Source organism: Carya illinoinensis, chromosome 3 (assembly GCF_018687715.1).
Source record: "Carya illinoinensis cultivar Pawnee chromosome 3, C.illinoinensisPawnee_v1, whole genome shotgun sequence".
Classification (NCBI taxonomy): Eukaryota; Viridiplantae; Streptophyta; class Magnoliopsida; order Fagales; family Juglandaceae; genus Carya; species Carya illinoinensis.
The window spans coordinates 10,715,778-10,848,090 of record NC_056754.1 but is presented as its reverse complement, the minus strand read 5'-3'; the positions used below and the strand labels follow the sequence as shown (position 1 = coordinate 10,848,090).

Sequence of the window (132,313 nt, the reverse complement as noted above, 5' to 3'; positions counted from 1 at the left end):
ACTAAATAAATTCACAAATTACTAATTATTACATGACTTCATATGATACATTATACGTTAGATATATATGTACTTTAAAACAAAAATAGCTTTATAATCTAACAGAGTACCACGTGATTAAATCACATCAGTTTGTAAATTTACTTTATAAGTTTTCTTTATAACTAAAACATTTCTCTTATCTTGTCACTATGTCATCAAAACTGCTAAAATTTAAAACAACCCATTTTGTATGGGATGAAGTTAAATATATAATTAATTGCGCAGACATATTTTGAGATTAGCAAATAATTACTCTAAAATTATACATCGTGAGCATATAATATCAGCTAGCCAAACGTATATATATATAACTTAGTTTGAGATAATGACTTAATCATTTCTGACGCGTGTTATGCGGTGTTGCACATAGAAACCACCTACTATATATACGCGCGCAAGATCAGTTGAAATTGTTTGGATAAATATAGTTTATAACTAAGTTGTTTACCGACACGTATAAGTACGTACGTTAATATAAGTCTTCAACCATAATATATATAGTGCTGTTTATTTATTTAATTGATTTTTTTATGGTTTCTTTAATTATCTGATCTTTTGGTACTTAATGATTAATATATTATAAATTAGTATAGTGTACTAATTAATTAGCTAGCTAGGAGGTAGGTAATGTACGTTTAAAGTTAATTATTTCTTAATGCCAGGCTTTCGAGCTAGTGGGGAGCCGTTCCGATCCATACTTTGTCGATCGATGATTTCCCCTTATCTTTCTATTAATATTAATGTTTCATTTATTGAAACTTATTCGGCAAAACAGATTGGCTTCATACTTTAAAGAAGATATATATATATATATTTGATGTTATATATTAATGATGTCTGATCATCAGAAAATGATTTTCAGTGAAGATATCTTAATATATAATTACGTGGTCCTCAAAAACAAAAAACTTATAAGTATTATAACCTTGCTTAGTGATCATCATAGCATACATTAATATCTCTGCTACAAGATCATCTTGCAATTAATTCACGTGGAGCAACACCTACTTGAAATTAATATATATGCAAATTGGAGATTATGAGACATTAATAATTTTTGTGTCGCAGCTTGCATGCTGCTGCATGCATTATACAGTACTATATATATAGTTTATAGAAATTATTCTAATGTGCAACCAATTATAAGCGATTTAAAACAAACAAACAAACAAATTAATTAACAAACAAGCACACACATCTGACTTTGTGTATATATATGATAAATAATATTTTGGTTGTTCAAATTTTGTGCAATATTTAAAAGAAAAAAATAGAGTCTATTATTAAAAATAATTTTTTTTAGTACTGGAACCTAATTTACTTTTTTATTTTTTTAATCAAAGGAAATATGTGTGGTTTATAACATACTTTAGGACCGTACAGATCATTTTTCATATATTGATGATCTGTCACCTACTCATCCTAGGACTGTACACCCTACAAGTCTATGACTATACACGTCATTTTTCATATATTGGTGATCTGTCCCCAACTCCCCAATCACATGGGGTTAGTAGAAGTTTTTAAGTAAAACTTATAATATGTTACCATGCGTAGCATTTTCTATCTGTTTTTCTATAACTTAACTCATATATATATATATATATATATATCTTAATTAAAGAGCATATAAATGGCCATTTATGTCCTGCTTATCTGAGAGGTTAAATGACAACTTCAAAGTAGTTTCACATCATAAAGAAGTAGTACTAGTTTTTAAAAGAGTTTGATTGTTCTTTTCTTTTTTCTTTTTTATCACGCCTTAGGTACATGAAGAAGAAGTTGATTATTTCCCCCAAAATTTAAAGCAAAAGGCTTAATAAATGTCAAGGAAGTGCCATAAATCAATGAGACCTTTAAGATAAACTTCAGACTGCTTTTACAAAGCAAACATCGATGCAATGGGTGTTGCTCTCATTAAATTTCTGTGCCTTCTCATACTACTTTATATATAAGAGTATTTATAGCCGTTTTATGAAATGCAAGGGCAGTATTACTTAAAATTCTCAAAATAGATAGTCTCAATTAATGAATTAACAAATTAAAGTCATTGGTAACTGTTAGTGCTTGATGAAAAAGATCGGGATACAATATATAAAAGATGTATGCATGTTCTATATAGGAAAAAAAAAAAAAAAAAAAAAGGAAAATGCTCAAAACCTGAAGGTTTAGAGAGAATTTCCTTCCTTTTAAAACTATGTCAGTTTTAAACTCACATTAATGGGAGCAACACCTCTGTACAAAATCTAAACCAAAGAAAATAAGAACCTTAACATAATGCAGAGGGAAGGTTTAAGTGATGTGAAATTTCTAAGGTTTGACATATTTATTAATGTCTTTTTTTTCCTTTTTTTTTTCTTTTTTCTTTTTTCCTGTGGAGCGTTCGCGCTAGCGACAAGTCTGAAAAGGTTGGAAAATGAAAACTATATATGAAAGCCATATAGCAGGATCGAAAGAGTAGTGCTTTAAAGAGTGGTATATAGGTTTACGCGTTGAATTTTTCAAGCTTTGGACTTTTTTCCCTATTATATATAGAATAATTATAGAATGATCAGAACCAAGGTGGGCCTACTCTTAAAGATCCTTTGCAAGTTCCAGATGGACCAATTACAAGATCGAGAGCCAAGAATATCAAGGAAGCAATGCAATGATTAGTACAAACCACTTGGAAAGAAGCTAGCAAGAGCCCAACACTCAAAATGGGCTTGAAAGAAAAAGAACCATCTTTGATCCACTTGATCCAAGCTGTGGAAGACTTGACTTAGAAATATGTCATTTAGATATTAAGGTTTTCAATTTGTTTAAAAGGATTTTTATTATTAGTTTTGAATAAGTGGGCTTGAGGATGCTTAACCCACATATGTCTTATTTATTTGAACTAAGGTTTAGAAGTACTGTAGCATGACATTGTTCATGCTACAGTACCCGCGGCTACTGTTCACTAAGGGCATTTTTGAGAGAAAGGGTCTTAAGAGTAGGCCTGCCTTGGTTCTCATCAATCAGTCTGTGGATGACAAGTAGTGGAAAATAAGAGCTTGGTACCTAATTTCCCCCACAACACCTTCCAAAAGTAGCTAAAGAATTGAACATCCCTATCAGAAACAATACTCCTGGGAACACCATAAAGTTGCACTATCTCCCTGAAAAATAAGTCAACTATGTTTGTGGCATCATCTGTTTTATGGCATGGAATGAAATGTGTCATCTTACTAAATCTATCCACAACCACAAAAATAGAATCTCTACCCCTTTTTGTCCTGGGTAGCCCCAAAACAAAGTCCATAGATATGTTGACCCATGGTTCACTAGGAACGGGTAAGGGTGTATACAACCCATGTGGCAACACTTTATATTTGGCTTTCCTACATGTAATGCACCTGCCACAAATGCGAGTGACATCTCTCTTCATCTTAGGCCAAAAGAAATGTTCATGCAAAATATCCAAAGTCTTATTGACACCAAAGTCTCCCATTAATCCCCCACCATGTGCCTCACGCACTAGTAATTCACGCATAGAACAACTTGGCACACAAAGTTTGTTTTCTTTAAACAAGTAACCCTCATGCTTGTAAAACTTATCAAATGCTGTCTTATCACATGCCATGTACACATTAAAGAAGTCAGCGTCATCGGGATATAGGTCTTTCACATATTCAAACCCAAGCATCTTAGCACTCATAGAAGTAAGAAGTACATACCTTCGAGATAAAGCATCAGCAACAATGTTCTCCTTACATTGCTTGTAACTGATGACATATGGAAATATCTCAATGTATTCCATCCAACGAACATGCCTTTTATTCAACTTACCTTGATCCTTGAGATATTTCAATGATTCATGATCGGCGTGGATCACAAATTTCCTAAGCCATAGGTAATGCTGCCAAGTCTCCAATGCACGAACAAGAGCATAAAGCTTTGTCATAAGTAGGGTACTTGAGTGAGGCCCCACTTAACTTTTCACTGAAGAAGGCTATGGGCCGCCTATCCTGCATCAAAACAGCTCCAATCCCTATACCTAAGGCATCACATTCAATCTCAAAAGTTTTATTAAAATCAGGTAATGTTAGCACAGGTGCAGAGCACAACCTTTCTTTAATGGTGGCAAAAGCATTCTCTTGAGTAGCCCCCCAATGAAACCCAACATTCTTTTTAATGATTTCAGTGAGTGGTGCAGCAATGGTGCTAAAGTCTTTAACAAAACGCCGATAAAAGCTAACTAAGCCATGAAAGCTTCTTACCTTAGTGATGCTCTTTGGCGTTGGCCACTCCTTGATGGCATTGACTTTCTCTTCATCCACTTCAATACCCTTTGTACTAACAACATATCCAAGAAAAATAACTCTTTCCATGCAAAATGTACATTTCTTGAAATTAGCATACAACTTTTCACATCTCAACACATCAAACACATATCTCAAATGCTCAATATGCTCATTTAAGTCCTTGCTGTACACTAGGATATCATCAAAATACACAACCACAAACTTGCCAATGAATGCACGTAGGACATGATTCATCAATCTCATGAAATTACTGGGCGCATTTGTAAGTCCAAATGGCATAACCAACCATTCATAAAGGCCATACTTAGTCTTAAAAGCAATTTTCCATTCATCACCCTCTTTCATTCGAATTTGATGGTACCCACTTTTAAGATCAATTTTATTAAAAATACATGAGTCATGCAATTCATCAAGCATATCATCTAATCTAGGAATGGGATGCCGCTACTTTACCGTAATATTGTTGACCGTCCTGCAATCAACACACATTCTCCACGTCCCATCATTCTTTGGCACTAATAGCGCTGGTACTGCACATGGGCTCATGCTCTCCCTCACGTACCCCTTATTCATCAAGTCATCAGCTTGCTTCTAAAACTCCTTTGTCTCCTCTAGATTACTCCTATAGGCTGGTCGGTTTGGAATAGCAATTTTAGGTACAAAATCAATCTGATGCTCAATGCCTCAAATGAGTGGCAACTCATTAGGCATCTCCTCTGGGAATACATCATCAAACTCCTACAATAAGGAAATAGCCAAACTAGGAAGAGACTGGTCAGTGTCATCAAGAGAAAGATAAGACTCTTTATAGACAAGAAAAATCATAGGGCAATCTGCGAAGAAACTCACTTTTATCTTTCATTTCCTCTCTGCAAACTCTCTTTCTTTTTTCTCTCGTGGCTCTACTCTTTTTTCTCTACTCTTAGCCACATCTCTACTTTCTTTTTCACTCTTTTTGTTGTGCTCATTTTCACTATCACTCTTTCTTTTCTGCTCAATCTCTTTTTCACTCAATCTTTTTTGATTACTCTCATTTTGACTCTTTCTTTTTTGATCACTCTCATTTTCACTATTTCTTTTCTGAGCAACCTTACTTTTCAGTTTCAATTGGTCTTCATAGACCTGGCTTGGAGTTAAAGGAGCAAGCTTGATTGGTTTGCCCTCCTTTACAAAGCTGTACATGTTTTTGAACCGATCATGTGTCACCCTCCTATCATACTGCCACGGTCTCCCCAACAAAATATGACCAGCATGCATAGGCACAATATCACAAAACACCTCATCCTGATACCTCCCAATTGAAAAAGGAACTAACACTTGTCTATCCACCCTAACTTCCCCACAATCATTCAACTACTGCAATTTGTATGGTCTAAAGTGTTTTAGGTTGGTAAATTTAATTTCTCAACCAAAGTAGTGCTAGCCACATTAGTACAACTTCCTCCATCAATGATCATACTACATACTTTATTGTTGATGTGGCATCTAGTATGGAAAATGTTCTCTCTCTGTTGCTCGACATCATCCACTTTAATGTGTGTGTTGAGAGCACGCCTAACAACAAGAGACTCACTCACAGCTTATATCACTCTTTCGTCATCACTAGCATCAACCAACTCGGACACTTCATCACGATCATCCTCACTCTCAGTCATCACCTCCTCATTATCACGCATAATCATCACTCGCCTATTTGGACATTGAGAAGCAATGTGTCTTGAACCCAAACACTTAAAGCATTTAATATCTCTATTCCTTGAAGGTTGAGATTCTACCTTGGCTTTGCTGCTAGGTCCCTCATCTTTGCCCTTAGGTGGTTCGATCTTTCTCTTTGCTTCAGCAGGATCATTCCTATCCCACTTTAATTTTCAAGTAGTGCTAGAAACCGAAGTGTACATTGTTGTCCCTTTTCTCTTTAATTGCCTCTCCACCTTCATAGCCATGTGCACCATATCCTCTATCTCTATATAATGTTGTAATTCAACCACATTGATTATATCTCTATTCAAACCACTCAAAAAATCTAGCCATGGTGGCCTCCTGGTCCTCCTCTACATTAGCTCGAATCATAGTCACCTCCATCTTCTTATGGTAATCCTCCACACTCCTAGACTCCTATGTAAGATTTTGGAGCTTTTGATAAAGATCCCTATAGTAGTGACTAGGTACAAATCTCCGCCTCATGAGAGCTTTCAACTCTCCCCATGTCTCTACAGGCCTCTCATGATTCCTCCTCCTAGTGGTCACTAATCGATCCCACCAAATAATAGCATAATCAGTTAATTCAATTACTGCCAACTTTACTTTCTTCTCCTCAGAGTAATTATGACAATTAAATACCAAATCTATTTTTTTCTCCCACTCTGGATAAACCTCTGGGTCAGTTCTACCTTGGAAAGATGGTATTGTCATTTTGATGCTCCCCAAGTCTCTATTGACACCATCCCGACCCCCTAGGTTCCCCTCAAATCCTCTTTCACGCCTAACTCCTCTATGTCTACCCAACCCAATTTCAGATGTTAGGTCTTCCTCATCCTCATCATCTCCTTCATTCTCATATGCATTTTCAACCTTAGGCTCACGTTGCCTCCGATTTCTCCCACCTTGCAAATTTCTAATCTCTGCTTGTTGTTGATTCATCCTATCCTCCATTTTCCCCAATAGCATGTTCATCCGCTCAAACTGTTGTTGCATGGCTTGCAACACAAATGAGTTATCTGCTATCCCCTTGGGTGATGAGCCACTGCGGTGAGACATTGTAATGTGCAGCAAAAAGAAAATGTTCGCAGAAAAATAAAGGAACTCACATGCTCCCTTACGTGTTTATACTCAAATGATGGCACTCTACTCGTATTTCACTTTGAGTTGGCTTTTTTTTTTTCGATAATAATCTCACACTCTCTTGCCTTTTACCTCGAGTTTTCCCACTCAAGTTCTTTCAAAACTAATTGAACTCAATCAAGACAAAGCTACCTTGTTTAATCCCAACTAGCAATTAGATCCAAGAAACAATAACAAGAGAAACACGAAAGGAAAGAAACGACACGAGAATCATGAAAATTATACGAATAGAAGAGTGACTGTAACACAAGATACCAACTATAACGAAGGATGCACAACCCCTATGATGAAGGCTCAAGAAAATTTTTTTGGATTTTTCTACACTTCTTTTTTTCTTCTTCTTCTTCCTTTTTTTTTTTTTTTTCTGGACGATTTTTTTTTTCTTTTCCTTTCTTTTCTTTTCTTTTCTCAACAATTCAGCCACAAACAGAACTATTCAATTGGGATAATCAAACAATTGAATTCAAATACATAAAAATTGACAAGAAAATAGAAGGGAATCAATGCAACTATAGAAATTTCAATCCTAAATGGTGTAAATTTTCGCAGCCTTAGGAAAAATAAATTTCTGCACTTTTTTTTTTAACCCTAGAACAATGAAGCTCTAGAATTAAAGATGCAATAAACAAAAGATAGAATTAGACATGAATGGAAACCTTGCTCTGGATACCAAATGATATGAACCCACGGGAAGAGAATCCGTTGAACCCACAATCAATTTGAAAACTCACCCAAGAACGTCAAACTCAAGTCTATGGATGGAGAATTTAGACCCGTTGAGAACTCGTTTCAAGAACTTAGATTATATCAAAATCTAGACCCGTTGAAATCCTGTCTTAAGAACCCAAATTATGAGGAGGAATGCCACAAAGGTTGTGATTTACTTTTGATAAGTTCAAGAGTTCAATTAAGAACAAAAGGAGAAAACTCACTCACAATTAAAATTTGAAATAAATGTCTGCCTTGAAATAACTGGTTACATCCTTTAAATACCCTCCCCAAAACATGATAAAATCCTAGACTAAAATTTAAGACCCTTTCTCTCAAAAATGTCCTTAGTGAACAGAAGCCGCGGTACTGTAGCCTGAACAGTGTCATGCTACAGTACTTCTAAACCCTAGTTGGATTCTTGAAATGAGTTCTCAACGGGTCTAAATTCTCCATCCATAGACTTGAGTTTGGTATTCTTGGGTGAGCTTTCAAATTGATTGTAGGTTCAAGGGATTCTCTTCCCGCGAGTTCATATCACTGATGGTCAGACTGAAATAGTTAATAGGACCTTAACTCAGCTTTTACGCACTGTTGTTCATAAGAATTTAAAAACTTGGGAGGATTGTTTGTCATTCATAGAGTTTGCATATAATAGGACCATGCATACTACTACTTCGTATTCTCTTTTTGAAATTGTTTATGGATTCAATCCGCTTACCCCTTTAGATTTGATGCCTTTACCGGTTGATGGTAGGAGTAGCTTGGATGGACAAAAGAAGGCGGAGTATGTATATCAATACATTTATCTGTTACGTTCTTTATTTAATCAACTAATGTGTTCTCTTATATGTGTAATAAGTGAATGATGTGCAAGTGGGAAAATTAGGACCGTTGATATTATTATATGCTGAGCTGCTTGACCACGTGAGGAGCCCGTGCTTCCATCTGATTCTCCATAAGCTTAGCCGCTAGATTGCTACACGTGTCATCATCTGTTGTAACATATATATTGATAGCTTACCGTGTAAACCCTAATCGATTTTGATTCATTTGTAGCGGCTGGGTTTCTTGAGAGGCAGAGGGATAGAGAGAGAAAAAGAGAAGGGGGCGATTTAGGGTTTCTGGGGTTTGATCTCTTTGAAAGAAATCTGCGCGATCTCTTTGTGGTTTTCTGAGAGGGCTTGTAACTCTAATGAACTGAGACTTCTTTGTGCTATATTGATTATCAATAAAGATCTCTGAGGCCATTCCTGCCGTGGATGTAGACCATTAGGATCGAACCACGTATCTCGGTGTGTTCTTTCCTTGCTTTCCTATTTTATTGTTCATACTTGTTTCTTGTAATCTTCTGGTATATTTGTTCTCAGTTTATCTTGTTGATTCGTGCATTATATTAGTTCTGGAAGGTGTTGTATATTAATATTGGATCTGTGTTGGTATACTGCTGGTTTTGTGAACATAACTGATAATATTGTGACTATTGTGAATCTTGAGCATTTGGTTTTGAGTCAAGAAACAGAAAGATATTTTGTTGTTTTTCAGAACCAAAACTTATATAGATTTGTTATCAGATTTTGGATTTCTTTATTAATTAAATCTTGGCAATTTTATAACTATAAAACATAGGTTTTATAACAATTGGTATCTAGAGCCTAGGTTCATGGGGACCATGAGATTTGATATAGAGAAATTCACTGGTGAAAATAATTTTGGCCTATGGAGAATCAAGATAAGAGCACTGCTAGTCCAACATGGACTGCAGGATGCTCTCCTAGGTGAGAAACAGAATGGCTCTTCCTCAAAAGAGGAAGATAAGGGGTCTGTCCAGAAGGACATTCTCCAAAAAGCCCATAGTGCCCTAATCCTCTCTCTTGGGGATAAAGTCCTGAGAGAGGTGGCTAGTGAGGACACAGCTGCAGGCATTTGGCTGAAATTGAAAAACCTATATATGACAAAGTCTTTAGCAAACAGATTACACAAGAAAACAAAATTGTATACCTTCAAGGTGACCCCTGGGACTCCAATAGGACAACACCTAGACGAGTTCAACAAAATCATATTAGACTTAGCTAATTTGCAAGCATGGGATCAAGACACCTTCAAGTGTATTTGGCGTAAATCAATTATGAAGGTGGTCGAGTGTGAGGTATCTTTTTGTTGGAAAACCAGTACTTGAAAATAAAGATCATCAGCTTCATGATCATATAATATTAGGCTTCAAAGAATTAAGGGAAGCTGCCTAGCTATCAGATACATATATATATATATATATATATATATATATATATATATATTTAGCTGATCAGGATTGTATTTGCAAACCATCGACGTGGGATAATATTAATTTTAGCAAAGATATTATATAATTTTCTGCGCGTCAGATCATTTTTCAATTGTTGTGATTTTTTATATATGAAAAGTCATGAAGATGACATATCTCTGATCTCTCCCTTGGAGGGTGTGACACCAGGTCGTCGAAGTTATACAATTCTCAACTTCATAACATCCATACGTCATTGCAGAAATTTCTTTTCTTAGGTGATGCAGATCATTGAAGCCCTTTATGGTCCCTTATCAAAGTATACAATATTTGACTTATATATATAAATTAGAATGCTCTATATATATATGATTCATCACCATCATGATCATGATTCTGTTATAATTTGAAGGGATTGAGAGAGAGAGAGAGAGAGAGAGACGCTTTCCTAAATAAAGGCCCAATCCGGTCGTGTTGGTATGTGTTAGCAATAAGTCCTGGATCCCTGGTTACTTGTTTCTAGATATATTGTCACTAAATTAGACTTTGTACTAACTACATGTAAACATGCAAAAGGTTTTGACACGCCAAACAGTACCCAACACTACTAATAACTAATGATATATCTTAGGTAAACCGGTATGAGTATTAACAAACAGATAAACAAATAGTAAAGTATATATGTATCATGTCGTAGAACATGTGGGATACGTGGACTATGTTTTGTCCATGTGTGAGGATGGATGATGCGATGCAAGCTAGGAAATGTAAATTATGTATATAGATCAGGTTGGCGCTGCCCCCATCCATCCACTTTTTCCTTCCTGCAAGGGTATATACGCTTTGAGTTCTTCATGAGTCAGGTGCAAGTTAAAATAAGTTGCTTAGACAAGGGAAGAGGTATTAAAAAAGAAGAAACAATAGTAATCTCTTCGGAGTAGTAGTTATGGGTTCAGATCCTTTCAGTCAAGAGTGACAACAGCGACAAAAACAACAGCGATAACAAGAAAAGACGGGAAAAAAGAAGATTCTCAACATATAAAAGAAGGTTTTTGTGTCAAAATCAAGATATACACACTAGGATAGCAAATACTAATTTGATTGAAGAATATATATATATTTATAGCATGACTTGAACAGATCATCATTAATTGAGATGTTTTTAAGGCGAGGGCAGACCTTTTAATTAGTTGTTGTAAACAGTTCATGATCACCTTTGAAATCAAATGATAATTAGCAAATTCTCGGGCCACTGTCTGCTTTGGCTTTTGGAATCACCTTTGCAACGTTATACGTTTGCTTTGGAGTTTTCCATGCAATCATAACTCAAAATCATGTGAGGCTCCGAACCAACGCAGAGGACATATCGTGGTGGACGATTCTTGATCATCAAATACCAAACTAACATGAGCATGTGTGTTTGTACGTTTTCTGCCGACAACACTACCCATCATCAAGGGGAAGTCAGTCGAAATAACATCAAACTATATGGCCCTATAAACTAAAGAGCAATAGCATTTCTCAAACACACAGTATCTCCAGTAGCTTTTCTGTACGTTTTCAGCGAGGGAGGAGTGAAGTACTTTATTATATCACCCATCATCCCCATTAATCAGCTAGATCAGAGAAATGCCAGGACTTCCATATTGGATGCATCCATCAAAACTAGACACTAAACCAAGAGGTGGATACCTAAGCAGCAAGCAAAAGTAGGAAAAACTTCATTAACAAAGCAAGGACCAAGAGGATGATCAATCTCCATAATGAGACCATGCGTTTGGTTGCTAAAGAAACTACATCGAATAAGCAGAAACTGCCTGATGGCTGATACACAATACATGCTACATATATATCTCGTCTTTTGTGCCCTAATTTTACATTCCATGTTACAATGAAGGATAATAAGTTACATAAGAAAATTTGATCGAAATCTTAAAGGGCGTTGTTGTAACTCATTCTACTCAAGAAAAAAAAAAAAAATCCGTTGGACTCTTAAATTGCAGTAAATATGACTCCAAGAACACACTACGGAAACCTGGTTTGAACAAGAATCTCATGCTAAAGTAAAACACATCAACAGATATTCCAAACAACGGGGATGAAGTAATGTCCAGGTCTGGGCTCTAGCAGTCCATGCAATTAAATCAAGATATGAACTTCCAGAGAACTGTCGGCAGAGGTGTCAGGATGCGAGCTCTGGAAATTCATGCTGCATTCATTTAGTGATCATATTGAACTGGAATCTAGAGAGCTGCTGAGGAATGGTAGATATAACTGGTCCATATCGCTGCAACCATGTAAGTAACATGCATTACAAAAGTGAAAACAAATATGAAATTAAGATTGAAGTGATAGTTTTAACTAAAACAAATAACAAATTGAAATGACAGAGCGAAGGGATCATGTGTGCCACTTTGATTAGTGAGGTTTGATGGTAGACCACATTGGTATTGTAACACTCAACATTTATATGAGGGCATGGTAAAAGGGATTCCTAGATTGTCTTGGGACAGGTTTTTACAGCATAATGATCTCAAGGGGCCAACTATTACATTTTTTATTTCAGTTTATTTTGCCAACATTAATTAATCATTTGGAGTTAAACGCAGATGTCGCCAGAACATTTGTAACTACAAATGATATCAAGTCAATCCTAGGACTTGAGCTATGCTACATATAATTCAATGGCCTGATGAGGACATTTGAGATTTAAGAGAGAGGTTATAACAACTTGAATTTAATGAGTGTGCTGAATGGAATCACACATTGTTTGGGAGAGAGAGATCTTTGTTATTTGTAGTGATTTCGAAAGGGCTTTAATCTTAATACCGACTAGTCATTTTGGCGTATAAATCGTTGCAATTATCCCCTCCCCATTAAATATAATCACTTTAGCTTAAAAGACAGTTTTGCCTTAAAAGGTTTAGATTGTGGCAAACCTGGCATTTTGACCCTAAAGAGTTTATAACAAACACTAGTCAAATGTAAAATCAAGTGGGATGTGAGATTTTTACTTTTTCTTCTTGCTAAATAAAATATGAGAAAACTACCATAGGATTCCCATACCTGAACGTTATCATAGAGCTCAAACAATGGAACAGCAAGAAGTTTCAAATTTTTTGGGACCGCAAAGTACTCCCTCTCAGACAAGTGAACAACATAAAGCTTCTTACACTCCTGCATTACCAATGTGGGAAAGAAAGAGAAAAGCACAGTTAAATACAGGCCCAGAAACCTGCCCCATTAGAGAGAGAGGAGGATCATGTATTTGCCAATGAAGCCAACAACACGGAAACCAATCATCAATTTGGCTTTCAACTGTATTTTACCTTGGGTTTTGTTATGTGGGGAGGGCAATATGGATACATTATGGTTTCAAAGTTTGGCCTCCACCAGGTAGCCACACACTCACCTATCTGTAAAAATATGCCAGGGAGCAACCATAAGCATTAACAAATATAAAACCTGCAGTGCTGGTGTTAGCTCACATAAAGGTTAGCAATTATGGTCTTCAACTTCTACCCAATACCCATATTTCCAAGCAGATCTGGCATCCTAGTAAATTAGAAGTAAAAAGGCTATTCAAAACCAGGAAGCAGAGCCACTACCATCCAGCAAAAATAGTGATTCTGTCTGTCCACTAACTTTTCTTCTTTTAGCACCCCACACTCTTTCTATTGATAATATTCATATTGTTACAATGCCCAGATCAGTTCCCAGTATCTTCTTTGAGCATAATCAGAGAAACAACAGAACAGATAATAATACCTGCCAGTCTGGCACAAGAGCAGGTACAGTAGCACCAAGCTTGCTGGTCAGCTTTCTTTTCAAGCCCTCAATTTCTGCCACAAAAATTAAACAGAAAATGAAAACAAATTGACACTGAGGAAGGGGGAAGAAGAAAGAGAGGAAACTCCATATACTGTGCCAATTATGAAAATAAAATGGAAAAATCATACCATTCTCTCCAGGCTTCAGACGGCCACCAGGGAGTTTACAGAAAGTATTCCCAATTTGAAGAAGCAGTATGTGAGGATGATTATGTTCCTGTACCTGCAAGATCAATCCAGTCATAGATTGAGCTAAGGGAACATAGCAACGTCTGGACATGTAGAACAAAGTAGCTTATTTCCAATTTTTGTCCCCCCTAGCAATACCATGAACATTGAGGGGAGCAGTATATTGGGCATAAACAAGAGCAACAAAACAAAAATATGATAGAACTGTCTCAAACTCAAACATGACAATTCATTGCCATTTTATATCTGTGATTCTTTTCATAGGTAAACAGTTTTATTGATAATAAAGCATAGGCATAGTCCAACTACACGGGACATATACATGGAAGTCATGAAAGCTTCGTCTATTAAAATTCTATAGCTAGCACCGGAAGGAATAAAGTGTTGAAAAAGAGGCGTTTGAGTTCATCCATTGTCCTTTCCCAATCTACAAAATTCCAACCATTGCCATTGTCATTGCCATTTTATATCTGTAGTCTTTTTCTTTTTTTTTTTAATCGGTAAACCAAAATTTTATTGATTAATCTGTGATCTTACTGGAGGTAGAATAAGGAATCACATTTTCTTTGTGGACAAAATCTGTATTCCTCATTTAATAATGCAGAAAGCATCCAATTCAAAGATTATATATAACAGGAATACCAAACACACTGCTTCTTTCTGTTTTTTTTTTTCTTGTTCAATAATGGGAAGAACCAATGAGTAAGCCACTATTTCAAACAGGGGCAAATAACTTAAAGGCAAGCATACGTTAATTTTGGTTAAGCTTATATAATTATATTGAGAGCTGAGGAGGAACTTCTATAGTAGACTCAAAAGTATTCACACACACACAAACACGTGTGTAGATAGGAGGTTACTAGCCAATGTGATCCTATTGAAGTGAGTCATTGGTTTAGATACAAGGCTACCCTCCAGCATTTTTTGCATGAAGAGACCTGTTTCAAGACTCAAATCTGTATACACATCCCCAGTCTTTCACCTGTGTGTGAGCATGTGCGCATCCAAATCCAAGTACGCACATGTGTGCAGACTACACTAACCCAAGAGCTATAGCATCATGCAAAAGATATAAGAGAGTCAAATCTGGTCAGTTATCCACCTTTTCTCCACGCAAGAAGGGTTAAATGCAAGAAATACAGTAAGAATATGAGATTAAGTGGTACATTAAGTGAACAAGTAAAAGGAATTTAGAACTTTTGCCTTGGCTTACAAGAGGAAATTGGCACGTACAAAAAATTAAATGAAAAAAAAAAAAACACTATTGGTCTCTCAACATGCCATTGAGTATTCTAACTTTTCAAAGAAAAAAATCAATATTGGCATCGAATACTAGGCACAGTCAATAACACTGTCTGCAAAGTCTCTTTAGTTATAAGTAGCATTGAACGCAAAGTTTCAACATTAATTAAGTTTTTATTTTTTTTATAATTAACATTAATTAAGTTTTTATTGTAGAGAGCAAGTCTAATATCAACACATATATGTAGAATTTTGGGTTTTTGAGTATGAGCATGTGGTGGACGCATGCTCATACTCAAAAACACGTTTTGAAAAACATATAAATAAATTGCTTTAGCTTTGAGGTGAACAATAACTACGACTATGAGGTCACCATGAGTTTCATCTTGGACAGGTATGGTATTTAAAGACCTTTAGTATATGCTTCTTAGTCTTCAAAATTTTTGGTTATGCCTTCTTTTTTGGAGATCGGAGAGAAACCCACTAACATTTTGGTGGGACGGGTAAACCCAGATACCCTATGCCTTCTTTTACACATTAAATCTCACTCTATATTTTTTTTTATAGGTAAACAAGAATTTTGTTGATGAGAATGATAAGCATAGCCCATGTACACAGGACATGTACAAGAACTACACCTAGGCATAATTAACAACTGATACTATTTTTCACACTAGAATTAAAGCTGCATAAGAGGAAAAATGGGGGAAATGCAATTAGCCCATCTCTCTGTAAGATGTGTATCGAAAAATGATGAAGAATATCACATGACAAAGTTAAATTTTCACAACATCATAACCCATGGCAGCTAAATCAACGAACATACCAGTAAAATCCCTTCGACGCTTGTCCTCATTCCCTCCTTCATATAGCTGAAACCAAGAATCATAATCAGGGATCACATTCACCCGCCTTCACTCAGGAAGTTCAATACAAATTTCCACAAACATAAGCATTCAAAACTTCGACACTAATTTCATTGTTTCATGATATAAAACTTCTATTTCAGTGTTTGGACCAGTTTGCAAAGACATATTTCAGCATTATCGGATATTTCAAAGATTCTAGAATAAAAAAATCGTATTTGAAACCGAGTTTTCTTCGTTTCTTCATTTAGATTTTACAATTCGTTTATTTCCTGAGAACATTCGAGGAAGAAAATAAAAAGGTTAGGTTTCCGATTCTAGCTCCTTCACTGAACCAATCCCAACGCAGTTAAAGCCCTCCTTAATTAAATTGTTTTTCTTTTTATCTCAAGAAACCGAAACTGAGAGCAAACGCTGAAAGAGTCAAGAAAATCTCTCTTGTTTCTTTTTTTCTTCATTTTATGAAAATTCTCGCCAACCAAACAGAGGAGCTGAGGTTTTTCTAGGGTTTAACAAATTGAGAGAGAGAGAGAGAGAGAGAGAGATGGAATAAATTACTTGACTTTCATGCGAGCAAGGCGATCGGCAACGGAAGTGTCCTTCTCCATCTTCGGCTCTTTCGTCCCGAAGGTGTAGCTTGAAAGTGGATACGTGTCCACCACCGATGAAGTCACCATCTCCCCCTTTCTGCCTGCGTGAAAAAATTCTGAAGTCTCTCTGTTTACTCTCTATTTCCCCGAATTTCTCAATACTGCTCGGCTAGAGGATGAGCTGGGCCTGCGGCAGACAGAGATACAAGAAACACAAGGAGTGGCAAAACGCAAAGGAGATATTGGACGGGATGGTTGAAATTTCAAACCTGCCCTGCCGCCTGCTGCTGCAATCTGTATATATTTTCAGAGAAATGCTGCTCTTACATACGGGGATCCAGACAAATTTTTTTTATTATGTTTTTTTTTTTTTAACTTAATGATTAATAAATTGTTCCTTAACGATGTTGTAAATTTTATTTTTTTTTGTAAAAAAAAAAATTAAAAGTGTTAGGAAAATGTATAAAAAAAAATTAAAAACAAAAGTATGGCCGGATCCCCCATTTGTGACTGTAGAGCAACTATATTTTAAAAAAAAAATTGTTACAAATACAAAAATATTATATAAAGTAAATCTAAAAATTGATGAATTTTAAATTCATTAGATATATTTTATAATAAAAATAATTTCATAATCTGATATTTCACCTTAAGTCATATTAGTTTATATATTTATTTTTAAATAATTTCTTTATAATTAAAGTATTTTCCCTTTTAAAACTTGGTGTTGCTACATGTACTTAAAGAAAACTTAGACTTTAGAAGTCTAAAACTTAATTAAAAGTTAAGGTCTTGACTAACAGAAATGCTAAAGTCACAAATAGGGGATTCCGACATTTTTGAATAAAAAAGTTTTTTTTTTTTACTTAGTTATGGAAATGTTTTTTAAAGATGTTGTGAATTTTTTTTAAACATTTAAAAGCATTAAAAATACATTAGAAAAAAAGAAGCCAAAACAATAATTTTTTTGCATTGTCGGGATTCCCGATGTGTGGTTGTAGAGCAGTAAAGTTACTCTTTAGCTAAAGTGGCTAAAATCAAAGTCACTGAAAATATTAATTTATATTAAACTATCCATTTCAAAATTAAAATAATAATATACTATTATGTATTTTAATAATAATTTTTTAATAATTTCTTTTATATTTTATAAATATATTCTATATATTAATTAATAATTTCATTTTTACTTAAAATTATCGTTTTCTAACTATTTTTTATATTAACCTAATTATCCAACATAATATAGTTTTGTTTAAAAAAAAATTGTTGAAAAATCTATACATGATATAGCCTTGTTAACTAATGAAATTTTTAAAAAGAATTTAATAAATTTTTGTTGATTATTTGTAAATAAAATATGGATTTGAAACTCTCCAACTTTAAAATTTTTTTAGAGTTACTATGACTCAAAATCTAAGCTAAACGTTTTTAGCTAATTCAATACAAATCATTTATACAAAACTTAACAATATTTTGGATTTCACTTATATTTGGTTAGTCGAATGACAGGGCGCTTAAAAAAAGAGTTATACTACACAACTACCCACTGTTCACTCAACCACCGCACTCCAGCCTACGTAGCTTTTTAAAAAATAAAATAAAAATTTAAAGACATCCGTGTTTTGGTCCAGACATTTCAAATCTCCCCCCCACGTTCTTCTTCATTTCTTTCTTCAGAAATCTTTCCCCGCGTTCTCTCCTCCACTCCCCCCACTCTTGTTCTTTTGCCGGCCTCACCCTCTAGCCGTCCTGTGTGGCTCCTTCACTCCAAACCGTGTAGCTCCATAACTCCGGCAACGTGGCTCCATGACTTCGGCACCGTGTAAGAAAAGATCATCTTTGGCTCCTTTACACAGATACTCTGTTAAGTTCCATTTTCCAATATGAATCATTTTGTGTTTCTTGGATTTGTGGTTTTGTGCTCGTTGGATCTATATTTTTTGTGTATTTTGGTCACAAATTTTGGCTATTTTCTCGTTATTAGTTATTTCTTAGCCACTGTTTATAACTGTTTTTGGATACAAGTTCCGTTGTTAAGAAAATGTAGGGAAGATCTCAATCCAAAATATTGTTTGGCTGTTTGGTTGCTAAAACTTGCTCAAATAAACAGAAAAATTAGGAAAAGTTGAAAAAAAACTGACAAAGCTGGAAGGAAGAGGGAGATCATCAAGGCCAAGAGAAAAGAAAATGGTTTGAGACGTCTGCAGATCAATCCTTATTTGGTTAATTTGCTTCAAACTGGGTTTCTTCAAGAACCCATTAATTTTCTTATTTTTCACCTTATTAATTTTCATTACCATTAATCTTTCTCTTTTAAAATCTGAGATTTAGTATTTTGAGTGACTAAAATCCTACTAATTTGTTTTAATCCTAATTCAAATCTAATTTTTAGCTTATGTCCCATGCAAACGTGATATTTGGATTCTTAAAGGCTCAAATCCAAATCCTTATTTCTAAAATTTATCTATATTTCTGGCCAAATGGATATAAATTGAATATAGATACGAAAGCCAAGAAAGGAAGATAGAGCAAATATTTTATTTACTGCAATAACTGGTGGGGTTGCTTAATTGCTGTGAGTAGATTATTTCTTTCACACCACCTAAAAATAGCCAATGCTTCGTATGTTGTCCCTCTTGTATACATGTTATGAGTTTTTATTTTTCCCTTGGTTGCTACAGGTATATACATTGAACTTTCATAATGCAAAGAACATTAGAAGTTCATAGACCTGCTTTCCAACTAGAGAATTGATGCTGCCATCCAACCGTGCCATTGTAGCTGAGAAATTTGGAATTGATAAATTTGAGAAATTTGATGATTGATGAGTGTCATTGTAGGTGTTTTGATAATGGTTGAATGTGATTGTAAATGGTTTAATGGGTTTAATTTTTATCCATGGGTCAATTTGTGATGGTAAAATGGTTGAATGGGGTATGGAAACTATTTTTGTTATGACTTTGTAGAGCCATCTTGGTTGAATGGGGTTGGAGGCACACTGGTTGAAGAGGCACATTGGTTGGAGCGATAGGCTAGATGAATTTTGCTAGATACAACTAAATTTTTGTTCTAATTCACGTACTGATATTGGTATATATTAATAAGGTATATGTTTAATAAAATAATGTGAATTGAAAACGAAAATCATTTTTATGAAATAAGAGATTTTCTTCTTATCTCAAAAAATATTTTTATATTTTCTTAAATAAAAAAAATTATCAGGTTACAAATTGACCACGAAATTACTTGTACCTAAGAAAACTTTTCTTCTTTTGTCTACCATCACGTGTGGGGTTTTAGTTGTATGTTTCTTATACGTTTTCTTTTTAAGTACAAAAAGCATTTCTCTTTTAAAAAATTAATTCTTTAAAATACTGTACATAGGAGAACGATTTATGATATTATTATTATAAATCTACTTTTTTTTTACAATATGCTACGTATCAATTTATCCATTTTTTATATCATTGAGATATTATTTTTGTAATACTTTTATTCATTTCAAATATTTCTTTTAACTATTGATGAGTTTGCAATATCTCTTTTTTTTTTTTTTAATGTTTATAATACCTTCCCATATTTAATGTGATATGATTTCATTCTATACACAAAATAAATATATAACAGGCAAACAAAATCTATAAATAAATTCAAAAGATGAAAAAATATGATTATATTATGAGAATATTCTTAATGAATTTTTGAGTGTATGTAGTGAGTTTACCGTAGATAAATGGAAAATACATATGGGATACGTAATCCATTGGACATTCATTTTGGACAAATATTTACTCTTTTAGAATAAAACATTTATTTTATATAACTCATTAAGAATGCTCTTATATTATTATAACAAAAAAGAAGTGTTAGAGATTCAAATATATATCATAAAATGAGATGATTTCATATGTATTATACGTTAGATCTAATTTATAATAAAAAATAAATTTATAATTTAACGTACCACATCAAGTTACGTAAATTTATTAATTTAATTTTGTAAAATATCTTTATAACTAAAACATTTTTTTTATAACAAATATTCGATAGAAAAATTGCAAGAGATCTACATAAAGTGAAAAAATAATGTTATATGTCATTCTTTAAATTATTTTCGTTTTATGTATCTATGAAGATTTATGTGATGTTAATTATTGAATAATTATTTCTTATTTATTATTTATCAATCAATAGTGAATAACATTAATCAACCAAAAAAACAACTCTCATTGATGTCCGAAACACATCTAGACATGGAGACCACAAACACCCGTTGCCGCCCGCCCACCATCGTGAAAATTGAACACCCATGACCAAACAGTCCCAATTTCCTGTCAAAATCACATTAAATGTATATACGTAGCCACACACGTATAAAAATGAGAAATATTATATTTTGATTTTAAATTTTATCATTTTTAATAATAGTACGTAGTTGATATGTTAATCTATTTAAGGTGATTTTTTCTTTTAAGTATTGACTTATAGGCCCTTTTAAGACTTGCCGGACAATCAATGTAATTATAGTTTCGGGTTGGCTACGCTTTGTTTTGATATACAGTTTCTTAACTTTTCACGATAGCATATCAGTGTCATGATCAAAGAAAATGATGGTGACTCTCCTTGATGTTTACTAGCTTTTATAGCCACCCAATCACTTCACAAAGGAATTGAAGTTGGAATCCTCTCAAGGCCTTGTAGCCTACCTCTCCTCCACCATAAATCTGTATGGTTTATTTCAATTAAATCAATAAGTAAAGTGAGAAGGTGGGGGTTGCGGCCAGACCCTACAAGCAAATATAGGCTTTTTGAGATGCTATTGATACCTACTCTCTCGTCTCTATAACTACTAAAGACCAGAAGTTCACATGGTCTAATAACAAGCGAGACAAGGGCTTTATAAAGGAGATGATTGGTAGAGCTTTAGCAAATCCAAATTAGAAGAACATGTTCTCTAATGCTATATGTCACGTGTTACATACTCTAAAATCTAATCATTCCCTCTCAACATTCAATTGGCCAGTACCCATATGGAGTGTAACAAGATATAGTCCATTTCTAGATATGAAGTAGCCTCGGCTCTAAAATCTTATTGTTTTAATACTATTCAAACAACTTGGTCTAAAACCACTGGTAAGGACGACGCAGGTTCCATTATAAAAAATAAGCTTTTCAACTAGCTACTTTACGGCTCTGAAGAAGTGGATCTCAGGGAAGAACATGGAGGGTTCATAATACATAAGGAAGAAAATGGATAGAATTGCAATCCTCCAATGAGTTGGAACTAGAGACCATGTCAACACTATTCAACAACTCCAAAGAGAAGTAGAATAAACTTTGGTTGAGGAGGAATTAAAGTGGAAGCAACGTGCTAAACAGCATCGATTGCAACATGGTGATAGAAATACTCGATTCTATCACATGCATGCTAACCATAAGAGGAAAACAAACACTATCTCTCATATTACTGATCAATACGACTATATGGTTTTTTATGTGGATCAAATAGTTGGTGTCTTCTTTGAGTTTTACTCTCATCTATTCTCATCTTCTGATCCATCTGATTTCCATGATTGCCTCCATGGTATGGAACCTAAAGTCACTACAAATATGAATACCAGATTACTCCTCATATTCACAGAAAAGGAAGTCAAAGATGTTTTCCAGATGAACTCTCTTGCATCCCTAGGCCTTGATGGTTTTCTAGCTTATTTCTACCAAGTAATTGGGATAGAATTGACCGGGAGACTTGTAAGTTTGCCCTTAACATTCTTAACTAGGGAGGCTCTTTAAGTGTCAATGATACTTTTATTACACTTATCACCAAAGTGAAGAAATATAAAAGAGTGTTTGATTTCAGGCCAATCAATTTGTGTAATGTAAGCTATAAGATTGTTGCTAAGATGCTAGCAAATAGACTTAAACTTGTTCTTCCTGACATAATTTTTATGAATCAAAGTGCTTTTATCCCAGAAAGACTCATCACAGACAATATTCTTATAGCTTACGTAGCTTATGAAACTCTTCACTCAATGAACTCTCAGATGCAGGGCAAACTAGTTATATGACACTCAAGCTCGACATGAGTAAAGTTTATGATCGAGTGGAGTGGAATTTTCTCAGATCAGTTATGGAGAGATTGAGATTTGATAACATGTGGATTTCTCTAGTTATGAAGTACATTACTTCTATTTCTTATTCCATCTTATTAAATGAAGAGGCAAGATCATCTTTCATACCAACCAGAGGTGATAGACAAGAAGATCCTCTTTTCCCTTATAGGTTTATTACATATGTTGAAGCACTAACTTGTCTACTAAAGCAAGAGGAAGCATCTCCAATGTACCAATTGGTGCTAGCCCATGTTGAATTAATCATCTTTTTTTTTTTTTGTGTATGCAGGTGACAGCCTCCTATTCTGCCAAGTTAATTCTTTGGAATGGAATAGGATCTTACCTATATTGGAGATCTATGAGAAAGCTTCTGGTTAGGTGCTCAACAAAGAAAATACTTTTATCTTCTTTAGCAAGAATGCTCCCACTAATGTTTAGAGAACTATTTTGAGGATTTCTGGGATTAGATCCTTAAGATCTTTTGAGAAATCTTTGGGGTTATCTATTGTGATGGGTAGGGCTAAAACTCCTGCTTTTTACTCCCTCATTGACAAAACTTGGACTCAGATCATCAACTAGCCAAAATTAAGTGCCTCACAGCTACAAGGAAAGAAGTTCTCCTAAAAGCTGTCCTCCAAGCAAGGACACTATGGGCATTTTCCTCATTCCTCTCTCTATCTCTCAGAGACTCAATAAACTATTGAATAAGTTTTGGTGGGGCTATAATGAAGATCATTCAAAAATATAATGGATTAAGTGGGATGAGTTGAGTCAAACAAAGGATAAAGGTGGATTGGGATTCAAATATTTTAGGAGCTTTATCCTTGCCATGCTTGCTAGCTAAGTTGGCGCATGCTTCAAAACTAGGGGTGAGTTCGGTCCGGTCCGGGGAGGTTTTGTGGACCGGACCGGACCTATTTGGTCCAGGGTTTTCCCACCCTGGACCGGACCGAACTCCATCAGGACCAGTTCGGTCCGGTCCTATTCGGTCCAGTCCGGTCCGGTCGGTCCATTCAGTCCAAGGTTGACTTTTTTTTTTTTTTTTTTTTATCTAATGACATTTTTTTTAATATTTATGTAATTATATTTAATATATATACATATAGTATTATATATATATTAGTAATATGCTAATACTATTAGTCTATTAGTAATAATACTATAACTAATAAATATATGTAATAATAACTATACTATAACTAATAACTATATGTAATAATAGTAATAGTGATAACTATATATTTATGTAATATGCTAATATTTAATGACATTTTTTTAATATTTATGTAATTATATTGTAATATATTTAATATATATACATATAGTATACTATTATATATATATTAGTAATATGCTAATACTATTAGTCTATTAGTAATAATACTATAACTAATAAATATATGTAATAATAACTATACTATAACTAATAACTATATATAATAATAGTAATAGTGATAACTATATATGTAACTATATGTAATACTAATAACTAATACTATTAGTCTATTAGTACTAATAACTATACTAGTATTAATAACTATACTAGTATTAATAACTATACTAGTACTAATACTATAACTAATAACTATATGTAATGATAGTAATACTATATGTAATACTATATTAAATAATAGTAATACTATTATTACTAATACTCTATGTAGTTATAGTGATTTAATACTAACATATTATATATTAAGCTAACTATACTAATACTATTATAAATTTACAAATATATGATATATTATAATTTATTCTATAACTTTTATAATATGTTAATACATTAATATATATACTAGTATTATATATATATATATATATATATTTTTGATCGGTTATACTAGTACTATATATTATAGTTAATAGTTATACATTAAAGAATATAGTAATACATTGATACTAAATATATATAGTTATAGACTTATAATGATTTAGTTATTATGAATTTATGATTAGTATAACTATATAATTGTATTAGTATTAGACTATTAATAATTCAATTTGGCTATATTATATTAGTAATATTAGTTATGTTGAATCAATTAGTTAGTATAACTATATTCTACATCATTAGTATTAATATAAATATTAGTTTTAGTTATAACTATATAGCCTATATTAGAATTGAGTTTTAGAGTATATAATAGACTAATAGTATTAGTACAACTATATAAGTATATTGTATAGCTATATATTAGTTTTAATTATAGTGATTAGTATAATTATATAATAGTAGACTATTAGTATAACTATATATTAGTATTAGTTACTATTATGGTGATTTAGTATATTATAATTTATATATTATATTTATACTATAACTCTTATAATATATTAATATATACTAGTACTATATATTATAGTTATATATTAAATAATATAATAATACATTCATACTAAATATATATAGTTATATTTCTAGTGATTTAGTTATTAACTTATTATGATTAGTATAACTACCCAAATTATAATAGTATTAGACCATTAATATAGCTATATATTAGTAATATTAGTTATGGTAAATCAATGCTTTAGTATAACTATATAAGTATTAACTATAATGATTTTTATATATTCATTAAATATAAGTATAGTGATATTTAAATTATATTAATTAAAGTGATAAATATACTATATAGCTATACATAGTATTAATTATAGTGATTAGTATAACTATATAAATTATATAATAGTATATTAGTATTAATAGTAGACTATTAGTATAGGTCACTATAGCTATTGTTGAAGTATTAGTTATAGTGATTTAGTATAACTATATTAGTATAACTATAGTCTATATTAGACTATTAATATTTTTTTATACCATATATAATTATATAATTAATAATTTAATTATATACAACTATTATATAAATAATATATATAAATAATATTTATTTATTTTTTATTTCTATTCGGTCCGGTCCGGTCCGGTCCGGTGTGAAAAACTCCCAGACCGGGACCGGACTGAATCTTTTCAGTCTCTTAAAAATGGGACCGGACCGGACCAGACCGAATTCGGTCTGGTCCGGTCCGGTCCAAACAGTGCCGGTCCGGTCGGTTTTGCCGGTCCGAACCGGCCGATGCTCACCCCTATTCAAAACCCAAATTTCCTCACTGCTCAGATTCTCAAACAAAGGTATTTTTCAAAAGGAACCCTCTTAAAGGTTAAACTGAAGTATAGACATTTTTATATCTGGAGGAGTATCATAAGTGACTTATAATTATTAAAGGAAGGTCTATTTGGAAGATTGGGAATGATTAACAAGTCACTATCTAGGGAGATGAGTGGATACTAAGCTCTCGTACTTATAGAATTTAGTCTGTTAAAGAGATTTTAGTTGAGAGTTGAATATAATATTATTAGAATATTATTATTATTTTAAAATTTTAAAAAATTAAATTATTTATTATATTTTATATTAAAATATTAAAAAATTATAATAATAAAATGGGTTGAAGTGATAATTATAATTATATCCCCCACCTAACCTGAGTCGATTGCAATAAAATAAAACAAAAAAATCCGTAACGTTTGCAGAGATCAAGGAAAGGAAATGTACAAGTTTTGAAATCCTAAACAGAAGGGACAATAAAAAAGTTGCAAGACCTGAAAATTACTCAAATTTATTGTAGTCTAATTGAAGATCCACTTTAATATGAGATTGGTGGTCAGAACCCCCAGGCCTCCTCTGCTACTTCCTTCTGGATTGGTTGGGCCATTTTCTAAAAATTGAAAAATATGTATACCATGAGGGGAAAAAAAGAAGTTATGCTTGCTACGTACCTACAAACACACTCTAACTAATTTAATGTAATTAGTTAAAAAAATAAATTTTATTAAAATAATATTAATTTAAATTTTAAATATAAAATAATCAGTATTAATAAGTAGATTAATACGTGATTTTATTTGTACTTAATAAAATTTAATAATAATTCAAAACACAAATGTAACAGGCAGGCAAGTTTGATTTGTCTTAAATAAGCTCATAATTTCTCAAAGGAAAGAAGATCATCAATCTGCATTGCACTTAAATTAATCCGGCCTCCAATAGTTATTTGATTGTATTTCCAATTAGGTCATTAGGCCGCATTTATTTTTATTAAATTTTTTATCTTATCTTATCTAATCATTACAATTTTTTCAAAATTCTATATAAAATAAAATAAATAATTCAACTTTTTTAAATTTCGATACAAAAATAATATTAAAATAATATTTTATTCAACTTTCATTTTAACTCGTATTATTTCTATGAAAACAAACGAGACCAAGTTATTAAAGAGAGACTGATACTCTTTTTCATCGTGCAAAAGGGCGTGCCAACAACTTCTGCCTGCATGTTGATATGAAGCATACAAAAAGACTGTTTTCTTCATGTTGTCCCAACTCCAAGCATAAAGTCCATTTGATCGATGAACATTTATCTCAAATAGCAAAACAAAATACAAACAAGGCCACGTGTGCAAATAATAAAGGCATTCAATTAGCCTACATCAGGTTGCCCAGAAAAAAAAAAAAAAAGGAAAAAGGATCAGCTTACTGCAGGCCACAGTACAACCAAATGTGAAGAAGATCATTGCCTTGCAAAAATGTTAAGAGAGTCAGAACAAATGAAACTCACCAAATCTCTCCTAAAATATAAAACATGGGACTTAAAGAAAATGCACCATGCAGGTTTTGTTAGCAGTTCAGATAGCAGCTAGCTAGGCAAAGTGCATGGCTTCTGTATTTCTTTTTCTTTTCTCTTGCTACTATAATAAAGATATATGAATGCGTATGTATCATTTATGGGACAGACTTAAAACTGGCTTCCTTTTGCCCACAAAATACCTGCAGAGCTCCATCTGATCCCCCTGCCACGAGTGTGCAGCTTTCGTCCCCAACCTGCCTCCAACACACGCTACTAACGAATCCATACTCGCGCCCGGCTCTACTTACCGGCTCGAACCCATGCACCCATATAGGCTCGCCCCACCTCAAATCGTACACAAAAACCTGGTTGTTCTCCGATCCGCAACCGAGTAACCCGCCATTCCTCCACACTGATAACCCGACAAAGTTCCGGTTGTTCACGTGTCCCTTGTACGTGCGAATCACACGGGGGTCGTTGATATTCCACAGCTTCAAACACCCATCCGTCCCGGCTGAGACGATCATTTGGGCATCCAGAAATCGAACGTAAGTTACGGTTTTACTGTGCCCGTCAAACACCACAACCGGATCCACCATTCTTCGGATGTCGTACCCGTAAGCCTTCCGGTCCGCACATCCGACGGCGATTGATGCCCCAATAACCGGATTGAATTCAACACAGCAGACGGGACTACGCCCCACGCTGGGCTGCACCGTACCCACGCATTTCCCACCTTCGCATCGTGGATCCCACATCTGCATGGTTCCGTCGTCCGACCCCGATGCCCCTAGAACAGGATCACAATGCGAATAGTCCACGCTCCAGACTCGGCGGCCGCCATGCTCATCCCGCTCAAAAATGGGTATTCTTCTCTCGAGGTCATACTCCATGACCACCCCATCATAGTCTCCTGACCCCAAAACTCGTCCGCCGGAACCGGGTTTCCACCTCATGCTGCTAAGCTTGGCTGGGGTGCAGATGTAGAACTCACATGCACTGGCATGGTCTAACAAAGTGGAAGCGGTATTACTACGCTCACCTTGTGGTAGCAAAGACCGTAAACTGTAAATTCTGATCTTTCTCGCGATACCACCGGTGGCTACAAAGCTATCAGACGGGTCAAACTCGATCACTCCGAGAGTGTCCGACACGGCTCCGGCTGTGCTAGAAGAGACAGTAGTGGAGAGATTGAATTCCCATTCACATATAGCTCTTGTTTCTTCATCTTCTTCTTCTTCTTCTTCTTCCTCCTCTTCTTCTCTATCGTCCTTTATGCTTTCTTTTTCTTCTCCTAATTTTCTTTCTTGGGACGTTTTCTCTTCTCGATCCCGCGGCTGGAATTTTGTGGAGAAGTTTTTCATTGCCCATTCATATGGAGTGGTGGAGATGTTATTGAAGGTTTTGGGGGCATTTGGACCAATGAAAGCGCTCTCTTCTATCAATTCTAGCCACCGCATATATATATATACACACACACACATATATATATATATATATATATTTTATAAATATATATGGCTTATAAATTAAAGCCAAACACGAATAGTAGGTTAGTTATTTTTTTTCTACTAGCAATTAAGCTCAAATCAAATACAATAATACTATATATAATCTGAAACTACGAATTAAACTGACAGTCCGTACGTATATATCTATAATGACATTACATTTTTTTTTTGGCTTTTTCTTCTTAATTTCATTTTTGCTTTCTTTCCGCAAGAGGAAAGTTTAATTAAATAACTAAAAATATTGGCCATATATATATATGATATAATGTCCATAACATTAAGATGATCTATTAATAATAATGGCTAGATGCAAGTTAATTAATTAATGGCTTGTATTAATAATAAGTCGATTAATTTTGTAAATATTGAAAATAATACGTACTATCGCATGGCCGCTGGGTGATGATATTGAAAGTAATTCGGATTGGTTTACAGATAGATAGGTACTGGTGCATCCATATATATATATATATATGTACTATGTGTCTGACGTAGACTCTGAAAGTACCACGAAAAATAAGATCCAGACATGGATATTTCACTTGAAACAGTGTATTTAATTTTATTTTTTTTCCAATTTAGGATGTAATTTCATTTAATTTTGTGTGCATCTACTTTCCAAAGGAAAATGGGGTATTGATTTATGATATTTCACTACTCTAGTGGACCCGTAAATTAATAATAATAATAATTCGTGGTATACTCTATGTAAGTTTTTGTACTTTATAGGATGGGGTTGTATTAAATGCATATGGATGTATAGCCAAAGTGGTGAAGGAGAAAAAACCGTAGTGCTGGTTGCTTTTGTGCCTCATTTTATGTAAGGAATGGTGTGGATACAAGCTCTTGTCCTCTTTGTCTTACGTGGTCTCAGCCAAGCCTTTTGTCCCCTCAACTTTTCTCTCCTCCTACCTTTAAACACCACCTAATCATATACATACAAAATTCTTCGTATATTAATGCTCTATATATATATATATATATATATTTTATGAGCGCTCTTAAACCACAAGTTTCCGTATTTATGAAGTGCACTGTTTTTTTTTTCTTTTTTTTTTCTTTTTTTTTTTCCAAACTTCTCTGATTGAGCTATTGCGTTTTATTTTTATTTTTTCATTTTCTTAGCCAACTAGAAAATGAAAGACGTGGCATTGCTATCTTTTACTTCTATCGAGGACAAAGGCCAGGTACGGCCGGGAGTTGTCGCTTTTATCTTCGAATAACGATTTGGGTATGTAATAAAAAAAGGAAATAGTATTTGTAATTGTGAAACGTAGAAAATACATAATTTTTTAATAAATAAATAAATAAATATGTGATTTATATATAAAAAATTAATTTTTTAATAATAAAGTCTATTTTTTAAAAATATTATACCGCATTTGTGCAGTTTATGATTTTATCTAGCCTTATTCAATAAAAAATTAATAAAAAAATGATGTAAAAATAATTTTATAAAAAATAATTTTATAAAATAATTTTAATGTAATAAATGTAAACTCCTTGTTAACCAATTAAAGGTGTATGATTATTGTAAACTTCAAAACCTTTGCAATATAGCAAAGGACAAGAAATCCAAATATCTAGACAGCGTTTGGTTACTAAGCCTACCTAACTTAATTTAACTCATCTCATCTAATCATTTCAACTTTCCAAACTTTTAACACAAAATATAATAAACAATTCAATTTTTTCAAATCGCAATTCAACTTTTTTAAATTTTAAAATAATAATAATATTAAAAAATAATATTTTAAATTTTTATCTCAACTCAGTCTACTATCCAAACTTGGCCTTAGTATTCATTATGGAGCCAAACTTAAAGCTGGGAGGTATGACAGCTTGAAGAGAATGTTGAATTGTGATGGATGTTTTATATTTGAATCAACAGGCAAAGGACAAGGTTTGGTTCTACTCTGGAACAATATGGTGAGAATGGAAATGGTGAATTATTCTCAAAGGCATATCAGTGCTTGGGTAACTGATGAGGAACTAAAGTTATGCTGGCAGTTTATTGGATTCTATGGGTAGCTTGAAACAACAAGAAGAAAAGAGGTATGGAAGCTTTTATCTTCCCTAAAACCCATGAATTATTAGGGATGATGTATTGTAGGGGATTTCAATGAGATCCTAACAAATGATGAGAAAGAAGGGAGAATACCAAGGCTCGAAAGTCAAATGGCTATGTTCACAGATACTCTTGAGAAAGGGAATTCGCATGACCTAGTATACAAGGGGGATAAGTATACATGAAGCAATAGGCATGGGGATGAGATATTCACTAAATAAAGGTTAGGCAAGGTAGTCGCAAATCCAAATTGGTTCGAAGTATACAATGAGATTTGGGTAGAGGTACTGGCTGCTAGAAGCTTTGACCACAAACCATTGCTGATTCATGTAAGTCAGGGGAGACATAGAGGATGGAAAGGGAAAAAAAGATTCAAATATAAAGCAAGTTGGGCCCATGAAGAGGGATATGACATTGTGTTAAAGAAGGCTTGGAAGAAGGAAACAATGGAGATGGAACCAAAAAGGTCTGTGCAAGACTTACTCATAGAAACAAAGAGGCTTCAAATTCTTAGACAGATAAGTAGGGAGAGGGGGAAAGATATTAAGGAAAAAACAATAACTCTTAAACAATTGTAAATTGTTAAAGGCAAGCCCAACACAGAAGAAATAAGGAGGGTGCAAGAAGAGCTAAGTTCTCTTCTTGAAAAAGAAGAAATGAAATGGAGACAAAGGATAAAGAGAAATTGGTACAAGCTTGAAGATAGGAACAAGAAATATTTCCATGATTGTGCTAATCAAAGAAGAAAGAAAAATGTCATAATGGAAGTTTCTAATGATTAGAACAGAATTCTCAATAATATTGTGGACATTAAAAGGGTCTTTAGTACTTACTATGAGAGTTTATTTACTACAATGTAACCAACCCGAGAAGACATTGAGGAATGCTTAAAGAATGTGGAGCCACGAGTCACAGCAGAAATGAATAAAAGCATCTCAAAGAGTTTCACAAGACTAGAGGTAGAAGAGGCGATAAAGCAAATGGCTCCTCTGAAGTCTCCAAGTCTATATGGTTTTAGGGCATGCTTCTATCAAAACCAGTGGAGTATTATTACGGATGAGGTGTGTCAAGTTGTCTTATCCTTACTAAATGGTAATATTGTGCATCCCTTAATAAATCATACATATCTTGCTCTCATTCCCCAAGTCAAATGTCTTGAGCATGTTAGTGAGTATAGACCCATAAGTATATGTAATGTATTGTATAAGATAATGTCAAAAACAATTGCTAACAAATTCAAGAAGGTGCTTTCAGCAATCATCTCTTCTACACAAAGTGTCTTCTTACCTAAAACTGATTACTGATAACATCATGGTGACTTATAAAGTGTTGCATTCTATGAGAACCCGGAAGATAGATAAAACTTGGAGTATGGCCATAAAATTTGATACGTCAAAGGCATATGATCAAATTGAGTGGAATATACTTGGAAGCAGTGATGAAAAGGATAGGGTTTTGTGATAGATGGATAATCCAATTATGAGCTATGCAACTTCAATGTCTTACTCAGTTCTCATTAATGGTAAATCAGGAGTAAAGTTTTTCCCCACGAGGGGTCTAAAACAGGGAGATCCTTTGTCACCTTATCTATTCATATTATATGTTGAAGGGTTTAGTCATTTTCTCAACAAGTATGAGCAGAAGAGTAATACTAGAGGAATTCAAGTGGTAAGGAGGGGGGGAGGGAGACTAGTACTAACCATCTCCTATTTACGGATGATTGCATTTAATTTAAAAGATCAAAGGTGGAGGAGTTGAACACGTTGCAAGAGGTGCTAAAAAGGTATGAGAAAGCCTCAGGACAATTTCTTAATAAAGACAAGACTTCTATCTTTTTTAATAGCAATACACATGCAGAAAATAGAAAGAGAATTCTGAAACTGGGAAATGCATTAGTGTGTGAAAGTTATGAAAGGTATCCATGTCTTTTTGCTATAGTAGGAAGATCAAAATACATTTAGAGGAATAAAAAAGAGGGTATGGTAGAAAATAGACAATTGGAAGAACAATTTTCTCTCTCAAGCAGGGAAAGAGGTGATGATAAAAGCAGTGCTTTAGGCTATTCCAACATAGACTATGAGTGCTTTTAGGCTCCCAACAAAATTGTATAATAACATTAATGTTATGTTCTCAAAATTCTAGTGGGAAAATCACTAGAAAAAGGGTGAAGTGCACTAGAGGAGTTGGAACAAGATGGATTTGTAGAAGGGGAAGGGAGGAATGGGCTTCAAGGATTTGGAAAGTTGCTCTACTAGCAAAACAATGGTGGAGATTCATTCAAAATCCAAATTCATTGGCTACAGTGATATTTAAAGAGAAGTATTTCATAAGCTCAACTCTGTTAGAGGCAAAATTGGGTCATAAACCCTTTCTGAGTTGGAGAAGTATATGGACAACTTGTGAATTGTTAAAGGAGGGTCGGAGATGGAGAGTGGGGAATGGGAGTAAAATTTAGATATGTGGCTATAAATGGTTATCTACAACATCTTCTTACACTATCCAGTCACCAATTTTAATACTTAGTGCAGATTCAAATGTAGGTGAGCTAATAATAAAGCAAAAAGGAGAGTGGAATGAAGAACTAGTAAAATCCATTTTTGCTAAAGAAGAGACAGATTAGATTTGTAGTATGTCATTGAGCAAATGCAGCATTAAGGATAAACTTATATGGGGCCCTTCCAAAAAAGGGGTATTCATAGTAATGAGTACATATTTCCTAGAGCTGGAAAGGAAAAAAGCTGTCAGGAAAAAAGTTGTCTTAGGAGAATCATCAATGGATAGTAGATGGAGCAGCATATGAGATCTAGAGGTGCTAGGAGTGGTGAAGGTTTTTCTATGGAAGGTTGGAAATAACTTGTTAACAACAAAAAAGAACCTGTTTCATAGGAAGATAGTAGAAGATCCTAACCACCCAATTTGTCTCAGAGAAGTAGAGACAATGATGCATGCTCTGTGGAGATGTCGAGCAGCTAACGATATATGGGTAGAGGGACAAAGTTATGTGCTGAAGATACTTCCTTATACTTTGGGAAAAGTTGATGGAAAAATTGAATAAGTCATAGTTGGAGGAGTTTGCTGTACAAGTGAGGAGAGTGTGGCACAGAAGAAATGAGCTTGTATTTGAGAACATGCTACAAAGTCCATATAAAGTAATCAAGTTGTCTTGGGAAGGCTTGGAAGAATTCAAGCAAGCATAGGAAATTTCAAAGAATGAAGAGCCACCAGCAGTGGATGAAAGAAATAAGCAAAAATGGAAAAGACTACAACAGAATTTTTGAAAGTGAATTGGGATGCTTCTCTAGATATCAATAATAAAAGGATGAGGACGGGAGAAAGGAGAGGCCTTGGCAGTAGTATGTGCTTAAAGAAGTAATGTCCAGCAACTTGAATTAGCAGAGTGCTGTGCTCTATGGAAAGCCATGGAGTTTTGTAAGGATTTGAATTTCCGAAAGGCAATATTAGAAGGGGATGCACAAATCATCATAAAGACAGTAATGAGTGAAGATGAGGTCATGACTTACTATGGCCATATAGTTGAAGACATCAAGAAGGTGTTGAAAAATAGAAGTGAACGGAAGATACAATCTGTTCATAGAGAAAACAACACAATGGCTCATGAGTTAGCAAAGGAAGCATCAAGTTTAGATGATGAAAGAGTGTAGATTGAAAAAGTCTCGGACTTCATTGTTAATAGTCTGGAAAAAGATAAACTATGTAGTGTTTGATTTTATGAGTGATATATAGAAGTTTCTTTCAAAAAGGAAGGCATCAGGCCGGTAATAGTATTGTTCTTGCAGATTGATGGTATAAAATAGGATACCATTATACTGCAATATATGCAAGAGGATTTTTCAAATAATATTTAATGATTAATAAATATTGTATGACTAACTTTATATATTGTTTCTGGCTTACTCTATATTTTAGAGTTTGAAATACTCAGATTATAAATAAATGAGAGTGTATTTTAACTCTAAAATAGATATGTATCCCCATTTACAAAAATGTGCTGAAAGAAATTTGTTACAAAAAATATATAAAAAAAAACAACAACAACAACAGGGATCTTCCTAAAATGCACTTAGTTGGGTCAAGTAATGTCGGTTTAAGTTCTATGCATTTTTGTTAGGATAAAAAATGGAAAACACAACATCTATATCTATTTTGAGACGAATATATATATATATATATATATTTATAGATAGATAGAGAGAGAATCAATATTCATGGAGTAGATTTACCTATTCAATTATTTGATTGAACCGGGGGATCTAATTGTCAAGAAAGATAGATGTATTATGTGGGGTTACAATATTTAATATTGTTTGTGAATAATTTGTAGGCAACGTAGATCATATATATAATAGCATTTAATGTTGTGTCCATCTCTTATTATATTTGACAATTTAATTTGATTAAGTAATTAGGGAAGATGTCTACGTTGATTCTTGCTTATAAATTTGCTAAGTTGTGAGATTTACTGTAATATATAAAAATTAAAATATAATTTACAAGTTAACATGACATGCGTCACAGTCACATCCTTGACTATCATGTGTCAAATTATGGGCTGATAAATAAACCTTTAAAAAAAATATAAAAAAAACCTTGTTAGGGACGAATCACTTTAGCAAATTGGGCCATAGTTCTTTCTATTCAGGCCCCTTCCTCCTCCTCCTCCTGAAAAGGCAAGGGAAAAACATGTTACGTGGAGTTTGAAAAGACAAGGTAAAAACAAAGTAAAACAGAAGGAACACTGCAAACGTGCAGTCAAATAGCATCGTTGAAAGGACATATTACGTACAATAAAGCGTGTAATAGTGTATTGTGCCATATTCCATGGAAGACATGATCATATGCATGAAAAAACGATCTTTCTGCATACAGGTCATATTGCGAAATTATCTACTTTATTGATGTGATGTTATCTATTTTTTATTTTAGAGAAAGAAATACACGATGAAGAAAACAGCATAGTTCCGTTCGATTTCCGTGTTCTTTGATCTGATTTTCGCACCCCCATCTTATGATCACGGTCCTCGTTCCTCCACGGCGCACGTCTCTCACTCAGATCTTGAAGGCCGGCTGCGATGCGCTCCTTCGCTACCCATTTTCTTTTACCTCTTTAAAGACTTGTAGGAATTTGTTAACTCTACCTGTTCACAAAATTGATTGTAGTTTGAAAGAGACGCAACTACTTGAAATTATTGATAGAAACTTACTTGCTTTTAGTAATATGTTGATGAACTGAAGGTATTCTTAGTCCGATTGAAAGAGCGCTCTCTCTCTCTCTCTCTCTCTCTCTCTAAAGGTTTAGTTCTGGTTTGATTATATAAAACTAAATTATTCAATTTCATCTCATATAATTTTAATTTTTTTAAATTTTCACACAAAATATAATAAACAATTAAATTTTTATAAATCTCTAAATAAAATTAATATTAAAAAATTATATTATCATAATTTTTTTCCAACCTTTAACAAATTATCCCATCTAAAATGTGTAACCTAGCAAAACCTTATTTTTTATATTTGAAGCGTTAATTATCCGTGACATGATCGTTCAGGGAGTCATCATCAATAATTCCACGATTCCATCATCTTGTTGAGAATAGAAACTTTGCTATATTTTCTGCACAAAATTAATAAATTTCTCAATGACCAAAACGAGATAACCGATCTATATACCCTAAGAAAATTTTGCTTCCTGTAATGTTACCTGATATAGTAAGGTATTGGACTCCCAATTACTTACAATTAAAGGAAATATATACACGTATATGGCACATAGTCCTGAAGAATAACGGAAAAGAAGAGTGTGTATATATATATCCTATAGAAAAAGCAATATTTGTATCTGCAACTATCAAAGGAATCCGATCCTATCATTTTTTCACAACAGACTCTGAAATCAATCGAATCATCATGAAGCTTTGCATCTTTAACATGATGCAAGGAAATGTATTGTCAAGGAGCTGTGTACAAGCAGCAGACATCACACACTTGGCATACATACAAAGAAAAATTGAAGTTACACGCTGGTTGTATAGGAGCATAGGAAGCTGAGTTCAAGGCCATATGAAGCATCAAAGAGCAATCTTTTCCATGTGCATTGTGCCGGGACATACTCGGTAATATTTACATGGATGGAGTAGCAATTTTGAGAGATTTTGACAAAAGATCATTCTTTTCTTAACCATGATATGCAAAGAGATAGAGAAGCAAACATCTATAGAGGCATGGGATCATTGTATCCGTGGGGGAGAGAAATATGTGCATTTGCACTCCTTTGCCACCGTTTTCATTCGATGATTTCAACGCACAAAATTTCTCCTCTCTTGCCTCTCCATTTTTCCCGCCCAAACGCATCCCATTTTTCGAGCTCCCCAAAACACTCTGTATCATTTTCCAGGTGGCTACATTAGGTCTTCTTCATGCGCAAGGGTGTGCGCAAACTCGCTGCATATAGAGTTTTTCATAATAAAAAGACCACTACAAATGAATTGTTTCACACTTCACCTAAATTGATTCTAATTCATGAGTTTGGAAAATAAAACTTTAAAAAATCTAGATTCACACATTTTTAACTCCAATAATGCAGTCGATAATAAATTTATCTTTTTATTTATGAGACGCACTTGTTCGCATTCTTGAATGAATTATCTTGATTTGTTCTTAAGGTTTTTATTTTATTTATTTTTGCCTTTTTTGTTGTAACTTGTAAGGTTCTTCCACGTCCATCAAGTTTCGATTAAGACTGTTCACTCGAGTTTTGGATGGGGCACTTGGCTGGAAATTTGAGTTCCAAACCTGGGTTGGTACTAGGGTGAATCCGGGTACAACCTGATTGATTGATTTATTTATAATATAAGAGACGTGCTAGTTACCCAACCCGCATACCATTTTTCTTATGCTGATTATTTCAATAGTCAGATACTAATTTAATAAAAAAGAAAAAAGAAAAAAAGAAAAAATACGAATAGAAGAGAAAGACATCAAAAAAGCAAGAGTTTTGCTAGATTCAAGCAAATTTGCGTACTAATCTGCATACCAATACTGCTTTCTTCATACTTAAATTTTAAATTAGCATTGTTTTCAATAAAATCTACTTTTTGTCCAATCACAATTGCACGTATTAGTGCACAATCATACTTGCAACTAGATTTTTTCAAAAAACAAACGCAACTCTCTCTCTCTCTTAACGTTCGGCCGTTCTCTTCTGCACGCGATGGAGAAAGACAAGCTTTCAGTTTCCCATTGTATTTTCTCAACAACCAAACAACTTAAACCTTAAAAATGCAAAAGCTGTGAAAAAGAACAGTAACTGAGGAGAGATTGCGACAAGCAGTGGAGGTTGAGGAAGCCCTTTCTCAGCAACCAAACATATTTTCTCAACAATGTTGTATAAAGCTCTTTCTCATCATATGGGTATTTAAGTCCTTCAACAGGTTGGAACTTGCTTTCGACGAAGGCACGCCTCTGCAAGTCACCTGGAGAAGAAAAATTAACAAACATGGAGAAAGAAGATGACTTGTGGGTTGATTTCACTCTCATGCGCGCTTTCGACGACGCCATATCCAAGTACAAGAAAATGCACAGCAAGAAAGGCCATGATGCTTCAATTGAAGAGCAAGAGAGAGCAAAAACTGAAGGGAAAATATCTCAAAGTCCCATCTCCAAAACAGATCTTACTGATGTTTTAAATGTGTGGTATGGTATTTTGCAGGCTTCTACACTTGCAAGTTTCAACGAAGAAGGCAAAAATGCAAAACGCCCAATTTCAATTACCAACCCCATTTTTTCATCTCCCTGCCCACTCATATGCACCGTTTTATTAAAACTCAATTTCCACCTCAGCGTAGGTGCGCGACTTAGTACGCGAGTTGTCTGCAAAAAGACTTTTCCATAATATAAAGTCTATATTCAATTAAGGTTTAAAAGCTCAATTTTTGTTTTTTTAATAAAAACCTATATTATATGAAATATTTGTCAAGAAAAACTAAATTTATATACGAAAATAAATAAAGTTAGAATCAAACTAATTACCTTTTTAACTAAATGCATGTAAAAAATCAATATTCATCTTGTAAAATGCATGCAACACAAAGTAATCTACTACATATTACATTATTATTATTTATTTATACATTATATTACAAAATAAAAAAAATTATAAAATACATGCAACCAAGTCCAGGTTCCTTAACACTCTTTGGAGAGTTCCTCTGTTTGTTGACCCCAACTCATATGTCTTCTTGTTCAATGCCAAAAGATAAGAACCAAATCCACCTGCAATGCATAAAAGAGAAACAAAAACAAACCACTACTTTTATATGTTTAGCATAAAGGTTTAAAAATTTCAATGATTACAATATCAAAATTGACTTTGAAAGAATGTTGCAGATTGGAATTAAGTACCTATGATTATCAATGTTTGGATCTTCAAAGAACCATAGTCTTTTTCAGTGGAAGGACTTGAAGGAATTTTAGTGAATGTAGAAGTTTTTGATACATTGTATGCATGATTCATGCAAACGGTTCACATAGCAACCTCCAAGAAAACATAATCCTAATACAATAGTCAAAACTTGGTTCCCAAGTAAACAATGAATAACAAGTAATACTTGAATTGTAATATAAATGAGAAGAGAAGCATGCATATATACTAACCTCAAAATTATTGTTTGAGGACCCTTGCTTTCCTCCTCAGTAACCAATGTTATACCTGCCACGAATCAACAACTTTGTAAGAGAGCAAATTTTTTATCTTTTAAGTTTAATGCAAGCCTAAGATACAACAACATTACATTACAATTCACACCAATTAAGCAGAATCGCTGACACTTCTCACATGATCCAAGTTGAGAAACGGCTCACATAGTAGCTGAACATGAATAAATACGCTTGGCTATGCTAGTAAACCAACTCTTCCCTATTTTTCTGGAAGATGAATTTATTAGTATAAGGGGTAAAATATCCAGTCCCAAGACTAGGCTAAGCCCACTAGACCACCACTAGGAGACAAGAGAAAAAGTAGAAAGGCAAGAGGAAAGAATACTGTGTCAGGAGGCAAGAGGGATAATGTCAGGAGAAAGTGAGAGGTGGTTAGACATGCAAAGCGAACGATGTCTCATCATTGCAAGGGGCACACGAAAAGAGGTATCAGATAAAGGGGACGTCCATATGACTTCAAATGGGTTCTTCTTCGACTGCAACTTCAACTTCTTTTCCAACCTTTCGAAAGGGAGCTTCAGCAAAGGGTTATTCTTCAACAAACATATTCAAGATCTCAATTGCACAGTGAAAAATGAGAGGCTATGAGAGACTGTAATAAGCATATTATAATTGATTCATCCTTCTCAAATGCCTGTAGACGTAGACATTATGCCAAACCACAAAAAATTGTGTGTTCATCTTTCTTTATTTTCTCTACACTTATTTTTCGTTTATTGCCATGAATATATGCACTAATACCGTACAACCACACCATACCACTGTCGAGGGTACTAAACTAGATTGATCGAGGCCAGAATTATCATGGTGGGTCGGGAATGACTCTTTCCTCCCTTCCAGTATATTATGCAATTTTTCACACATCAACAATTAGCACGTCGCCTTATAAATTTATCAGATTTCAAGGAATACCTTGTTTATAATTCCAAGGAACGACATACCTAAAATATAAAAAAAACATACAAAATCTGATAACCACAGGGCAACAAGGCATTGCCACCATATAAAATAATAGTATAATGTGCACATCTCCACTAACCTGTCCAATGCTAACATTAGACCAAACATGGGCATAAACAACAAAAGAAGAATGTTAATATGATTTTTTTTAATAAATAAAATTATGTAAAATATCAAACATGGGCATAAACAAAGACAACGATTTTCCTCATACTAGATTTTGCTTGATAGAAACAAACAAAAAAAATGAAGATGAATACTTAATGCTCGGTTGAAGATGAAGCTGAATGATCATCTAAAAAGAATTAAAAAATTGAGCTAAAATCTAAATAGATAATAAACTAATACAAACAAGATTTCAAGTTTGAAGAAACTTATATATAAATTTACCTTTAAGGTCCATCGACTGTATATATTCTTTCAACCCTTGGATGTTATGACATCATTAAAGGAGGCATTATTAACTATGATTGTCAAAATTTTATCAACACCCCATTCATGTAATTCCAAATCTAATACCCTTCCAATAGTTTTGTCTATATGGTCAGGAATTTGACAAAATTTAATTTTTTCTATGCAATTTCCAATTGCAATCAATAAAATGTGTGATAATGCACATGTAGTTTATATTTTGCATTGATGTCTAAGTATTGGTGGTAAGACAGATTCTTTGACCATCTAACAACTTTTTTAATTTTATCTTCTCTTCGTTATATAGTTTAATATAATTCTTTTTTAAAGTGGTTCGGGATGGCAAAGTAAGTCGGGATTCAAAATCAGCTACAAATTCAATAAACCCATCATGCTCCACAAGCCTAAAAGACAATTCACACCTAATAAAAAATTTAGTGGTTGACACCCTCAATTTTTCTCATCATACTTCATTACACTTTGTGGGTTACACACTCTTCCCTTTGCATCCATCTTAATACTAAATGATTGACTTTTTTCAACTCATTTGATTTTAAGAGGAGAGGATTCACATGTATTATGAAGATAGTGTATCATAGAGTAAATGTCATTCTTGTAATGACAATTGTATAACTCAGCCCAATAATTGCACTGAGCTTTTGGATTATCGTGATCAATAAATTGCACTTTAGTAAAGTGTTTACATACCATCGATTGGTTACTATATGTTTTTTTTTTTTTTTTGTAAATGTGAGATGAAATTGGTAGGATGTTATGTATATGTGGATGAAGGGATTGGAAGAGTCCCATACTCCTCTACATCCACTAGTATAGAAAAGGAATCGCCACCAACCCTTTAGGTTGAACCAAAATTACAACTCATAGTATTTTCTTCCATCTGTTAAAGTTACAACAAAACTAAAGAAAAGCAAGAAATAAAAACACAAACATGACAAACTGACTACCACCATATATTATGTCAAATAATAATTACAAAAAAAATAACATACAAATAATATTACGGGAAGCTCTAAATTATGATCGAAACTCTATATCTTATAATTATAAACAAAACTGTCCAGTCATAAGTCATTTACACCCTATAACTTATAATTATGATAGAAACTCTAATAAAAATACACACAAAAGTCAGCATGATAATATAATGAAAAAACAAAAAGACAACAACCTTTGATATGTAAGTTTGACACTACTCATCTTGTTCACATTGCCTTCATTCATGTACATGCAAAATATAGGACTGAAACAGAAGGTACTAGGTACTGTGTGGGGGACCCAAAATATAGAAGAAACTCATTCATTCGAATTTAATACCACTGATTATCATAGAAATCTAAAGGAATGACCAATATTGTAACACGCATCTCTAAAGTTTAACATAGCCCTCACATCTAAATGTCATGAAATTAAAAAAAATTGAAACACAAGATCATAGTACTTCATCAATACACACAAATCTTTTATCTCGAGAACTGCATGAAAGAGATTAGGTGGGGTTGGGGGGATTATCTAGAAGTCCTATACTTGCATTGAACCAAAAAAGGGTTTGTTCTTTTTGCATTATAACTATATGATAATTTAATATTCTAATGCATCAGTTCAATAATTTAGAAGTGCAAAGTGGTGAAATGCATGATAGTTCAGAGTATAAATCTAAATTCATGTAAAGAACTCTAGAGGTAACCAGTGAAGTGAGCTCCAAAGAATGAGCTGATTATGGCACACTACTACTTTTCTTAGTCAATGAATGACAGCACTGTTCTTCTAAGTAGTGCCAGATAGGGATTATAACCATGAAGATACACATCATTTTTAATGTTTGTCAAGTTCTATTTGGTAAATTACAGCCCATATATATTGCCTCATAACCATATCAGCACAGTTAACTGTTTTCAATTTCAAATCTATTTTAGTTTAGAGATATTTTTATAAAACTCTCACCATGTTTTCTGGATATGACCGTGGATTAGGTGAGTTGGATGAATTCTGGGATTTTGAGCAATTTAATTAGACTCATTAAGAGGTTGTTTGGAGCAAAGTTTTGAATACCGTATTGGAGGCTGTACCAGTCAAGGTACTGGAATGAAATATTTCGGTACTGTTACTATTTTGTATACTATTTTTGAATAGTCGATATATAAATAAATTATATATATAAATATATAAAAATTATATTCTAAAATAATAGTCTATATATAAATAAATTATATATGAATATATATATAAATTATAAATAGTCTGATCTGAATTAGAGAGTCAGAAAATGAGCTTGCAGTTTGAATAAATGAAAAAAAGAAAAAGAAAAAAATAAATGTCGAAATAACAGCAGGTACAGGCCGAAATATAGGACGGTAGAGGGCGAAATAATAACCGATATGGACCGAAACGGCCAAAATCCTGACCAGTACAAAACTATATCATTCTCTGTACTAGCTAAGCCATGAAAAAGAAATATTTCAATCGTACCGGCCGGTATGATACGAAATTCAAAACTATGGTTTGGAGACCTCATAATTGGGTCAGCTGGTTCACAACCATATAATGTCATAGGTAATAAATTTCTCAAATTGGTAACAATGAAGATCTTCATGGTTTACATTTTGTTTGGCTGAACATGGCATATTTGGGTCCAAAGTATACATGACATAATTTCACGCCCTCTCCCTCCTCTTCTTCTTTTTTTATTATTTCTTCTTAATATCTTTGTACTGTGTGTTTGTAATAGGCTCTTATCCTCTTGGTTTTAATTAAATACAATCAAGATTAGGGAACAAAGCCATATATGGGTTGGGTAAAATCGACATTAATTACCAACATTTTATCATACATATGGAATCTGATTCCCAAACAGCCCTTAACACAATGGTAACGTTCGGAGATAGAATAATTCCCGAAAGATATCTACCAGTCGAGAAAAACCAAACCCAACCCAACATCTACCAGTTGAGAAAAAACCAAACTAGCTAAGATCAAAATTACTTGCAACCAGCACTCTTCAAACACAAGCTGAGATATACAATAATCCAACAGTTACAAAAGCTCAACACAGATAGAGAGAGAGAGATTTGAAGAAAGGAGTGATTCGTGAGACAAGGGTTTCGGCCCGTTTGACTAATTTTCATAAAACGACACTGTTTTGTTACTGAATTTTTTTAAAAAAATAAAATTCTTCGGTTACGAATTCGGAACTCGAACCAGGTGTACCTAGGTTTCTTTAAGCAGTTACTAGCCCGGATTTATTTCGGATCGAAACCGCAATCGGAATCCAATTATTTGGATTTTGAATCGGGCCGGAAAAGCCCATCCGAATGAACCGTCTAGTTTCGATATGTCGAGAAGGGAAAGAAAGAATAAATCTACGCAGCAGTCTCATATTTTTTTATATTATTAAAAAAAGTAAATTTATTATTTTATTTTCTATTATTTTATAATGATGTATTGGACGTGGGACTGCTGTGCAGCACTTCTCGGGAAAGAAAAGGGGATAAGTAAAAAGGAGAAACGAAGGGATAGAAGACGACAATCTATAGTTCGAGGAGTCCAGATAAAAGCGCGCCAAATCAACAAACCCTCCCAGTTCCATACTAAATTTGCTCTCACTTCCACCACCGCCATCACCTGTTACGATGGGCAAGCAAAAACAGCAAGTGATATCCCGCTTCTTCGCTTCCAAACCCAAAATCCCATCGAGCCCTTCTCCTCCTTCTTTTTCGTCTTCTTCTTCAACCCCACCTCCAAAAATCTCAGCCACAGTCACTTTCTCTCCCTCCAAACGCCGCCTTACCTCTCGACTCTCCTCCTCAAATTCCAAACCCTCAAAGCTCCCCAAACTCTCCCCCCACACCCACAATGCCATCCCCCCTCTCCCGAACCCCTCCCTCCACGAAAAATTCCTCCACCGACTACTAGAACCTTCCACAACATGTTCAGAACCGTCGTCTCAAAACCCGAAACCAAACCCGACCAAATATACCCCCTTAGAACTACAAGTCGTGGACCTTAAAAATAAATACCCTGATGTTCTTTTGATGGTGGAAGTTGGTTACAAGTACCGGTTTTTTGGCGAGGATGCCGAAATTGCAGCAAGGGAGTTGGGGATATATGCCCATTTGGATCATAACTTTATGACGGCGAGCGTGCCTACTTTTCGATTAAATGTCCATGTGAGGAGGCTTGTGAGTGCTGGGTATAAGGTTGGTGTGGTGAAGCAGACCGAGACCGCGGCAATTAAGGCGCACGGGGAGAACCGGCTGGGCCCCTTTTGCCGGGGATTATCGGCATTGTACACTAAGGCGACGCTAGAGGCAGCCGAGGATATGGGGGGAGGGGAGGAGGGATGGGGGGGAGAGAGTAATTATTTGGTTTGTGTGGTGGAGAAGGGTGTGCTAGAAAAGAATTTCGAGTGTGGAGTGGAGAGTGGGTTTGATGTGACAATCGGGATGGTTGCGGTGGAGATATCTACGGGAGAAGTTGTTTATGCGGAGTTCAACGACAATTTTATGAGGTGTGCGCTTGAGGCTGTGGTTTTAAGCTTGTCACCTGCAGAGTTGCTTCTTGGGAAGCCTCTCTCTCAGCAAACGGAGAAGGTAGCTTCGTGGTTACGATGATAAAGTTTTACGCAATGGAAAAAATGACTTTTTTTTATCTTCTCATGTCTGAGAAATATAAGGTGCTAAATTTGTGCTGATGTTAGTTGGGGGCTTCACTCCTCTTGTCGGTTTCTATTTTGAGTTTACGTCATTTTTTTTTTAAATCTATAGATAAGGTGACTGTCATTTTGTTAATTAGTAGGTGATAGAATTTAAAATGCAATAACAATTGAAAGGGAAAAGAGAAAAAATAGAGAGGATGAGATAAAGAACTTTGGGTCTTACATCTTTGTTATTCTTAAATTGAATTTGCATCATATACTAATTCTATTTATTGGAGAATTGGGGATAATTCAAAGATGGAGATGATACAAATAAATTTTTTTAGATATATAATCAAACCATTCCTAAGATGATAAAAAAACCTAAGATTTGAAATTCTTCAAATTACGCTCTAATATAGGCTTATTTATCTTTTGATGTGTGATTTTCCTGGGCTCTAAGTTGGACTTGCCTAATATAATGGGACTTATTGTAATTAGCTGTTACTTGCTTATGCTGGACCCTCTTCAAATGTTCGTGTGGAGCATGCCTCAGGAGAATGCTTCATAGATGGAGGTGCGCTTGCTGAAGTGATGTCTTTATACGAGAACACGGGTGAAGATACTTTAGTAGATCATCCATATCATGCAAAACAAAGCACGAAGTTCACTGAGCAGGGAAACCATCGCCTGACAATTGAGGTATTGTATCTTTTCGTATTTTTTTTCCTTGCCGGAACAAACTATATGGAACCTTTGGTATTCCTTACACTCTTTTAGAGATAACTGCTCTTTCAGCAGATCCTGTAATAGTTGAGTGAGGTCCTGATTACTTTATCCTCATCGAGTTAGTTAAATTATGAGTGGTATAATTGCTGCAAAATTTTCTAAATTTCATCCTCTTTTACTAAAAATTATGATTAAATCTTTATTTCTGCCTAATTAAGGTTATTGTTTGTAATCGGATGCTAACTTGCTGAATTTTTTAGTTCTGTACTTATCTCTCTCTTGCATTTTTATTTTTAATCATTTATCATTCTTTTTCACTTTACTATTTTGGTTTTGAAGGGGATTATGAGCATGCCAGATTTGACTGTCCAAGCACTGGCCTTAACCATTCGGCATCTAAAGCAATTTGGTTTTGAGAGAATCTTGTGCCTGGGAGCTTCATTTAGGCCCTTCTCAAGCAAAATGGAGATGACCTTCTCAGCCAATGCACTTCAACAATTGGAGGTAATTGCCTATTTTTGTTATGCTGAAGGGTTTCTAATAACACTAGTATCTTGTGCTGAGCCAGCATCATGTCTGGCTCCTCTTCCACCAAGGGACTTTCAAAATGATTAATCTTAGGATGAGGGCCAGTGGTGAATCATCTCAACTTCAGGAGTTAGAATCAGGCTCATTGACTCTGATGCTGAACCAACATAATTGGCGTTTTTATAACTTGATTGTCATCCATTATCACTTTCATAGCCCACATGGGTGGGCTGGCAGCAGGAATCCGGTGTTATCTTTCCAATGTAGGATGGCTTAAACGTTTGTAACTTAGACCTAGCTGGAAGAATAAGGAACTTCCTGTACAAATATCATCAGGAATTTGTGAGTACTCCTGAAGAATATTATATAATATATACAATGGGTTGCTTGGAGACTTGAACAGCTTCTTTTAATTTGATATTTCCTTATTATTTTTTTAAACATGTTGGGATGTGGTGAGGGAAGATTTAATAAGTTTTCCTTGAATTCTTTTCGGTTGGGAAGTTTGAGAAAGCCTTAATGCCTCATTTATCACACTAATTCCCAAGGAGATTGGGGCATTGGAGGTGAAAGATTACTAGCTCATTAGTCTCGTGAATGGGGTGTATAAGATCATATCGAAGGTGCTCGCAAATCGCCTAGGGGAGGCCCTGGAGAGGATTATTACAAAACCCCAAAATGCATGTGTGAAGGGTAGACAAATTCTGGACTCAGTTCTCATTGCCAATGAATGTATAGACAGTAGACTAAAATCTGGACAGTCGGGGATCCTATGCAAATTAGATATAGAGAAGACGTATGATCATGTTAATTGGGAGTTACTACTCTATTTGCTTGTGAGGTATGGGTTTGGGGAGAAATGGTGCTCGTGAATTAGATGGTGTATCTCAACGGCGAGGTTTTCAGTCTTGGTGAATGGCAGCCCAAGTGGCTTCTTTAATAGCTCCTGAGGTCTAAGACAAGGAGATTCTTTGCCCCCACTCCTATTTGTCATTGTTATGGAGGCACTTAGCAAAATGATTTTCTCCTTGTTGAATAGTGGATTTATTGATGGCTTCTCAGTTGGTAATCCTACTAGGAGCTCCATTAATATATTTCACTTATTGTTTGTAGATGATACACTGATCTTTTGTGAGGCAGAACAAAACCAAATTCGAAGGCATTATTACTTTGTTTTTAAGCGGCATCAGGATTGAAAGTGAATTTTGATAAATCAGAGTTGGTGCTAGTGGGTAATGTTCGCAATATCTGGCAGTTGGCTAATACTCTTGGATGTAAGGTTTCTTCTCTTCCCATGAATTATCTTGGTCTTCCCTTGGGGGCTGCTGCAAAGTCTATATTGATTTGGGATATAGCGATTGAGAAGATTGAACGCAGATTGACAGGTTGGAAAAAATTGTATCTTTTGAAAGGTGGTAGGATCATTCTAATCAAAAGTACTATTTCTAATTTTCCAAAATACTTTTTATCTGTATTCCCAATCCCAATAAGTGTGATGAACCGCATCAAGAAACTTTATTGTGATTTTCTGTGGAGTGGGTTAGTTGACAAATTCAAGTTTCATCTAGTCAAGTGGGATAAGGTATGCTCTCTAGTCTCCTCCGGTGGGTTGGGTATTAGAAAGTTGAAGATTTTCAGTCGAGTCTTACTTGGGAAGTGGATGTGGAGATACAACATGGAATTGGAAGCCTTATGGAAGTCGGTGATTGAACTTAAATATGGAGGTATGTTTTTTGGTTTTTGGGGGGGGGGGGGTGCACTAGAGAAGTTCACGGGGCTTATGGAATAGGAATTTGGAAACACATTAGGGGAGGGTGAAGGAATTTGGAAACACATTAGAGGAGGGTGGGGGATTTTTGCTAGGCACACTTGGCTGGTAATGGGTAATGGTTCTAGAATAAAATTTTGGATTGACCGGTGGTGTGGAGATCATGCACTACAGGATTCTTTCCCTTCAGTTTTTAGAATTGCATGTGAGATAGATGCATCATTGGCTGATTGTATGGAGTTCTCTAGGGACCTAGTTCGATGGAACGTGAATTTCACCAAGGCAGCCCAAGATTGGGAAGTTGGCAGCATTGAGGAATTTTTTGGTCTTCTATACACCATGATACTGAGAACACAAGGCGTTGACACGATGTGGTGGATACCCACCTGTAAAGGTATATTCTCAGTCCGTTCTTTTCATACGACTCACACAACCACATAACACTGAGTTCCCATGGAGAAGGATTTGGTGAAATAAGGCGCCTCTCAAAGCACCATTTTTTGTATGGGCAGCAACATTGGGTAAGATCTTGACATTGGACAACTTACGGAAACGAAGGATAATCATAGTAGAGTGGTGTTGCATATGTAGGAAAAGTGGTGAAACTGTGGATCACTAGCTGTTGCATTGTGAGGTCGCTAGAATGTTATGGAATGAAGTGTTCAGCAGTTTAGATCTTACTTGGGTGATGCCTGCCACAGTGATTGAGCTCATGACCAGTTGGACCAATCTATGAGGTCTCCCACAAATCTCAGCGGTGTGGAAAATGGTTCCAATATGTATTCTGTGGTGCCTATGGAAGGAGCAAAATGACTGGACATTTGAAGACAAGGAGCATTCATGAGAAGAACTTAGATTATTTTTTTTCAGCACTCTCTTTCTATGGGCCCCAGCTGTAGATTTTTGTGGCCTCAATTTTCATGAATTTCTAGTTTCTATTTCCTCTTCCTAAATAGGTGTTACATTTTGTATACCATCTTGTGTACTTGGGCTATGCCTATTCATATCAACATAATCGTTTACTTATTAAAAAAAATATATTTCCTTATTAGTAATTTTCCATTTCAATAAGACTAAATTACTGTGTCCATTTTCCTGATTAAAAACAAATAATATGTCCATTCTCTTTAGGTTTTGAAGAACAGCACCGATGGGTCCGAGTCTGGCTCCTTGCTGCAGTTCATGAATCATACTCTTACTATATATGGGTCAAGACTTCTTAGGCACTGGGTATGTGGTGGATGTGGATTTTGATGGATTTTTCTTGCAATTTTATCTCTTTCTTTCTCCAGTATTTGATTAGTTCCCTTGCATGACACAGGTAGCGCACCCTTTATGTGATAGAAACATGATTTCTGCTCGTCTCGATGCTGTTTCTGAGATTGCAGAATCGATGGGGTCTTCTAGGGCTTCACAAAATATTCAAGGGCTAGATGGGGAAAATTCTGATACCACAGTTGTACAACCTGAGTTTACTTATATACTTTCTTCAGTTTTGACGATGTTGGGGAGGTCACCCGATATTCAACGCGGTATAACAAGAGTCTTCCACCGGACTGCCACCCCGTCTGAGGTGATGAATGACTCATTCTTTGTCCTGCTAATTGTCCTGCTAATGTGTATTGCTATATTTATATATGTCATTCATATGTTGCCTTTCTAGTCAATGCTACTAATTTTTATGCCTTGGAAGTGTATTTATTACATTGTGTGGCATGCTGACAGTTTTTAGATGATTGGATGCTACAGTTCATTGCAGTTATCCAAGCTATTCTATGTGCTGGAAAACAACTTCAGAAAATTCACCTTGAAGAAGAGGATACTGTCAAAAATATGCGAGCCAATACTGTGTACTCCAAGCTGTTGAAAAAGTTGATTTTGACTGCTTCATCATCCATTGTAATTGGCAGTGCTGTGAAATTGTTGTCTACCCTTAACAAAGAAGCAGCTGATCAAAGAGATCTAAAAAATTTAATTAGCACTTCTAATGGTCAATTTCCTGAGGTTTGTATTATGTATAAGGGTTTCATCCGCTGAAAGTGGCTGGTCCCCCTCCCACCCGGCCTTCTTTGTGTATGTGTGTGTTTATCTTGCCTTTTTTAACTATGCTTTCTGAGCCGTCTTGGTATGATTCATTATCCATAGGTTTCTAGAGCCCAAAAAGAGGTTCATATGGCACAGGAGAAATTGGATTCTCTGATTGATGTGTATCGCAAGCAGCTTGGAATGCGCAAATTGGAATTCATGAATGTGTCTGGAACAACACATTTAATAGAGGTAGTTGAGTTTGAGATTCAGATGGACTTTTTTCTTGGTTATTTGAGATTTCTGTGCAAGTTGTAAACATTTTTTTAAAATTCAAGATTCCACCTGTCTTGTTGCATCGTAGTTACTTTGTACTTCAAGTGCAATTTTCTTTTTCTCCAAATACTTTTTTTTTTTTTTTGATAGATAATAGAGATTTTATTCATAGTAAATAGGCATAGCCCAAGTACACAGGTAGTATACAAGAGAATAAACCTAAGTACAATCTAAAGCAGAAACAGTACTAAGGAAAAGCATTACAAATGTTGATATCCCTCAAAAGATTATTCACCCAAAAGTTTAAAGTGTTGAAGAAAAAGTCCCTAAATTCCATCCTTGTGCATTCACGATCTTCAAAACACCTCCCATTTCTCTCAAGCCATAGACACCAGAATAAGCACAGGGGGATCATTCTCCACTCCTCTGTACTTTGTCCACTTCCAGCTGCTCCTTGCCAGCAAGCCAAAAAATCCACCACATGAAAAGGCATTACCCAATCGATACCTACCTCGACAAATAACTCATTCCACAAAACCGTTGCCATTTCACAATGAAGAAACAAATGGTTGACAGATTCACCATCATTTTTACACATGGTGCACCAGTCCATCACATAAAAGCCCCTTTTCCTCAAATTATCGGTAGTTAAAACTTTATCAAGCGACATCAACCAGCCAAAAAATTCAACTTTACTGGGCACTTTAGCTTTCCAAATACATTTCCAGGGGAATGTTATATTACCAAGACTAGTTAAGACCTTGTAATAGGATTTCACAGAAAATCTGCTTTTAGAATCATGAGTCCACTGCAACATATCATCCCTGGTCTGATCAATCTTAGAAGCATAAAGGGTAGCATAGAAATCAGCAGCTTCACTCACTTCCCAGTCCTGTAAGTATCTAGAGAATTCCACATTCCAGTTTAGCATGTTATTAGAAAACAAGCAAGAATCCGCCACAGCAGCCCCTTTACATGTAGCAATCCTGAAAAGGCGAGGAAATGCTAATTTAAGAGCTAAATCACCACACCAAACATCATGCCAAAAAGAGATGTTAGATCCCGTCCCCACTTTGAGATTAGTGTTTCTGACAAAGTCCCCCCATCCCATTCGAATAGACTTCCATAGACGCACCCCAAACACCCCTTTTATTTCATTAGTACACCAGTTCCCCCAAATCCTTCCATATTTAGCATCAACAATCTGTTTCCACAAAGCAGTATTCTCATTGTTATATCTCCAAAGCCACTTCCCAAGAAGAGCTTTATTAAAAAGTTTCAAATTCCGCACACCCAAACCTGCACAAGTCACCGGAGTACAAACCTTTTTCCAATTCACCAAGTGAAGTTTTCTTTCCTCCCCAATACCATCCCATAAGAAATTTCGAAAAATCCTCTCAATCAGTTTTACCACCCTCATTCGAATAGGAAAAAGAGAGAGGAAATAAGTAGGTAAATTAGACAAGGTGCTTTTAATTAATGTAACTCTACCCCCTTTGGATAAATAGATCTTTTTCCAGCCAGCTAGTCTCCTTTCAATCTTCTCAATCAGCCCATCCCAAATAGATACAGAATTATGAGGAGGCCCCAAAGGTAATCAAAGGTATTTCATAGGTAGAGAAGAAACTTTGCAGCCCATAATATTAGCCAAATCATATATATTGCTGGCTGAACCCACTGGAACGATTTCAGACTTATTTAGATTTATTCTAAGTCCAGAAACAGCTTCATAACATAACAATAAAGCTCTTAAGGCTCGAAGATGATCCTGGTTAGCATCACTGAAAAGAAAAGTGTCGTTTGCGAAGAGGAGATGAGAAACGGTGATGCAGCCCCTAGCAACATCTCCCACCTTAAAGCCCGACATGAAACCTCCATCAATTGCCAATTCAATCATACGACTCAATGCGTCCATGACTAGGACAAAGAGAAAAGGAGACAAGGGATCTCCTTGCCTTAAGCCACAAGAACTACTGAAAAAACCAGCCGGACAGGTGAATAAAATAGAAAACTTGGTCGTTGAAATACAATGTCTTATCCAAGAGCACCATTTCTCCCCAAAACCAAATCTCTTAAGCAAATAAAGAAGAAAATCCCAATTGACATGGTCAAAAGCCTTTTCCATGTCTAATTTAACTAAGATTCCAGATTGACCCGTCCTTATTCTGCTTTCCAAACACTCATGAGCAATAAGTACCGAATCCAGAATTTGTCTTCCCTTCACAAACACATTTTGAGGCTTTGTAATAATTTTATCCATAACCATACTGAGGCGGTTGGCTAACACCTTAGAGAGGATCTTATAAACCCCGTTAACCAAGCTGATTGGTCGAAAATCCCTTATTTCAACAGCACCTGCCTTCTTAGGGATAAGAGCTAAAAAAGTAGTATTAAAACTCTTTTCAAATTTGCTGAAGGAGTAAAATTCTTCAAAAACTTTCATAACGTCATCCTTCACAATATCCCAACAAGCTTGGAAAAATGCCATGGAAAAACCATCGGGACCCGGAGCTTTATCCTTAGACATGCCCCTAACCACATCTAGAACCTCATCTTCCTCAAAAGGCCTCTCCAACCAAATTGCAGTTTGATTATCAATGGAGTAAAAAACCAGCCCCTCTAACTTGGGCCTCCAAGAGAAATCTTCCCGAAAAAGTTTCTCGTAAAAATTCACAATGTGCTCTTCTATCTCCTCCTTATCACAAATCACATTATCGTCAACATGGAGGACTTCTATGGCATTATTTCTGTGATGAGAATTAGCCATTCTATGAAAGAATTTCGTGCATTTGTCTCATTCCTTAAGCCATAAAATCCTGGATTTTTGCCTCCAAGAAATTTCTTCCATAAGCATAAATTTATTAATATCCGCCGACACCCTTGCCTTCAATTCCTTTTCTCCAAATATTTTACAGTGCTGTCTTTGAAATCAAGTGTTTGAGTTGCTGTCTCCATGATAGATTCTGGTAAATGACTAGGTATTTATGTGTTCTAATATGGTGGCATTTTTAGTGTATTTTCCATACAGACCTGTTTTTTCCATTTCTTTTTCTTTTTGAAGTGGGTGAGGGGAGGGGCAGTTGGTAAGGTTCAATTAACTGAAGGTCTATGTTTCTGTTGTTGTTTAACCTAATAATGAGTAAACAAGGGGCGTTCAAGTGAAGACGGGAAGTCTAAAGGGAGGGCAATGTGAAGACGGGGGAACAAGGGGCGTTTTGGGTATTAGTTATATGGGAAACAAGGGGTTGAGGTTCAGTGTAATTTTTGGGTAAATTTGGGATTAGTATTATGGGTTGTTTTTGGGTCATTAGGGGAGCTTTATTATGGGCTAGGTGTTTTCTTGTATACGTTCAGTGTACTTGGTTACTCCTTTTGATATATAAAATATTTTTAGGTATAAAAAAAAAAAATAGTTCTCTTTTGGTTGGTGGTGTTGGTGTGTTTATTTGTTTGGCTATTCAGTGTTATTGACCATGTTCGCTTTGTCTTTCAGTTTCAATGACAGGCGTGACCTTACTTTTGGTTATTTTCCTCAAAAAATATATTTTGATATTCATATAATATGTATATATATATTTTTATGATAAGTAAGAATAGGATATCCCAATTATTATTATTCCAATTGTATCTGCAATGTTCATTTGTATACCTAACTTAGAATAGCTTTGTTGCAGTTGCCCTTAGATGTGAAGGTACCCTTGAATTGGGTTAAGGTAAATAGTACCAAAAAAACAATACGCTATCACCCACTGGAAGTGTTGACTGCTTTAGACCAGTTATTGTTGGCAAATGAGAAGCTGACTGTTGCCTGCCGAGCTGCTTGGGATAGCTTTCTAAGGGAATTTGGTAAATATTATGCTGATTTTCAAGCTGCTGTTCAAGCGCTGGCTACTTTGGATTGTCTGCATTCCCTTGCCATTCTTTCCAGAAATAAGGTGAGAGTTAATTACCCCTTCTGACCCTAATAATACTACTCGTATCCCTTTTGGGAAGTTCCAGAAGTATAGTCTACTGTACAATGTTGAAAAATAAGTTTTGCACTTTCCACAGTAACTGTTTTCCATTTATTACATTTACTATGATGTCCTCCCACAATAAGCAGTTGCTGTTCTTTTTTCCCTAGTAAACTGGGGGACTGCGATCCCCTGATGTCTCACAAGGTCCCATACTTGGGGTCAGTGGAGGTACCAATTGGCCCAAGGGCCATTGGCAAAAGCATTTAGTGTTACTTTCTTAGAATTTGTGCTTTTGTCCAGGTGAAAATTAATTTGGGGCAAGAGTAAAATTTCTGCTATATCTGCAACTTTAACTTGATGTTATATTTTCCACTTAATTAATCTGCTGCAGAATTATGTTCGTCCAGTTTTTGTCTATGAAGATGAACCTGTTCAAGTACACATCTCTTCTGGTCGTCATCCGGTATGTGTTCAAAATTTATTAAATTTTTTTTGCCTCAGCAAGGGATCTTATTGAGTCTATCTTAACTGACGTTATTATGTAACTGTCAATGTGTTGCTTTTCAATCAAGGTATTTAGTCCTTGAACTACATACTCTTATGAATTCAGAAACCTATTTCAATTTGTTTGCTGAGAGGCTCTTCCTATCTAATCTCAGGGCTTTGGCTATTATTGGGTGCAACTGTAATGTTTTTGTGTGGAGTTTAGTTCTATATCATTTATGACTAAATTTATGGTTAGTTAACAAAAGAATGCATGACATGGCTCAGAAAAAAAAAAAGCAAAATTCTTATTGTGAAAATTATATATGTTATAGATGAGTTAGAGTTGAAACACTAATAGATGAGTTAAGAGTTCAAATATATGATCTATATTTTGTAATCCCTATTCTTAGGTTTAGAATACTTCATTTTCTTTCTTCAACAACACTTCATCCTTTTTCCATTCAATTTATTACAATTAGTAATTGAAAAATGCCATGCAACTCCACAAACAGGTTATAGAAAGAATAGAAGTATAACAATTTTTCTGGTGCATTGTGTGGGTGCACAACTAGTTTATAAGTAGTATTAGGGATGCTGTATTACATAGATCATGTTTTTCTTCCTAGCATAGAGATTAGTGCTTGTGTATTTAAGCTTAAAAGAAAATTTGATGGTACTAGCCATAGTTATCGTTTTTTCCTAAGGGAAAGCAGCTCCTGAAGGGGGCAGAGCACGGTGACTCTTCCATATAAGTTGATAGGGTCAAGTTGACGTTCTGGAAAGCCATGTTACAATTTCTACATTGTTCTTAACAAGTCCAGACTCTCTCTTTCTCTCTCTCTAGGCTCTAGGCTCTAGGCTGGTAGAGACACTGTGACCTATTCTTTGTTGGAGAAGTGGTTTCCTAGTTTCTGCCTACACCCTCTGGGTCACAAGCTGAACTGGCATGCTGATCTGTCATTTGGGGAGAAAGGAGTGGAGTGGGCCCAGTGGGGCCCGAGGATGGATTATGCTGGTGGTTCTAGTTTGTAGTTTATGTTGACATAGCTTGTAACCTTGAGTAAATACTTTAAGAAATTCACTTTCTTTCATCGAGTATAGCTGACACACTTTAATTTGTTCAAGTTGTTGGATAAATCATATTTCATCAATAATGTTTATTACATTGCAACAAAGAAGATGACATGATACAAGCGTGAGTTTGTAATACTGATTTGTTAAGGAAAGGCCATTTTCCTGTTAGTCATGGCCTCCTGTTTACTGCTTACCACTTTTGACCAGGTTTTGGAAACCATGTTACAAGACAATTTTGTTCCAAATGACACAAATTTGAATGCAGACAGTGAGTATTGTCAGATTGTTACTGGACCCAACATGGGTGGAAAGAGTTGCTACATTCGCCAAGTTGCTCTCATTGCCATCATGGCTCAGGTAAATTCAAATCTCCCAACTACTCTCTATTGTTTATGATCTAGGGCATTAACTGTATCAATAGGGAACCATGCGCAACATTTTCAAATCGGTTTCATTCTTTAAAAATTGGCTGGTCTTCTTGTTTTCTCCATCCTGTCTATGGAGTTACACTTTTATGTAAAAAATTTCTCTTCAGGCACAAGTTTCATTGTAGCTTTTGGATTGTTGGAGTCGTGCTATATGCCTTACATGATATAAACTTCATCGTTAGTAAGAAGACCCAGTATTCATCCTGGGAAAAATGCAATTGATTAGGGTTTTTGAATATTAACCAGAGTTCTTCGTTTTGCTTTTTTTGTTCATCTTAGTATTTATTTGCATTATAATCTGTGATGGGATCTAGTACGTTTCTCTTCAGCTGGTGCTCATTGTTGAATACCTTTTGTAGTGTCCAAAATTTCCCTCTTACGGTTTTTGTTTGACAAGTTGGATCTCTTACAGAATTTGCTTTATTGGAATTTTCTATGGTTCTTTAGGTTGGTTCCTTTGTACCAGCATCATCAGCAAAACTCCATGTGCTAGATGGTATCTACACCCGAATGGGTGCTTCTGACAGTATCCAACAAGGGAGAAGCACCTTTCTAGAAGAGTTAAGTGAGGCTTCAAATATACTCCACAATTGCACAGCACGTTCTTTGGTTATCATTGATGAACTTGGGAGAGGCACAAGCACACATGATGGTGTAGCTATTGCTTATGCTACATTGCATTATCTGCTAGAGCAGAAAAGGTGCATGGTTCTCTTTGTCACCCACTACCCTAAAATTGCGGATATTAGAAATGAATTTCCTGGCTCTGTGGGGGCATACCATGTTTCATATTTGACTTCACATAAAGACATGGATATAGAAAATTCAAAATCTGATCATGAAGATGTGACTTACCTCTATAAGCTTGTGACTGGCGTTTCAGAGAGTAGTTTTGGTTTTAAGGTCGCACAGCTTGCACAGGTAACTTGAATCTCCTGTCTCTCCCTCTCTCCTTGCAGTTATGTGCTGTGATTCATATTATAAATTTGCCTCTTTGTGATAATCTTTATGAAGTGGATTTCTACCGAAAAAGAGTAAATCACATATACATGGCAAATGACAAGCTTACCTTAAATTTTGGTTTTAGCGGAAATTTAAAAAAAAAAGAGGGAAGGGAGAAGTGGGAAAAGGGGGAATTTAAAAAGTTGGGAAGGGAAATTAATATCTTGGGTAAGTAGATATTCTGTTTTTACTCTAGGAGGATGAGCCTCTTTTGCAGGTGCTGTTATATTGGTGTGTTGTCACCGAAGCTTCACATTTATTAGATATTTTGACTATTACTTTTGTTATTTGCAACTCCTACCTTCTGCAGCTACCTTCAACATGTATTAGTCGAGCCATTATCATGGGTTCCAGGTTAGAAGCACTGGTAAACAACAGGGCAGGAAGTAGATTGGAAAAAAAGCATCTCCTTGAGAAACTCCTTATTGATGATGAACCACAAACACAAAAGAAAATGTTGGAAACTCCAGAGTGCTTCGGTCCAGGAGGGACATGGGATTTAGAAGACGTCAATGTTGCATACAAGGGATTCTTTTTTAGCCTGAAAGCTGCAGTATCTGATGATGAAGTTGCAAGAAGCATCCAGCTTTTAAATGCTAGAAGAATTGCAAAGGATTTAGTAAGCAGGTTAGGATGAATTGGATTGATTTTACTTCTCTCTCTCTCTCTCTCTCTCTCTCTCTCTCTCTCTCTCTCTCTCTCTCTCCTCTAGTTTTTATCCTCGGAGAAACATTTTTTTAGTGGACTATGAATTTTTCGGTGTCTTGGTTGGTGTTGCTTCTGTAGAATTAATTTTCATGCGGCAATTCAACCCATTCCATTTTGCAGTCAGGGTGGGGAGAAGGGTACTGGGGACTGGCATCATATAGGATGCACCTTATCAATTTTGTTTTCCAAGTGTGGCTAGCAAGTTTGTGCACTTGCAGTTGGCCACAGTGGATTATATGAAATTGCATTATGGACTTGCTCTGATATATCCATTTTTAATTATTTTTCAGAGTACAAGGCCATTCCTGAAAGTGTTTTTGAGATGGCATGTCTCATTCTACGGCAAGGAGAGCTTAACAGTATAGCAATTGAGGCAGAGTTCACGTGAAATTCTTCAATTTTGTAGGTAATCGTTTTGTGTGAAAATTGTCTTTAGAGATGGGATGCATCATTCTACTCCATTTTTGTTGCCTCTCTCTGTCCTCTCTCTCATTTTCTTGGTAAAATGTAGTCTCATTTCTATTTTAAATCCATGTGAGTTATCATTTGTTGTAAATATCACAAGACTCCCGTGTAACCCAAAAATGTAATTGGCGAAACTTAAATGTAAATTAGTATATGCAACAGACAAAAAGGGGAATTCCTTCTTCATTTCTCTCATTTTCTTTTTGGGACGGGAAAAAAAAGGTTGTAGCATATGTAAACAAGTTCATTCCCCCTGAAAGGGAGAGTGATGAATAGCTTGGTTTGTCTATTTTTGCATATATGATCTCATAATGGCTCAAAAAAATTAGATTCTTCGTCCTATTCTTGTGATATTAGATGGTAAAAACTATTTAGTGTGGTCTCAGTCTTTTTGCTGTTTTCTTAAATGTTGTGAACTTTGGTTCTATTGCACGGATGATTGGACCAAGCCAGTGCAAAAAGGAGATGAGCAAACAGAACAATTTTAACAGTGCCTTCTCAAATAGGATAGCCATAATCACCAGATCCTTACTTGGATGCACAACACCCCCATTCTGACTATCTCCAACCTATTTGGTAGCTATGATGATGCTCTATTTGCTTGGACTATGTTAACCAGATGTTTTGCTACTACTCCTTATGGGTGGATCTAGAGAGCACCAACTTATGGTTGAGTTGTATTAGCTCATACAGGAGCTTGGTCAATCCATCAATGACTTCTTTGATTGTCTTTGTCATATTTGAAATCATATTGATCTCTCTGACCCACTAATGTTGACATGTATGTTATTCGTTGTGATCAATATCGTCTCTATCAGTTTTGCATTGCCCTACAAGATGACTTTAAGCCGATCTGTGGTCAACTGTTTAATCGAACTCTGACTCCTTCTCTAGATATTGTTATTAATGATCTTATCCGTGAGAAAACTCGTTCGTAGATATTTCAACTCATAACAAGCTCAATGTCCTGGCTAAAACTGAAAGCCAAGTGTTTCCCTTGACTATAAGTAATTCTTCTATCTTGTCCAGGCTTCATGTGTTTCCTTCCCATTGTTTCTTTTCTTGCTGTTCTCATAGAGAAATTAGTTCATCCTTAAAAGTCAAAACGATTTTGATAAGCTCGATAATTGTCATTTACTGTATATAATTGAAAAATGTTTTATTAATTTTTAAACCACATAAAAGTGACCAATCTTCTTGTATGCCACACTTTATATTTTCTCCGATGCAAAAAACATTTCATGGTCTCTGCTAATTTACGCACTGTAGACTTGGGATTTCAGTTCAACAAAATATAAGAAAATATCTGTTCATTGAACATCTTATATTTTATTATTTCTCTCGAATTTCAATACCATTTAACAATAAAATGGCAATGGATAACAATTAGATAATACTGTTTAAAATTAGATAAAATGGCAGTGGTCGGATCACTTTTTTTAAGTTCGAAGAATGAAAATTTCCGAAGTAAAAGTAAAGGGAAATTATATTAGCCGTGCACTCTTTTAAAAAAATGAATGTCTTTTATTAAAAATTAATTTTTTATATAAACTTTATATTTATTTATTTATTTTTTTTTAAGTGCAGCTTTTACATTTTTTTAACTCATTTTTTTACGATTAAATTCAAATTATACCAAATTCTTTTAAAAAATAAATCCTTTAAAATTGGGAAATCCCATGAATACTCGCAGAGGAATCTACTCACTAATCTTAGGATTTCTAGAGGAAAAATGCTAGGTAGACCGATGTTCTACCGAAGCATCTGTACTCGGTGCTTTTTATTTTTTTAGTTTTTTTTGTCTTAACTGTAAAGAAATGATTTAATTTTTTTATTTTTTTTCCCTTAACTTTTTTTCCCTTAACTGTTAAGTAATGATTTAATTTTTTTTCCCTTAACTGTTAAGAAATATTTTTCTTAATATTTAAGAGGAAGGAAAAAAAAACAAAAAAAAAAAAGGCACTTTGGTGGTGTCTCCGTAGAACTGCCCTTTCTAGAGTCTCAGCTATCAGGTTAACTCGCCGTCACTGGCATGTCAATAGTCAAGCAGACCGGTTCTCGAGGGAGTTCGTCTTAAACTGCCAGGGCTGTTTTAGTAAAATTATCGGCTAAGAATCCGCATCTCTCTTTCCGTTTCTTGGCAACGAAGAAAACAAAAAATAAAAATATCTCATTGACTTCCAAATCCAAACCAGTCCGAAGCCCAGAACACGCATCTGATCGAGAAGTGCAACATACAATTTTTGAATGAAGGTCCGTCTCTGTCTCTTAACTTTTCGCTTCTTCAAATACGGGTTTATGCTTTATATATATGTTTGCGTGGACGTGTGTATGAGTGGTCTTATGTAGAGGGTGGATGTTGGATCAGGATAGGAAGATCTGATTGGATAATTTGAGACCCAGAAGTGTTTTGGGATTGAAAACTTATATTTGTGGTTTCTTTTAGGAATTTTTGGAGTTTTCAGTTGTCACGAAGTTGAATTGTCCAATTAAGTTCAATTGTCCAATTTAGATGTACAACTTCAAGATCTTGCTTATGCTTGATTATTAATAATTTTCTTTGTCGGTTGATTTAATTCTTGGGTTCTTGGCAGCTACGAAAACTATTATGAGACATGCGACTCGCAAAGATCATTTCTTCATCTCTGTTTATGTGTGTGTGCAGTATCATAGGTAACAATCTCAGCATGCTAATAACTGAAATAACTCTTTACCGTCCAATCTCCACTGCGGGTGGGAGTAACCTCATACAAACATTCCAAACAAAACTTGCATTATTTTGGTGGAAACACAGCCTGATTGACTACTGCCACAGCTGGATGCAGTTACAATCAGTTACACAACACTACATTAGCATCATGTAACTTGCTTAAAAAACTATCACCTTTAAAACAGAAAATTATTACGTACTCCTGAAGTATAGATGGTGTCGGACTCTCGACCTATCATAAAATGCTATGCCTTTAAAATTGTTTACATGAGTACTAATTTTTAATGATATGACATATTGTGATATGATGGAAGTACGTGTCCTTCGACTATATAATAATTAGTCCCTGCAGACATAGTATAAAATACACTACCTATCCATAACTGCATATTTTTTAGCCACCTCATATTACATGTACCGTGTAATTCTCCATTGCCCAGTCATTCACAACTGCTCCACTTCACAAGTTTTCTCATGTCTTTGCACGAATTTGGTCACCACACTCTTTGGTCATCTTATGCATTGGAGCCTATCATTCACCTCCTGAATAGGAACTGCGTGTCCTTGTCCCCAAATTTCAAGCTTGAAAACTGCTGTCAAAGGCAATCAACCTCTTCCCAAGTTCTCACTCTTTTTAATACACAACACCACCTCCCATCCCATTACTAAGAGGGGCAGCTAATTGGCTCTACTGAGGCAAATACATGTTAAGTGGGCTTGACTAGGTTCTAGCATTATTATTTTATCATTTAAAAGACTTAAGCTATTCTATAGGTTATACTTCTTCATTCTGTATCCCTTCATCTTTGTATAGCAACCTCTCTCGTTAATTTATGGCCTTACATCTCACAGATAGCATAGATCCTAGCTACTATTCCTATTATTTTGCATTTTCTTTGAGACAACCTCAGCCTCCATCCCATTATTGAGGGGAATTGGTTTTTTTGGGGGGGCGGGGTTGGCATTTGAGCTAGAGCTATTAGGTGCTTTATGAATCCTACTTGCGCATAATTTTTCAATAAAGATTGTTGATTAGACTCAGAGATTTGATACAACGCAAGTGTTTATTTAATGAAAAGAATGAGTGATTAGTTGTCTGTTGATGTTGAAACCTGATTATGTAAGAGGTGCATAGTATCATTTATATTTAGTTGTCTGTTGATGTTGAAACCTGATTATGTAAGAGGTGTGTAGTATCATTTATATTTTTCAAAGGTTTGAATTTTGTTCCGGTTCAGCTATTGGAACAAAATATTTTGGTATCGGTACGTTTCGGTGTACCCTTTCGAGATAGTCGATAAATTATATATATAATTATATTCTAAAATAACGTAGTCTTAAAACCGTACTTAGTTTATTTTAGTAATAAATGTTAACATGAGAAAGCATATAAACATTAACCCCTTCAGACACCAAGAAAAATAATAATTAAAAATAGAACTGGTAGAAAAAACTTTGGGGGCTATTTGGGTCTCAAAGAAAAATTTTCATAGTCTGACTAGGAACAAGATCTTCCTTACATTCCAAACCAGTATCAACGGACATAAACATACAGAAATGAGAAGAAACTTTAAACCAGATCACCTAAAGTGGGGCCTGGGCCTCATTTCTTAAGCATTTAGCTCCTCTATTCACTCATCCTACCAGAGATGCAATAGAGTAAGTCTTATCTCTTTTTTTCTGACATCTAGCAATCCAAACAGAGCTAGCTCAGATAACGGAATCAAACTTCAAATCCAAACCAGAAAAAGACTAAAAAAAGAGCTTTCAAAAGAAATGAAGTGCTGGTGTCGGAACAAAGAAAGAGAGTTGGAGGACCTGAGGCCGCGAAAGGTCAAAAACTGAATCTTCGGGTGGTCATGGTTGAGTTTGCAGATCCAAAAGATGAAGTCATGGCTGTTGAGTTCGAAGGGTAATACTAGGGCTTGTGTGTGAGGGAATGAATGAAGAGTAAGAAGAAGAAGCACAAAGAAAGAAATGGTTGAAAACTTGAGAGAGAGAGAGAGAGAGAGAGAGAGAGAGAGAGAGAGAGAGAGAGCATGGGGGAGAGGGAGACGCTCACTCTCTATGCGTGCATGAGTGTGTGATTGATCATTGAACTTTAATGTGCACGTATTCTGGACTAAAATAGATGTTCTGCCGAAACGTTGGAATCCGGTCTGAATGGACTAGAACAGTCCGGAACGGCCGGAATTTGCTCTAAAACATAACAACCCATTACACTGTACCGGTTACTGTTCCGGGACGAAAAATTCCTGCCGGAGCAGAAAGAAATTAGAAACTTTGATATTTTTACTAATTTCATTTCTCCTTCTACGCATTTTCATATGAATGTTGATGTGATATATACTGTCATTGGCTGCATATTTTTTTGGCTCTCTTTTGTGAACAGCTGTTTGAATTTTGTTGATCTCCTATATGATCGGTAATATGTAACTAACAACTCGTGAGTGAAATCTTTGCCTTGACCTACCAAAATTGCCATTGTTGTCCTGTAAGACCTACCAAAATTGGCGATGTTGTTCTAGATAAGTCACGGAGTGAGAGGGGGGCATGGCGTGGGTTTATGGAAATTTATAAGGAGTGGGTGGTCTTGTTTTGAGAGACATGTTCGCTTTGTAGTTGGAGATGGTACTCGCATCAGCTTCTGGCGGGATGTGTGGTGTGGAGACCAGGCATTGGAAAGAGTTTATCCAACTCTGTTCCGTATTGCTGATAATAGGGAGGCTTCAGTGGCAGATTTGCGATTATTTTTTCAGGGTGCTCAACAGTGGAATGTTCTTTTCATCAGGGACTTCCATGATTGCGAATTACCTATGGTTTCAGATTTCCTTAGCTTAATATACTCCATGGGGACTACTATGGCACAGTGTGACCGCTTGAAGTGGAAGGCTAGTAATCAGAAGAAATTAACAGTAAAGGCGTACTATAATCTCTTATCATCACAAGACCACTCTTCCTTTCCTTGGAAGAGCATTTGGAAGGCTTATGTGCCCTCTAAAGTAGCCTTTTTTGTATGGAATGCAGCCCTTGGAAAGATCTTGACCACAGATAACCTGAGAAAGAGGGGATGTATAGTGATGGATTGGTGTTATTTGTGTAAAAAGAACGGAGAATCTGTTGATCATCTCCTACTACATTGTGAGGTTACAAGGGAATTGTGGGATGAGATTTTCCAAAGGATTGATGTTGCGTGGGTTATGCCCTCAAAAGTGGTAGAGTTGTTGGGGTGTTGGAGGAAGATGCAAGGATGTCATCAAGTGGCAGCGGTGTGGAAGATGATCCCATTGTGTATCATGTGGTGTATTTGGTTGGAAAGAAATGTGCGCTGCTTTGAAGACAAGGAACGCTCTGTGGCAGAGTTGAAGAACTTTTTCCTACACACTTTATTGCTTTGGTTTTCAGCTATTGTACTAAACGGGGACAATGTTCATGAGTTCCTGTCTTTAATTCATCACATATAGAACGTCCCTAGGTGTTATGTATACTTCCTGTATACACGGGCTGTACTTTTTTTCTGATTAATAATATTATTCTCTTACTTATAAAAAAAAAAAAAAAAAAAAAAAAAGGATAAGTCACAGTTTTTGTTTTGTTTGTATCTTATAGTATTACTTCATACTGGTAGTCAGCCAAATATATGATTAATTTATGGGAAAATCACACTTTACCCTACCAAACTGTCATTCCTTTTGTGATATGACCAGTAAATTATCAAATTTATCATGACCTTAATTTGAAACATAAATGCAATTTACTTCCTTTCTAAAATCAGGCTGTTTAGATGAGTTAAAAATAGATGATTTTGTATGATCTCAACTGCTAAATCTCAAAAGAGGGAGGCAAATTGCAAAAGAAGTGGTATTTTGTGGGTGATGTGACACTTTGATAGATTATGGCCATACTGCAAAAGATATTTAGTGTGTAAAGTATAATATTCCCTTAAGTGATATTTGATTTTTTATATTCTGCACTGCAAACTGTAGAACAAACAATTCTAGTCTATTTCTAGGCTAGATGTTTATTGCAATCTTCTTTGTGGCCATTTTTCCACCCACAAAAAGTTATCTGTGTTGCCTACTCTGCATCAGCTGGTTTGGCTTTTCAATGGAATTTGGGATTTGTTTGCCAATTGAAGTTATGAAAACAAACTGATGCTCACAATGCCTGTCATTATCTACTTGGCTTTTTCTTCTCTCTTTAATTGTATCATGAATGAATTATCTTTATGTACAATTATTATAATTCTAAGAATTTTACACTTTATATTGACTCCATATACTTGTTTTCATGTAGAAACTTGGACACGTTAAAAATCCATAAAAGAATTTTGAGAAGCTGCTGAAATGGAAGACGGTTGCTCTATTGCAAGGAGATGGGAGGACCTGGACACTGATGTTTTGGTGAAGATTTTCCAGTCCTTCAACATCTTTGAGCTAACTTCAGGCATTGCTCATGTCTGCAGTGCATGGCGTATGGCTTGCTGCGATCCTCAGCTTTGGAAAACACTTGATTTGTCAATGTTGAAATCCAATTTCATAATAATCCTATTAGATCCATATGTTTATGTTGATAGCCGTTCTGATAAGACACTAACTCGTCTGTTGAAGATTTCATTGAGTCTCAGTAAGGGAAACATAACAACCTTGATTTTCCATTTCAACCTATACGTGAGCGATGATCAGTTGACTTACACTGCTGAAAGGTAATTCCATTAATATTGGTGTTTTCGAATCGGAATATTTAACCCTCCTCAAGGTTTCTTTAAAAAGGCATGTTTGATGAAATGAATTGATTCCATTATACATCATGCCTTAGTTAAGAGGAGTCATTGAAAGAACAGGTTCAAAATCACAATCAATTCCTTTTCAAATCCTGCTGTAGCCACACGAGCTCTTCCTGCATGCCTTAAGTGACCTACAAATAGGAAGAATACTTGAACATTTTTTTTCGTTTTTTGGGTGGGGTTTTTTTTTTTTTTGGGGGGGGGGGGGGGGGGGGGATGTCTGATTTGCCGACCATGCTTCTTCTTATTGTCATGATGGATGGAATATTGAACTGTATAGTGACAGTTGCGTTGTGGCTACATATTATAAAATGTTTTCATATGTTTATATCAATAACTGGCGTTGAATTGAGAACTAACCACTACCTTCATTGCAGGTGCCCAAGGCTCAGACGACTTGTTCTGCCGGCTTGGAACAGAATAAAAAAAACTGGAATATGCAAGGCCATTGGCACATGGAAAGATCTTGAATCCCTGACAATGCCTAAGATAGCAAATCCCCTGTACCTCATGGAGGAAATTTCCAAGAACTGCAAGAACTTTAATAAACTGAAGATTATGGGCCCTTTTGATGTTTTATTTGCTTCTACACTAGCTGCATATCTTCCAAAATTGAAGGTCCTAAGTCTCCGATGCTCAGTTGTATATAAAGATGCTCTGATAATAATTTTGGATGGTTTGCAACACCTAGAGGTGCTTAACATATCGCATTGCCTTCTGATAGAAGTCCTTCCATCACCTGCATCTAAAAGAGTTGTTAGAGAAATTGATGAATCTATCCGCAGAAGGGCTTCTCAGTTACGTGAATTTTTAACATGCATGAAAGATTCATGCATTATGTGCCAGCGAACGAAAAATGACGAGGGACTCATGAGGTGGTACAAGTATGAGGAAGGGCTTTGGAAAGCAGATGAGGTGAGCTCTCTTGCTCTTTGATTAGAGCTTGCAGAATCTTAGTTCCACGAATTCTCAAGGGTAGTGTATGACCCTCTCCTTCAGTGATTGTAATGCTTTTATGCTGGAAACAGAATAAAATGTCCCTGAATAAATGCAAATTAAAGCTGTCATTGTGGTCTTGTGTTATTAAAGCTCCAGGTCAGTAGATTAGGGGGGTGGGAGGTTGGTTTTGGGGTTTTGATACACAATCTGCTTGTTTTGGGAGAGGGGTTACATAGTTATGCTTTATCAATGTATATATATGTTGAGTTCGTCTTAGAATGTGATTCTCAATTTTGGTCACCCACACCGAGCAATTACGAAGAAGTGGCGAATTACTGACTTTGTTGTCTCTGGAAGGATTCAAGATGGCAATGATGTTCTGCATTTGCTTGTTTGTTTTTACAGCACAGCATTTTTGTTTACATATGCCAATCATGACCTCATATTTTGAATTATATCAAAGAAGATTCATAACGAATGGATCGGTCCCTTCAAACTTTTCGTGATTGTTGCAGATTGTGAGAGATCGAATATAATATAGGTAAGGCCTGTAAGGGTAGTATGAGAAAGCAAAGTTGGTTATACATGTATACACACAAACAAACACACACATATATATATATATACGTATATATTCTGCATATAGATATGCTTGGACTGTGCTGAGAGCGCCCTTTTTCTGAGTATCATGTAGTTGTCGTTTATATGAGATTATTGTGGGAGGGGGAATATCCGCTCGGATAATACATCTTTTCAGGTGCATCCTACCAGGGCAGGAACTGTGGCCCATTTTGGTCGATTTTGGTCGTAGCTTAATGAATAGTTTTAGGATTTATTTTTATTTTTATTTTTTTCCTTCCAATCTAAGAAACCTTCATTAGTGAAAAATAACTAGAGTTCATTACAAGACCAAAATAAAAAGAACATCTGGAAATAACTAACTATTACATAGGGTAAGCTTGGGGTGGATTATTTCCACTGTGAAATTCCAACATGCAATTTGGAAGTTTGATGAGGGGTATATCTCCAAAAACATTGTTTGAAGATGCTCATTGCACCAAGGTATGAGCGCACCGATTCTGGGTCTGATGTATTTTTATAGCCTTCCATTTGTCAAAATTGTTGAGCAATAATTTGGAGTCTATTATCCTACTCTCAATAGTCTAATCTGAGATTGGCTTTGAACTGTTAAGAGCTGCAATTATCACCTGTGAGTCCTCTTCAATGATGACATTCTTCCAATGCTTGTCTATTGCTCTATTTATACCAATGTAAATTGCTAGAGCTTCACCTCCATTCGGGTTACTTATAGGAGAGAATTCAGTAATACAATCCATAATATTTCCTAGATGATCACGACAAACTGCAGTAGCAGTGTTGCCATTTTTTTCTCAAAGCAACATCAAAAGATATGGAGATCTAGCCTAACACAGGAGGGTTCCATCTAAAATTTTTTGGAGAGAGATTTGTAATCCATGCATGGCTATGTTCATGGTAGAGATCCAAAGTTTAGCTATAAAGCGGTCTAAAGGAATTGATTGTAAACCATGAGTTATTTGATTCATATAAAACCAGATATAGTCCATAGCAAGGGTTGCAAATAATTGAAAACTTTGGGTTTCATGCAAATGAAGGTTCAGATTTGCTGCAGGATCCAAATTTATCAAAATCCAGTTATCAATATCATTGTCAGCAATAGTCTCAATGTTTAAAGGCCAAGGGGATTGCCTCCATGGGATTCTTGTGTAAGAACACCTTAAGAACAGGTGTGAGGTTGTCTCCTCTTCAGATTGGCAAACAGGACAAAGGGTCTGATCATTGCTAAAAGATAGACAATGTTTTAGTACAGATCTAATTTGAAGAATGTTATTCAAGATTTTTCAAGTGAGGAGTTTAAAACGATCTTGAACATGGAGAGACTAGAGTTTTTTCCAAATATGAGGGGGGTGCTGACTATGCGAGTTAGAAACAATGGCAGCATAAGCTGACTTAACAAAGAAAATACCATTTGAGTGATGAAACCATTTGAGATTGTCTCTAAAATTATGGAAGTTGAATTGCTTAATATGTATTTTGGAAATTTCTTCTATAGTAGAGTTCGAGAAAAGAGCTTGACGGAGGAAGATATTCCACCTTCTTGCCTCCTCAATAGTGAGTTCCGAAACTCTCATATTCGAATCCTGAATAATGTCAAGGGATGAGGGAATTTGAAGCATTGGATGATCTGAGGAGATTAAAAAATCTTTCCAAACACTAGTATTGACCCCATCATTAATCTGATAGCAGAGACTATTTGCAAGAAAATTTCTTTACTTGGCTAGTCCTTTTCAAAACCTTGAATCATTCTTTTTAATGGGGACATTTAACTAAGAGTGAGTTTTCAAGTAAATGCTAGTAAGGACTTTTTTCCAGAAGCTCGGTTCTGATTGGAGGAGAGACCAACCTAGCTTACTTAAAAGAGTATTGTTGAAATTAGAGGTAAGTCTCAAGCGCAAACCTCCCATGGATTTTGGCTTGCAAATTGAGTTTTAAGATTTAGGAAAAGTTATGAATACGTTTAAGGGTGTTAATGGATAGGATGGGAAAAGATGCTTTACCCAAAAAGGGTTCTGCTGGGTTTGCTCCTGGCATGGGTTAAGGACAACTTGTAATCTCAGATTTGCACTTTAGGTAATTTTAATAAATTGTGCTTGTGCACGTGCTTTGTGATGGTCAATCTTCTTGGTAGGTGCGCCCAAAGCTTATGTCATTGATGATCGGGTCCAACCTTCCAGTCTATTATCGCTGCCTTCAGAATAAGGCTAAAACTTTCATCAACCTTTATATATATTTTTTAAAGAAAAGTATGAGAGAGAGAGAGAGAGAGAGAGAGAGAGAGGTTTCTGGGGCCGTGGATGTTATGAACTGTCCTAGCTGCTTAATCTGACCGATGTTTTTAAGATTATTGTACTGTCGATTAGACTTAAATTGCAGAAACCTTGATAAATAATTGTATTTCAACAATATAGTCAAGTTTTCCTCACAAAAATCAGGAGTTTTGAAAGTCATAGGATTTGCTTTCAGTGGTTCAAGCCTTTTTTTTTTTTTTTCTAAAATGATCTCTGAAATTAGTGCCATAATTGCATTAGAAAAATAGAAGTTTCACTTGTTGACAAAGACATGTAAAATGACTTCTTTGGCATAGGGTGGCTGTGTCCTAAATAATGGATTTATTGGCTTGTTTATGATATTAAAAAGTTCACAAAACAAGTTTAGATCTTTCTGGGAAGCCGAGTTACCACAATTATCAAGTTCATTTACTACCCTGAATCACACTAGTACCAAAACGTGCAGAAAAATTAATGCATAATATAACCACAGTAGAATAATATGGTATTTCTTTTCACTGCAAACTAAAACTGGTCCTCATCAAACAAATCAACTACCCAAAGTGCAGCAGCAGCAGCAGCAGCAACAACAACAAAAGAGGAAAGGTATGCAGCGATTCACTGATTTATTTTCTAGCACTGTAATTTTATTCTTGCATGAAAGCTGGAGGAAGATTTTCACTTTTAAGTACCTGTTTGTTCCTTCAACTGCCACGTTTGACATCTTTGCCTACCATCTCTACCGACCTCTCCGATCCTCATCAGACCCAACTACTCTTCCTTTGGTTTTGTCAACAGAGTTATTTAACTGCAACTTCACAAATCCTGTCATTTGGATGGATTGTGTGGAGAGTGTCACACGTTGTTATACTTGTAAAAATAAATATTTTTGTCAAAATCATGTAAAAAAAGAGACATATATAGATTATTGTCATCAACAGATTTCTTATGATTATTTTAAATGTAACTTCATACTTTACACACTTGGAAAATTTCCTCAATTGTTGGTTGTGCCTTCAGAAAATTTTTATTTAAATAAATAAAAAATATTTCATCTATAATAGAATCTTATTAAAATAACTTCATAAATAATACAGCTTGACATGAAGTCAAATGTGAATTTTTTTTTAATACAAAAAATAGATTTGATGCACCATATCACGTTATACTAATTTTTAAATTTATTTTTATGATATCTGACCAACAAATTAACGTAGTAGAATTTAAATATGAGAATGTTTTCTTCGTAACGGAAGAAAGGGTCCATCTAATTAAGTTATACACACATTTTGTCACATCATCTTACAAGTTGATAACTGAGTTTTGGAATGAATTGAGGCAAAAACCATAATTTATAATACCCTTCGTATGTGGTTTCTTTGTAAAATAGGACATACTTCCTTTTTATTCAAATATAAAGAGATGCAATCCAAACACAACTAGTCAATTCCTTTTTATTACTTTATGTAATAAAAGTAGAATAAAAGAAAAACAAAGATGTAACAAATTAGTTGAGAATTACCGGACAAAAATGTAATAACAACTAAAACAAGGGGACAAAATTACACAGAAAAGGTCCCGTCTCCATCTTTTTTATCTCAAAAAAAAAAAAAAAAAAAAAAAAAAAACTCATGGATATGGTGTAGAAAGTAAGTGAGAAGTTTTAGAGTAGAACCCCCCAAAGACTCAGAATTTATCTTTGGACCCCAAAACTAGGACTTTCTTTAATTTTATACCATCTAGATTCTAGTATGTTGTGGAATCTTCTTATCTCCAAAAAAGACAAATAATAAAAATTCAACTATTTCAATTTATTTTATATAATTATTTTAATTTTTTAAATTTTTTTTACAAATTTTAAAACGAAATTAATAATAATAAATTATATCATAATATTATTTTATTTAATTTTTAACCAAATATCTCATTTCATAACTGCGTAACCAAACAGTCCTGAGAATTTATCTTTTGGAGCCCAAAACTCGGGCTTTTTATAATGTTATATAAGGTACGCATTGTCTCTTCGTTCTCTACCCCGGGTCTCTCTCATCCGCTGAAAATCAACCCAAGACTATAATGGCTCTGGAACTGTGGGAGACACTGAAGGAGGCGATCCCAGTCTACACGGGGCTCTCTCCGGCGACCTTCTTTACGGTTACCGCTCTTTTCTTCGCTGTATACTACGTGATATCGGGTCTGTTTGGGTCTTCCGATCATCATCCGAGGCCTAGGGAGTACGAGCAGCCTCCGCCGCCTCCGGTGCAGCTCGGAGAGATCTCCGAGGATGAGCTCAAGCAGTACGATGGATCCGACCCCCAGAAGCCTTTGCTCATGGCCATCAAGGGCCAGATCTACGATGTGTCGCAGAGCAGGTAAAGTTAGCACCTGGGTTTGTAGTAATGAATTGTGTAATCAACTCGGTTAGAGTGATACGGATCTTTGGGGTTCTTGGGTATGTGAAAATTGTCTAACTTTTTTTGTGGGGGGTGTGTTGGATTTCTTTTTGGGTGCATAAAAGGGGACTATTTTTTTTTTTTTTTTGTAAGCACGTAAAAAGGTCATGTTGTTAGCTCTCTTTCTCTCCATCTCTCGTACACGTACACACGCACATAAAAGGGGATTTTATTTTTGGGTTTGCTTTTTAGTATGTTGTGATTCTCCATGAATACGCATATTTACTTGTAGAAAAGTATACTTATTTCCAGGAACGTAGTCTTAGCTCGTTGTTGAATTGTTACCTCTAGGTTCTTATGAAGTCAGACGGGCTTGTTAAATAAATTTTATTTAGTTTTTTTGTGCTTTATGATCCATTGGATCTTACGTATGATTCGACTTCTTAGTGTGGTAATTTGGTTGTCTAAAAAAAATAACAGAATTTTAAAATAGATTTTCCCTATTAACGTTTGCAATTAGCTTGCCTTTACTTTCCATATTTTTCTAATTTCTTTTCCATTACAGAATTTCTTGTAGATTTGGATTAACATCGTGCTAGCCAATGACACAAACAATATGTGTGTTGTATTCACAGAAAAGTGTATTCATAGTTTGATACAGCAAACTAGATGAGAGAAGAATCTGTAGTCCATGATGAATCTCGTAGCTCAAATAGGAGTGGCACTGCCTTGAGGGAGGGAGGGGTTGGCATGTTGCCTTATTGGTTTCCTAAATTTGTTTTCACAAACCTTTTCTGCTTTTTCTACATGCTAGGTTTTAGATCCACTTCGGCAATTCATCTGTGAGTTTATTGTGAAAATTAACACTGTGAACTACCACCTAACATCACCAGGGTTTACGCTGTTAACAATCAAAAGGAACTGCTTGTTTTTGTTGATTGTTTATGAGGTCATTGCAGGCTTGTAATTTTCTGTATCGGGATACAAATATTGTTCTGTGACTAATGTTTTATAAAGGACAATGTTGGGAATTATCTTTTCTGTGTTTCTTTTCAAATTCAATATTTAGGGAGGCTTTTAATTTGATCACCTCGATCGATCTTGCTGGCAGGATGTTTTATGGACCTGGTGGACCTTATGCATTGTTTGCTGGAAAAGATGCTAGCAGAGCTCTCGCAAAAATGTCTTTTGAAGAGAAAGATCTGACGGGGGATATATCGGGTCTAGGTCCATTCGAACGTGAGGCTTTGCAGGACTGGGAATACAAGTTTATGAGCAAGTATGTTAAGGTTGGAACCATCAAGTCTGTTCCAGTGACTGATGGGGCACCGACAGGTGAACATGCAGAATCTACTGATCGCGATGTTGCTAAGCCTGCTGAAGATGTTCCATCAGAAAGTGCACCTGTTGTTACTGAGGAAACTCCTGCTGGGGCTGATGCTGCAAAAGAGTAATGGTTGGGTAAATCAATTGCCACTATTGCAAACTTAGTAAACCATTTCTAATGGAGAAGCCGAAGAAGAGTAATATGTGGTGCTAGTATTTCATGGAACCCCGTTTGACTCAAGTTTAAGATTGCAGTCTAGAATACATCTAGTAGAGTCTTAAGAACGGACTTGTTTGAAGTCTGGATGTCAAATAATGTATGGATGATGCTAATCCCTAGGGATTCAGGTCTGCAACATATTCTATCTCCTTCAGTGAATTTTCGTTGATAGAGGATTGTGTTATTGATAAATTACATATATGGAGTTGGCTTATGCTTCTTAATAGGCAATTATATTTGTAGCTTTCTCACCCTTTAGTAGTTACCAGGATTGTGGTGGGGCACTGGCATTGTTTAGCATATCTGAAGGTTTTCAAGTATTCAGTCTTTATGTTGATATTGTAGAAACGGAGGGAAAATATTTACGCCAAAATCGTCACAATAATCATAGTTTCCGGCTGTGAACTACAAATTGTTATTTGGGTTAGGCTAGGTCGAGTGGAAGAATCTCCATTCTCCAGTTGATCCCCAGGGACGTGGATCTGAGCGTATATGATGGAGAACCAAATTTCCTCATAATATATTAATAGGGAAGTAAATTTAATTGAAGGCTTCGTTTTCTTGTTAGTTGAAATGTTTTTTGAACTTTTCGTTTTTTCGGTAGGGGTGAAAAGTTGGTACGAGGGAAAATGACTTGTCGAACACGAAAGCCTCCCAACCCACCTAGGCTCAAAAGTCACAACTAGGCTTGTCCCGTACATGAAATTTAATTTGATTTTGATTCCAACTTTTAATTCCAAATGGTTTTGGCATTCCCTACCAACCTAGCAGCAGAGATGAATGGTCAAGGCCCTCACTTCCAGGATTGAGCACTCGAAAATCACGCCCGGAAAAGGCTGGATGTAGCGAAAGGTCGTTTTCTCAATCTGCTCGTCAACGTGGTGGGTACGACGTACGAAAAATTATGTACAATAGAGGTTACTAAAGGAATCAAAACGACTTTTATCATGAATGGTCTGTCATCCAATCTTCTTCTATCCAATGGATCTTCTGAACATCGAAATTCTTTTCGGCTCACTCTTCTTCCTTGGATGTGCTGAATCCTTCCTTCAAGAGAAGATCGACCCGAAAACTGTGTATCTAATCATGGCTTTAAGATCTCTAATGGCCCTTATACTTTTTAGTTCATAATTCTTGGTATTGCTTTCAGGCTTTTAGGGCCGTCCTTCCTTTTGGTCCCCCTGCCTAAACATTTAGGGTGGTCCTGTGTGTATTTATGGAGATAGCAATATCTTGCAACTTGTAAAGGAAGTAGACAGAATGAATCCTTGTTTTGATTTTCTTCAGACAATGATTGATTTGGGCACTCAATCAATCAACTCAATAGCTTTGAAAGTGTACCGCATCGAACATTTTACACAGTTGCATCTTGTAAAAGAACTCATAAAGAGTAGTTCTATGGGGCATCCTACACCGCACACCTTATCTAGCATTTCCTCCATTTTTTTTTTTTTTTAAATATGAAATACTAAAACGCCAAAACACATTTTTGAACTCTTTTTCCCCCTTTTCCCCACGTTCTTCCCTTCGCCAGACTTCGCTCCCTCCTTCCGCATTCTCTCCTCCATCAATCTCATCCGAGTCTTCTACGTCTGCCATTGTCTGGTGCCGTCAAGGAAATCGACTGACCGAAAGCAAGATCGATCCAGCAGTTTGTTTTCTTCGTCTTCTCTCCCTCTACCGTTGATGAAAGCTACCATTTATCTCCATTTCATTTCCCCGATAAATATCTCTTAAATTCTAACGAATTTTTCTCATACCCATTTTATATATGTGTTTTTGTTGTGTGTTTATGTGTTTATGTAGTTCTTGAATGTGTTTTTGGTTGCTGATTTTTCTATTTTTTGGATCTATGGTTGGTTGTGGTTGGTTGCTGATTTTGGGCATTTTTCTATTCCTACACCGAACATGAGACAAAATAAAGACTTTGTATCAAGAAAATAAGTTTCAAATGTAAATACTTGGAAAAACAATATCACTATAGAACTTGCAAGCAAAAGGAAAATAAGTTTGTAATGTAAAACTACCTATTCCTTGCCAGCAAACTCATTTTCGGGAGTGAGAAAGAGCATGCGGTGGCACTCCGTCCTGCCAAAGGAAATATAATATTTTCATTTGCAAGACAGATTGATATAAATGAACATATGTAATTGAAGAAAATGATGATCTGCGATAGCTCACAAATTCACATGTTTGACACTTGTGTGATTTGATAAGCTTACGATTTCAAGCCCTGTTCAATAGAAAAAATTTGATCTTTTAATAGCAGTATATTTTACAATCTAACCAATCAACAACCACGCTTGATATTTTAGAAAGCAGACTTTCAAGCAAAAAAAAAAAAAAAAAAGCTTTTACTTTTGGTCATGGGTTGCTGTGCTTACTCATTCTTCTCTTTCAGATTTCTTTTAAAAATTAGCATGGGAAAAAGATATTTTAACGAATTCCTTTGTATATAGAGAATATTTGTGTTGCTTGTGCTCCAGTTTCAAATATATATATATACACACACACACACCACACAGCTGAATAGAGGTTCTCCACTACTGCATCATGAATTAATATATTGCATAATGGCTAGGAGAATGCATGCTTGGGGCATTCTCGAGACACAATTCTGATTATTATTATACATAGATCTATCTAGTTACTTCTCCAATAATTGGTTGGCTTTGCAGATATGCAAATTTGGTAAATCTTCTCGAGTCTTCCTCTCCAAACTTTATTCTTTAGATCAAATCAAGGATTTTTTTTTTTTTTTTTTTTTTTATCGAAATGGGTTCTTCACTTGTCTTAATCCACGATGCATTTGCCTAACAGTCTAGCATGAGCATTAGTTCAAACCCTGCCTTTGCTAAAAAAATAAAGAAAGAGATCATGAAATGCCCATGATTATAAACAGAGCAGTAGCTATAGCTAACAGGCTCGTGAGGAGAGAGCTAACATGATAATCTCAACTCTCAACAAAGGAAATATATTAAGCAAGTATCTATGACTTTTGACCACTGTTGATGCTATAATTTTAGATGAGTGGTGTTGTTAAAATGGTTCTTGGCATCATTCTAGGTATCGATAAACAATCCTACTGGTATGGAAACAAGTTCTCTCTCTCATTCAAAATCTTGAGCAGCTTACCTCATACGGGAGTGCCCAGTGTGCATAGCCACAACAGTACACTACCTTTTATTTCAGGTAAGAAATCCTCTTGGCCTTATTTTGTAACTATATATCTCACCTTCTTCTTACAATTAAGAGATCTTGAATTTGTGTATGTGTCATTGTTAGTTGTAACATCCTAATGGTTGAAGAGGAAGACAAATGGCCACTCAAGCCTTCTACATTGATTTCACCGACCCAAGTATGATTATTTAATTGTTTCTACCTTCATTTTCGAAAGTTATTAAGCACATGGTATTAAATATTATTTGTGTTGTTTCAGGTGTGTGACCATATCGATGCGATGCAATTCCATGGAGATAGGTGCTTATATTAGACAAAGATGTATAAAAATCTTAATTATTAGTATGCTGGTCAATTATTAGCGTGCGATGTTATTGACTGGACCATGCTCATGTTTCTTGGCAGCATTGTGTGACTAGATAGGCAATAGCTGATTTTTTGGCAGTATCGTGTGATTAGACTTGTACAAAATTTTGTGTGGATATAAATATTGGCAACTTGTGTAGATAAACTTGGCTAGATTGTTTATAATTGTTTTATGAATGAGGATTATATCTACGCCAAGTCTTTTCCTTAGATAATTTATCTCCTTGTAATCTTATAAAAATAAAATAAAAAATTATCTCCTTGTAATGTAAATTTGCTTTCAATGGATCATTTTATGACTGGAGTCCAAACATTTGTTTTTTAAAGTTTAGTGAGGCCAAAAAGTAATCATATTGAAGCTTAGTTTGACATTATGTTCATAGTGGATTCCACTTAAGCTAATTCTTCCACCAAATCATGACAATTCACAAAGCTCCCCCTCCTCTGATCACCTACGAAAAGGTGATCTTGCTTTAAAAAGTTATAAAACTTGCAGGTGTACTACCGCCTCTAAGATCTAACCATTAAGATAGACACAAAAATAAGTGAGGTGATACACCGATACCATAACTTTTTTATAGAATCAAAGCAGAAACATTAAAAAAGAAGCACATTTTATTGAATAATTTTTTCTTATATTACAAAATCATACATCATGAGTAGACATTCATCCCGTTAAAGATGACTACAATGCCGACATCTACCACAGAATTGTTACAAATTACAAATGTAACTCCTCGTTGAGGGCTGAAAGCTATCCTTGTTAATAAGTCGAGAATTTTGAGTTTGCCTTCAGGATAACTTCAACCACAGCTTCCTTCAACCTTAACAACTCCATCGCATAGCTCCGAGGTAAAGCATCAAAGGCATGTCAAAAACAAGGAATATCTAGCTTGCTAAATCTCAGAGTTGGAAGAAGCAAAGATCAAACTCACGGTTTGGCAATCTCAGTAATATCAAATCGAGGGTCAAGGCCCTTTCCAAATTAATGCCATCCAAAACTACAGAGATGATAATATTTTACTGGTCTAAGGTTCGTGTAGCAAGTACAATTCACAACAATCAAGCCGGCAATCTCTTATCATATTACCTGAAAATGCTCTAACAAATGTGAATGTGGCGGGAAATTGAAAGGGCTGATCTGCTGCAATAGCTAATAGATCTTCCCCTGTTAGGAAATTGAAAGGTTCATGTAGTAGGACATTTTTGTTTATTGACATTAGACAATTCGGCAGGAAACAAAATGTCTAATATATAATTGGCAGGACATTTTTGTTAATTGATACTACCCAAGAGCTCCATCTTTTGTTTTTTCATAGGTAAATAGGACTGCTTTAAAAAATAATGAGTAAAAAGCTCCATATTTTATTTAAGACTCAAAAAGAAAAAAACATTAGCATTCCCAATCAATACACACAAGGCCTAGCTGTACTCAATCCCACCCTATATATGATTAAATTCAAGCATCATTCTTGGTTTACAGAAGGATATGACAACAGCTAATATCTTCCTTTCTATTGAATTTCTGAATGACTTGTGTCAGATCTATAGTGCAATAAATTAAACCCGCTGGAAGCATTGTTAGTATTTTTTGGGTAATACACTTGACCTGACATGGAGGCATTTCCCCAAAGTGAGCTCTTGAGGCATCACTGAACTTATGCTTATTTTTGTTTCCAAAAAAAGTTAATGGAATAAACTACTAAAGAAAGTAAAAGCATCAACATATTAGAAAATTTGAAAGAGAAGACAAGAAAAAATGGAGCACCTGTTAAGGAAGAGCTGTGTTGTCCGTCTCTGGCAGCAATCATATCTCCAGTAGTAGGTACAAGAACACCCATTTGAATCATTGCGTGAAGCACCTGCACTAGCATAAGATTTTCCATCGGAGAGGGAGATATTTGCAGTGACTCGGGGGAGATATTTACCCCGTCACTGTACTGAGGAATCAAAAACCAGGTTTTGGTTGGAAACTTACTGTGGCGTAGCCACAGATCTGGATGCAGGGACGGTCTTCTCTTCGACATCGACTAGAGTTTGCAAGGGACGAATTTGCCCTAGAATCACAGAGAGGAGAGCGAAAGAGAGGAGTACAGAGAGAGAGAGAGTGAGAGTGAGAATCGATAGAGAGGGGGCATGAGGAGAGGAACTAAGGAAGGCTTCCAATGGATGAAATCGGGCATGAGGAGAGGAAGGCTGTTTCAGTGGAGGAAATCGAATTACAGATCGAGTGGAACTTCCAGTGACTACGAACCGTGATGTGGCGTCCAGACCGGGTTCGCCACATCACGTGTGCGGTGTAGAAAACTTAAGCCGGCTGCTGAATAGAGTTTCTCACTCATAAATCATATAGATTATAGAAAACCATCTGAGAAATTTCCCGTGCATTCTTTCCCCATATATAAAAAATAAATATGAACGATATATTTATATATGGAGATCATCATCAACTACCAATTGCAAAACGACGTCTCTATTTCACCAGCTCTATACGTCTCTGCTTGCTTTTTCCTGCAAAAGAACGCGGTAAGAAGTTAGAACAGCCAACCTATCAGCAACTGCGAGGCTTTTGCCACTCTGGATGTTACTCAAATTTTATAATTATGTTAAAATGAGCTAGATGGTCCATGGTCGTTATGGGTTCGGCATGTCTTTTAATTTTATTAAAGGAGCTTGACAGGTATGCTTTGAATTGACCTTGAAAATAAATCCATTTTGGCACCAATTCTCAGTATATATTCTGTAACCATGAATTAGGTTTGGGTAGGAATATTCTGTCTTGTTGTAATGCCAGGACATATGTAGATGTTTACAAGCACCAAATGAGAGTCAATCAATATATTTATTTGGCTCATCTTCTCCATCATAAAGTTGTCTGATTCCATCATACGTTCTTCAAACGCTTGTACATTCGAAGAGCTCTGAAGAGCTTATTCTCTCTTCTTTAACTCCTTTCCCATTCTCTTTTTCCATCATTTTTTAGACATGGGAGTTCCCAGGTTTTCCCTTCTAGCTGTGATCCTTATTGTTATTCTAGCATTAGCACATTCTTCTTGTTGCCGGCAAATCAACAGGGCACTCGATCAAGAAACAGAACCAAGAATAAGAATTGCCAAGCCTTCTTCTACATTTCCAAGGCATCTACGTACTATTGCTCATTTTGCGGCATTCAGAGACAAGAAGGTGAAAAGTGCACACATGGTTTCGCATCCACGCATTCCAGGGGGATCAAACCCACTTCACAACTGATTGGCTGCTGATGCTATGTTTCCAAATGATATACGGTTTCCTTGCTACCTCATTCAAGCGTTTCTAAGTCTGCTGTTCTTCTCCAGGACCGAAGGCCATTTAGCTTGTCTCGTCATGAAGCTTCGAATGATGGATTTAGAATAGCCATTAATACATGTTTAGAACATCAGAGCACAGAGTTCAGTCATGTGTGTACTAGAAGAAGTATGTTTTCAACTTGTGGCTTTGATGAATTCAGTATTTATCACATTACTCTTTCTAGAAAATTATGATGAACAATGTGAGGATTAACTTGCTATCAAATTCCAGAAGTTTTGGACGAGTATCACTTTACTCTCGGTGGAATTGGAGCCATGTTATGGCTTAAATCCATCTTGAAGGAGCACTCACCACTCTCCATTGTCTGCATCTCTCTTGAGATTCATTAATAAGATGCTAAGTAGATAAGACTCATGTCCAATATTCCTACATGCTGGATTACCACCACTTTGCCCTCAATGGGATTACACTTTACAGTCATACTATGGCTTAAATCTGTCTTAAAGGAGTGCATGCTCACAACACTGCGTCGTGTGCACCCCTCTGTGGAAGTTCCTGACATGTTAGTGAATTAGAGTATATCAACAGCTAGTTTCCTACCTATTTTTTCCCTAAAAAAACATATTTAGACTTTTCCAAATGAGAACAAAAACAGTATCAAGCTTTTTGAAAACATATGCACAAACTAAAGTTCTAACTGCCACGTTTGGATTCGAGAAATATTTCATCTCATTTTATCATTACAACTTTTTCAAATTATCGTATAAAATATAATAAGTAATTTAACTTTTTTAAATCTCATAATAATAATAATATTAAAAAATAATATTTTAATAATATTTTATTCAACTTTAATATTTTATATAAAACCATCTCATTTCATCTCTAATCCAAACCAGTTGTTATTCTGCTAGTGCGTGATCCAAACCATTCCCCTGTTCGGCAAGTCCAGATTCAAAGAATAACGAGGGATTTCTTTTTCTTACATATTTTATTATTTTATCCATTCAAGAAGATGGCATGATTTAGTTAGGTTAGGTCAATGTCATAAGAATCAGGACAAATAGGTCACATCTCATGTATACGTTTTAATTTTTCTGTTTTCTATATATGATGCTTTGCATACTGACCTATGACAGGTAACAAATGAAAGGGCATATTTTACTCTTAAAATAAATGCATTTCTTCCTTGGCTTAAGTACTAAAATATTGTAGCATACTAGAGGTGCATGAATAACATTAACCTGATCAACGATGATTGATATAAACAAATATCCCAGACTCCAGTAGCTTGATGATACAACGTGCAAGACAAGGTTGTGTTCATTCTCTCTACCTCTTGAAAAGTCGACTTCTATTTCCAAAAAGAAGTTCGTAAAGGAAGTTCTCATCATCGTTATGATATTCAAATGAGCGTTCAGAGCATAAGTTGAGCATAGAACCCAACCAAAAACAAGTCTTATATCGAATTTTGAGGATAAAACTGAGGTACATGTAGCGGTCTCTCTGTCGAAAGCGACCTCCTCAAAAGTAATCTCTTGGCATTAATAAATGCATGAGATGCGCTTGCGACAAAGAATCAAATTATCTGAGTTTTGGAAATGGATAATAAACGAAGATGCGATCATGCGAGCCGTGGCTGCTCTACCCTCTATAGAGACACTTTCAACCTCCCAACAACTACGAAAAGAGAAAAAACACAAACACACTATGTTTCCATCATTATTTTAACTCATCGTTCCCAACAAATGGGTTATTCCTCTTCCTACTGGCCGTCATTATTATTGTATTTTCAGTACTCATGCAAGGTTCCAGTTCTCGTCAAGAAATTGAACAAAGATCAGGGACCAAGCAAGCGTTCTTCCATGTATCTGCAAAGCCACTAGATCTGCAATCAATTCCTTACCGACTTGTCCTTGGGGGACCAAACCCACTTCACAATGGACTAGATTTCACAAGTACTCGAACATTTACATGGTTATGGTTGATGATCTATCGTTATACGTTGGCACATTAGTATTTTAGCAATTAATCTCTCTTATTTTTCTTCGGCAACAAACTTGAAGACATACATTAATATAGATTAAGAAGTAACGCAATTTGAAATAACAGAAACAATGATTCTTTTTTTTTTTCCTAGGATATTCAGCCTTAGAGCTTCGGTCAATTAGAACGGTCCAAGTTTATGTACAACCAACATGTATATAGGTGTGTTAATTCTACTTAATGAGGTGACGCGGCGACGCCCAACCAACATGTAGGTTTTACAGGATAGGGGAGACAAGGTGACGAGTGCAATTGAACCCCTAGTAATCAAGTAATCGATCGATCACACCAAAGAAGCCTTGCAATTTTTTGGTGATACCCTTTGTATTTCGGTATTTCATCTCTATTCATTTTCTTTACATGATGAGTATTGGATAGCATGCAACCAGCATGTTTGACTCATAGGGATGGTTTAGATAGTGAATTAAGATGAGATGAAATTTGAATAAAATATTATAATAATACTATTTTTTAATATTATTATTGATTTGAAATTTGAAAAAGTTGAATTATTTATTATATTTTATGTGAGAATTTAAAAAAATTGTAATAATTAGATAACATGAGTTGAGATTAGTTTGAGAGACTTTTGTATCCAAACTGGACTTAAATATAATCACACGCTATTTTTTGTCCAATTTATTATTATGATAAGTGAAAATCATCGAATTATTTAGTTTTGATACTTCAAGTTTAAACTCTCTCTTATATAATGTATTCATCCATTACAAGTAAGAATTATTAATAAAATTATATAGCAGCATTTTCTTTGAAAAAAAAAATATTAGGTTTGATATACCTTAGCTACTATTTTTGGGCTACGCTGTATACTGTTTTTGTTTTTTACTTTTTATACCCCAATGTTCTAATTTTCTAAATAGAAGTCATTAGGATGGGTTTAGATGGTGAGATGAGAATTTTTAATTTTAGATGAAAGTTAAAAGTTAAATAAAATATTATTTTTTAATAATATTATTATTTTAAAATTTAAAAAAATTAAATTAAAATTTAACAAAATTAAATGATTTATTATATTTTATATAAAAATTTAAAATAATTATAATAATAAAATAAAATAAAATAAAATAAAATATAAAATTTCAGCTGCCCAACCTATTCTAAAACATTTTCTTACTAATTGTATTGATGGACATTGTACTTAAGGAAAGGACACAGGAGTCTTTTAGTTCAAAGCGAAGGACAGCGTCGATCAAGAATAAACAAAGAGAATCAGCATATGTCAGGGAGCACCGTGAAACTGTGTCGACTGATGATAAAGTCCCCGACAAGTTTTAGGGAGCGCCCAATCGCAACGCACAGGGTTTGGGAACACGTGGTTCTGGAGTTTCCCATTTGTCAAACCGAGCTCTCACCCCATGCTCCATTCTTGAGAGGGCTTGACTCAACACATATACAGAGAGACAGCCATTTTCCGGCGATTATCGGCGAAGAAAGTCATATTCCGGCGAAATATGAGTGACCAGGGTTCAGATGACCTTCCGCCTGGTTGGACCGTGGAGGTGAAAGTGAGAAAGAACGGTAAAAGAGATAAGGTAAAAGGAAAAGAAAAGAAAAATTAAAGGGTAATTTTGGGTCACAAGTTTACTTCTTGCCTGTCGCATTTCAAGCTTGAAGATAAGATCTTCTATACAAGTTTACTGTCGGGACTATTTATTTTAGCTTTTGTTTTCTCTTATTACTTTCTATTTCTGGTTTATAGACAGATTTGGTAGAGAGCATTGTTGTGCTTCAAGAAATTGGAGTTTCTTTGTGAATGTTAAATTGCTAACATTCTTCGTTTTCATCTAGCGTTTGCTTCAAGTTATTTGTTGCGTAGAGCGTGGTAGACGTATTTGATTCCATACGTGTTACATGGAAAACTTGCTTTCTGAGTTATTTGGAAATTCCTGAAGGCCAAATTATGGAAATTTTTTCCGTTTATGCTGTGAATTGTGATGGTGAATGCATACCAAAAATAGGGAAAATACTTTTGCCATAAAGAGACTACGTAAAAGTAAATCCACAAACTGACGTGGCCTGATGCGTTACATCATATTATAAAATTATTTTTATTATAAAGTAGATCTAACAGATTCCATGAAGCCACATCATTTTGTGAGTTTACTTTGTATAATCTCTTTGTGTCTATATCAGTTCTAAAAAATAGATTGTAGAACGATGTGCATGAATATTCTTATGCTGTATGGGACCTTAGAGAGACTGCTGTTAGGAAGCATAGGGAGTCCAAAAGCAGAACAAAATTTGTGCTTGGGTGGTTTTGTAAAAACGGTTCTCTCAAGAGGAAGATTTTGAAAGAGTTACAAATTCGTTTCTAATGTGTTTTTGTATCTTCTGCTGACTATTTCTGTTTGGAAATGGGAGGCCTAGCATGTGACTGAGTGCCATTTCTGGTTCTGAAGTAACATTGTTTGACTACTTTTGTATAGTTAGTTTAATTTGGTAGTTTTGAGGAATTCTATGATTATCTAGCCAATTAATGTTGAGAAATTTTCAGGGATTGTGTATTCCTCATCAGGGTCTGTTTATGAAAATTATCACTATTCTGCACGATTGTCCCGCCCGCTGGCTGCAGGAAATATACATATTTTATGTCCTTCATACATTGTTGTTGGATATAGGGCCATGTAAAGATTTTGTCAAGATTAGATAATTTTTTTGTTTGGGTTGTCAAGTTAATAAAGCTACATCACTTATTACCTTTTTCAGTGTCTCCTTCTTGACATTTGATTATTGATTGAAATGAAGACACCAACCCAGATAAAATATTTTTAGGTTATAGGAGGTCTGGTTTATCAACTAGTGTGGCGATCTAATTCAGGTTTACTGACCATTTATGCTTAGTGCAGTATTACTTTTCTCCCTCAATGGGACAAAAATTCTATTCCGGGGTAGAGGCATCTCGTTATCTGAACAGTCAGGAAGCCAGCAGTCCTCAGCCAGAATAAAAGATAAAAGACACCCTTAAGCAATCTGCAAAAAATGTCTCTAGTTTAACCCAATCTGATCTTCATGAAATTGTTTATTCTTGTGTCTTATATGAATCGTATTTTATTAATTTAGAGATGAAAAGTTTGATTATTCAAGCAAACTAGGTTGTAGTTGAGAAAGCTATGGCAGAAGGATTACCTCCAGGATGGATCAAAGAAGTCAGAGTAACAAAAAAGGGTCATAAGATCAGAAAAGACCCGGTACTCAACCTCTACTTCCTTTTTCTGGTATTTTGGTTTCAATCAGATTTCTTTTCTCATTTAATTGCAAGTCTTCCATGTCTTTTTCAAGGGTCATGTCACATTGTGCTAGTTTCTTGTCATGTTTTGCTTCGTCATCTAATATTAGAAAATTGTTTGTACTCTAGATGTTATGAATTGCTTAGCCGTGGAAAATTGTCTGTCCTTGATCAGTATTTGATTTCTGCAGCTCTACACTGATCCTGTTAGTGGATATGTTTTCCGCTCCATGAAGGATGTATCTCGCTATCTTGAAACTGGGGAATTAGGAAGGCTTGCATACAAGCCGAAGGACAAAGTCAGCATTGGTATGGAATTGGAATGTGATAGCACCTCTGTAAGTCCAGTCATGATTGAATCTACCAAGTTCATATCTTTGTCATCACTTTAAGTTGTTTTATCATCCGCAATATCTTTATTCTTTCATTTCAGCTTTAGGATGGCCAGTTCATAGATGAGTGATATCACAATTGAAGCTTTTGGAAAGATGGAACAATTTTTTTTATTATTTTATGTTTTTGAATGAGATGTTGACTATAGATTTGGAGGTTTGTTCATCATTTAGATCTATATGGTCTTTGGAAATATGTATTATCTATTAACTGTTCTCAATTTATTAGCTCTAGATGAGAGGGCAAATGTACTTATTTAACCAGATGTCTTCTTTTTGTTACTCTCTTAGTCACATGATGTTGCAAAGAACCAGAAATTAGCACTAAGGATCCCTGGGGAACAGATCATTTGTGATCAGAGCCCGAAGCTCAATGACATGGCAAAGGATGAACAGATACCTAAATCTGTCTGTACTGAAAAATGTCTGCCTCTCTCTGAACACACTTCTGATCAGTGTAAAGTTCTATTTTTTCATCTCAATTTGATATTATTTCAGAGCTGTCACATGTTTTCCTCTCATCAATTTTCTTTCATCCGTTACTTTCGGTGGGGCATAGATGTTAGAGTTTCATTTTATCATGGGAAGAGTATGATACTTCACAATTTTCTCAAAAAAAATCATCATTAAAATTTGTTAATAATCATTTACTGTGAAAACTTAAGCTATTGGAAAATGGTGGAATGATTCATGGCAAGAAATCACATTAGCATTCGGTTTTTTCAATGTTAAACTTAACTTTTATTTCTTGTTCAAGAAGACATGCATGTGTGTGTGTGTGTGTGTGTGTGTGTGTGTGTTTGTGTTAGATTGGGGCTTGATAGAACATTTAACTGATGGAAGTATTTGCATCCTATTCTTGTCTATCTACAGGTAATATATATACACGTGTGTGTGTGCATGTGTATGATACGCACACATGCACTGATATAGAAGTTCAGTCATGGTTTTGTTGATAATCCTTACTCCACAAGCCAAAAACTAAGATGTTGCATCTGATCTATATTCAATACTTGCAGCAGGAAGGCTGGACATTCATTTGAGCAGCTCAAACCTGCTGGAAGCCAAGGTTTCGGAGCAGATAAAAGGGAAGAGTGATTCTGCTGAAAGTTTGCTTGTTTCTGGTCCTGCAGTTGGATTTCTTCCGGATAATCAATCATTGAAAAATGAGGGGACAATGCATGAAGTTGGAAAGGCCCAACTTGGTATGCGCAAACCTAAAAATAAAAAGGAATATAACTTGCCTCGTCGAGCTTCAAAACGACTGGCTGGACTTGATATTGATCCAACCCCAGAACTAAAAACTAGTCGAGCCCGGCGAATTGTTGTTAAGCAGTCAGGTGAGGCAGGGGCTAGTACACCTCCATGTTGTTCCCCTGGTAGTTTGGCTCCTTGGGAATCCCAGCAGCCTACTCAGCTTGAGGGTGGGCTGGAAGCAAAGAGTAATTTTGACAGCTCTAAAAGCACAAAAGTGTTGGAGTCCACCAATAGAACACATAGTTATGCAGACTTGACCACTCCAGTAGAGCATACTGGAAAGACACAAAGAGAGCTTAAGGATGAGCAAAAGCAACAATCCTCTACTGCTTTGCCTGTGGGGAATGCAGCTATTTTGGAAGAACATGCTGGAAAGGTCGAAAAAGGGAAAGAAAACAATGAGAAACCAGATATTCCTATCGAACTGCCTTCCATGGATCTATGGTCTGATCCATGCATCCAATTTGCTATAAAGACTCTCACTGGAGTAGGTGTTGACAGTCCCAAAAGCACAGAACTGTCAGAGATATCAACCGATAGTCAGCATGCTACTGGGGACTTGGCTGCTTTAGCTTTTCCAGAGCAAACTAAGGTAGAAACAAAAATTAAGGGTGACGTGAAGCAAGGATGCCCAGTTGTTTTGCCTTTCCAGAACCTAGCTACTCCAAAGCAGCATGCTTGGAAGGTTGAAAATAAGTACAGCGACTATGAGAAGCCTGGATCACCTCTCAATATGACCTTTTGTGATTCATGGATGGACCCATGCATAGACTTCGCCATAAAAACTCTGACTGGTGCAATTCCAGTGGATTGTGTTCTTGATATTCATAACTCCTTTCAGTCACAACAAAGCTCATCGCAAACCCAAACAAGTAGTGGCTTGACCTCATCGAATGTTGCTTTCAATAACTCTTGTCAAACTGATTTTTTTTGTCAGCAGTTTGATACTGCGGAGGAACCTGATTATAGACATCAAGCTCTGGTAGATCCTGTATTACTGCAAACAGGGCATGCTGGCTTACAGAATTCAGGTACCACTGTTCTCCACCAACAAAGTGAAGGGAGAGGATCAGGAGACAATAGATGCCAATAATAGGCAAATCCATGTGTACTGACTTCATTTGTACAGCTTTAGAGACCTCGTAGAAAGATGCTTCCATGCCTATAACCTTTTGGTTTCTTGTGCTAATTCCCCACTGCAGCATGATTCCTATCCAAGTTGATTCCTTGTTCTTTTTAAGAAGCAGCTAGGCTGTAGTTGTAGTTATGCATACTTCTGTCTGGAGCTGTATTGTTAATCAGGGAGCATGCATGGGGCACTTGTCTTTTATCAATTTACACCGTGTAATGCCACTGGGCTTGTGTTGCCTCTAGTTGCTGTTCTTTGCTTAAGCTGTAACTTCAGTTGCCCATCCCACTGTGTTTGTTTTCCAAGCATTCTAGTTCGACAACTGATCCGATTAGCAGGAGTCTAGGAGGAAAGTTGATGACCAAAACACTGGATCACTGTATTCATCTTGTGATATTAGACTTAAACCACTGATATTTTGTTAAATCGCTTCTGATAAGTTGCCATTAGTTTCATCTCTTCTTTTCTTTTGATATTGTTTCATTTATGATCCCATTCCCATAATATAGATTTGTGAATCAGTGATTTGTTACCCTTTAACTGGCATCTGTTAATGAACACAATGGAGAGCTGGGATTTATGAATGAAACGATTGAATTAACAAGCAACTAGCCAAATTTTCCATTAGCATAATTCAAAGTAGCTTTATGTTTGATATCCGCCACACAACCGAAGGTAGCAAATCTTTTGCAATCGCAAATGATTATACATTGATTACATTTGTCAAAGGGTTTTGCTACATATATGATTGATCAAAATAGTTATTTTAGATTAACAAAAAGAGATATAGCCAATCATATTAGTGGAGTGTATAAAAAATATGCAAGAGTATTAAAAGTGACTGCATATTTCTGATGTTTTAAATATACAATAACACTATTGTTTTTTAAAAATAAATAAATTACGAATAACTGGATTTATTTATTCATTTGAGAAACGACGTCGTTTTTAAGAGCGAGCAGACCCTAGAGGGCGAAGGCTTTTTCTTGAAGGCGGGACTCTTCCAATTTCGTGCCGCCAATTCCCAATCTTTGATAGAAGTAGGAACACCCAGGTACGCAGGCAGGAGAAGGAATTCCTTGGTTCTTCAATCTTGAGCCCAAAGACGACGCAAAACAACAAAAACGGAAGAATGCAAATTCGAGTGAAGTGCAACTGCGGTGAAGGGAATTGCCCCGAATGGGCAATCTTAGAGTTGCAAGGCGCAGTAGAAGCTCAACCTTCCTTCCAAGACCGCCTCCAAAACCTCCAAATCGGCATCCTCTGCCGCCCTTCTTCTCAGGTTCTTTTTTTCTTTCTTCATTGATTATATTATCGTTTAATCTATCAGTCAAGAATGATTCTAATAAGGGTTTTTTTTTTTTTTCAATTTGGTTCAGGAGGTGTATACTTTTACGGTTGGGTATCATGAATTGACGGGATCGAAAGTCTCGTTGAAGAAGCCACTGTTGGTTCTGAAGAAAACTAAACACTCCGACCCAGACCATGAGATCGGTGACTGTGATTTTTCGTCTAGAGTGGAATTAGAAGTTATCGGCGTCATTCGGCATCGGATATTGTTCAAGACGAGGCCAAAGGCCATCATTTCCAGTTAAGCTTATTCTTCTTCTTATTAATATTATTATTATGTATTTCTCCTCATATCCATTGCTCTTTTTATTTCCTGTACTTCATAGTTCATATTGTTGCAATTTGCTGTTATAATTAAACTTGAATAGCATGCCTAATAACCCAGCAGGATATCCAGCATGGGAAGTGGGCACGGTAAGTTAAATATCCGACTTTTTGGAATTAGTTATCATATCTTGTTGTATTTTTTTTTTTTAGATATATCTTGTTGTATTTGTGGCTCTTTAAACTTCCAAGAATAGAATTTGTTGTTTGTGATGTGGGTCGTCAATTCATTTTGTTTGAGCATTGATGGCCATGTGACCATCAAATTGAGCTGCAAGTTTATAGTTCATCCGCTCTGCACTGCAATTGGTACCCGATTTTTAGTCCAGATGACGCTGCATTCATATAGTTCAACTTATGCAAGAAGATCACTAACAATCTCTAAGACTTTGCCATCATGTGTTTGTGTGTAATTGAGGGCTACAAAAAAATGAAGGTTCAATGTAGTTACCCTTTTCCTTTGCCAATATGAGGTCGGGATGTATACTTTTTTAGAAAGAAAAAAGAGTTCCAGTTGAATGATATAAAAAAAACCCCACTTTCTTACTTCGACTAAAGCTTTGTGAATTCTGCTCATGTTTTTTTCCCTTTTGTATAATCTTGTATGGTGGAATTTAGTTATTCCTTGCATGGTTGCATGTTGGAACTTGTCCAGTAAACATTGAACATTTCACTTTTTTCCCTCTTTTCTCAGAACCACAACCAGCAGTGAAGGAAAGAGTCGGCATGCCCGGTTCAGTTGTCTCAAACCAAACAGCATGAAATCCTTTTGTGGTAATTTGGAAACTTCAGGTGTTAAAATGGTCCGGTGTTCTATGATTAGGATTGCGCCCTGCGCTTTCGATAAGATTCAATCGTTTATCCAAAAAAACAGTGAGTGTTGGCTTATCTCGTATATAATTGCAAACAAATTCTGAATTATGATGCCGTAGCTAGGAGCCTGGATTGCTACATCTTAAAGCACGTAATGGGCTGGATTGAACATGAGTATAAACTACGGCCAATAAATGATGATGTAGTATATATCCAATCTATTTATTCTGTGCGTCGAGTGTTGATGACAAAAGAAAACTAAGGTTTAGATACTGTGTTGAGATGAAAGAAAATTAAATAAAATCTTGTTAAAATATTATTTTTTAATATTATTTTTATTTTAAGATTTGAAAATTTTGAATTGTTTATTATATTTTATTTGAAATTTTGAAAAAATTATAATTATTAGATAAAATGAAATAAGTGATTTCAACCATCCCAACCGGGCCTAAATAAAGTCCAGCGTGTTAGGTCTATCACTAATAGGTGTGCGATCAATGAAACCATTTACCAAAGTGCGTTGATCGGTGAATGGAAACCGGCATTCGAGCAACAGAGTGCAATGAAAACATAAAGAGGTACCTTACGTACCCACTACCCATTAGAATTCTAGCCCTGTTGTGATGCTGTGTATTTCTAATATAAATAGTACTTAGCATTTCAGATACCACAAACTACACATGTTTTAATTTTTTTACTTCATTTTCTCTTAAGTATTTAGTGTATGAATGATGAATAAAACAACTCAATTAGTTTAGCAGAAATCAAATAAAAAAATTAAAACGTGTAATGTGTAATGTTGAGTTCCCGACTGATATACTCTCCTGCCTAGTGTATATGGAATTATGAATTAATTTAAAATTTAAGAAAATAGCTGCATTACTAATCAGAACTATCTGCGAGGCGAGGAGGGGAGAATCCTTCATTGTAATATAAATTGAAAGATGAAAACAAGTATCATCTGCAATTTTGTCCCGTCAATGCAATTGAGCAATACTAGTCTGTTTGAAGAGGTTTTCAAAACAAAAATATTACTTTGTAATCATGTTGAATCAAATATTAGACCTTGATTTATCTACAGAAGTTAAAAGAACAGGAGAAAAAACAACTGCAATGTGATATACTCTTTTATGCGGTAGTAGGGCCATTTACACCTGCACGAACTCTCAACTTTTCAGTTCTCTTGCTTCTCTCCATTGCATCAACTAGCCATTCTATGCTTTCTTTAATCCCCATCCTGCAATCAAGATTCAGAAATTTGATGTTGTTAACTTCTTTGAACATCTGATGAATCTCAGAGCTGCCATGATGTTGGAAAAGAAAAAATGTACGCCACTCACCCATCATTTGCTGAAATAGCTTCAAACATGTAGACCCTTTCATCCAACTTTTTAAGATCGAGATAACGAGCAAGCTCTTCAGCTGATACAGCTTCAGCAAGATCCTGCCATCAAAGTGAAATGTAATTGACTCAGACCACTGTCATTGAAACACAAAGATGCGAGGGGAAACCCATGACACTCCATTCAGCCTTGCAAAGAATGAGAAGGCAAAGTAGAGAACAAGCTTTCTCATCTCAAGATATCAAGTATTTCCTCTCTCCTAATGGAACACAAAAGAATGGATACAGTTCATCAGCGGCCGAAGTCTATGATTGAAATACAGAAAGAAACTAAATCAAAAGATCAAAGATATTGAAATACAACAGAATAGGAACAGGATAATGATTTGTAGACCTATAAGTGGTTTACTACGTCACATTAGAGTCCCAACTTGAGAGAGAGAGAGAGAGAGAGAGAGAGAGAGAGAGAGAGAGAGAGAGATTCTTCTTGCAAAAAAAAAATTTAAAATGGGAGATGCACATTATTTTATTCCGAAGTTGTTCAAAAAATCGACTTCCAATTTTTCAAGTCATTCACAACATTTTTCCGATTTCAAATGTAGTCAACATTATTATTGCTTTTCACAAATATGCAAGCACAATACGATAAAAATCTCCATCATTTTGTTGATAATTAGAAATCAAGTTTGAAGTTTCTTTTGAGCTGGAAAGAGGTAGCAGCTGATCTCTAACCTGCTTGTTAGCTAAAATCAATAGAGGAGCTCCTTGCAAATCCTCATGCCGAAGAGCCTTCTCTGGTATTACATCGAAGGTATTAGTGCCCAATTCAAGTGCTACTACAACAAGTTTTCACTAGTACTAAAATCGTAGTCAGTTCAGTCAGCAATATGCATTGACAAGTTATAGTAATATAACATCGCTGACCTAGAGCAGATTTTGAATCTTCAAAACGTGAAGGACAAGCAGCATCAATTACATAGATCACGGCATGTGCTTCTTCATAGTATTTCTCCCAAATTGAACGAAGACCAGGCTGCCAGAATCAAAATCTTGCATCAGTGAGTAACTTCATAAATGATAGCCCCCTTGCCTCTCAATTCAACAACAACAAATAAAGAAAAGGAAACAGACCAGAGAGGAAAGAACACCATAAAAATTAAAAGGCACTAGTATAATATACTCTTTTTTATAAGCTATCGAAAAATTATATTTAAAATACAAAAGGCATGACCTAAGTACAGATGATGTATACAAGAAAACCATGAAAACACAGCTTATTAAAATCTATAGCAACTTCCTAAAGGAACAGAGTACAAGAAAATTTTAAGCTCCTCCGTCATCTGCAGGCAATCTTCAAAATTTCTATTATGGATAAACAAGCTAAAGGCACCAGTATGATAGATAAACAAGCTTGTGACAAATTTGGTTCTGCGCATCAAATCAGGCACAAAAGGAAAACTAGACTAAATAAAATCAGCCTTAGGCATTAGCTCTCTCTTTTCATCATCTTAGCCTCTAGCAATTTATGCTATAGCAACATTTTTTTAATCAAAGTTTGTCGGGAAAGTAGTACTCAAGGACGAAACCTTTTCTTAAACTGTTTTTTTTTTTTTATTGGCACCGAGTGTTCAGGAATAACGTCCCAACTAATCCCATGGGTGCATAGGCCCTCAACAAAGAGTTTCCTGCAAGTGCACCTCAGGTAATTCAAGGGAAAAATCCCCCAGTCCAATGACCCCTTGAAATTGTTTGCACCCAAAGGGATTTGAACCTTAGACCTGGGTGGAGCATAACCTCAAGTCCAAGGCCTTTACGGCTTTACCACTTGAGCCCTAGGGGTTAACTGTTTTCTTAAACTAAGTCGATATCTCAAAAGTCAAAACTGGCAGTTAAGTTACCATGGATGAGCTGATTATAAAGCCTTGCCATTCAACTTCTTTTCCTATAAGCTCCACATTAAACAAAAAATGCACTTAAGTTACCATGGATCATGGATGAGGGTGTAGGTTGCAGCAGAGTGGTCGAAGTGCAAGCTTGGGATGGGCTGTAAACTTAGGCCTCGTTTGGTTACGCAGTTCATATAAGATGAGATGAGATATTTTGTTGAAAGTTGAATAAAATATTGTTATAATATAAATTTTTTAATATTAGTTTTGTTTTGGATTTAAAAAAGTTGAAATGTTTATCATATTTTGTGTGGCGATTTGAAAAAGTTGTAATGATAAGATGAAATGAGATGAGATAGTTTAGGTTTGGGTAAACAAATGAGGCCTTAGATATCCTGGTTTTGACTCCTCACTATGAGTTCCCTTTATTACCAGTTTCGGGGGGTTGAATCGTGTATCCTGAGTTTACTCCCAGGGGTGAGTCCAAAGGCTTTGTATTGGTGAAGTTCCGCATCATAAAAAAACAGTTGCCATGGATGAGCTGATAGCCTCCCTTTATCTGCACTTGGAACCTCAGGAGACTAATTCCAAATCCCCAACTTTGTATATATAGGAATTAAGTAAAGTTTGACCTGGTTGCTCTTTAAAAAGTCCACGCCAACTAGCTAAAGTCACCATGTCAAGTTGAAAATTTCATTTGGAAAAATGTCACTTTGGGTTTCCAAGAACAAATATCATCAACACAAATGCTTTGATTCGTTGGTTTTAGTGCCAGGTTAGCCACCATAAAATAAAGAAAACCCACTAATGGGTTGTAAAACATTGGAGAAAATTCCTTTCTAACTAATACTAGATGCTCCAAGAAAGAAATAATACCGTATGCTAAGTGAACATTATTAGTTTTTTCCACTGTTCATGACATCCTAACACTGCTGCTCATAAAATATATTGTTTCTATGTGAGGATATTCAAGAGTGTGTGAAAATACACCAAAAATTTTATAATTATTGTCTATGAATTTGACATACCTGACCTCCGAGGTCCCAGAACACAAGTTTTGCGTTTGAAACTTCAATGCGACCAATATTGAGTCCTACGGTAGGAACAATTCGATCAGGGGGTAGGCCTTCCAAGTTTGAGTACACTGACTTCAACTTTTCCAACAAAGTCTACAAAAGAGTACATTATATAAGGACTATGACTGATGTCCAGCACATATTCTTTTCTTTTTTTTATACGTTCCAGCAGATATTCTTAACACGAATCAAGTCTGAAAGATCCACATATTGCTGAATATAGCAAAAGATCCTTTAAAAAACCATACAACAGAGTTCATTAATCTAAATAGAAAATAAGAAGATGATGCATACTGTTTTCCCAGCTTTGTCAATTCCAAGAATGAGTACATGAAACTCAGTCTTACTAAACATGTACTTCCAAAGTCCATAAAACAATGAGAACATCTCTGACTTGTTTACTCTTCCTTATCACTTGATCCTTATAACCTTCAAAGGTGGAAAGGAAAGGAAATCATAACGGCTAATTTGGCCTGGCTTGCACTCAGTTTAATTCGCCTGGAGAAGGAATAGATACAGTCAATATTACATGGCATAGAGAACAGGAATAATTATTAAGTGTAATGGCCCGGCCTCTGGTTATGTTTTCATTATTTATTTTATTGGAATTGGCATATAAATAACTTAGAAAATTCCAACTCTTTTAAGATATCTAACATTGCAACTGACAGGCACAAAGCTTAGATCTAGTGTTTTGCTAGAATGAGAACAAACAAACTAGAGTCTTCCTGTCAAAATTTTAAATAAGCATCTAACTGAAAATTGTGTAGACTTTCTGTATTACCTACAGTCCCACTTTCTGAAATGTTAAACAAATCCATAGTCATCTTACAAATTTCCTTTCTCATTATGAAATTCATCCACGCACAATGAACAGAGAGAGAATAATTTTCACTTTGCCTCTTCAATTTTCAGGGCTCATTGGACTTATAGAATTATCCAGGAAACTCCTTGCTGGGGTCTGTACACTCCCAAGATTTGTTTTCTTTTTTGATAAGTCTGTACACTCCCAAGATTAGTCAGAACTTTGTTCTCGGACAACAGTGCCAATAAAGAAAAGTACATCCAAGAAGTCTACGATTGGTTGAGTGCATGATATTCAACTATTCTTATTTCCTCCCCAAACTTTTCAATCAACAAGATGCAGCACAATTCTGTGAGTGGCAACCCATCAAACATCTAGACCGAATTAACAAAACTTCAAACGCCGAATTATCCCTAAAGAACTGAATAAAAATGTACCAAGTAAAATCTAATCGATAAGAATTTGATAAAGTCAAGATGAGAATAACAACAATCATTATTTTTGAAAAATAAAAAGAAAAACAAAATCATTTCAGAACATCATGAAATTAAGTTCACTCACAATCCTATACTGTAATAATAAGAAAAAAAATTAAATCGACAGAGAACAAGTAGTATTTCCACGGTAAAAATAAAATCCTCAACCATAAAAGACCCAGATCAAGAAGAATCGTCATGCATGGGTTTTATCAATTAAAATGAAAGTTAGCTACAGAGTTGATGTCAAAGCTCAGAACTTCGTACTGTTGGGGATGTTGGGGAGCTGTGGTGAGTCTCTCTTGTTTCGATGGCCCTGCAAACTGCAAAGCGCAAAATGAGAGGTCCCGAATAACAAAGCATTTTCTCTTGCTATTCGTTCCCAAGCTTCTTTCAGATTTGTCCGGCTCCTCTTCTTCTTCTTTCCCAAATACCCATTCTACCCTTGGAGGAGTTACTAACATTCTACGTCATGTTGGTGGGCCGGGTCATGCAAGTCAACTTATAATGGGCCATGGCTAATATGACTAAGCGATGGGCCATCTTCTGTATAATTCCACTTTAAGCATCAAGTTCCAACTTTTAACAAAGGTTTAAGACCACGAATACGATGACCTAAATTATCACAATCTTGATTGCGTTCTTTCAACTCTCACTTTTTGCCCTTTTGACTTTTGAGAAAAAAAAATGATGTTCAATAGAATTTATCCACCCAATTTATTAATTATTTTTTCACTTAAAAAAATATAAATTATTTATATATTAATTTCAACATTCACATTGACAATAATATATTAAATAATAAAAATTTTATATGCAATTTCTTTACGTATTCTATTAATATGATTATATACGTCACTTTTTTATTAAAAAATAATTATTTTTATTAATCACATCAATAAAATATATAAAAAATATGAAAAAGTGACTGTACATAATAGAATTCATTAAATAAATCTAATCTAATCGTGAATAGATGTAATTGTAACTTTGTTATGGAAAATTTATTTTTAATTTTAGCAATTCATTTAGGTCCATGGTGTTGAATATCAATCTGATTAGAATGTTAATCTACGATCCACTCTATCCTACCCCTTTCATCTATTTTCATAAGGGGTATGTTGAAACGTTCGAAGTACAACAAAGAATAAATATATTAGCAATATTTCTTACCGACAAGGAAGTGAACGGATAAGATTTAAGATCAATGCTAAAAGCTTAACCGTTCGTTTGTTTGACTATTTGTAATGACCACGGCGTACCAGACTACCATTTTTAGGGTCAAATCGTCAAGGGGTAATCCTGGAAAATGAAAAAACGAAAAGATGTGATAGAAATAAACGGGGCACGCAGGCAGTTTTTCTTTTCCTCGCTCTCTAGGAAATAATCGCTCGCTAAATTCCGTTCATTCTTTCACAGGTACTAGAGATTTTCCCTCTCTAATTAGTGAATCTAGGTTCAAGATTTTTCACTATTAAGTTTTACAGTCATGATCTGTTTGATTCCTGAGAAACCGTAAAGAGGGAAAAAAACGAAAATTTTGTTTCCCTATAAAAACAAAAGATTGAATCGACTGCGTGTTTTATTCAGCTATCATACGGAGTGTATTGCGTATCTATTTGGTCTTGGAAATAGAGATTTATTTTTTATATTTTCTAGGTCGTGTCTGACGCTCTAATGTATTGTTTTGATAGGTAACGCTTTAATGTGTTGTTGATCTGTGGCTCCATTGTTTTCTCCCCCTTTAATTGATGGATTACTATTCTGGTGTGTGTTTTTGTTCTTTTTTTGGCTCACAGGTTTTTAACTTCTTCAATTTGAGTTTTCTTAAATTTATCCTTAGGTTTTGGTCGTCTCATCGCTGTTCACATAATAGGGCTTTTCAATTTTATGCAATCCCAGATGTGTTCGTGTTCGTATCTAGTTCTTGATTTATATAATCCTCTTTCGTTTTGATTTTTGATCGAGTATTTTCAGGAAATAGAGTGTTTGATTCACATTGACTAATAACTAATAAGATTTATGATATGAATTCTTTTCAGATTTAAGTGAGGGTTTTCTGTTTGCTGCTATGTTGTACTGTATATGAAAATCCTATGTTGAGAGGCTACTTGGAAGATGCATGTCATGATATTGTTTATACATTTATATATGTATAGATATATATATTGCTTTTTGCTACATTTATGCTTGTGATTTCCTGCTTGTTTAAAAGGTTTGATAATACTTTCATTCGAGTCATTTCCATTCAATAAGGTGTAATTTCCTTTCACCTTTCTCATATTCCACGTAGAAATCCTGTTAAAATCATTATTTTGATAGTTGATGTTGAGAATCTAATTAGAGGTTTAGCATTTTTTTTCCCAGTGAAATAAAGTGATTGACCTACTGTTCGGCATCTGAGGACATCAACAGTCCAGCAAAATGAAGTAATTCACTTACTCTCTTTTGATTGTTTATGATTTGATGTTTCCTGAAATATGGAAAGAAATTATTTTTTTAGCCTTTTAGATATAAACCTTTTTGGAAATATTAATAAATCAATAAGTTTATTGTCATCAGATCTTCAGAAGTTTGATGTTCGTTAATCTTAATTATTTACCAATAACAATTGCTTGTAAGCTCAGATCTTTGTGCTATTCAATTTGTAACATATGATGATAGGGTTGAAGTGGGTGTTACAACTTGAATACCGTGGATGCTACAGATACCCATCAATTTGGAGGAAAGTTCCTGGAAGTCATTAGAAAAATCATGAAAAGAGAGTTAAATTATGGTGGTATTTGGGATGACAGATTCAGATCTTAAGAGTTGAGAGATCTAAGATTATTGAAGAGGTAAAGTCAGATGTTTTATTCAAACATTGAAGGCTTGATTTCAGTAATAAGGGTTGAACTTAGTTGTAGTACAGGTGCTAGAGGAACCAGATGAATTTTAAACATGTGAATCAAGGACCCAGAAAAATGAACGTGATTTAACATGTGTCCATAGAGAGGTCAAAGTGTAAGAGAGTTATTTCCTCATCACCGTGGAGTGTGTCTGGAAGTTTTAGATGCAAAGCATGAACTAGTATTTATGATGTAGAAGATACAAGGAGAAAGTGCACTTTTAAGGTTTACGGGTTTTTAATGTGGGAGAAAATATTGCATTTTCCATTTCAAACATCAGCTCAACAGTTATTTTAAAAAAGAAGAAGAAGAAGAAGAAGAAGAAGAAATATCAGCTCCATAGTTCAAATTACCCTACTGTAATTTTCTGGAGTCAACTGCCATGGGACTATTTAGTGCTGTGAATGCAAGATGCTTTTTGGGGGTTTATTCTTTCCAGTTTTACTTTCCCCATCTTGCATTAGAATATTGGTTTGTGCACCTTTTCTCTAAAGTTTTTTGAATTATTTGTTGTCGAGTTTTTTTTTCTCTATATTATGCAATTTTTGTTTTTTTCAATATATACTAATAATTGTAGCATTTTCTCCCATTTGCTCAACAGGGGGCGTGTAAGATGGGATGAGACTAATCTGGATGAAATTGAGGCAAATAAACCTGTGAGGCAGAAAATCACTGAACCCAAGACCCCATATCATCCCATGATTGATGATGATGGTGAGTCAATTTCCACTTTGGTGAATGTCTATGTATAAGGATGTGGGTATGCTAAAAGCGTTCACGAACTTTTCACTTTGAGTAGTGCCATTCTTGCTCCAACAGCAATACATAAAGGGGTGTCAAATGTTGGCAGGATCATATTGAATTGACTTTATACTAGTATCTAAGATTTTGTGGCCGCTTTGAGAAAGTTTATTTGATTTTCTAAAACAATGCTGTTTGAATGTGCTGAACAATGTAGGATCTTTGTCTCCGATACGGAATAGGTTTGACGATTTTGTCAGTGATGAAATGCATGCTGAAGCAATACAAACGGCTTTGAGTGATGTGGCTTCTTCAAGTACAAATGACGTCCGGAAATCAGGTGGCTGGACATCATCAGAGGATGAGGCAGATGTTATGGAGCAGGATGATGAAGGTTTTCCACAATTGCTTCTCTTTAGTTTTCACCTCTAAATTGATTTCAATGTTCAAGGTTTCCAGAGAGACCAGATTGCCATATCCTATGTGGATTTATTGAAATGAACAAATAGATACATTTAGCTGAAGATGCAAGTATTTTCTCCTTCAGGGCGTGTAGATTGTTTTCTTTAATGAAATTTAAGAATTTTGGAGGATACCATCCATTGGTTTCAAACATAATCTTATGTTGCATTCTTCTGTTAACAGTTCAGTCAAATTTTTTTACCTTTACTTAAAGTACTTCACTTCTAATCTTCTTCCATGATAGCAGTTGGGAGACCTAAAGGACTTGGAAAAATATGATCAAAATATTTCCCTTATGCCCTGGCAATCCCTCTCGGAATGCATATTTTAGTTTTGAATTAAATAATTTGTTTTGCATCTAACTCCAATTATGACGTGTGCCCTCAGCTGTGTCTTTTGTGGGAAATTTTTCAGATTCTGAGACTGATAGGAATGGTATCAGCTTTAGGGAGCACAGAAGAGTTCACTATGATGAATTCCGGAAAGTAAAAGAACTCCGGCGTAAAGGTTCATTTCTTGAAAATGAAGTAGATGAGGATGGTGATGGTAATATGGAAAGAAATGGGAAATGCGATTCATCTTCATCATTAACTACTGGTGTGAAGGAAATAGACATCGATGAAGAAGGTTCCGCAAATTTGCCTCAAAAATCTTCTGCAGCTCCGGCTAATGGAGTCTAGATTGAGCCAATCAAGGACCTGAAAAACTGACAATTTTAGTTGCTTATCATTACAGTTTTGTGTTTTTTGGGTAAGAAAAAACTTAATGACTGGTATGTTTTTCAATGCTTGATGTAAATAACTTCTTTCTCTTACATTTTGGCATTGTTGTGACTATATGTTCATGTTCCACGAACAATCTAAGTATGTTTTTCAAATCATCTAAGCTTTGTCATTCAACGATCAGAAATTAGCATATTCTATTTGCAACCATACCGAACTGTGTGGTCTCAATTAGATACGGGGCATCTTGTAACCTTGTTTCTGCTGTAGGCCTTGACACAGTTTTTTTTGTTTTGGGGGTGTTTAAGTGGGTGTGTGTAGAGAGAGTTTTGCTATTTTTCTTTTCCAAATATTGGGAAAATATATATATATATATATATATAAGGCCTAGTTTGGATGCCCAGATGAGAATAGATTGGCTGTAGGTAATCAAGTTTGCCTATCAAAACGGCGTGAGTGGTTTGTATTTCATCTCTGGTTTTAGTTGTAGGTATTTCATCTTTGGATTTTGAAATTAACAATTGACTTAAACAGTAAAAAGTGAAATAAACTGAGAGCCGACTACCTTAATTTTAATTTTTAAGGTACGGCCTTTGAAGCCGATTACCGTAAGGGTCTTAGCCATACAGATGAGAGAGTGTGTTTGTGGCTATAAGCCTCAAGCAACTGGGAGCCTGTGCATCCATCCCATAATACTTGTAAGCGAGGCCCTTATTCCGGATACATTTTAAAGCCACACCCACATTCATAAATGAATTAGCACTAGTTGGACTGGAGGTTAAATACTTCGTACCCACTTCAGTCTTTATAATTGCCTCCCAGCCCGCATAGAAATATACATGCCGGCATCCCTCACTTTTGCATACAGACAAATTAAGCCCAAGCTCCATGACATTGTATACACTATTAACCACTCTTGTCTGTTCCTTTTTTACTCATTACGCACGCACATGCTCAAATGTTTTTGTTGGGTAATAATGTTAGGTATAACTTTTAAATACAAAAAATTTTGTAAAAAAAATGAATCTAACTAATAAAAAATATGTTTTTTTTTATACTTTTAAAATGGAGTCACTTTTTTACAAAATCTTATATAAAATTTATCAATTTAAAATTTGTACGAATTATTTCTCACATTTATAAAACATATATAATTATCCAAGCTGAAAAGATTGAGAGACACAGAATAGAGAGAGAGAGAGAGAGAGAGAGAGTTCAATGATGGAGTCTCTTGCTTCCCAAATCTGCTCCCACATATCCTCTATCTTCTCAAAACCCACGCACCCCCACCCACCGCCCTTGGACCTATTAACCACCGAACTGACCACCGTTTCGTCCCAAAACGGTCGGGTCTTCCTCTACGGAGTTGGGCGAGAAGGCCTTATGCTGAAGGCCCTCTGCATGCGCCTTGCCCACTTGGGCCTCTCCTCCCACTTCGTCTTCGACATGACCACTCCCCCCATCACCACCAACGACCTCCTCATCGTCTCCGCTGGTCCCGGCGGTTTCTCCACTGTCGATGCCATATCCAGCGTGGCACGATCTCACGGCGCCAGAGTTTTGCTCATCACTGCTCAGCCGGAGACGGGTTCTTGCGTGAAGCACGCGAGTGCGATTTGCTACGTGCCAGCGCAGACCATGGCGGACGATGGAGGCGCTGTGGAATCTCGGCCATTGCTTCCAATGGGGAGTGTGTACGAGGGGGCTCTGTTTGTATTGTTTGAGATGGTGGTGTATAAGTTGGGTGAGGTTCTGGGTGAGAGTCCTGAGGCCGTCCGATCCCGCCATACTAATCTGGAATGAGATTGGACCCATATATTGTACTGCTGAAATCTTGTCTTTCTATTAATAATAAATACAAATTAGAAAAACAAGAATTTTAATTTTTGTGCAATATTAACAAAACATAATAGGACAATTAACAGATTTCTTTCTTTTTTCCAAATTTCCGACTCTCACAGCATCTCTCCTATTTCTTTTTTTTTCCTCTTTTGTACGCGCAATAGCAACAACAACTAAAATCGCAACAAGAAGCTTAGAAGAACAGCACAGCTACCATTGGAAGGATTATATCCCAGCAAAAAGTTGAGAACTATTGAGTTATAAAATCAAAAGCAACCGAGTTGATTCGATCCCAAGAAAATCTATTAGAGGACATTACACCAATAAATGCTAAGTTTCTCAGGAAGAAGCAATGTATCTATGGGATTCCAATAACATAGAAGAATTTAAGAAAATATTATAGTATTTTCATGATGTGCTTGTAATCTGGTGTTCTTTATAAAATAGCCTATTATGGTTATCGATCCAGTTGAAATTGTAGGATAGGTGTTTGTAAAAAGCACTCTTAGAATGTGAAGTGGAATGTCTTGTTTTGGTTTGTAATATTAGAAAAACTCAATGCCGGTCGAGTATAAATCTGATTTTTACACCAATCAATAACCATTGACCACGTAGGAGGTGCAGGCTCCAAACACCTACACCCGCATGCAGGAATCACAACCCCCTTTCCTTCAGAACCCTTCATCTCCCCTTCCATCAAAACACAATTCCGATGAGATATTCTGACGAGATCAGATCTCCTGGCGCAGATAGTATGTACTGCTACCCAAAAATTGAACTAAAAACAAAGGAAGAATCACACGTTTTTTATATCCCCGGTTGCCGCCATACCCATCTGGACGTTAGGGTGCTCATCCTCACTCATGAATTTGGACCAGTACTAGTGAGTCTTCCAAACCCTGCCCATCTCTTCAATTGGGATACCCTTAGTTTCAGGCAAGAAGTACACAAGAATGCAATATACGGGTAGACTCTACTTAAGGTGAAAACTTATTGTTTCTAAAGGACGTATAAGAAGTTTAAAAAAGTGAACAGAAGATACAATGAAAAGTTGAAAACTTTGCTGATATTTGTTCCAAACGAGTGCAATGACAGCATACAAGTGTCCATGATCATTCTTCTATTCGATTGTTCTTTCCTTATTTTCACATTTCTTAATTTACTTAAGACTTGTAGAATTAGCATATTTGACGGAGTATAGTTTCCATACAGGGCTAGAATCATTCGGAAATTACATTCTATTCATGTATAGCATTTTTGTAAAGCTTATATATAATTTACAGATCACTCAAGGCCAAATTGATTCGGCCATTCACACAATACTTTGACAATAAGAAAATAGTTATTTTACTTATTATTTTTATACCACACATGTGCTAATAGAAAAAAATAAAAAAATAAAAAATAAAAATAGATGTACGCTATAAGAATAATGAATAAAAATTTTTATAAAAAAAAAATAGTAAATACATATGTTCAATGACCAGTGTACCTGAGCTTGCATTCTCACACTAAAAATGGAGATATCATTTAAGTAATTTCTTATTTAAATGATATAATTAAATATAATAATAATAATAATATGTTTTAGTATTTACTATTTGGCCTAATCCTGAGCCATATTGTGAATACGTGACCAAACTTGAGGATTAGATAGGACTGGATTTTGTGACCCCGCAACAAGCCACAAAGCGTCGCCTCACTGTCATTGTTTCCTTATCCTGATAACATGTAATGCATTTAATTCTTTGACAAGTGGGCTTACAAATATTGTACGTACCATTAATTCCATTTTCATCTTTTGTCACTGTTATGAACATACAAATCTTTGCATCATGGGTTACAGAGAGATAAAGCTTTTGATATTTTCACTTTTTTCTGTTGTCTATGAATTCTGATACGCAGTAGCTCCCACAAAATACGACATTTTGGGCTGTAAGGTTAACATGAAGAGAAGAAGTTTGTGGGTATAATTTTTTAGTAAGCTATCAATAGATGAGACAAAATCTACTTGCAATCTAGTGTGAAAAGATATTTGTATTTGGTTCTTTTATACGGTAATGGGTGTGTTACATTTAGCTGCTTCATGTAAATTTGTTAGTAACCCAAGTAAAGGCAAAAACGTCATGTGTTTGCACTCTTTTCTTTATTAAGTTGTAATCTTTTCGAGTGGCTGGCCAGAAGTTTGTAATGATTGTCACTGGTGGTTAGGCAAAAGAAAAAGAATCACGCAATAAAAACACAAGCTAGGTCATCAACCTCGTGAATTAAAGAGGTTTGGGTGCGTAGCTGATAACATTAGGGATGTAATCGGTCTGGTTCGGTTTTGTTTTGAATAAAATCTAGGATCGAACCAGTAGGTACCGGTTTTACATTTTTCAAAATCAATTACGTATCGATTATCCTCCTAAACCGGTATTCCGATTTTATCATTTTCCTGTCCGGTTCGGTCCGGTTTTAATAAAATATATATTTATTATATAAAAAAAAAACTGCTATGTAAAAAAAAAACTGCTATGTAAAAAAATTATGCTATTAGTATAGCTTTGATATAGCTTTATATAAATTATATGCTAATATATATAATTTATATTTATCTACTAATGTCTTATGTACTTATCAAAAAAATATAAAGAGTTTTAAGTGTATTAGGCCATTAAAATTTAGTAATAATATTTGAGTGATTTTCTTTCTTTTTAAGTTCTTACTTTTTATGAATCTATGATAAAATGTTATTAATAAATAATATATATTTATAATATTATATATTTAAAGCATATGATCAATTAAATTTTCATGTTTAAGATTAAACTTTTATTTTATAAATTAAAATAACATTATCTTATATATAATTATAATTTATATTATTATATATTATATATAAAAAAATATATATAATATAAAATATATAATATATAACATTAAATAAATAAAAAATATACACATATTAAATAGTACCGGTCCGGTCCGGTCTAGAAATGACTAGAACCGAAACCGGACCCTTTTTTTATTTTATGAAATCGGTTCCGGACCGGACCGATTCAAAACCGGCACAACAAATCCGGTCCGGTCCGATTTTTCAATTTTTCAATTAAAATTTACACCCCTAAATAACATGGGAATGGAATTTAGGAGCAGAAAACATCATCATCACCATCTGGGCTCCGCCTCTTGTTGTTCAGTCTACTTTAATAGCTAAGTTATCCACTCTTTTAACAATGAAAAGAAACGTTAGGGTTAGAGAAAAAGAAAGGACAATGAAATGTTAGGCTGGTTGATGGCTATGATCGATCCCGATTTGCGAGAAGAATGCCCCAAAAGTTGTTACAGAGTTTTGATATTTCGCAAAGACCTTTTGGTCTAGAAGAAGAACTTGGCATATTTTGTTTGCAAGTATTTAAGTTTTTTTTATTATTTGAAAAATATCTTATCTTATTTTATTTTATTATTATAATTATTTTAAATTTTTATATAAAATATAATAAATAATTTAATTTTTTTAATCTTAAAATAATAATAATATTAAAAAATAATATTCTAATAATATTTTATTTAACTTTTATATTTCATTTAAAACCATCTAATCTAACCTAAGAATTAACAAATTGTTTCTATTGTAGCGGCAGCCGATTTTTCACCACATGTTTTTAATCGAGAAAATAGAAAAAATCTTCAACCCAAACATCTTTCCAACAACAACAAAAACGCCTTTTATTTATCTAAAAACATTTCATCCAATCGTTTGTAAGTTACCGAAACAAAAACCAATGATCTTTCATTAAAAACTTTTAAAAACATCTCTCTCAATCACATGTTTATTCAAACTTATCGTTTCTTTAAACAGTACTTTTGTCCAAAGATATTTTTAGGCGCAGTTTGGATGTCTAATTGATTTCATTTCGTTTCATATAATTTCATATTCACGTCTAAATATTACTTAAACATAAATAGTTTTTAATTTTTTTTCATATTTTTTATCTAATCATTACTAATCACTTTTTCAAATTATTATATAAAATATAATAAATAATTTAATTTTTTTAATTTTAAAATAAAAATTATATTATAATAATATTTTAATTTTATAATATTTTGATTTAACTTTTTCTCTCATTTTCTAAAATCTAATAAAAATCTTAACTCGACCTATTTTATTACTATTTATAGATTTCTTAACGCATTTTATCTACTCTCCAAATAAGACCTTAATTCAAAAACTATTTTTATTTCAAATAATTAATATTTTTTACTCAGTAGTTATCAAATACTGTTAAATTTTGTATTAGTAAATGTTTATGTGGATAGAAATAATAAATAATCTCTAACATTAAAATATTAAATGCTTATGCCTTGTTTTAGTTCATGAAACTTTCAAACCATCTCATATTATTTTAATATTTAAACACCATTAAAATAAAAATATTTTTTAATTTTAAATTTTTAACTTTTTTATTTAATCATTATCTAATTATTATAACTTTATCAAACTTTTAAACAAAACAAAAAAAAGAATTCAACCTTTTCAAATCTTAAAACAAAATTTATATTAAAAAATTATATTCTAACTCTTTTTAACTTTATAATTTTTGTATTTAATTTTTTTTTCATTTCTTAAAATTTTATAAAAATCTTAATTCAAATCATTTCAATATTATCCATAAATTATCTTATTACTATTTACAAATTTCTCTTACATTTCATCGGTTTAACTTTAACAACTAGACCTTAATTTCGAAGCACCAGTTAGGATTAAGGAAACAATTCTTCTACGTACAAGCATCACGCCGATGAATTGTGCACCAAAGGCTGGCGTGGACTTTCATATGCTTTATTAAAATAAAAAAGGGAAAAGAGACGATGATTACGTATTCGCTCAACAACTCTGTCTTTCTCAAGTTTCTTTATTCTCTTTATTTTTACTTCTCGAACTAGCAACTCCAACACCATTGAGTTGCACCCTCAGTTAAAAGTCTTCGTTCTACACTACACAAAAGTAAAGCACACACAAACCACCATCTTTTTTTCTTTTTTTGGTCAAAAGCACCAACATCAAATTGTCATTTTATGATTGATGCTATTATGAAGAAAAACATGAATATAAAATTCTTAATCATTCCATATGGATAAAATGATAGCAGATGATCCAAATTTTTTTTTTCCTTATTGGAGATGGCAGATAGTCTAAAACTAAGCTGATGTACTCACTCCAGCAGATGGAAGATGACCCAGAAGGAATGTCATAACATAGAAATAATAAAAACTTCCAAACTCAACAACACTACATAAAACCACCAAACCACCAGGGAGAAGACTAGGTGTTTGTTGCCCGTGTGTAAATCTGTTGGCTTGAATGTGTGGAAACCATCCTAATCAAGCTCTTGCCATTAATTTCTTGATTTCCCTCCTTGCAAGTGATCCACTAATCCTCAAATAGTCGGAGAGAATGGAGGGGGTGATAAGCTTGTATTTGGGAGCCTCAGAAAGGAGCTTGTCATTGGTACCCTGGTCGAAAAGCACCATGTTGTTCACCTTCTCCTTCTGCCCTCCCCTACTCCACTTATTCTTCTTCTGCTTCCCACCGCCAGATTTGGCAGGCTTAGAGGAGGGTGGAGGAGCCTTGTCTTTCTTTGGAGAGATCGGACATGATCGCAGAGACGAAGAGAGCGAGCAAGAGATAGAAAGAGGCTATAAACCAAAATACATGGAACCTCCTTACACCACCACCGTAAATCAACCTGCACCTCGTACCAAAGCCCACGCTCAGCCACAGCAAATCACTGTTGAGTAATGTGGAGTCTGGTCTATACTGCTCGAGTGGAGTTAGGCAAGTTCGAACGCTCGATATTAGCTTGAAATGAGTTCAAGCGAATGCGGGAAGGAAGTTCGCTCGACACATCGCTCGAGCGAACATGTGTTTTACACGGATCTAGGATTTTTTCCACTATTTGACTATATATATGATTATTATATCATATAGCCGTACTGTAGAAACACTGTGGACGTACATTAATTGATCCATCATTGTAGTGTGATATTTCTCAATAATAAAATCCTCTACAGCTCCCGTAGACGTAGGTAATTTGCCGAACCATATAAATCTTGTGTCGTGTGTGATTGTTTTCTCGTTCTATATTATTTTTCACTTTATTATCATCATTTTTCACAACAATTGGTATTAAGAGCCAAGGTTCGAGTCTGAGAAAAAACGATGGTTGGAGATGAATTGAAGGCATCGGGGATCGAGAAGTTTGATGGCACGGATTTTGGATACTGGAGGAGGCATATAGAGGACTACCTCTATGGGAAGAAACTTTATCTTCCACTATTGGAAAAGCAACCGGAAAAAATTGATGATGTTAATTGGAAGCTGTTGGATCGACAGGTTCTGGAGGTTATTCGATTAACCCTGTCGAGATCCGTTGCACACAACATCATCAAGGAGAAGACAACTGCGGATCTCATGGCGGCTTTGTCAGGTATGCATGAAAAGCCATCAGCGATTAACAAGGTACATTTGATGAAAAAGTTATTCAATTTGAAGATGGAAAATGATACGTCTGTTGCACAACATCTGAATGATTTTAATAATATCACAAATCAATTGTCGTATGTTGAAATTGAATTTGATGATGAGGTACGTGCACTGATACTATTGGCTTCACTGCCAAATAGTTGGAAAGCCATGAGAATGGCTGTCAGTAATTCTGCTGGTAAATCTAAATTGAAATATGATGATATTCTTGATTTGATTTTGGCTGAGGATATGCGCAGGAAAGATTCAGGTGAGATCTCGAGTTTGAGTTCAGTTCTAAATGTTGATTCTCGAGGGAGATCATAAAACATGAACTCAAACAGAGGAAGATCAAAATTGAAGTACAGAGGCAAGAGCAAGTCGAGGCCTGGTCAGCAGGCAACTTGCTGGAATTGTGGCAAAACTGGCCACATAAAGAAGAACTGCAAAAACCTTAAGAAGACCGAGAATGATAGTGCTAATGTGGTAACAGAAGAAGTACATGATGCACTATTGCTTGCAGTTCATAGTCCAGTTGATGACTGGATACTGGATTTAGGGGCTTCCTTCCATACATCTTCCCACTGGGAGCTAATGCAGAATTATGTTGCAGGTGATTTTGGAAATGTGTATTTGGCTGATGAAAATGCTTTGAACGTAGTGGGGATGAGAGACATTGATATTGCACTTCCTGGTAATAACAAATGGACCTTGCAAAAAGTCAGGTACATTCCTGAGTTGAAGAAGAACCTCATTTCTGTTGGGCAGCTCGATGAATGTGGTCATTTAGTGGTGTTCTCATATAGCACTTGGAAGGTTACAAAAGAGGCATTAGTACTGGCTCGGAGTAAGAAAACTGGTACACTATATATGACTACTGGTTTGATTGACACTATTGCTACTACCGTTGCAGAAAGCATAACAGATTTGTGGTATTGTAGGCTTGGCTATACGAGTCAAAAGGGTATGAAAGAACTTCTGTTTAGAAGCAAGCTACCAAAACTGAAATCAGTTGATCTCAGTATGTGTGAGAGTTGTGTTATGGAAAAATAAAAGAATGTCAATTTCTTGAAAAGTGATAGAACGCCTAAGATAGGAAGACTGGATCTTGTACACACAGATGTGTGGGGTCCTTTCCCAGTGGCATCTCTTGGAGGTTCTCGTTATTATGTCACATTCATTGATGACCATAGTAGGAAGGTATGAGTTTATTTTTTGAAGCATAAATCTAATGTATTTAATGTATTCAAAATTTGAAAAGCCATGGTTGAGATAGAGACAGGTTTGAAACTGAAATGTTTAGGGTCTGACAATGGTGGTGAGTATGTCGATGGTGGGTTCAAGGAGTATTATACAGTTTTGGGTATCAGAATGGAGAAGACCATTCCTGAGACACTACAGCAAAATGGAGTTGCTGAGCATATGAACAGAACCATTAATGAGCGTACTAGAAGCATAAGGTTGCACACTAGACTACCACCCACTTTCTGGGCAAATGCAATCACCACTGCCGTTTACTTGATAAACAGAGGGTCATCAGTTCCACTAGATTGTGGATTGCCTGAAGAGGTTTGGAGCGGGAAAGAGGTCAAATTTTCTCATCTTAAAACTTTTAGCTGTCTTTCTTATGTGCTTATTGATTCTGATGCTCGTAGTAAATTTGAGGCTAAGTCAAAGAAATGTTATTTCATTAACTATGGAGATGAGGCATTTAGCTATTGTTTCTGGGATGATCAGGGTCGAAAGATCATAAGAATCAGGAATGTGATTTTCAATGAGAAAATTATGTACAAGGATAAGTCTAGTATAGCTTCTGTAATAGCTCCTCAGGAGTCCAAGTTTGTAAGATTGGATGACCTACCAGATGTCACAGTGCAGTGTAGAGATGTGAGTGACAGGGAGAGTGGGTTCAGTGCACCAATTCCTATTATTCCGCAGGCAGTTTCAGAACCGTCCATTCCTATAGTTGCAGTTCACAGGTCAGTTAGGACCATACGTCCTCCACAACGTTTCTCACCTATTTTGAATTACATTATGTTAACAGATGGTGGAGAACTGCAAAGTTATGAAGAAACCTTGCAAGATGAAAATTCTAACAAGTGGGAGCTGGCCATGAAAGATGAGATGGATTCCCTGTTAGGGAATCAGAAATGGGAGTTGACAGAACTTCCATCGGGAAAGAATGCATTACACAACAAGTGGGTGTACCAGGTGAAAACTAAGCATGATGGCAGTAAGAGGTACAAGACCAGACTTGTTGTAAAAGACTTTTAGCAGAAGCATGGTATTGATTACTTTAAGATCTTTTCTCTCGTGGTGAAGATCACAACCATCAAGATGGTACTAGCTATGGTTGCTACTGAAGATTTATTTCCTGAGCAGTTAGATGTGAATACAACTTTTCTTCATGGAGACCTTGAAGAAGATATCTATATGCACCAGCCTGAGGGGTTTGTGGTACAGGGAAAGGAAGATTCAGTTTGCAGATTGAAAAAGAGCTTGTATGGCCTAAAGCAAGCTCCTAAACAGTGGTACAATAAATTTGATAATTTCATGCACAGTGCATGGTACATTAGATGTCAGGCAGATCACTGTTGCTATATCAGGCACTTTGACAATTCTTACATTATTCTGTTGTTGTATGTGGATGACATGCTTATTGCAGGGGTTAGTATTGACAAGATCAATAATCTGAAGAAGTAGATGTCAGAACACTTTGCAATGAAGGATTTGAGAGCTGCAAAGCAAATCATTGGCATGAGAATTGTCAGAGATAGAGTCAGAGGTACGTTGAGACTCTCGCAGACCGAGTATGTAAAAAAGGTACTCAGCAGGTTCAATATGAACAAGGCCAAACTAGTTGGCACACCCTTTGGCAGTCACTTCAGACTCAGCAAGAATCAGTCACTTCAGTCAGAGAAGGAACAAGATTACATGAGTAAGGTTCCTTATGCCTTAGCTATTGGTTCACTTATGTATGTTATGGTTTGCACAAGATCGAATATCGCCCATGCAGTGGGAGTTGTGAGAAGATACATGAGTTGTGACGCCCCCAAATTTCGTTTGGGATCGGACAGACATTTGAAGCGTCGAGACATACAACAGAAGGTTACCTGCCCCCGTTCATGACATATAAGATGCAATATTCCTAACATGCATCTAACAATATGCAATATTCGCAGCGGATAAATTTTTTCTTTAGCAATACTATACACCAAATTGAAAATATCTCAAATGCTTAAAACATACTTCATACATAAAAATCCATTGAACAACTAAGATCACAACACTAGTCCAAAATAGTTATGATCCAAAAAGTACTAGAGATGCAACTCAATCGTACAAGTAGTAATTTACGTAATTACTATATTAACATTTATGTCGCACCGTTACTTAGTCAACTGTATCTAGTTGATCAGCTCCTGATTCTCCTTCAGGTCCTGTAACAAGATCTACCATTCGGGAGGAATGGTAGTTGGGACTACCAAAGTGAGATTTGATTACAAATCTCAGTAAGTTAACAAAAAACTTTCACACAAGCTAATAATGCATGGATGACAGTAAAAGCATAAATGCATAATCAAATTCATAAGTAATTAAAGCATAACTTGGCGTACAACATAGTATAATTGACATAACTTAAATTGAAACATAAATTGAACTTGACTTGACATGAACTTGATCTGAAACTTGACTTAGCATGAACTTGCTTTGAAACTTGAATTAACATGAAAAATACATACTCCACAGTTGTTGTGGCCCCATGTATTCTACGTGTAAATACATACTCCACAGTTGTTGTGGCCCCATGTATTCTACACAAACTTGACTTAACATGAAAAATACATACTCCACAGTTGTTGTGGCCCCATGTATTCTACGTGTAAATACATACTCCACAGTTGTTGTGGTCCCATGTATTCTACGGAAACTTATTCTTTAACTGCTTAAATACATACTCCACAGCTGTTGTGGCTCCATGTATTCTATGTGTCACAATTGCTGTGTCTCACGTAGTGTATGTGCCACAATTGCTGTGACCCCATACATAAGTAATCAAGATGAAACGTGACTGGAATACGAAATGACTGAAACACGAAATGACTGAAGCCCTGACGTAACATAACGTGACTTGAACATAACTTGAAATACATGACCAACTTGAGATAGAAACATTTCGTAACATAGCATAACATATAATAGACAACATATTTAACATGACATACTTGCAACAGTGAATATTATATGACTTGACATACATGTAATAGATGGCATACTTAGCATGACGTACTTGTAAGGTACAGTAATACATGACAGAATATATTATGTAACAAATACAAATTTAATGACAGAATAAATTCTGTATAATAGACAATTACGTGATAACTTGGCATGGTATGACATATATGATAACACACATACATACACTGTAGTTCCTTTACTTAGCACACATACACAGTAGACTGCTAGTAAGTTAAAAGCTAACTTACCTCGATCTCCGCGTTTCTTATAAAACTTCAAGTGCGATCACGAGGAATTGTAATTAGTGATTCTAAAAGTTAGAACTAAATCACTAATAATTTGAAATATGAAAAATACTAACTTAAAGAGTAAAATTTTCATTTTACTCTCTACATGTGGGAAACTGACCGTTTTACCCATAATTTAAGGATTTTGCATACTAACTCCAAAAGTTTCCAAAATTTACATTCCTCACGTAAATTTTGTTCTAAACTTAAATATCAACTTAGAAAAATTTAAAACAAAACACAACTATGAAGAACATACTATGGCCGAAACATCCATAGGCCATTTCCCTTGATTTTTGTTGCAATTCCTTCCTACTTCAAAACTCATGCTTAAACCAAAATTTTGCAACAAACATCTTCCAATCCTAAGTTCAAAATCATACTTAAAACATCCATTTAGAAAAAGCTAATAATTAACACCAAACTTTTTTGTAAAAAGATCCAAGCACTTGAATCACAAGTTTTGACCTTAAATCAAAACATCTCCAAGAATTTCAAAAATCAAATCTTACTTCTAACATATTCATAATATTATCCTAACATCAACCATGCTTTAAATCATCAAACTAAAGTCACCAAAATCACAAAATAACATTTGGAGTTTTTGGTTTTACACTTAGTCTAAAAACAGACACTTTTTCCTCAACTAGTTTTGATAAATCTCTTTATCTATGACTTATAAATATATGATCTTCAAACCAAACCATCACATGGTTTAAAAAGATGTCCTAAAACATATATAAGCTTCTAATTCAAGATCACATGGTTAGAAATTAACCAAAACATAAATTTAGCCAAGAATATCCACACTTTAGCTTATCTGAATATCTCTTTGCATAAAATTTCATATATTTGAAACTAACATCAAATATCTTCAAAATAATAATATAACATGTATATAAGATGCTTAGGATCCTCCAATAAAATTATTAAAGTCATTAGAATAGGTTTAGACCACCAAAGAGTTAAACTTTCTCAAAACAGAAACTGTTTTTCGTCTTCCAGTTTCTAAGTTTCTAAATCTAAGAAAATCTTTCATCAAAACCTTTAATCATGCAAAAATCCTCAACCAATAGTCACATATACATGTTAACAATACTCCATAAAAATTTCGGACCAATATCTATCCATTAGCTTGGTCAAAAACTCCAAACTATAACATATTCTCCAGTTTATCTCCCAGAATGACCTTTCTATAGTTTATATAATATTTGACTGACCAAATGATCTTCAAATGGGACAAATAATATATCCATGTAAACTAGACTCAAAAAGGAACAACTTATAGGAATGAGACTTTATGATAAAATACTTACAAAAGCTTCGAAATGGGCGTGTAAAAGAACTCCTAAAAGCTATCCGAGAGAAAGTATTTGATATTCTTTTAAAGGAACGTGTAAATGAAGATAAGTTTGTAGGTGATAGCTGGAGCTACTTATGGACGAGATAAGGAGGATGATAAGACTGGAGTCGAGAGTTGAGTGTAGTTTTCTCCTACCCAAAATATCTATAAAAGATTATTTCATAATATTCTATCCAATAATATCTACAAAAAATCAACTTAAAATATTTTTATCTAATAATATCTATAAAAATCAACTCAAAATATTTTTACCCAATAATATTCACGAAAATTACCTCAAGATATTTTTTTTTATCCAATAATATCTACAGTTTTGAATAGACGTTTTGTCCGAAAATATGAAAAAATGTTATTGCGCCATAAGACTTTAAATAACCCTCCGAGTTTAATGGCACAAACCATAATACATTTTGACACTTCTAACTATCTCCAATAATCAAAAACACATTTCTGATACCATAGTAAATAATAACACTAACTATATAGTTAGACAAAAACCTATACGATTAATGGATTCGTGAAAACTTATGGGGTTTTCACGAGATTCCTAAAGTTAATAGAAATTTCACAATTGAATTTCTAGCGGGCTGTTACATGAGTAACCCAGGAAAATAATATTGGGAAGCAGTGAAATGGATTTTGAGGTACCTAAAGAGCTCCTCATAAACCTGTTTGTGTTTGTCTAGAGAGTGCTTGGAGGTGCAGGGCTATGTTGATGCTAATCTAGCTGGAGATATTGATAGCAGAAAGAGTACCACGAGCTTTATTTATACACTTAGTGGTATTGCAGTGTCATGGGGTTCTAATCTATAGAAAATAGTTTCTTTGTCTACTACAGAAGCTGAGTATATTGCAGTGTCAGAAGCTGCAAAGAAAATGATATAGATACAGGGCTTCTTGGAGGAATTGGGTAAAAAGAATCAGAAATACACTCTCTACAGTGATAGTTAGAGTGTCATATTCCTTGTCAAGAATCCAGCATTTCATTCCAAGACCAAACACATTCAGATCAGATATCACTTCATACGATCATGCACTCTCTATAGTGATAGTTGGAGTGCCATATTCCTTGCCAAGAATCCAGCATTTCATTCCAAGATCAAGCACATTTAGATCAGGTATCACTTCATACGATCATTGTTAGATGACAGATAGTTATTACTTGAGAAGATTTGTGGAAGCAGGAACCCTGCTGATATGTTGACAAAGTACTTGAGAAACTAAAGTTGTGCGCAACTTCAGTTGGTCTTCTAGCATGAAAACAGGGGTAGTGAGTTGCAGAGGTGGAGGATATCATGTTTGAGAAAGACGACGATATAGCGAGTGTACCAGTCTTCAAGTGGGAGAATTGTTGAGTACTGTGGAGTTTGGTCCACATCGCTAGAGCTGAGGCATTAGCCGCTCGAGCGAAATCAGGCAGATTCGAACGCTCGATGTTAGCTTGACAGTGAGCTCGAACGGATGCAGGAAGGAAGTTCACTCGACGCTAGCTCGACACACCTCTCAAGCGAACATGTGTTTTACACGGATCTAGGGTTTTTTCTGCCATTTGACCATATATATGATTATTATATCATATGGTCGTATTGTAGAAATACTGTGGACGTACAATAATTGATCTATCATTGTAGTGTGATATTCCTCAATAATAAAATCCTTTGCAGTTTCCATGGACGTAGGAAATTTGTCGAACCACGTAAATCTTATGTAGTGTGTGATTTTTTTCTCGTTCCATATTAGTTTTTACTTTATTGTCATCGTTTTTCACAACAATCACCATCATCAATTCTTTTCTCTTACCCACGACACCGTTGCATGATCAGGCAGCTACTATCGTAAAACCACACCACCCCTATCACAACAACAGCCCAAACCACAGAATAACACCCATTGGCAACATGCAGAAACAACTCATAGCTACCCATGTGAGGATCAGCAGCCCCTGCACCTCCGAAAGAAAGGGTAATGATACACTTACCACTCTTTTACCACTATTTTACCACTTATAGTGTATTTGATTTTTTATCATTTTCTTTTAAGTATTTTTTTAATATCCTTAGTCATTAAGAAAAAATTTTAAAAATATATAATTTTAGTGATAGTCACTTGCTTAATCATTAAGTAAAAGAAAAATTTTTAAAAAAATTAAAAAATTAAAAAAAGTGGTAAAAGAGTGGTAAAATAGTGATAAGGCTATCATTATTCCGAAAGAAAACCACAATCACTACCTTCCACCACCAACCTCCAACCCACGCCACCGGGAACACCACCCAAGCCTCGTTAAACACCACAAGCCTTTGTTTTACTCTATAAAAACAGACCAGGATGTTTCCTCTTCACCCAAACTAGCCGCGGCAGCCCAGCGTAGTCGACAACCCCTAGCAATACGTACAAATCAAATAACTAAAACTGCAATATATATCATAGATAATAGATCGAATAAGCAAAAATATATTTTACCAAAAAAATTCAGGAAAGACATGGTTGTCAGGAGAGAGAGAGAGAGAGAGAGAGAGAGAGAGAGAGAGAGAGAGAGAGAGAGAGAGAGAGAGAGAGAGAGAGAGAGAGAGAGAGAGAGAGAGAGAGATAAGGAGTTTTAGACGGGAGAAAGCAAAGCCTGATACAGCTAAGAATGAAAAAAGAGGGAAACCAAAAAGGCAAAACGTATGGTTGATTTGAATTTTATCTCTTTCTACTTCAGATAAAACGTGTCGTATCATTTAATCAACATTAGTATTGGTGCACAATTTCGTCCACTGGCTGCCTGCAAGAAAACTCCTTTGAGGAAATGTGCACATCAAGACAGAAGTGGTATGTGCTCGTATCCGTATCTCATAAGTAGCTAATAATTACTTAGTAGGTAAAAAGTGTACAATATAAATACTAGAAAACCATAGCGCACAAAGAACACAATATTTCTAATTAAATATATAATAGCGGTAAGTGACACAATTATTTGAAATATTAAAATATGAGATCGAGGTTGGGAACCTCTTGGCTCTTGCAGTTACAATTGGTCAAGTCTGAGGGGCCAAAGAGACAGAATACTCCCAATTCGTGTAAGAGTTTTGCTATATATAAATACAGTTGGACACTAATCTGTACACCAATACTGATTTATTCATACTTAAAATTTAAATTAACACTATTTTTAATCAAATCTACTTTTTGATCCATCACATCATATTGGTGCACAGATTAGTACATAATTATACTTGCAATTATATTTTTCCTTCGTGTAGATATTTTGCTTGTACTGTGCATGATTTTTATTGGAATGATGTTGATTTATTAAATATTGATAAATGAGAGAAGTTATAAAAAAAAAAAAAAAAAAGTATCATCATATTAATGTCAACAGAGGAGACCGCTGTATATGTCAGATTTTAAAGTGTAATAAAATATTATAATCTTAAAATTTAAATATTTAACCAAATTAATATTCAAACCGCCTTAGAAAACTGTTGGCTTAAAAATTGGATATTTAGTAATATAACAGTGACGGATTGGAGTTTTGTATTTTACTTGTTATTCGCTTGTTCATAAAAGCGTGTCCCCTCCCACGTCGAACAGACAAAGCCCGAACAACATGCGGAAATTACCCTTCATTAAAAATATAATTATATAAAAAATGTTATATGTCTATTATTTTCCATGCAAGTATACATTAATGCACATAAGTACTCTTTGACCTTTTCTTTATCATATTTTTTAAAATATATTACTAAAATTTATATTTTATTTTACATAATAATTTTTACAATATATCATAAATAAGTTTATTTATTTTTCCTTCATATAATTTAAATAGTATTTTTTTATTCTTCTCAATTTAATATTTTTCTAACTATCAATAAATTTACAATATCTTTCTATCATTTGATATTTACAATATATTTTTCTATACAATGATATATAATTCCATCATATACACACAAAATAAAAATTAAAAAACTCAAAACATGGGATCATATTATAAAAATACTTTAAAGATATTTTGTTGAAGATAATGAAATAGAGGTGTTTTAGATATTTTAACTTTAGCTTGGCCAGGCCAATATCAACTGCCCTTAGAGGTGCATTGGATCTGCTTTTAAACAAAAATTTACGTATTTAAGCATGAGATATATTTTATAAAAGTAATGTTATTCATCATTTTATTTTTATTATTTAATTTTAATATTATATTATAATATGATAAAAAAATAATAAAAAATAAATAAAGAATAGATTTTTTCATTTTACAAAACCATCGTGAGTTCTCTAACAAAAGGATATTTTCGGATCATCACGTAACGCCTAAAAGAAAAAGAAAATATCACGAGGCCGTATCGGCTGAAGTTGATACAGTCAGCATCGATCACATAAAATAAAAATCCTCCTTAACAGATATTTTTTTCTGAAGCTATATTTATTTCCTTAATTCTACTAAAAAATATCTCAGTTCCTGAAAATTCCAAGTCTTCTTAAAAGCTCCAAGATATTTTTACCGACATTATTCATACCGGTAGCCGCTCTTGTACATAAACTCTTTGCTACTCGCCCTCTTTCACGTTATGAACCAATTTTTTATTTTGTTTATAAAAAGAAATGAATTATTCATGTGAAATAAATTCAAGCAATATATTTACACGTCGATTCCGAAAGCAGAAATCAAGAAAAACACATGCACGTACCGCGCGTGTACCACAAAGACAGCGAGTGGTTGGTTCTAGTACTCCATCTTGAACAACCTCTTTCTACCCTATAATATTACACTATATAAAGCCCATGAAAGCGTGCGATTTCCTACGAAATTTACAAAGCATCTCTCCTCCGTTAAAACCATTAGACTGTTTCTCGGCCGACTTAGAGGTGGTTTTCCTGTGACATGGACTCGCACTTTCTGACCCTTCAAACTGGTTCGTGGACCAACGAGAAGCACTTGCTGTTCTTAAACACCATGGAGGCCTCCTTTGTGCGTGCAATGTTTGAGAGCAACGGTCGGATTGCTCTCCGCCTGGACCGTGACTTGCCGGACAGCTCGGAGTCGACATTAGATTCGAAGACGCATAGAAGAGAAAGACACGCCACCCCAGGTAAAATTAATATCAAATAATGTTTTGATCTCTGAGTGTTTGTGTTCATCGGCTGTGATCTAAATTCTAATCGTGCACTGGTGTGCAAGCGGAGCACGTACATGCAATCTCTTGATCCTGTCAATGGGCTTTTCATTTATTCATGGTGGAGATTTTAGAGTACTCTTGTTTAGTTCACATTCTACTCTTGTTTAGTTCACATTCTATGTTAATAATATATATGTAATATATATATATATATATATATCCCTTTTGCTAGATATAAATATGTAGAGGTGATCAATATTTGACAGATGAATCATCGGTTTAAACTTGTGAAATTAATGGGTTTCGAGTGGCCAAAATAAACACAAGCTGCAAAAGTTTGGGTCCTGTCGAATATCAAAAATTTTATCTCAAGTCATTTTATGTATTCTTCTATGCATTTTAGTGTTGTGATTGATTGTTAAAAGAATTGATCAACTAATCACATCAATAGTATAAAAAATTAGTAAAAGTAGGGTCATTACTCGTCAAATATGCCTCGAGATATTTGTGGCATTCTGATTTCAAGTTTTCTTATTATTTTAATATTTATTTACGTTTGGATCTTTAAGAGAATTGTAAATAATAATAATAAAATATTAAATAATACTAAAAAATAATAAATAAAATAATATACTGCAATCTCAGACTCTCAGTTATTATTTGATACCCAAACCTAGTAAATGATGCCAGTTCTCTTTTTTGGTTTTCTTGCAGTCCGAGGAGCCAGAATGGTCTGTAGGTCTGACAAGAGAGCAAGGAGGAGGGTATCATCTCGCCCCTGCAAACCAACTCCAGATCAGGTTGTTACATATTGTTGCAATAAACATAATACACTGCGTTCTTAATTTTTTTTTTTTTTTTATTGACTGGGTTGAAACATGTTAGAATTTGAAGTTATTTTCAACCATCATGAATATGGAATAATGGGTTGTAAGAATTTCAACCCGATCTCTCTGATATATATGGCTCTCGCCAACCATGAACGGCCTTATAATAGTCATCGAGCTTTTTTCGTATACACAGAGCTTTGTCTTTGGCAAAATACTATTTCGAGTACTCTCAAAAGTTGATGTTACTCGCACTCCCACAACGTCTGGTTCATTTACTTTCTTGGAATCGATTTGAGAAGGCATGCAGTTGATCTCTATGATTTATATGTCCAACAGGTGGTTCCACAGCTGGAAAGCAAAATAGGCGCTGATAAGGATGAGAGAGACCGCTCGATATTAATGGCACCTGCCATCTGAGAAATATTCCTTCTCGCTGGATTAAATTTTCTTTTATTTTTTTGTGTTTTTCTCCCCCTTATTTTCCTTTTTGCCTGGTTTCTGTAATAATAATATGGCTGCGGTGATTCGTGGGAGATGATCAGATTATGACCATTTTGCTCTCTCTCTCTCTCTCTCTTATTATTCAGTATTTGTAGGTTTTTCTTTTTGAGAAATGGTATACGCACGTCAATTTACACAACAGAATATACAATAGTCCTAAGTGGATTTTTTTTTTTTCTCTTTTACTCACAAAAGGGCTGGCGCCTGGTGGGACTAAAGTCTAAAATCGTAAATGAAAAAAAATTAGAAATCTGCTCAAACCCACGTAGCACCTTCTCTAGTCTCGTCTCCCCCAAATTTCAAATCCAAAATCCGGCCACCATCATCCACAAGGGTAGGTTAGTCTTTATGCTCTCATTGTTCTCTCTTTTCTACAAAACCCTCGTCTCGGCCACCACGGTCTATATCAACGCTGTAGAGAGTTTTCTATTCAAACAAAGCCTTTGGTGAGCTTCAATCCCACTCTCCTTCTCTCTCTCATGGTCTGACTAGGAGTTGCTTAAACAAACTCTCCATGCTAACGAATCCTCAACCAAACTCTACAATATACCCATCTTCTATAGAAAAGAAAAAATAATAATTACTTTATTCGCATAAAAGGGTCTAAATTTTTTTTTTTTGCTGTTTCTGAGAAAGAATTATAGTTACACTCACATAATCCCTAATCCAACCAAATAAAGGATTTACCCTATCGGACTAGATACAAGCATTGCTTGTTTTTAACACATACTCTCTCTAGTATTTTTTTCCTTTTGATTTTTGTGAATTTATTTAACAAAATTTTTATAAGAACAATGAACATGTTTAGTATGAGTTCTGTTGAGCGCACTATATGGTTGGCTCTATCACTTTGGTAATGGAGACTGCTTTTGTAATTAGGAAGTCTCTCGTTTACTTTCTGGTATAGTTTGTGTAAGCTTTTTTTCTTTTTTACCATGGCTTGTTTCTACAAATTATTTTTTCAACAAATTATTTCTTTTTTGATATATTGCTCTATTTTTGTCCCTTTCTTCTTAACAGATCATTATTCTATACAACTTAAGCTTTCATCCTTTTGTTCTACTTTTAAAGTTCTCTTCTTTTTTCCCTTCCATATTTTCATATGATTTTGTGGGTACAAAATGTTGTTCTAGCTTTCTTTCGTGAGTGAGTATGTAATATGCTTTTATCTTTAGTCTTGATTCATTTGTTCATGCTATAATGGGACTACCTAAATTAATTATGATATGAAACCTTAACTTACTTAAGAGGGTGTTTGGGTTATTTCCTAAATGATAGAAGTATTTAATGTGTTAGCTATATCATTCTCTTCTTTTTCATATATAATTATATAATGCAATTCTACATTTATGTAATTTTAACCATATTGAACCGTTCTAATTTCATAATGTGTGTTGATGGTTATATAATCTTTATATTATTGCTCAATAGGTTACAATAATTTTTGTTTTTAGTTGGGTTAAGCATGGACTACCTTACTTCCCCTATGCTAAATCCACAAATTATGGCCCACGAAAATCACCGATCACCACCGCAAGCAAACGGTGACCTCCACGTCCAACTGTCTCTCCCCCTTCCTCTAGACTAAAATCCATCACTATGCAGCTCTACTCCCACAAGTTGCTCTCTCGACTTGGAGTAAGTTAATTGAATTGTACATGGTTCTAATAAAGGAGAGGAGGTTGTATTTTGTGCAAGTTGTAAATACTGTGAAGTTGGTGTACTATGTTGGGAAATGTGTATTTTGTACAAATTTTAATACTAGTTTAATAGATCAATCAGCTTTTTGTACATGTAATTTTTGACTTTCACTTGTAATGCTGTTGAATGGTTATAACCATGTTTAATGATGTTGGTGTTAATGATTAGTCAAGTTCTATTTTACATGTTATTTTTGGCTCTACTATTTTCTACAATTCATAATTAAAAGTATTGAATGGTTGTAAATATTGTTTATCAACTTTAATAGTTTTAAGCATCTAATGGATGTTGTGGCAACCAAACACAAATCCTAACATGTGAAGATGGACATATGCTTCTTATGGGGACCAATGTTTGTTGCATGGTTGATCATGGTTCACACACTAAGTTGCGTTTCCAAAAATTTGGATGCAGCTATGTAGAGAAATAAAAAAAAAAAAAAAATACATTTTAACACAATTATGTCATAGTTTAATACCTGGTGTCATTTCAACAGCATAATTCATAAGTTAAAACCAAAATACTTTATAAACAGAGGCTATTGAGACTTTATTCAAGACAATTCAAGAAACTTACAATCAAAATACTTCTTAAACTCACAACAACACAATCTAAATTGTGAACAGAGCTCAAAATATAACCTACCCAATTTATAACACATAATTCAAGATAATATCAATGTACCTTTGTTTGTAATAAACTTACAATGATTTGACAAAAGTACAAATAAGGACAAAATTCATGACACGTAGTGCTACTCTATATCTATTGCTTTTGGTCTTCTCTCTTTTAATTTCTACTTCACATTGGATTGGTTTGTTTTTTATTGCCTACTTCACATCAGATTACTTTTTTGCTTGTTGCTGAGGTTTCATAGGAGGAGCTTCTGCAAGTCGTTTTCTATTTGCAATAAGCTTCTCCACCACCTCAATGTACTTTTGAATTGAATTTTACCTTAAGAAAGAATAAAAAACAATTTAGAACTAAAATTTAGGACACAATACAATTTAGAAACCTTTGGATATTGAGTTCCATTCGTAAAACTAAAACAGAAAGAAATATAGTGCAATAAACTTTATTTTTATAAAATAAACTAAAAAAATGGAAGAAAGAAAATAAATTACTATGAAAATAACAATCAAGAGTCTCAACAAAAATATCTTAAAGAGAATAACAAACAAGCTCGACTAATAAAACAAAATTCAGTAGAAGATTCAGCAAACTTAAAATCATGATTTATCTATAGCCACTCATTCAACAGCAACGTGTATATATATATATATATATAGATTCATCACTCTACAAGTGAAATGATGGCCCAATCAGACTAACATCTAGGACCTACTTTTTCCTTACTAAAGTTAAATCTAGAGCTACATTAGAGCTGAAATTAAATAACTGTCACACTTATAGTCACAATATGTAAAGCAGCATTAAAAGAAATAACATGGCTTCAATCAGAGTGTTAGAACTTAGAAAGTTAACTAAAATACAAGCTCCATATATTCAGAATTGGAATCAACTTCAATTATGTCACAGTTTAACAAAAGCTACAAAGCACAATCATTTAAGAGATACTATCCGTATTCATTCACTATATTAATCATAAAAATTGATTGCATTAAATTTTTGTATAGGTATTGTATTAAATGTATGAGGCACGAGTACGAATTAACATCATATACTCATTGCATAAGTTTTGAACAAAATTACTCATATTAAGTATAAAATATAAGGTTAACCCAAAGCTCTACTGAACTAACCCTCATACACCACCTATTTCCATATACTTTCAAATCCCACAAATCAGTTTTGCATAAAACCATAAACAAACGTATTGATAATCATTTTCTCTATCATTTTGCATAAATTTTTTCAGCTACCAAGTAAAAGGTAACCCAGAGATCAGAAAAAATCACAAACTCAACAAAACTAGATCCAATTATCATCGACCCAAACCCTAAACCCAATTCTATCCAATCAAAACCACAAGGTTAGGAAAATTGTAAACATGATAATAAAAAATCCAGACATTATAAAACACCCAACACCATTAAACGCCAGATAAAAAAAAAATAAAAAATAAAAAAAAATAAAAATAAAAAATAAAAAATTCGGGTTTTGCAAGATGAGATTGGATAACACAGAAAATACAATTTTAAATTAAAAGAAAAGTACCAATCGGTGAGACAATGACGAGTTATGGAGAGCCTCAACGGGGGACGGGGAAGGGGTTCGCCATTTACTCATTATCTTTGAGCCCAACAAGGCCACCATTGGTAGTTATGAACTTATGACGTCTCTATGTCTAAAACCTCTCCAAAAGGATTCATCTTCCCTTTCTATTTTCTTTTGAGTCCGGTTAATGCGTTTCTACCCTTTTAAGGAAGCAAGCGTGTATTATATTACAGTTCTTCTATATACCACCGGGGTTGCGTCCCCTCCGCGTCCCCGGCTGATGTGGCATATGCCATGTCATCTAACTTTTTTTTTTTAAAAAAAAAAAAAAGAAGAAAAAGAAAGCGGGAACTAAAATGAAATGAAATGGGTATTGTTTTCATTTTTGCGTGGGTTTCCATTTTCGTCTGAGCCACTGTCGAGCTTCTTCTCCTCGTTCGGTTGTTGCGGTTGCCGTCGTGGGATAGTCCACATCTCTAAGTCGCGGTCATCTTCGTGGGTGAGAGAGCTACTGGTCGCGGTCATCGTTGTAGGGGAGAGAGCGACTGGTTCATCTGGTCCTTGGCTATTGAAGGTATATTATCCTCTGAATCCAGTAGCTAGATCTGCTAAAATCTCACAAATGACTGTATTGAATTGAAATTTTCACACACCAAAATACAAACAGATAAACAGAGATGAATACAAGCAGATAAATAAATTTCACGCACCAAAATACAAGCAGATAAATAAATTTCACGCACCAAAGTACAAGCAGATAAACAAAGATGAATGGTTTTGTTTTTATTGTCAACGCGTTGATGCTTTTCTTTTCTTTTTTGCTTTGCCAGAGAAAGCAAATTACATGAAAGGTAATAACTTTGCTGTTATTTCTTCAAGTTCTGCTATTTCTTCTGTGGCCATTGTTGATCTCTGAAGCTTTTTTGCTCTGTGCGCCATTGTCGATCTCTAAAGTTGTAAAAAATATCTTTTTATCTCTATCTTATATCTGCCTTTTTTTTTGTTGCAATACTCGTGGGCTTTCAGCATCTGTTTGTGCAGTGACTTCATTTAGTTTTGCTCATCCCCTTCACGTTTTGGGTTATGTTGATTGACCAGTTTATGTGAAAACACCCTTTGCGTTTTGCACCTTTTTGGCATTTTGATTTTCTTTTACTATCAAGGATATGAATACCTTTTCTGTTTGTTTTCTGGGTGGGCCTAATGAAGGTTTATTGAACCGATTACTAGAAAACAAGGTCCTAGTCTTTTTTCGTACCTTAAATTTCTTTCTTTGTTGAGGTGGGCAAGCTCTGATCTTAGGCCTCTTGTTCAACGAGGAGAGAACTTATGTGTTGAGCTGATTCAAGTCTTATGTTGATTTGTAGGATTGAGGGTTTGGACTGTGCTAGGTACTAGTTATAGGTTAACCAGTAAGAAGCTTAAAGCTTAGTAGTAAATTGCCTAGGCTTAAGTTTGTCTACATCTAATTAGGGAATTAAAAAAAAATACCCTGAAAATACCTCTTACCGTTTAGCCCTGAACTAAATGGATGTTTATTGGGAGAAAATGTTAGAAAATATAAGGAGGGTGTTACATTTTAAATAATGTTTCATTTAAGCAATTAGTTTATAAAATCACTTAAAATGTATCATATCAGGATTTAGAAGACGAAAAAGGAAAGGGTTTGGAGAGAAGATAAGGGGGTGGGAGGAACTAATAAGGCATTTGCAGCATATAATGCACTTTTTGAACTTTTGATACCTTGGCATGATCTGGGTGCTCGGCAATAAATGAGAGAGAGTATTGGATCAGGACAAAAATATATATCAGATCAACCCATGTATCTCAATATTGCCTCCATCCTCATTCCTTCCTTCCTTCTTTCCAGGTGGGTCAGAATAGTCTCACCACCCTCAAATTCATATTTTCCTGAACTTTTATTTTTTATTTTTTATAATTCTACATTTCAGCATTCTAGTTCTTTCCCTTTATGTGTTTCTTTGTGTATTTATTGTGATCTTTCAAGTTAATGGTAGCAAGCTTATAACAACTAATTCATTTTTCGAGATTACCTGATTCCCTGCAATTGGATGGCCATTGGATACTAGTTCATATCTTTCCACCATTTAATATTATTTTTTGTTTATCAATTTGAATGTGGTTTGGGTTTTATTCTTTACAGATGCACTTTGGGTTAGATGGACCACAACTGGTGCACTATGAGATGGATGGATCACAACCGCTGCAATGATATGATACAGTCTTAACACTAGTTACCACTTGTTCTGTTTGAATGTAATTTATGTAATATTTTGAACTTTCAATTTTGTGTATTGTGTAATATGGATTTAAGGAATTTTTCCATGGCTTTAATGTATATTTGTGGCTTGAATGTAATCCAGGGATTTTTTTGAGGATTTAATATATTTTTGTGGATTTAAGGAATTTTTCCCGAAATTTAATGTATATTTGTGGTTTGAATGTAATCCAGAGATATTTTTGTGGATTTAAGGAATTTTTCTTGGGATTTAATGTATATTTGTGGCTTGAATATAATCCAGGAATAATTTTTGTGGATTTAATGTATTTTTATGGATTTAAGGAATTTTTTCAGGGATTTAATGGATTTACATTTTAGATCCAATTTAGTGAATCTCTCTTATATTCACGTGTTTTTGGTTTGTTGTATGCACGATTGTTCAATTTCTCCTAATCAGCTATTACAGTTTGTACAACTCCACCTATAGTTGATCTATTCTCCATCATCTTTTTGACGTTATACAACTTACTTCTTTTTGATGTTATTCAACTTACTTTAATCGCCACCACCTTGGCTTCACTATCGTTTGTATTTGTTGTCGCTACTATTGAGATGTGCATTAAAATCTGCTTCTTTTTTCACCAAATGCTCTGTTTGTTGCACTTATATTATTTATCGATTCACTATGTCGACCGTTTCCTTCGTTGAGTTATGGAGGTTGGAATCAATATCGTTTGCATTAAAGACAGTTCAATCCAAATATCAAATGCCAAATAGGAGTAAAACACTGATAACAAATATATTATATCACAAGTGCATACGATGGAGAATATATTACATCAAATTTGTTCCAGGTGTTCATGTAGGCATAAAACACTGATAACATCCCTAGAATCAGTGCAGCTTTGTAGAATATATCCATGATTAAGTCTTTCTTAATATATATATATATATATCGATTTACAAACACATTGACTGCAGGAGCTATCGATCTAGTTTCTTTATTCCAAACAGGGTATCAATCGCCCTAGGCTCTTTTTCACATATACAAGATAATCAAATGGCTTGAAGAGGAAGGCCAGGCATTATACGCACAGCATCTCATATCTGGGAAAGGGAAGTTCCACCTGAAATTAAAAAGTATGTTCCATCAGAGTTACAATTCTAAGCAGAAATTGCAAATGTGAGGTCATAATAAGCAGTGACAATAGAATCAGTGAAAACTAGGATTCTCACAATGGATAGATGTATATAATAGTGGTTGGCTTCAAGTTTCTGGAAACAATTATCGGCATCATATATTTGGCAATCCTTGCCACAGATTGAATTTTTCATTGGCAACTAATCCTATCCATGCTCAGTCCACACATACAGAATCTTCATGGGTACTGCTTGAAAAAATTATTTCTTAAACCACTCATATAAATACATTTTAAACAATCTTTAAACCCTTGATGCAAGATGCTATAATTCCCAACATAACAGGTAAGATGGAAAACAGGTCTTGACGGCTAATTATCCTAAATAAAACAAAAAAGGAAAAATAATAACATCAATGAATTTACAAAAACAAATACTTAATAGATCAAGGTAGAGTTGTCATGTTCACCCTTATACTTTGGTCATGGTCCCATGCTCCTCGATCAATACCCTCTGAGATAAATCTGAAATGTACAACCATCTAAAAAGTGAAGAAAAAGTCCAGAACTTGGCCGAATACCTAGAAATTAGGATTAATATCCCGGAAGCCCACAACAGCCAAATCCCTAGATCAACCTTAAGAAATAAGTTTTTTTTTTTTTCCCGAATACCCACGAATATAGGCCTGTTGCATGAACTCTAACCCTAAGTACAAAAGCTTTACTTGTGTAGAGTAATGGAGAAGACGACGGAGAAGGCGACAATAGAGAAAAAGTCCAAAACTTGTCTGAATACCCAACTATTTTTCTGGGTACGACCTTTGGATGGAGAAGACGACGATTTCTAGGGATGGAGAAGAAGAAGAAGAAGACGATGGAGAAGACGATTTCTAGGGATGGAGAAGAAAAAGACGAAGACGAAAGCGTTTCGGAAAAGAGAATGAGTGGGACGTGAAGACGTGGGGTTCGAAATGAAAACGACTCCGTTTCATTTTTTTGCCACGTCGGATGCGAGGCCGCAGCGAGGACGCGAGGCGGTTGTACATAGCATTTTTCATTATATTATTTTATTTCAAACAAAAATAATTTCTCCTAACATACGAACCCGCCAAACCACATAATTATTAAAAAAATAAAATAATGTTACGTACAGTTACTTTTATATATTTTATGCACATTTTATTGATATGATTTGTTATATCAATTTTTTTAATACACAACTAATTATATTAATAAAATATATAAAAGACTACGCAAATATGACTGTAACTAGAATTTTTGAATACAAAATTTCATAAATTGTTTAGGCGAACTAAGATTAATAGCAAATGAATGACCTCTATAATCCATACAGAGAACGTACAAGCTTCATATAAATACTAAAACATCCATTGAAAAAGGTCCCTGTGGACTTGTTTCTTTTTTAAAAGCTTGCTGTAGAGATAATTAATGGGAGATATTTTGATTGCGGGTGTTTGAGAAAGTTGGATGTTCGTAGTTGCAGCCTCTATCCATTACCGTAAAGAATAATGGCCAAAATTGTACCAAAAAAAGGGGTTAAGAAGATGGAGACAAGGACAGGCATGCAGCGTATGCAGAGAGTTTTCAAATTTCAGTCTTGATCTGCTGTCATATGACAAATAATGCAATGCCACTTGACTTGTCAGAACTTTAATTTCAAGCTCATCTATCCGGAAAATGAGGCCGATTTTTTTTTTTTTTTTTTCGCTCTCGAATTCGTCTTTCAAGATCTTGAAGGGGGGGCTCAAGTAATTGAGCTACTTAAATAAGTAAAATTTGCTTCAGCCAAAATACTTTGAGATAAATGGATTCCTCTCTTTGGAAATACTTTCCCGTTAGACTCGATGGTATGTTCGTGAATGCTCAATCGATTTCATGTGGGATTGAAATAGTGAGGCACTATTTTCACATGGGGTTCAGCTACCACATTG

The 132,313-nt window shown here is 35.1% G+C and overlaps 12 protein-coding genes, 2 long non-coding RNA genes and 1 pseudogene across 33 annotated transcripts; 9 read left to right on the top strand and 6 right to left on the bottom strand.

Annotated features, from left to right (window-relative positions):
• Positions 1-11,916: 11,916 nt before the first annotated feature.
• On the bottom strand, positions 11,917-17,170 carry LOC122303233 (pre-mRNA cleavage factor Im 25 kDa subunit 2). Its single transcript, XM_043114898.1, has 7 exons — positions 16,826-17,170; positions 16,228-16,273; positions 14,100-14,193; positions 13,909-13,982; positions 13,470-13,556; positions 13,207-13,317; positions 11,917-12,427 (listed from the first exon to the last, which is right to left on the bottom strand). The coding sequence occupies exons 1-7, from the start codon at positions 16,942-16,944 to the stop codon at positions 12,356-12,358; spliced, it is 603 nt and encodes a 200-aa protein (XP_042970832.1). The 5' UTR covers positions 16,945-17,170; the 3' UTR covers positions 11,917-12,355.
• A 10,205-nt stretch (positions 17,171-27,375) lies between these two features.
• LOC122303231 (WD repeat-containing protein RUP2-like) lies at positions 27,376-29,055 on the bottom strand. The gene has a single exon (XM_043114897.1). The coding sequence runs from the start codon at positions 28,972-28,974 to the stop codon at positions 27,766-27,768; it is 1,209 nt and encodes a 402-aa protein (XP_042970831.1). The 5' UTR covers positions 28,975-29,055; the 3' UTR covers positions 27,376-27,765.
• Positions 29,056-44,779: 15,724 nt separating this feature from the next.
• LOC122303228 (DNA mismatch repair protein MSH3) lies at positions 44,780-59,731 on the top strand. The gene is made up of 13 exons (XM_043114892.1): positions 44,780-45,900; positions 46,446-46,646; positions 47,013-47,177; positions 50,101-50,199; positions 50,291-50,542; positions 50,719-50,973; positions 51,115-51,246; positions 54,945-55,205; positions 55,618-55,689; positions 56,994-57,143; positions 57,662-58,135; positions 58,527-58,843; positions 59,215-59,731. The coding sequence occupies exons 1-13, from the start codon at positions 44,941-44,943 to the stop codon at positions 59,231-59,233; spliced, it is 3,357 nt and encodes a 1,118-aa protein (XP_042970826.1). The 5' UTR covers positions 44,780-44,940; the 3' UTR covers positions 59,234-59,731.
• A 1,615-nt stretch (positions 59,732-61,346) lies between these two features.
• LOC122303229 (F-box/LRR-repeat protein At3g48880) lies at positions 61,347-68,163 on the top strand. Of its 2 annotated transcripts, XM_043114894.1 has the most exons (4): positions 61,347-61,642; positions 61,984-62,062; positions 66,396-66,804; positions 67,263-68,163. In XM_043114894.1, the coding sequence occupies exons 3-4, from the start codon at positions 66,446-66,448 to the stop codon at positions 67,819-67,821; spliced, it is 918 nt and encodes a 305-aa protein (XP_042970828.1). In that variant the 5' UTR covers positions 61,347-61,642; positions 61,984-62,062; positions 66,396-66,445; the 3' UTR covers positions 67,822-68,163. The 2 variants fall into 2 exon arrangements, with proteins under 2 accessions (XP_042970828.1, XP_042970827.1); XM_043114893.1 differs by lacking the exon at positions 61,984-62,062 and having other exon boundaries at positions 61,348-61,642.
• A 4,539-nt stretch (positions 68,164-72,702) lies between these two features.
• Positions 72,703-74,868, top strand: LOC122303225 (membrane steroid-binding protein 1). The gene is made up of 2 exons (XM_043114884.1): positions 72,703-73,063; positions 74,196-74,868. The coding sequence occupies exons 1-2, from the start codon at positions 72,768-72,770 to the stop codon at positions 74,536-74,538; spliced, it is 639 nt and encodes a 212-aa protein (XP_042970818.1). The 5' UTR covers positions 72,703-72,767; the 3' UTR covers positions 74,539-74,868.
• A 3,905-nt stretch (positions 74,869-78,773) lies between these two features.
• On the bottom strand, positions 78,774-80,627 carry LOC122303227 (protein ACTIVITY OF BC1 COMPLEX KINASE 8, chloroplastic-like). 9 transcript variants are annotated; one of them, XM_043114888.1, is made up of 4 exons: positions 80,155-80,627; positions 79,945-80,043; positions 79,267-79,344; positions 78,774-79,177 (listed from the first exon to the last, which is right to left on the bottom strand). In XM_043114888.1, the coding sequence occupies exons 1-4, from the start codon at positions 80,201-80,203 to the stop codon at positions 79,080-79,082; spliced, it is 324 nt and encodes a 107-aa protein (XP_042970822.1). In that variant the 5' UTR covers positions 80,204-80,627; the 3' UTR covers positions 78,774-79,079. The 9 variants fall into 9 exon arrangements, 6 of the variants coding, with proteins under 6 accessions (XP_042970822.1, XP_042970825.1, XP_042970823.1 ...); XM_043114891.1 differs by having other exon boundaries at positions 79,267-79,317; positions 80,155-80,625; XM_043114889.1 differs by having other exon boundaries at positions 79,267-79,320; positions 80,155-80,624.
• A 4,132-nt stretch (positions 80,628-84,759) lies between these two features.
• Positions 84,760-89,990, top strand: LOC122303224. 7 transcript variants are annotated; one of them, XM_043114877.1, is made up of 5 exons: positions 84,760-85,063; positions 86,624-86,746; positions 86,949-87,095; positions 87,441-87,606; positions 88,169-89,990. In XM_043114877.1, the coding sequence occupies exons 1-5, from the start codon at positions 84,983-84,985 to the stop codon at positions 89,497-89,499; spliced, it is 1,848 nt and encodes a 615-aa protein (XP_042970811.1). In that variant the 5' UTR covers positions 84,760-84,982; the 3' UTR covers positions 89,500-89,990. The 7 variants fall into 7 exon arrangements, with proteins under 7 accessions (XP_042970811.1, XP_042970815.1, XP_042970813.1 ...); XM_043114881.1 differs by having other exon boundaries at positions 84,761-85,063; positions 86,592-86,746; XM_043114879.1 differs by having other exon boundaries at positions 84,761-85,063; positions 86,378-86,746.
• A 530-nt stretch (positions 89,991-90,520) lies between these two features.
• Positions 90,521-92,341, top strand: LOC122303222 (chromosome transmission fidelity protein 8 homolog). Its single transcript, XM_043114876.1, has 3 exons — positions 90,521-90,817; positions 90,915-91,125; positions 91,904-92,341. The coding sequence occupies exons 1-3, from the start codon at positions 90,668-90,670 to the stop codon at positions 91,969-91,971; spliced, it is 429 nt and encodes a 142-aa protein (XP_042970810.1). The 5' UTR covers positions 90,521-90,667; the 3' UTR covers positions 91,972-92,341.
• Positions 92,342-92,931: 590 nt separating this feature from the next.
• On the bottom strand, positions 92,932-98,033 carry LOC122303221 (ADP-ribosylation factor-related protein 1). The gene is made up of 7 exons (XM_043114875.1): positions 97,875-98,033; positions 96,621-96,824; positions 96,279-96,419; positions 94,289-94,397; positions 94,097-94,158; positions 93,363-93,466; positions 92,932-93,259 (listed from the first exon to the last, which is right to left on the bottom strand). The coding sequence occupies exons 2-7, from the start codon at positions 96,711-96,713 to the stop codon at positions 93,151-93,153; spliced, it is 618 nt and encodes a 205-aa protein (XP_042970809.1). The 5' UTR covers positions 96,714-96,824; positions 97,875-98,033; the 3' UTR covers positions 92,932-93,150.
• An 866-nt stretch (positions 98,034-98,899) lies between these two features.
• LOC122303220 (protein phosphatase inhibitor 2) lies at positions 98,900-102,578 on the top strand. 5 transcript variants are annotated; one of them, XM_043114873.1, is made up of 6 exons: positions 98,900-99,026; positions 99,975-100,036; positions 100,272-100,444; positions 101,097-101,209; positions 101,454-101,630; positions 102,113-102,578. In XM_043114873.1, exons 4-6 carry the CDS (start codon positions 101,194-101,196, stop codon positions 102,376-102,378), a joined length of 459 nt encoding a protein of 152 aa, XP_042970807.1. In that variant the 5' UTR covers positions 98,900-99,026; positions 99,975-100,036; positions 100,272-100,444; positions 101,097-101,193; the 3' UTR covers positions 102,379-102,578. The 5 variants fall into 5 exon arrangements, with proteins under 5 accessions (XP_042970807.1, XP_042970804.1, XP_042970808.1 ...); XM_043114874.1 differs by having other exon boundaries at positions 98,912-99,026; positions 99,960-100,036; XM_043114870.1 differs by lacking the exon at positions 100,272-100,444.
• Positions 102,579-103,581: 1,003 nt separating this feature from the next.
• On the top strand, positions 103,582-104,297 carry LOC122303219 (3-hexulose-6-phosphate isomerase). The gene has a single exon (XM_043114869.1). It carries the CDS (start codon positions 103,639-103,641, stop codon positions 104,221-104,223), a length of 585 nt encoding a protein of 194 aa, XP_042970803.1. The 5' UTR covers positions 103,582-103,638; the 3' UTR covers positions 104,224-104,297.
• A 5,234-nt stretch (positions 104,298-109,531) lies between these two features.
• Positions 109,532-111,559, bottom strand: LOC122304469 (annotated as a pseudogene).
• A 9,881-nt stretch (positions 111,560-121,440) lies between these two features.
• On the top strand, positions 121,441-123,160 carry LOC122303881. Its single transcript, XM_043115875.1, has 3 exons — positions 121,441-121,743; positions 122,485-122,570; positions 122,937-123,160. The coding sequence occupies exons 1-3, from the start codon at positions 121,536-121,538 to the stop codon at positions 123,015-123,017; spliced, it is 375 nt and encodes a 124-aa protein (XP_042971809.1). The 5' UTR covers positions 121,441-121,535; the 3' UTR covers positions 123,018-123,160.
• A 3,816-nt stretch (positions 123,161-126,976) lies between these two features.
• Positions 126,977-129,500, top strand: LOC122305790. Its single transcript, XR_006241239.1, has 3 exons — positions 126,977-127,554; positions 127,811-127,831; positions 129,145-129,500. It is a non-coding gene; the product is annotated as an uncharacterized LOC122305790 (long non-coding RNA).
• Positions 129,501-130,010: 510 nt separating this feature from the next.
• LOC122305674 lies at positions 130,011-131,411 on the bottom strand. Its single transcript, XR_006241200.1, has 2 exons — positions 130,832-131,411; positions 130,011-130,349 (listed from the first exon to the last, which is right to left on the bottom strand). It is a non-coding gene; the product is annotated as an uncharacterized LOC122305674 (long non-coding RNA).
• Between the last annotated feature and the right edge of the window lie 902 nt (positions 131,412-132,313).

Bases quoted from the DNA above. Each gene is read 5' to 3' on its own strand.
- LOC122303231 (XM_043114897.1), bottom strand. From the start codon at position 28,974: ATGAAAAACTTCTCCACAAAATTCCAGCCGCGGGATCGAGAAGAGAAA.
- LOC122303221 (XM_043114875.1), bottom strand. From the start codon at position 96,713: ATGTTCTCATTGTTTTATGGACTTTGGAAGTACATGTTTAGTAAGACT. The intron at 94,159-94,288 runs GTCAGCGATGTT...ATGTAATACCAG, and splicing joins AGATTCAAAATCTGCTCTAG to AGAAGGCTCTTCGGCATGAG. The intron at 93,260-93,362 runs GTGAGTGGCGTA...TCTTGATTGCAG, and splicing joins GCTATTTCAGCAAATGATGG to GATGGGGATTAAAGAAAGCA.
- LOC122303220 (XM_043114870.1), top strand. The intron at 101,210-101,453 runs GTGAGTCAATTT...TGAACAATGTAG, and splicing joins TCCCATGATTGATGATGATG to GATCTTTGTCTCCGATACGG. The intron at 101,631-102,112 runs GTTTTCCACAAT...GAAATTTTTCAG, and splicing joins TATGGAGCAGGATGATGAAG to ATTCTGAGACTGATAGGAAT.
- LOC122303224 (XM_043114877.1), top strand. From the start codon at position 84,983: ATGAGTGACCAGGGTTCAGATGACCTTCCGCCTGGTTGGACCGTGGAG. The intron at 85,064-86,623 runs GTAAAAGGAAAA...CAAGCAAACTAG, and splicing joins AGAACGGTAAAAGAGATAAG to GTTGTAGTTGAGAAAGCTAT. The intron at 87,096-87,440 runs GTAAGTCCAGTC...TTACTCTCTTAG, and splicing joins TGGAATGTGATAGCACCTCT to TCACATGATGTTGCAAAGAA.
- LOC122303881 (XM_043115875.1), top strand. From the start codon at position 121,536: ATGGACTCGCACTTTCTGACCCTTCAAACTGGTTCGTGGACCAACGAG. The intron at 121,744-122,484 runs GTAAAATTAATA...GTTTTCTTGCAG, and splicing joins AGAAAGACACGCCACCCCAG to TCCGAGGAGCCAGAATGGTC. The intron at 122,571-122,936 runs GTTGTTACATAT...TATGTCCAACAG, and splicing joins GCAAACCAACTCCAGATCAG to GTGGTTCCACAGCTGGAAAG.
- LOC122303228 (XM_043114892.1), top strand. From the start codon at position 44,941: ATGGGCAAGCAAAAACAGCAAGTGATATCCCGCTTCTTCGCTTCCAAA. The intron at 50,200-50,290 runs GTATGTGGTGGA...TGCATGACACAG, and splicing joins CAAGACTTCTTAGGCACTGG to GTAGCGCACCCTTTATGTGA. The intron at 55,690-56,993 runs GTATGTGTTCAA...ACTTTTGACCAG, and splicing joins TCTCTTCTGGTCGTCATCCG to GTTTTGGAAACCATGTTACA.
- LOC122303219 (XM_043114869.1), top strand. From the start codon at position 103,639: ATGATGGAGTCTCTTGCTTCCCAAATCTGCTCCCACATATCCTCTATC.
- LOC122303233 (XM_043114898.1), bottom strand. From the start codon at position 16,944: ATGGTGACTTCATCGGTGGTGGACACGTATCCACTTTCAAGCTACACC. The intron at 13,318-13,469 runs GTAAAATACAGT...TTGGTAATGCAG, and splicing joins CCCACATAACAAAACCCAAG to GAGTGTAAGAAGCTTTATGT. The intron at 12,428-13,206 runs GTATGGGAATCC...ACATGGTTGCAG, and splicing joins AGCTCTATGATAACGTTCAG to CGATATGGACCAGTTATATC.
- LOC122303222 (XM_043114876.1), top strand. From the start codon at position 90,668: ATGCAAATTCGAGTGAAGTGCAACTGCGGTGAAGGGAATTGCCCCGAA. The intron at 90,818-90,914 runs GTTCTTTTTTTC...AATTTGGTTCAG, and splicing joins TCTGCCGCCCTTCTTCTCAG to GAGGTGTATACTTTTACGGT. The intron at 91,126-91,903 runs GTTAAGCTTATT...CTCTTTTCTCAG, and splicing joins GCCAAAGGCCATCATTTCCA to AACCACAACCAGCAGTGAAG.
- LOC122303227 (XM_043114885.1), bottom strand. From the start codon at position 80,203: ATGTCGAAGAGAAGACCGTCCCTGCATCCAGATCTGTGGCTACGCCAC. The intron at 79,345-79,944 runs GTGCTCCATTTT...ATTTCCTAACAG, and splicing joins ACACAGCTCTTCCTTAACAG to GGGAAGATCTATTAGCTATT. The intron at 79,178-79,266 runs GTAATATGATAA...TCATCTCTGTAG, and splicing joins ATTTGTTAGAGCATTTTCAG to TTTTGGATGGCATTAATTTG.
- LOC122303229 (XM_043114894.1), top strand. From the start codon at position 66,446: ATGGAAGACGGTTGCTCTATTGCAAGGAGATGGGAGGACCTGGACACT. The intron at 66,805-67,262 runs GTAATTCCATTA...CCTTCATTGCAG, and splicing joins TTGACTTACACTGCTGAAAG to GTGCCCAAGGCTCAGACGAC.
- LOC122303225 (XM_043114884.1), top strand. From the start codon at position 72,768: ATGGCTCTGGAACTGTGGGAGACACTGAAGGAGGCGATCCCAGTCTAC. The intron at 73,064-74,195 runs GTAAAGTTAGCA...TCTTGCTGGCAG, and splicing joins TACGATGTGTCGCAGAGCAG to GATGTTTTATGGACCTGGTG.